The 133,444-nt window shown below is 43.4% G+C and overlaps 1 protein-coding gene across 9 annotated transcripts; it reads right to left on the bottom strand.

The window, feature by feature from the left end:
* Positions 1-13,141: 13,141 nt before the first annotated feature.
* AAK1 (AP2 associated kinase 1) lies at positions 13,142-112,747 on the bottom strand. Of its 9 annotated transcripts, none has more exons than XM_083184545.1 (22): positions 112,526-112,744; positions 111,807-112,093; positions 78,274-78,392; positions 76,663-76,771; positions 73,499-73,641; positions 65,855-65,976; positions 64,436-64,517; positions 63,302-63,434; positions 57,734-57,837; positions 55,934-56,013; positions 55,559-55,713; positions 54,740-55,032; positions 52,472-52,648; positions 50,261-50,478; positions 48,219-48,376; positions 44,321-44,437; positions 42,900-42,998; positions 35,421-35,522; positions 33,541-33,642; positions 30,745-30,852; positions 24,573-24,677; positions 13,142-16,156 (listed from the first exon to the last, which is right to left on the bottom strand). In XM_083184545.1, exons 2-22 carry the CDS (start codon positions 111,955-111,957, stop codon positions 15,120-15,122), a joined length of 3,714 nt encoding a protein of 1,237 aa, XP_083040671.1. In that variant the 5' UTR covers positions 111,958-112,093; positions 112,526-112,744; the 3' UTR covers positions 13,142-15,119. The 9 variants fall into 9 exon arrangements, with proteins under 9 accessions (XP_083040671.1, XP_083040672.1, XP_083040673.1 ...); XM_083184546.1 differs by lacking the exon at positions 112,526-112,744 and adding an exon at positions 112,302-112,456; XM_083184553.1 differs by lacking the exon at positions 13,142-16,156 and adding an exon at positions 21,014-23,099 and having other exon boundaries at positions 112,526-112,718.
* Between the last annotated feature and the right edge of the window lie 20,697 nt (positions 112,748-133,444).

Below are 133,444 nucleotides of genomic sequence, written 5' to 3'. Positions count from 1 at the left end.
CGCCCCCCTGTTGAAGTACTGAGAGTCAGGATTCCGACGGTGAGATACTGACTGTCAGGATCCCCCCTGTCGGAGCGCCATACCACACTAGTCCTATGGGACCCATACTAAATACAAAGAAAAAGCCAGGTCTACAACACACCCAGATTAACACTGAATTCACAGACACACATACACAGCCCAATGACAATTTCACACTTAAGCTGGTTACACACAAAGATTTATGTGTCTGGTGGGAACAAATATCTGGTAATGTATGGAAGCAAATGATAGTCAACCATTTACTCCCAAACGCTGGAAGAGGACAAAAAAAAAAAACATTGCTCTTAGTTTGTTACATCAAGTGGATTTAACCCTTTTCAGTCCAATTTTTTTTTGCAATTCAACCAGTCTGGTTTAAATTAACTGTCATTTTTATTTTTATTTTATAAAAAAAAAAAATGAATACATTGAATGTTGAACAATGTTAATGTTCTTATTTTAAAGTTCTGCTACTAGCGCTAGGGCTGTTGAGCCTGGCTAGACGTTGGACCTAAAAAGGCTAAGCAATTTGTCAGAACAAGCATGGTGTGTTTTCCAGAGTTTTGGAGCAAATGGTTGTTTGTCATTTACTCCCATGCACTACCAGATTTCTGTTTCCACGAGACCGATTGGACAGATAAATCTTTAGGTGTGTACCCAATTTAACACATACAGGTGTGGCTGACATCACACAAAGTCTCATGGATCAAACACTATAGGGCAGGATGCACCAACAATGTGTGATACATATCGCACCCTTACAAATCGCACATGTACTACCATATGCTATTGGCAAAGGGCAGCTATTCCAATAAGAGCTGCCTTTTGAGATTGCCACCAGTCTCTGGACTTCCAGTTTTATGAACCGGAAGTCCATCTGTGCATGTGCAAAACGGAGGGAACCAATCAGGCTTCTATAGGGCAACACCAGGGCATTCACTGCCACACGGAAAGCCTAGTACATTTGGGAAATGTAGTAAAACCATGAAAAACTGTTTTTACTGCATTTTTTCCAATAATTTCTTCCTGCCCTATGAGGGTGATTCTGACATAGATGCAGTGTAGAAGCAGCTGCGACTGTTGCCGTTTGATTTAACCAATTTTAATAAAATGTTTCAACTTTTGGGAGCAAACATGATTGCCATTACTCCCATCAATTACCAGATGTTTGTGCCAACCAGTAATTTGGTTGGTCATTAAATCTTAAGCTCTGTACACACTATGCCGATTTCACAGCAGACCCGCTGACGTATCGGCAGACCGGCTCACTCTGGTAAGCATACTGTATACACTTTTTGATTGGCCACTCAATATGTCAGACCTAACATCCAGCTGCCCACACAGCTGTCAAGTCTGTCCCTGCAGCCAATATATGGGTGGCCAGCTGTCACTCGTATACACAAAGTACATGCAAACAATGTTGTGCACAGACATATCAGGTGTACACACTCATCACCGCTATATAGAGCGTTCGATTGAATGGACAATATATCGCCCAGTGTGTACCCAGCCTAAATGTGTATGGCAGCTTAACTTTTGTTCATGGGAGTGGAAGTTCCTGTTCAATTTCCATGGAAACAAACAGGTGAATGACCATGAAGCAACACATCCAGGGGGTATTCTGGTTGATTTGCAACCAGAATACGTTGCATCAGTAGAGCTGTTCGCATTTGCATGCGCTGGGTGCGTGCATCCACTGCGAATAGTGGTAGCGCTGGGTGCACCCAGGACAGCAGGCGTGGGGCATAGAGAGGCATGGGGGGCAGCCCCATTACCATATGGGAACGCTCAGTGTTTTTTTGTGTGTTCCCATGAGAACGCTGGGCATTCTCATGGAATGAGGCCTTGACGCTTTAGTTGCTCATTTCGTCCCGAGGGTGCACAGATATGTAAGGATGCCTCAGAGCAACCTTACATATGCGTGCATGTTCCACATCATTCATTGGCCGTGCGGGGTTTGGGGGACTCGCTAAGCTGCGAATAGCCCCCCCCCTAGCATAGTGACCATACTAGCATCTGCCAGGCTACTGGGTTTCATGGATGAAATAGCCAAAATGGAAGGATTAATATTGCTTTAAATTTAAAGAAGAAAAAAAACCTGGGCACATAGCATGCTGTTTTTCCATAATGTCCACTTAAGGAAAGCCAAGTTTATGTTTGATTGTAAAGCATCCTGTAAGAAACCTTCCCCTGGAATAGCATCACAACTTTAAAATTATGAGAACCGTCTGTAATTTATTCAACACACTGCCTCCTATATTAATAAGGTATATTACCTGTATAAATTACAGTTGGTTCTCATAATTTTAAAGTTTCAAAATGTGTAAATTGTACCCAGGTGAATCATTTAGACATTTAGTCCTTTGGTATAAATATGAGCATGGAGCTCACAGTCGGATACTTGCTCCTGAGGAAGCCGGAGGTATACTATCCACTAAAAACCTGGTTGCTAACACCATCCGTGAAATTGCGGTGACCTGTCCAATTCACCCACAGACGTCCCTCATAGAAACACCTGGACTCAGGGGGCGTGGCCGAGATCTACATGGAGTAGCACGCACAGTGCGGGCTCTCCTCCACCTAATCCTTCTGGATCCTATCCTGCGCTGCCCTCCCGGGGTTAAACCACACACAGGCGGCAGGATAAAGTGCCCTGGTACCTGTAGGGCGAAAATCCCGTTCACCCGCTCAGCCTGCGACTCCTCTGCCTTGTGTCCCGTTCTGAGGCCTGGGACGCGAGGACGCTGGCAAGCCACACACGCCGCCGGGAGCCCGCCCGCCTCCTCTCCCACCCGCCTCCTGAATCTGAACCTCCGACGGCGGACGGCGGGGACAGCGGCTCGTTCTCTCCCCCGCTCTGACGCTGACCTGGTCACGAGAGGGGACGCATCGCCGGAGGCCTGCTGGACTGATCTCCCGCCCGTCCTCCGATACCAGGGTGAGTGATGGCGGAGGGACGACCTGTCGGCCGCACGCTCTCTCCCCCGCTACACGCTGACTAATACTAGTCTGCTGGGGGCGCCCGGGCCGCAGGAGCTGACGCTGTCTGCCTCTCCCCCCCTCCTGTGCCCACAGCGCTAGACAGAGGGGGCTATATTGGCGGGGATAGAGGCGCTCTCCCCCCACTGCTGATCACTGAAGCGAGGGAGGCTATAATTCCAGCCTTTTAAAAATTGACAGCCCTGGCAGGGATCTGCCCTCCCCCCCCTGAACCCTGGGCTGTAAGTAAATAAACAGCACATTGGCACTCTGCCAGCCCATATACCCTCCAGGACAGCCATAAATGATTTACTGAGCTGACACCACCGAAGAGCCAGAAGAGTGGTGCTACTTGTTTATTTGATTGAAGGCCTGGCCCACACCCTATACACAGATATGTGTGCTGCATTGTACTCTGCATAGACACTGCCCACCTCCAGTCCTCAATCAAGCACAGGCACCTAGCTTAACATCCTGAGACTTAGTAATACCTAAATACAGACCACTGTTGATATACCCCTGACTGCTTCCCATACCGCTTAACCGCGGCACCAACCACAAGCAGAATGGGGAAAAGCAACCCAGCTACAGCGGCGGCAAAACTGGAAAGATATGCCAGGAACCCCTCTCAGGCCAAACCTCCTGAGGCCACACAGTCCGTATCATCCCCTGACACTGAACCTGACCCACCTGAACAACCAATAGACCCTTTCCAGAGACTGTTGGACGCGGTTGCGGCTACCAAAAATCGGCTGGCAGACAAAATTGCACAAGTCCAATCGGATTTATCCATTATACACCACGACCTGCAGAGGGAGAGAGTCGGTGAGGTGGAGACTAGGGTCTCCACAGTGGAAGACACTGTGGCCCCTCTGGACCGACGCACCACAGCTGTTGAATCCCAAATCCAAGGAATCAACAAAAAATTGACGGACATGGAGGGGCGCCTCAGACGAAACAATGTTCGCTTTGTGGGACTCCCTGAAAAGGAGGAGGGTGGCTCCCCGGAACAATTTCTGGAGAAATGGCTCACCGACACATTTGGCTCGGAGGAATTCTCTGCGCACTTCGCTGTTGAACGAGCTCACCGTGTGCCTATGCGACCACTACCACCAGGCGCCCCACCTCGAACCTTCATCGCCAAATTCCTGCACTATCGCGACCGAGATGTGATCCTCAGACTGGCACGGACCAAGGGCCCTCTCAAGTGGAATGGCTCACCTGTTTCAGTTTTTCCTGATTTTGCTGCTGACGTCCAGAAGGACAGGGCCCAATTTGCAACCGTCAAAAGAAGACTGAGGGAACTAAATATTCCATATGCTATGCTCTTTCCGTCTAGGCTACGTGTGGTCGCTGATGGAGAGACCAAATTCTTTACAACACCGCGGGAGGCTGCGGTATGGCTGGACAGACACCGACCACAACGTCATGCCCTGGCGCCTGAATGACTATACTCCCCCTACTTCAAGACTGATGAGTATATCTATATATAAGCTGGCGGACGCCACCTCTCGTTAACAGAGGCTTATGCAACTGTTTATATAGTAACGTACTTGCTTGTGTTTTTTGATTTTTCTATTGCTCATATAGTGCACAACTCATTCTGTAATGGAGGAACGCACTGGAAGGTGCTCCGTATCCGTGATACAGCGGCGCACTATATGAGTGCACTTTCGCAGCCCCGGGAGGCTGCGCATATATATATATGACCTAGGTGGGGAGCCGCTCTGGCTCTAGGTCATTAAATTCTTTGCCCCACTGTAAAGTTGTGTTTAGCACAATAGGTATACCCTAAGTATGCCTGTTTGAGTTACCCCCTTGGCCTGTGTTCTAGAGCCGGGGATAGATAGATAGTTAGTAGATAGGTGTCTATATGGTGATCTACCATTAGATACAGGGTTTCTGTATGGTATTTGCTGGGGCTCCAGGTGTGCCACAGTTGGGTTCTGGTATACGGGGTGGGGGGTTTGGGTTCAATTGTTCATTTTGGTGCACTTGCACCATGTGTTTTGTTTTCACGTCTTTATGTCTTTTTTGTTTTTTTTTTCTATTTTTTTATTGAGCTATGACCGTGTGACCTTATCAATCTTCAGTGTCATTGTGCTCCCATGGGTGTGTAGAGTGAACTGGATTAGATGTGACAATGGGTACACTTAATTTTCTGACATGGAATGTGGGAGGTATTAACGACAAGGTAAAAAGATCCTTGGTTATTAGACAACTGAGGCAATACAACTCTGATGTCATTTGTCTCATGGAAACTCACCTAGTGGGTAGTAAGATCTTGTCACTAAAGAAACCGTGGGTTGGCTGGGCCTATCACTCTACATATACCTCTGCATCTAGGGGTGTCTCCGTTCTCATTAAAAAAACTATATCCTTCTCCCTAGACACCGTCCAGACAGACCCATGGGGAAGATTTGTGTTCATAAAATGTTCCATTCAATCTATCCCAACCCTTCTCATGGCAGTATATATTCCACCTCCATACTCCCCGTTTGTGTTAAAAAAGGTGGCAGAATTTATGGCATTGCACCCAGGGGTCCCCGCAGTGTGTCTGGGCGATTTTAACAACCTGATGGACCCTGCTTTGGACAGGATCTCCATGAAGAATCCCCAGGTGCGACCGAAAACAACCCCCTTTGCCAAGGTTGTAGCGGAAATGGGCCTGGTCGACGTTTGGAGATCCAGACACCCAACTGATAGGCAATATTCATGCTTCTCCCACTCCCACTCGACATTCTCGAGGATAGACTTAGCCCTTGCTACACTAGAAATCCTGCCCAGGGTCCGCTCCTCGAGATATGAGAGTAGAGGCATCTCGGACCACTCCCCCCTCTCACTGAATATGGACTTTGACTGTCAGAGGGGACAGGCGGTTTGGAAGCTTAACCCATACTGGCTCACAAATATGGGGGACGGCCTGGAGCTAGAGGCCGCATGGAGGGAATTTTTTGAACACAACTCAGAGGGGGTCCACACGGCAATATTATGGGACGCCTTTAAAGCATACCTCCGGGGAACGCTAATCCAAAGGATCTCTAGCTTAAAATCCTTCTTTAAAAAACGGGAGCTAGCTCTTGAAAATGATTGTATTGCAGCAGAACTGCGTTACTTACGTGATAGACTGGATTCCTCCAAGTCCTCTTGGCTGGAAGCCCAGAGGGAATGGAAAAACTGCTTGCTAGATAAGACACGATATAAATTGTTGTATACCTCCCATTCTGTATATGCATCTGGAGACAGACCGGGTAGTTTTATGGCTCAGATAGTAAAAGGTGAACGCAGGGCTTGTACAGTTACTGAACTACAGACTTCCCGGGGTGACACGGTGACACGAACCCCTGATATTGCAAGTGAATTTATGTCTTACTACCAGACACTGGCCCTTATTCTGGTTGGTGCGGTCGAGCCGCATATGCGGCTCCGACCGCACCAGACGAATCCCCGCCCACCCTACGGATCGCCACGGCCGTCCGTACACGGACGGCTGGCGATCCGCATAAAAATGGTGGAGGCTACGCCTCCACCATGGTGGGAGCTGCCCCCTGCATTCGATGGTCGTCGACCATCGAAGGCAGGTCCGCACGCCGCGGCAGCTCCCGCAAGCTGAGACCACATGGACAATCGTCCGTGTGGTAGCTTGTATGGGGGCTGAAAGCTGACATCCGGCGACGTCAGCTTTCCGCCCCCATGAGTTGCGTCATGGCCTCATTACCATGCGTACGCCCCGCGTTTGCATGGGAACGCCCATGAAACGCGGGGCGTACACATAGGGAAATGAGGGCATGATGCCTCTCACGCCCCTATACGCCCCCTTTGCGGCGGACGAAATACGTCTGCGGCGAAGGGGGCTGCACATGCGCAGATTCACCTCTGCGCATGTGCAGAGTAAAAACATCGGCGGTACGGCCGCACGCGGGCCGTACCGATCCGATCAGAATAAGGGCCACTGTATGAATCGAAGGCCAACTATGCCCTGGATGACCTACGCGCTTATCTACATGCCATCCCACTACCCTCACTGACCAGTGAACAACGAGATCTCCTAGACTCCCCCTTCTCTATTACAGAGATCACTGCGGCTATACAGGCTTCCCCTTGCGGCAAGGCCCCGGGCTCTGATGGAATCCCATCTGAGCTATATAAGAAGCACATCACCTTCTTTGCATCACACCTGCATTCTGTCTTCCAGCGAATATATGACACAGGGTCCCTCCCAGGCTCTATGTCTGAAGCAATAATAATTGTTATACCAAAACCTGACAAAAACCCTAAACACCCTGAATCATACCGCCCCATCTCGCTGCTTCCCACAGATGTTAAAATTCTCGCTAAGGTCCTGGCTACTAGATTGACACAGGTTATTACGCATATTATTCACCCCGACCAGACGGGCTTTATGCCCAACAAGTCCACGTCTGTCAACCTGCGACGTTTATTTACGCACATGCAGCTTCCTAGGGAGGACGCACCTGTGTCGGCCATAGCCTCACTAGATGCAGCAAAGGCCTTCGATTCTGTCGAGTTCGGATATCTCTGGGAGGTGCTAGACAGGTTCGGTTTTGGCCCCAGATTCACCAGGCTTATACAAACCTTGTACTCCACCCCGACAGCCAGAATTTCGGTTAATGGGTATGTGTCGGAGTCCTTCCCCCTCTACAGGGGCACGAGACAGGGCTGCCCCCTCTCCCCACATTTGTTTGCTATAGCCATTGAACCCTTAGCCTGTCTAATTAGAGACTGTACCTCAATTAAAGGACTGACGGTGGGATCTAGGGAAGATAGAATAGCGCTATAGGCAGATGACATTCTCCTTTTCATCCAAGACTATTCAGTCTCCCTACCTATATTAATCGACATTATTAATGAATATGGTCAATTCTCTGGTTTACTAATAAACTGGTCCAAATCGTCAATCACCCCGCTGAGAGGACAGGCCACAGACATCTCAACCAGCCTGGCCCAGCTCCCTTGGACAGACAAATTTAAATACCTGGGCATCTGGGTTACCAATGCCCCAAGTACATATATACAACTAAACCTACTCCCACAAATCTCTTATCTCCGCTCCAAGATCCCAATATGGAGCAAACTCCCACTCACGATCACGGGAAGAGTTAACCTAATTAAAATGGTCTGCCAACCTAAATTATTATATGTCCTCCAACAGTCCCCAGTCTACATCCCTCAAAAGTACTTTACTCAAATTAACGGCCTCCTATCTTCAATTATATGGGCTAATAAACGACCAAGGATTAACATACAAACCTTAACCAGATCCAAAGACAACGGAGGTCTGGCGCTCCCTAATTTCCAACACTACTACTACGCAGCACAATTACTGTTCATTTGGGAATGGCTGAATGAGACGGTTGACGCCTCCCTGCACATGCAGATGGTAATGTCCGCTTCCCCCGATTTAACCCCCCTACAGGTACTCCTAAGCAAAAATGCAAAGGCAGCCAAAATCCCTATAATTAAACAGGCAGTAATTGTATGGCAGCGGGTGCATAAGCTAATGGAGGGCAGGGGGTGGGACCCTGACACTCCAATATTCAACCCCGGGGGTCTACCGGAACTCTCCTCTTTGCAAGTGCGGGAGACATGGAATACCTGGGGTGTTGGCACGTTGGGGCACTTGTATGCGAACAACACTTTGAAACCCTTCCAAGAATTACAAATGGAATTCCCTATCCCCAACTCACAATTTTACAGATATTTACAGATGCGACATGCTCTCAATACTCAATTTAAAACAGTTCCTCTGACTCTTTCTGACTCCCCGGTTAAAAAACTACTAAGCGGCAGACCACAGGGGCACTTAGTCTCCATCGCTTACTCGTCTATGCAACAAATTCACCACTCTGACCCGCTAACCCCCCTTAAACTAAAATGGGAGGCTGATTTGGGACCCCTCTCAGATGACACATGGTCCTGCGCACTTGAGGCCCCAAAGCGGTCTACTACTGCTATTAGATATCAGCAGATACAAATGTTTATATTACACAGAATATATATGACGCCGGTTCTGTTGTGCCGTATTGGGGGGGCTCCCTCATCGGCCTGCCCAAAGTGTGGCTCCCTGGACGGTTCTTTCATACACATGGTATGGACATGCCCTAAGATCACGCAATATTGGAACGATGTCATTGGGGCTATAGAATCCACAGGCATACCTAGAGTGGCTCTGACACCAGAGTCCTGCCTGCTAGCCGCTATAGATGAAGAGATGTTACCAGACCCAGACAGACGGTATGTAGTTAACTTATGCACTCTGGCCAAGGTATGCATAGCCAGATTGTGGATGGCTGGGGAGGTCCCGAGGTTGGGCACCTGGGTGTCCTTAGTGAATGAGGTGATAAGCCACGAAAAATTTGTATACTTGGCCAGGAAGTCAGAGAAAAAATACTACGCCATATGGTCTAGGTGGTTGGACTCCACATACTCAGGGAAAGAAACGCCTGCCGACTAGATGATGCGGCTCTACCCTCGTGGCTGTAGGGACAACCTCAGCTCAAAATACTGACTAACTTGGGTGGTATGATATGCAGGGATAGGAACATACTGATGGACCCATGAGACACGACCTGTATGCCGATATGCCTCCCGCCCCTCGCACATCTTATCTGAGACCCATGATACCTACACTCTGGGAACTACACTTATAATACTAACCAAGATGCTGGACTGGGGACACGCGGTCAATTGTGCTACTTGTTAAAATAATAGAATTCACTGCGTTTTACTTTATTTTATTTTATAACTGAATCCTCCAATGTCACAATGTCATAATGGCATGTTATATGATGTCTGTTACATGATAGATGGGTGCCTCAGTGATCTTCGGAATGTCTTCTGGGATACTTGGGGCACCATATCCTCTGGAATGATGCTGTACATGTTTATTGATTTGTGCCAATTGTTCTCTTCCTTATTTTTTACTTTTTTCTCTCTCCCTTTCTTTTATTGCTATATTTTTTTTATTTTTTATTTTTATTTCTTTATTTCTTATTTGCTTTGAAATGTTAATGTTTAACCTGCAAAAAATTCAATAAAAAAACGTTTGAATAAAAAAAAAAAAAGAAACACCTGGACTCAAACCTTTGGGATAACTGCATGATCCCTAATTTCATCCAGCCTTCAAGAGGTTGATTGCATAAAGTGGGAAGCTTGAGCCCTTGAAACCATAGGGCAAATCAGGACTGTTGTGTCACCCCAGTCTGGATACAAACATCTTTTAGACCGACCAGGATGGTAATATGAATCCACATTGTCAGTTCTTTCTTGAGAAATTTCCATCATAATTTACAAGCAAAAATATCCCGGTGATATATGTTTTAATATTTATTGTGGACCTTATGTCTAAAGATTCACCTTATCACTTGTTATATTGTATATGTATTTTATTTATTTTATTATTAAATTGTTATACCTTTGAGAACCGTCTGGTCCAATCATTGGTACAGTCAGCGCTGGCACATTTTCTTTCTTTAACCTTCCGCTGCATAACCTAGCACTGAAGCTGGTCCAACCCCCCTGCCTCATGCCTTGACCATCTCTGCTTTGCTTACATCCTGCCATCGGGCCACCTCCCGCTTGCTTGCACCTCATGTCATATGTCTGTCCCTTCCCATTAGATTGTTAGCTCGTCAGAGCAGGGCCCTTTTCCCTCTTGTCGTCATGGATCTCTTCTCACACCTATTCATCAAAGTGTACCCTTCTGCTGCATAACCTAGTCATGAGGCTGCTCCTTCAACCCCTCTGCTTTGCTTATATCAGACCACCTCCCGCTTGCTTGTTCCTCATGTCATCTGTCTGTTGCCTCCTCCCACTAGATTGTAAACTCCTCAGAGCAGGGCCCTCTTCCCTCATTTTCCAAGCCTTCTTTTCACATTTCACTTACAGCTCTCTCTTACTCAGTGACCATCATTGCCCGCACATTCTCTTGCTGGTAAAGGCTAATCTGTCTCTATGGCCACCAGCCCCTAGTAGTATGCAGATTACTCCATTTCTACTCACACCTAAACTGTACTGTGTGCTTTTTTTAACCTGTACTCAATTTTTGTTATTTATTTACTGTTCTGTCTCCCTGTATTGTTCTATTGTATGTCCTCTGTACGGTGCTGTGAAACTCTTGTGGCGCCATATGAATAAAATGTTATAATTATAATAGTGGTATTCCATTGTTTTTACCACCATGGCCTTTATTCAGATCTGATCACTGTACAAATTTGTTTGGAAAATGGGCAAAACCATGTGCACTGCAGGTGGGGCAGATGTAACTGTTATTTTGTTTCTGTGCAGGATAAAACCTGGCTGCAGTATTTTTTCCACTGCAATTTAGATTTCAGTTTCAACACACCCCACCCAAATTTAACTCTCTCTGCACGTTACATCTGCCCAACCTGCAGTGCACATGGTATTGCCCATTTACTAATCAAATTTGTGCTGCGATCAGATCTTAATAAGGGCCCATGTGGGGAAAGGTATCCTTCCAAGAGGAGATGGACTGATATAATGGCCAATCCACTGCTCATAATTATTCTAAAATGAATGTCACCTGTGTCTTTGTAAATGAAGACCTATGGATGTGAGAAATTATTATTTGCGTATGGCCAACAGGAAAGAATGACTCAATACAAGCTGTCTGGCTATCTGGCTAAGTCTCCTCAGGAGCACAGTGGAAAAGGCCCCTGAAGATTTCTTGACAAGTAATAGTCTAGAATAAAGAAACTTTGACCTTCTGATATGGAGGGATTGTACTGGTTCCTGTATCTTGTCTAGAAGGCTGTAGGATATACATCGGTATATAAGAGTACACAAGAGTACTTTTTTGTTTATTTTGCTATATAAAGGTTAAGATGACCTTTACTGTATCCGCATAGCAGCTCTGGAGTGATCAATTGGGAATCCTGCCACTTTTTCGCTAGGTATAAAAGAGTAGTTCATAACTAGCGGACATTGTACTTTCATAACACATTTGACTCATCAGCACTGGATATCTGAGGATTGGAAAAATGTCTGGCTGATCTCCATTTTTGCTGCTATATGCAGCTTTAAAAATTCTATTAATTAATTTCAAGCCTCACAATTCAATTACATAGACACAGGATATTCAATCTGTCAAAATCTTGGTTTTGTTGTATAGCTTTCGACTATTCAATCCTTTTTTTCCCGTCAAATCCGCCTCAACAGTTTTCGGTTTTTGTTGCTTCTTACTTTCTAATTTTTTACCATTTTGTCGAGTTGGGAATTTAAAAACTGGCATGCACCTTTTATAATGTGGAGTTATCAAATTGCCTTTTAGTCAGGATTACGACAATTTGAACTAGACCGTTTTTTTCTATCAGGAGCAAATTTTAATTCATTTGTATACTCCACAGTCCAGCCCCGGACCCCAGTTCCGGTCCTGGTTCTGCATCTGGTTCCTCTTCCGAATCGGTTTCTGGCTCTAGTTCCGTTTCTGAATCTGGTTCTGCCCCCCCACAGCTCCTATTACTAGACACAATGACACCAACCCATACGGAGCAGGGATTTCAATAGAAACTGTGGAGGCAGAAAGGCTAGTTAGAGATGCCTATTTTAAACCACATTGGTCCAAACTTGACAGGAGGCATTACGACCGTTTCAAACTGTGAATAGGCGGAAGACTGGACTGCTGTGTTAAAACTCGACAGGCGAGAAAAATGAAATCAAGTCAACTAGACTGTTTGGCATCTTACACCCCCCCCCCCCCCCCCCCCCCGTCTTAAAGGTAACTTTGCATATAGAACACCAATGTCTTATAATGTCTATGTTGCTCTGGTAATAACAAAAATATATATTACTGTATATAAAGAACTGATCTGTTCTACTGATATGGTTTCAAGAAAAGACAGTCCCTGTGCTGTATCAAGATATTATTGTGCTCTTATATTGATCTCACAGTTTTCAGTATTTTTCGTCATTTCCTTAATTTGATATTTTTATTGATTACTCATTTTCTTAGCATAATTAACTACATAACTGAAAGCAAGGCTTTACAATGTTTCATTTATATGTACAATATTTTAAACTGTATAAGAAAAATAAAAGGACAAACATGTATAGACATTATAATCAAATAAGAATAAAGAAGCAGACAGACTTCTTGGTCAGGTGACTGAAAGTTTAATCTTAGTTATAATCAAGTCATTTTTACCTCATAAAGGAATGCTGAGGAGCTACACATTGGTACACCAAAACAAATGCAGGTTCTGGCTCTGAAATAAGTGATCACATATTGTACAGTATACGAGAGCCAGGTTACATAGTATTAATTAGACCAACAGTGTGTTGCCAATGACTAATAAATAACAACACCTGAATGTACAGTACAATCTGATGAAAGCTTAGGTGACAGGTCTTGTCACATTGTAATAACAGTCTATACTGTGAACACTGATTTTTTTTTCTTCATTGCAATTTAGATTTATGGGATTATCATTTCAATATTGATTTACCTGTGCACGTAACAATTCTCCGGTTATCAACACACAGCGCAGGAAGCCATTTTGTGGCCTGAACCAATAATAGTGAGATTGCAGCTGAGCAAGTCACTAAAAACCACTGGTTGCTCGGAGGTGGAAGGTGCGTTTAATTAATTCCAAAACTCCATCTTCTGATCTTGCCAGATTTAATTTTTATAGTCTTGTCTATGTTATGTATTCCCTCCACTCCCGAACTATACTAGTTGGGTGAAGACATGTCAAGAATAACAGAATAAATGTCCAAAACAATATTCTGAAGAATCATGTCAACAACAAAAAAGCCTTGCGGAGAGCAAAATGTGTCTAATAATTTCATAATATGAAGTCATATGCAGCACAGAGGACCAAATGGAATAAGCAGTGGTCGAAGCTAGAAAAGTGAAAGTGTAAATAAATAAACAATTAGAAATTCTTGGGAAGTAATGATTGTCTGTAATAATTTGAGGGTAAGGCTAAAGCAGATATACTGTACTCATAACATAATACAACTCAGTGCATGCTATACCACACAGGGCCTGTCTCCGACACACTAGTGGCAGCCATTTTGTCAGCTCATCTAAGATAACAGTTTAGCTACCAATTTAGGAAGAACTAGTAAAGTACCTTGCAAACAGTATTTCTGAGGCACTGGTTAATAATGAATTTCAAGAACATTGGTTCAGCTTACAAAATGGCTGCCTGCACGATGACTTCGGGTTGGATGACAGATTACTGTTAAATGGCAACAACCCACCACAAATCAGCAGAGATTCATTTGTAGCCTAAACGCAAGTTTCTGAAATGAAACCAGTTGTACACAACAGATAGGTTAGGCAGGTCACAGGGTGATTAGTGAGCAATAATACTTCGGGGTTGCCAGCAGCCTTTGATTTTAAGTGCTAGTAACATATTAGGAAGAATACTAAAGAGATCAAGAAAAAACAAAGAAATGAAAAAAAAAAAAGTATATACAATTAAGGATAATAAAAAGCTAAGGTTGAGATGAAGGATCATTTCTCACATTTTAGGGGCTGGTGATCTATTTCCATAATAAGCTGCAGATTTTATTGAAGCCATTGCTTTAGGTAGGAACTTGTCAAGAACCCAGACACTACACACAAGACATAAATCGTTCATCTCCATAAATAAGGCACCTCAATGTCTAATGTTTTTAAACACACGCTAAGATTAACACAAAATGACAGAAAACAAAACCATTAAAAAACAAACAAATGAAATTAACTCATTAAGCGTCTTAAGCAAGGTAAAGGGGAAATGGGATCGATTTCATTTATAGAGCTTCAGTATTTTTGTTTTCAAAAAGATAGGGCATGAAAATGAAAGTGCTTCTGTCATCTACACTGGGAGGGAGCCATTTAGAGATTGCAGTCTGGAAGCCGTTGCATCCCTTTTCATAATCTGTGTGTTTAACTATATAAGAACAGACATCAAAATGGCTGTCTCCGCAGCAAGTAAGCGACAGGTGCACTTTAATCAAGCCACTACTCAAGAACCTTACTATACTGCAAGCAGCAAGGAAAGGGTTAATACATTAACAGGAAGTGCATTGCGAAGAGAAGGTTTTAAATGGGGGTTATTTCTAATAGACCGCTTAAACCGTGCTGCATGTTATGGGTTTTGTCTTCCAGCTTTGGCAGGAAAGGGAGCAGAGCCAAATGGATCTGCACTTGCGATCTCCGAAGTTCTGTAAGTCACTGGGCTGATGGGAACAGATCCAGCCACTGAGGACTTTGCAGCAGAAGACACAACTTTATAAGCAGCAATGGGCTGTACAACCATGGGCTTCTCTTCTTGAGGGCTGTAGTGTCGGGAATACTTGGACAAAGACTGAGGGCGGAACGGTTTTGTTACCACAGCCCCAAACACAGTCTCCTGGGATATCTCTTGCCCAGGCATCCTGTGGTTTTGTGCATTGTGCAGGTCCTTAGAAGTGTTTAGATACAGAGAGGCTTCTGGTGACTCAGTGCCTTTGCTGGAATGTGTGTAGAGGTTTTCAGTAGTGTATGAGGGCTTCATGGAACTACCACCCACCATCAAGTCTGTATTTCGGAATGTAGAATTACCTATGGGCATCACTTCAAGCCCTAGAAGAGATGGTTGCGCTGGAGAAGGAGGCGTTAGAGTTGGATCTTCAACACTTATTTTCCTTGTGAAAGGAGCTCTGAGAAACACATCAGGTTCATCTTTCTGGTTCAAAGTAGATGTGGACTTGGCCACAAATGGGGCATTGGTGAATATATCTGAATCATCCTGTGACAACCTGGTACTTCTGAATGGAGCTGTTGCAAACACATCAAAATCGGTACTGAAGCCTCCAGCAGACGGGCCCATCATTTCTGAAGGTGTGAATACATGAGAGCTCTGATTGAACACAAGCTCCTCAGGTTTTACAAATGGAGTATCCTTAACTTTCTTAGAACCCTCTTCTTCATCAGACTCCATTAAGAGTGGTCTTGATCCACTGCAGTCTAGAAGATCTGGCTCATGGTCAGTTCCTTCTCCTTCACTGCTATGAAAAGAACTGCAACTGGATGGACCCTTTGATGGATAGTCCGCCTTCAACTCTAGGACACTGGCGTTATCAGCTGGACCTTTAACAATCCCATCATTCTTAACTTGAAAAGACTGAGCACCTTGCAGTAGGCCTATACAGGGGAAAAAGAGAAACTTGAATATGTAAACCAAAGAGGATGAATAAAAACATAACCACAAATACAATCTATTGGGAACTGCATCAAACCTTCTAAACCGGAAAAGTGAAGACATTGGCCATAAAGATTCTAGATTTAATTTATTAAGAATGCACACATCATTGTAATCCTAAATAGAAGTTGAATGGTTGCTATGGGTAATTGCTCCACCTGTTTTCCTTTAGAAGGTTAGATACAGCTTCTTCTATATCTGGAAACACGATAGCTCTATAAGTAATACAAGGGGCACTGTACAAAAATACTACTAGTGTTTTTAAAAAAAATGATATTAACAGGTCGAGAGCAGAAGTTCTCATAATATCAAGCATGCCAACAGGTCACGCTCAGAGTTGTAGGCTAGAGATAAACATGGAAGACTTTTAGTGGGCAAGTCGAGTAGGCGAAATCTTCTTAAGATGGAGAACATCAAATTTTTAACTGATCTCTATTAAACAATAGGCTAACCAATCATAGGGTTTTACATTTTATTTCTTGCCATTTATTTAGACATAAACGACTATAAAAAAAGAAGAGACAGCACATACTGTAGTAGAAAAAGGTCATCAGAAGATACAGCAAACTTCCCACAAGTCACTACACAGAACACAGCTTACCTTGAAGATATGAATAGCAGGTTAGTAATATTGGGATACAGAAGATAAGAAAGAGTTGTGAAAGACTGAAGCGACTTCATACAGACAGAAGAGCTGCGCTGCCCGCATTGAACCTATGCTTTGTTCAGCACCATGAAGGTCTCCACTGCTCACCTTTACCTGGCAATGCTCTGATAATATCTTGGTAACTTGTGTTCCTACTTACTTACCCATCTAAACTTCTGTACAACACACTTGTGACTCCTCAGTCTTCTGGATATGGGATTATTATAATTATTTTTTTAGAGCCATAGGTGCTACATGGACCAAAGCAGACGCGATCTACACCAGAGGGATGGTGAGCATAATGCTGGTTTCTGAAATATCGCAGAATATTTTGTCCTCCATATTTTGGGAACCAGGACAGGGCCAAGAGCCTGATACTGGTTATAGAAATACAGGCGGTTCTCATTTGATTCCCCCCCCCCCCCTGCATCCAGGACTGGGCCCTGGGGCTGGTTGTGCTTGTGTGTGTGTGTTCCTGGATACCTCACAGTGGTTTCTTTTACTTAATCATTTATTGAATATTCTTAATTTTACAGAGAAGCCTGCACAGACCTGACGGATTCAGCAGTAGGAACGTTAGCAAATGAGCACACCACCATAGAACTCATGGCCATATATATGTCTGAGTTCTATCGATGATGTATTCATTCGGAAACCAGAATTCGGCTGAGCTAGCCGTATATAAATGTGGCTAACCAAATTTGTGATATCATCAGTTGTGGATTTTTCATTAGACACGTGACGTGCCTATGGGTGTCACTTGTTGGGGGGGGGGGGGGGGTGTTGCGACACTTGGATAAGCGCCCTACTCATTAAATATGCATACATTAAAAATGTAATAAAATGTCAAGGTTAATGGCTTCTTTAGTATTATATCAATGAAATTAATAATATTATGGATGGGGGTAGCCATTGCTTATTTGCCTAGGGCGCCATGACCCCTGAATCCGCCCCTGGACTTCCTGTATTCTTATCTACCCTGTTTGCTCCTAGTCCGACATACACAAGCAAGGGTTAAGGTGTTAGGAAGATGGCAACCGGGACACAAACGATAAGAGCTGTTTGGATCCAAGAGTTACAAGGACAATAAGGATTAGCCTCAATGATTCTCCCGATACCGCAACTAGATGCAGAAACACTTCACATAATGGCACAAGATAGTATCATGAATGCTAAAAAACTGCGTACATTGGGAATACCAGGGAATCATACAGCATTTATTTTAAATCAGCAACATATTATCGTACGAAGATGTAGCGCTGTATGATCTGCGTTCATCTTTGGATCAGGCCCAATGTTCCTACGGACCTTAAGCAATACCCGTCCAGACTGTTTTTTTTATACATCCCCCATTTTTTTGGCCTATTAGAATTCTCTATAGTCAATAATTTTAATTGTCTTTTTATTGGTGTATAATAAATGTACTTTATTGGTTATTTGTGTTAGCCTTTTATTCAGTCAAACCTAGCGCTGTATACCTCCTTTTCTTCCTGCGGACCTTAAGCCTGATAACTGTTACCCAAACCCGCTGCATGGACCAATATAAAAGGGGGGCGGGGTGTAGTAATGGTGCATTTTGTGGTACTTGTGAGTTATCTGGACGCCCGATTTTTTGATTGTATGCCTTAAGTTAAGGCATACAATCAGATGCGATGCGATGCGATATCGCATCGCATGCGACCATCGGATGCGATGACCCGATTTTTCCATAGGAATCAATGTTAAAATGATTCCTATGGAAAAAGGGGTCCTTTTCATACCCCTACTATCCAAGTGGGCATTGAGTTGGATATAAACCTGTGGCGAGCGTAGCGAGCCACCGAGCCCGAAGCGTGGCGAGCGAAGCGTGGCGAGCGAAGCGAGCCCCGCGAGGGGACGGTATTCCGTGTACGCTCGCCACGCTTCGGGCTCGGTGGCTCGCTACGCTCGCCACAGGTTTATATCCAACTCCATGCCCACTTGGATAGTAGGGGTATGAAAAGGACCCCTTTTTCCCATTGAATTCCATGTTAAAATGGACTCAGTCCATTTTAACATTGATTCCTATGGAAAAATCGGGTCATCGCATCGCATCGCATCCGATGGTCGCATGCGATGCGATGCGATGTGCCCGATCCGACCCGATTTTGAAATCGGGCGTCCGGATAACTCACAAGTACCCATTTTATTTTGATATGAGCACTACTATGCCATGCCCAACACCAAGCATAAAGATAGTCTTGATTCATTAATTTGTGGCATATTTTCAAAATGCTGAAATTATTAAAATTATCCATAAAAATGATGACATTTACAAAGTTGAGCAATTATTGGCGCATAAGGCATGGCCATGGTAGCACTGTGCATGTGCCAAGGTTCCATAACAATGCCTCTCACAATTATAATTTCTATACAAACTGACTGTTGGAGACCTTTGGGGGAGGTAACTGGGAGTGCTATCAGCTTGTTGAGACCGTTTTTGTGGACGTATATGAACCTACATTAGCCCTGAAAACATGGAGCCAGGGTATCAGTTCCTCAACCATTCTACATCACTACTCAGGTGGTTGATTATCGAGGGACCTGCAAAATGCACTGCGTATTTCTACGCTCAATGCATTTTCAGGCGGCTGCAGCTTTACCACATTTAAGCAGCTGTGAATGTATCTCTGAATCAGGCCCTTAATGGGTAATGATACAATGGTTTTGTATGTGAACTGAGAGCTCCATTTTGAACCAATATCAATGAAACTGCTATCAAATCAATAGTAACCCATGACATCCGGGGGCACTTTGTGGCCGTTATTCCTACAGATCCCCCAGAATTCTCTGCTTCCTCTTCTTGGCTTTGTCTATAGGAACTGGAACAGCATGGACACACCACCTTTAAACATGTCAATGCTGCGCTGCTAAATCAGCTACTGAGGATACCAGGCCATGAAATCCATACCAACCTGCCTATAAAAGCTCAAAAGAGGTGAATTAATTCTAATAATCTTAACTTAATGTTCACAATGGCACCACCACCAAGGAACAGAAGAACTGTGGTGGTCGGGGATTCAAACAGATATTTCTCTTTCCAGAAGCCTGTCTTGTGACATAGCAATGGTGAGCTGCAACGAGTTTTACAATTCCCTCTACAAGTGAAGAGTAGCAAACCTGAGTGAACAGCAAGTGAAATCTGAGCCCAGAAACCATTGTTTAAAATACTTTAATTCACAGAAATAGATCGGATTCTACTATACAATCAGGAAATGTGCAGGTTGTATTGCCACATTGGCCATCTTATCTTCATCTCTACTTGTTTTTTTTTTTAATGGAAAACTCAGGAAGGAACTGGAGGAATCTCAACAGGAGAAGGAGGAGCATGGACTAAAATATATTTATATATTTATATATACACAAGTGAAAATTCTACCAACCACTTCACTAAAGGATTATTTCCTACAGTAATGATCAAAGCTCCTGGGGTGGGAACACTTCCCCCACCCCAATATAATACAGAACAGATAAAGCAAGGTATCGGACACAGTTAGAAATGTGTTATACAGAGGGGTCCTCACAAACTTGGAGCCCTTCCACATGTTCCCAAACGTGATTTCAAATCCCGTTGTAATTCATCTGCGCGATGAACGTATGTCTGTGTTAAATACGCAGAATTAAGAAACCTTGAACTTGTATTTTGATTTGGCAGGAAAGTGCCAAAATCCTTCATTTGCGAGACTACTTTAAAAACCTATTTGCTTACATTGCACTATCAAATGTACATCGGTCACAATGTTATAATCAATATGCATTATTTAAAACCCGTTTATGTACATGTGAAAGGGCTCATCAAAAAGGCATTGTTTTATTTACAGGCAGGAAATTCGAGCACAGGGCAGGCATACAGACACATGCCACCGCAGCCATGTGTGTAGTGTACAACAATAGATCATCCACTCCCTGCTGTATACGATATTGACATTACAAGTCACTACTTCCTGTACTGTGTAATGGAATACAGCTGGCAGAAATCTTCGGCGACATATGTCCGTTATGATTTACAGCAGGGGAGGAGCATTACTTCTTAAAATACACAAGCTTCCCTAGTGAACGCTGAAGTGATGACATCAGAACTCACTGGTTATAAGCAATGACATCAGAACTTGTTGATCATACAGATATTTTATACATACATACATACATTAATATCACTTGTGTATCATACAGATATATTCGAAACTCTCTCACGGACATCTTCACAAATAGAGATTACGCTGACCCTGGCAGGACACACACACGCACGCACACACGGATACATATTTAAATACTTCTCTTTTGCATAACAAAAATAAAACAGAAAGAAGAGTATGGGGGTCAGACAGGATTTATCCGTCATGCAGAGCGGAGACGCAGGGGCAGATGGTAAAAATCCCTATTTGATACTGTTGTAGTAGGTTAGCAATGTTATTAGACAAGTATCAATATGTGTACATTTAACAATTAACCCCCCCCCCTCCCCCCCCCCAAAAAAAAAAAGATTTTGTTTTTCAATTATTTTAAATACAGAATTTTAAATATCTGAATTATTCTGGCAACGCAATTTTTTTTAGGCTGATCTATATAATCATAGTGAAGTATTTTCTATGCTTTATAGCGTGTTTGTTACTTTTCAGTCTTTGTGCTACGGATCAAGCCTTTGATTTAAAGCACAACAAGGAAATCTTGTGTCACCGATGAAAAATACCCAAACTTACAGCTAAAGATACGTAAGGTTCATGCGTCATTGGTAGGATGCCGTAGCGACAGTAGCACTTCGTAAGTAAATGTGTCGCTACACAACTATTTTATGCACCATAGCTTGTGTCTTCCCGTTATGCTGTATGTAACTATTATTTAAGTGTACAATGGTAGCCTATGCTTGCATAAAGACTCAGGCTGCATAGCAAGCTATAGAGAACAATGGATAATCAGATAACTGCTCTGAGCAGGAGAACCCTGTATTAACGTTAGCCACATCAGAAGTGTCAAGTATTACCACATGCAGCCACGGTTATGTTTTTGGAATTCTTTGCTTTAACAATTGTTTTCAAATATTGCCTCTTCGCGTATCACGATAAAAATATAATTTACAAGACATTATTTCTTCTTACCCCAATTAATATTATGCAACTGTCACCGTAGCACATTATTAGCAGCCAGACAACAGGTTACATTGCAGAGTGCAATGTTACCAGTTGTCTGGTAACATTGCACTCCTCCCCTATAAACAGGTTTGTTAGGCGGAACAGGACAGCTTCCAACAGTTCCCTGTTGTGATCCAGAGTGTCATCAATGAAACGGCTAATAGGTTTCTAAGCAGACAACCCTTCCATTTTCCAAGCAGTTTTCAAAGCAGCATTATCGACACCAGCTAAAATATGGCTGGCTGGGTTCGTAAAACAAAATGAACCCATGCCAAAATTTGCATTGAGAATAGCAGTTTTAAAAGTTGCCAGGAAAATCAGTGCACACACACACACACAAATACCCCAACTCAATGCATCAGACACCGAGCGTGCCTCAATTGGCAAGACCTCCAGCTTCGCTGTCATCGTCAATGCATGCATGCTATTATTGACCAGCACCATACTGTTCTTTATATGCATTGTGACAATTACACCCATATCTCAGGACAGCGAAAGGCATGTTGTGTATGGGGATGTTTTTTTGCTGAAAACCAAGAGCCTAGAACAATACATCCGTCTTGGAAATGCTGATAAGAGGCTGTAACGTAATAACGCATCAACCATCGAGATCAGTTGATGAAGAGTCTTTAAGACGTAGGTTAGGATACAAGAAACACAAAGCTTTTATATCTCCACAGCTTAAGCACACGGGACTCCTCCGTCACCCCACCTGTTGCGCAGTCTTCTATCCCGCACAGTCCATCCACAACACAGGTTTTTTCTATCCCTTAAGACGGAAGCAGTTTGTACAAGACGTTAAAGTCGGCAAGGATATGTATTAAGAGTCAGCCAGAGGCTCCTTAGCAGATCCACACTATACTGATGTGCACGGAAGGTCGAAATAAAAAATAAAGAGATGTACATATATCTACCTATCTATATATAAATATGTAGGGTTACTCCTCTGTGGGGTGGGGGGGGGGGAAGGTTTTTTTTTGCTAGCAATGTGTGCAGTTTACAAGTCTATGAGCTGATCCACCAGTAGAAGAGACCTGGTCATGTTTGGTAGGCTGGACTCAGAGTTCCCACTGCTGTTATTAGCGTGAGGACCTGGAAAGTGGGGGAAAGAGAGCGGTTCAGTATGTTGTCGAAAAAAAGAGAGAGAGAGAGACAGAGACAGCTAGAGCAGAGGGTGCAGCAGTGCAGAAGGAAAAGCGCAGGCAGAGCAGCATTGTACGGTGCATAGGTCTCGTTTCCATGGGCAACAAGCGATATGCAGTGCAGTCTATTCTGGCACACAGATGGTTAAGGCAGCAAACCAATTTGGATGAAATAACCTTTGACACTCTCACTTGAATCCCCAAATAGTGTGTATTTGCCATAATTTTGCAGTGAGGCTATGAGGCTATTGCAGATTTGTGCAGTTTTTATGGCACAAATCTGCAATTTTCACCTGTTTTTTGAGTGAATTCTATGTGCCCTATTCAATCCCAGTGCTGATATTTCACCTGGGTGAAAAATCCAACATCGTCGAAACTGCACAAGTTTTTACGGTCGTTTTTCTCCCAGCTCGATTTGTCCCAAAAAAAGTGAAACGGCATCGGCCAGGATGCAATATCCCCCTATAACTTTATCTTCAAAAAGGTATGGTAGTATATAAGTACATAACCTTAAATGTTTCAGGCCTCCCTGGAACCAATACAATGCGGAGGCAGTGAGGGGTGTTACTGGTTCTTATATTACAGACATTCCACCCTTTATTTCTTCATTCGGAACAATGTCTGCTACTACTTATTATTTAGTAAAAAAAAAATTAGGGTGGTAATCAAACTAAAATATGAAGTTGATTCAGTATGAAAAAGTATTTTTAACATCACAAGTTTCTATGTAATCATTTCAATAATAATTCAGAGAGTGGTCCCGGCGCTCAAGTCAATTGTAGTCAATATCTACAGCCTTATGTCAGGAGCAGCTAAGTATGGGGTGGCCCAGGCCCTAAGATTGCAGTAAATAGTGATTAATAGTGAGTAATACACTATTTTTTGTTTTCTGTTATTTTGAAAGTGTAAATGGACATAAAATCAAACTTTTTTTTGACATGTTATAAGAATGTCTAATCTGTAATTTGATGCCTTTTGGAGATTTTTCAATCTTTCCTTGGCTTCTTTTTTCACATTATAATAATTTTTTGCCTGGGGTGCCCAAACTTCCGCTCCCCACTGTATATGGACCTATAGTATGTTCTGTCCATAAACCAGATTTTTATGAATATCAGCCGCCACTGTGTGCATCAGCGTTAAATAAGGATTCTGTTTGTACTTGTGCATGTTACTTAAGCTTTGGTAACATAAATCAACTTGCATTTTAGTTCTGGCGTTTATTGTAAATACCAATCTGTGTGCAGAAGAGTTGGCTGCTTTAACACATATGAAAGACGTACAATTGATATGAATTTTTAAGCAAGCGTTTAACCCCTTAAATACTAGAGGGAGGAGGAGAACCAGCAACGCGATTTGATTGGAAGCGTTTTACACCGTTAAGATCGTCTTTCACCCCACCAATCGTCTCCCTTCACCGTCTTACCTTGGGAATTTTTGGATACCAGTACCGGAATAGGATCAAATTCATCATCCGCTCTTTTTTCTGTTTCATCCGGGATATCAAAGCCCGCTAGGAGGTTAGTATCGTCTGCAGCGTGCGGAGGAGAGAGAGAAGCGGGAAGCTCAGACAGCGAAAGAGAGAAGGCTGTTAGCATATTCACACACAGAGCCAAGCAAGGGAGAGATGTCGGGGAACACAAAAGTAGTATGCACAATAAACACTGGGAACTGAGAATCTGACATAGCCAGGTACGGACTTTGTAATTAATTGACTTAATGTGCAAATATTATTAATTAATATAATTATATTAATATATTATTAGCATGTTTTAGTATTTCTGACGTTTTAAAAAGAACCTTAAAATGTGAATATTAAGGTGTCCTGACAAAATGTCACTGTGTTTCGGAAGAGGTGTTGAAAATGGAGATTGTGTTTTAAAAAACAAAACTCTAACACACACACACACACACACACACACACACACACACACACACACACACAAATACATATAGAAATTATTTCCATATGCCTATGGCTGCACAAAGCAGGGAATTCCTGAGGTTCTGGATCATGGTAAAGCACTCCATTTGTCTGCCTTAGATCTGGCAACATATCCAGGAACATTCACAAAAAGGTACTAGTAACAACGACAACAGAATTAAGAAATTTCAGGTATCAAGTTGTGGCCGGATCTGTACAGTTTCCTGAATTTGGAGAAACCAGAACAGGTTTGTTTGCGGATCAAAAAGTCTGCTCATTCCTTCACACCAGATAATGTTTCTAGGAGTTCTCGCAAAATACCATATAGAACAAAACGAGCTAGTCATTTTCAATACTCTGTGCCTGGCACATCCAGTACAGGCTCATCAATGTGTAACTGTAAAAAGAGGTCTCCAACTTTAGGAACGCTCTCTTCCACAAAAGATGCATTACTCTGGACAAGTTAGAACATGTGAATTCTGCAGTTAGAACAGCTAATTATGGGGCACCAGAAACAGTCTTCTCTGGATCACATTGTTACGTGATCAAGGAACACCGAGAACTCTCTGATCTTGTGGCAACAAAGACACAAGGACTGTGGTGGCCTCCATAAGTCACAAAGTGGCACTAGCAGCAATACAATGATGAACATGTTTAGCCTGGGAGTATTTTAATTTATAAGAAATACTGTGCTTGTTGCTAAAAACTACCATTAGAAACCATTATCCTACATAAGCTATAAGCCTCGTACACATTAGGTGCCCCAGCATTGGGCTATTTTCTGGGGACCAAGGTTACTTCAGAAAAAAAATTTTGGGCTTCTTCCAACCAGTGAAAAAGTAGGTGTCCCGCTACCAAAATGTAGGCAACATGCAGCACACACCAACTGCTGTGGAACTATACCTCCCAGCATACTCGGTCACACTTTTGCCTTTAGGGCAGAGGTTCCCAAACACCGTCCACAAGGCACCCCAATGGTCCAGGTTTTAAGTAGATCCATAGCTCAGCACAGATGGTAAATCAAATAAACTGAGGTTCTAATTAAGTCACCTGTTGCCAAGCATGGATATACCTTAAAATTACTCCAGAAAGGACGTAAGTTTGACATGGCTGTGTTATACACCGTAAATATAGACTTGAGAATCTACATAAACTAGTGTGGCTGGGTATTGAAGTAGACATATGAAACACCAAACAATTGGAAGCGTAAAACAGCAAGAGACTACTGTGTTCTATCCAGTGAAACATACACTCCAGTACAAAAACATAAAAAATCCTGAAGAAAACGAGGTGATTTTCTTTAATCTGTGGAAACCAGGGACGTGCGGTGAGGTAAATGGTCCCTGGCAAGTACCAGAGCCAGATTTGCACACAATATATGAGCCCAGGGGTACATGCCGGCATTATACACTTGTGTAGTATACACTGCTGGAGATTCGTTGAGTTTTGATAAGAGATGTGCAGAAAAGGTAGCCAGGCGAGGCACTGCCTCACCTGCCATAGACTTTTTACTCCAGAGTTTTGACTATAAAAATAAGATTTTTTTGACATACTTTATAAATTCAAAACGCCGGCACATACACTATTATGACAGGAAAGGCTGTGCCTCACCCCACTGGTGGAAACCTATTCTGTCCTGTATAAGGCAAGTGTGGTATTTTGTGGAATGTTTGCATGAATTACCAACCAAACTCCTGTAATACACAATACACAACAATAATAGCCACCAACTATACAGCAGTATCATAATGTAAAATACTATAAAAAATGACGGTAACTGTAGTTAACATCCAGAGGAACCGACCCTAGAGATGTGGAAAGGATGACAGGAAAATCCAGGCAAATTGTAAAATCGGGGAATGTTACCGAAAAAAAAAAAAAATAGTCTACATATATTTATTAAGTTAAATAAAGACTCTATGATATGACACATCACAATTCACATCCCTTCACACATATTCACAAATTTTGTTGTACATATCACGGGGTCACAACTCAAGTCTATGTTGTTGGGTCAAACCATGACCTGTTGGGAAATCTTGAGGGCGAAGACAGAACACAAGGCGTATACTATATTTAATGAATGAACAAAAAACATTGAATGTAAAATGAAGTAAGTGCTGTTCCATCTAGTGAGTGCTCCCACCGCTACCAGGAAATGGCAGGTAGGAAAGTTCTGTTCACGCTCACATTTCACACTGATATATTTACATTCTTTATTTCACCTTACAGGACATTTGCCGGCTGATAAATCTAGGGATGTTTGGACAAGTGGACCCAAAACTGTAAAGGTATAAACCATAGATTAATTCATGGGTACTTGTTTCCTAGCACGGCCCCCCCCCCCGATTTCCATCGTACAGCATGGCATGGCATGACATCGCATCGCATGCAATACAGCGGCATGCGATGCAATCCAATTTGTAATTGTACAAGCACCCTGATGGGTGCTTACAATGTGAAATGCACCCCCATTCTCAACGCCACCCCCACTATCAACGCCAACTCGAAGCGTGGCGAGCGCAGCGTACGCATCCTCCGACCTTTTCATACCCCCATTATCCACGTCGGCGTGGAGTTGATTTTAGATAGTGTGGCGAGCGCAGCCGAATAACTTAACATGTTTTCCGCCGCTCGCCACGCTTCGGGCTCGGTGGCTCGCCACACTATCTAAAATCAACTCCACGCCCACGTGGACAGTGGAGTATGAAAAGGTCGGAGGACGTGTACCGCCTCGCGCTTCGGGTTGGCGTTGATAGTGGGAGTGGCGTGGACAATGGGGGTTTGAATTGAAACGTGCGAAAAGTCATCCGTTTCAGCCCGCAAATGGGACTTTTAACATTACATCCTTTAGTTTTTTTCTTTTTTAGCCGCTATTAATAAGCACAATCTGCATAAATAAAATCATCAATTGAATATGGCCCTGCAATCTTCCCTCACTTTAGACAGGAAATTGGGCGTAATAAAACAATTGAAAACGGCCCTATGACGGCTGCGGCAGCAATGTATATAAACCATGATATTGTCCTGCAATGTTCTGTACGGTCAGTCACTTTTTTCTATATTTGTTCATACGGTTTCTGTCTTTGTGCTGTGCAAGGCGCTGCTGACCCCTTGTGTCACATATGAATAAAGGATAACAAGAACAACAACACTGGCAGCTATACACTGTTAAGCACTGCAATCACAGCATGAGCTGTTGTCAATTCAGTGTATATGAGAATGTAGACTGTATTCTCAACAAAAGCCAGTGGTATCACTAAGGCACCTCACACCTTATCAGATCAATATGGATGGTGCATAATCCATCTCCTAAAAATAAGAGAAAAGAGGGACTTGCATAACTATGTGAAAGCATCGAAACACCTCCAGTAAGAGAGACACAAATATCTGAGCCAAAAGAATCCAAAACAGGCAGAAATGGTAAAACATGATCCTCAGACATCCTGTCCATCTGCTCTCACTTGAGGGCATGATTCTGAGTCACATGCTGCTGCAACTGCTTTAACGTTTGCTTTAATCATGTATGCAATCACTCCAGCAACAGTCCTATGACACGCCCATAAAACGGAACAACTCTGTGCATCTAAAAACAGCCACCTCCGAGGGACCACCCAGCACATTTCCAGTACACTGCGGATATGACACAATGTGTGCTGCAAGGGCTGGGTGAGTTGCGTTCGCGAATTATGCAGAATAATAACTGAACTCCACGAACCACACCATGGCCCTTATTCTGGTTGGTGCGGTAATAGCCGCGTGCATTCGTGCCGCTGATGTTTTGTGTCTGCGCATGTGCAGAGGCGTCTCTGCGCATGTGCGAGCGGGGCGCACGGCCAAATCCCGCATGAAATGTGAACACTCCGAACAGGGGGTGGAGAGGGGCGTGAAGGGCTATTTGGGCTCATTACCATATGCGTACGCCCCGCGTTTCATGGGCGTTCCCATGCAAACGCTGGGCGTACGTATGGTAATGCGGCTGTGACGCACGTGTAGGGGGCGGACATATGACATCGCCGGATGTCAGCTGCCCGCTCAGATCCCTGCTTTTGCACGGAAAAATGTCCGTGTGGTCTGAGGTTGCGGGAGCTGGTGGAGCACTCGGTCCTGCATTCGATGGTCTGCGACCATCGAATGATGGGGGAGGTTCCCTGAGATGGAGGAGGCGTATTCCGTGAAAAATACACGTGCGGTCCGTTCGGCCAGCTTCTTACCGCGTACGGACGGAGTTGGCGATCCGTATGGAAGGCGGGGTTTCGCACGCACGGTCCTGGCCGCATAATCGGATCCGGCCGCACCGATCAGAATAAGGGCCCATGTGAGACACAGAATCAGGCCATAAATCTCTACACTCCATACTACATCATTAATATATAATTATGCAAAGTAGTGGCAATACCAAGTCTGTCCATCTCTGCATTTACTTTTTGATTTTGATTCTAGTAATCTCAATGATGATAAATATTTAGCACCACTTTATAAGCAAATTCTTTAGGGTTTGTTAACCTTTTGTTAGTGAAAACTTAACGTGCTGCACACTAGGAGAATGGCAGCTTTAACCAATGCGGTTCAGTATAGCTAGTGACGGACAGCTGTATAACCAATGAAGAGAAGAGCCTTTTGAAAAGTATAGGCCATACGTTCCTTCCTGTGAAAAGTGAAGTGGGCTGGTAACCCACAGTGGGAGCAGTGTCTGTGCTTAACCCTTTGAGTACCAAGTGAATTTGTCAAAATAGCTAACATTTTTATTCATCATAATGACCTGAAATGTTTACCTTATATAGGAAAAATTGTTTTTCACACTTTTTTTATTTGAATTTATATAACAAATGTGCGTGAAGCTGGCATCTTTTGCACATCTCTCACAGAGGCAATGAACCAAACAATAGTTGCTCAATTGTCAATGTTACCTCTCATACATTTATTATGTATTCCTTGTTCAATTTGGATTCGTCACTGCAACTATTGCGCTTGACTGCCTTCTCCTCCTGCTGTTGTCCTATTTTTGTAATGACATTTTGATACATGTATACAGTGATTTAATACTATTTAAGAGTAGCAATATTTATGGAATTAAAGCACGTTAATACGTCTCATGTGATCCGTGAGATATTAGAGGAAATAAAGAATGACTAGTAATATAAAAAAATAAATAAAACTCCTCTGAATAAATAACATTTATAATGACCTTTTTTCTTCACTTCGTAGCTGGCGGTTTGAACGATTCGTCTGTTTGGAATGATTATATTTTTTGTATTCATTATTTTCAGAGCCTTTTAATAAATTAATTAAAAATTCTACTCTTTTTGGTCCTTTTTTTGGTGTCGAATTTTCACGTCTTCTATGTAGCGATGCTGGCTTTTAGCGAAATAGTCCGTATTGACACGGACATACCACAATCTTAAGCTTTGAGACCGTACTCTGCTTTTTCATAACGATTTCTACAGAAATGTTAACAACCAGTGATTTAGGATTTAGTTACATATGGGTATTGTCATTTTTTTGTGGTCCTATGAAGTCTTGGGTTGATAAATAGGTTTATTGATGCCATACTAGCTGGTCCAACAAATGTGAACCTCACCCAGACAGACAGATGAATGGTTGGTTGGAGGGATGAACTGAACAAACACAACGTGTTGGCATAGGAGGGCTTTGTAGCTATCCTTTATTTTACCTGCTGATGTTGGAGCAGATAGAGTTACAGGTGCAAACTCGTCGAGAAGGTCAGCCGCAGGGTTAGACAGAATAGAGTCAAGCAGAGAGTCCTCCCCGGTAAGGGAGTCTGGAGATCCAAGGGTGCAGCGTTAAAAAGATAGCATAGTGTTAGTATATAAGAGCATGCATTGGCCCATGTATTCACAGCTCCATTACCAGGGACCTGCTGCAATAATCACTAGCCAAGGCAACTAAGGTAGAACAATAGAATCTCAATCTCAATCAATGCCAAGACATGCAAGTACCCTGATACATGTTTATACTGCAATAGGTAAATTACAAATGACAGAAGAATCAACCGAATTGGGTCCCATTTTACAGGTTGGATAAGGAATCCTTTTGCAACCCCCCACAATCATAAAATAAAATATAGTTTTAGTATATGGAACGGATCCTGCTGATATTCCTAGGAATGGTAACAAATCTGCTGTAATACACTGGTACACAAATCGGTCTAGTAAAAATGGTCACATACGGATATAGTCACGCAGTACAATTACATTTATCACACACCAGCATCAGAACAGTACAACAGTCACCAAGAAATCCCATAAGAAACATGAATAGAAATTCAGTAAAGTATTTTAATTGAAATTAACATGACTATTTCTTTACAGAGACATTAATATGCCGTAACTGTGGTAACACATTATGGGCCAGATGTACTAAGCTTTAAAAGTGATAAAATGGAGAGTGATAAACCATCAGCCAATCAGCTCGTAACTGCCATGTCACAGGCTGGGTTTGAAAAATGTCAGGTAGAAGCTGATTGGTTGGTGGTTTATCACTCTCCATTTTATCACTTTTCAAGGATTAGAACATCTCGCCCATATAGAGGACAGTCTCTGCCACTCTCCAGGGCTTAATACATATGACCCCCTAGTCATAGAGCACGCATGTCCAAACTATGGCCCTCCAGCTGTTGTGAAACTACAAGTCCCATCATGCCTTGCCACCATTATGCCAGGGATGCGAAAACCATGGCAAGGCATGCTGGGCTGTGTAGTTTCACAACAGCCGGAGAGCCACAGTTTGGGCATGCCTGTCAGAGTAAACTAGGGGATGCAAAATAAGGACTCCTCTTAGTGCTGCTGCAAGAAAAGCCATGTTGCAGATTTGGAATAGCACAGTCTCACCTATTCTAACTGTATTTAAAGAAAAGTTTATATTTGATACATGGGAGGGTTACGTCAAAACATTCCCCCTAGACTTTAAATTGAGAATACGTGACTCACTCCAATAAAGCTCTGTGCTACAGCCACAGCCAATAATCTCATGATCCAACAATTCTCCTGGATTCATGACTGTAACTTAGGACGGAACGAATTGTTGCTCCATCGTTCATTACATCGGGCAGTGTGTATGAGCTATCAGTGATGGTCCAGGACAAATGACACAATGGTCCACTGTTGTACCGTGCCCCTGGCCTAACTATTTCTCCTTATGTTGTCTTTGTTATTGTGTTAGCTATTCACCATTTCATGTTAACATTGTTGGTATATTGTAATCCTGTCTACTTGATGGATAGAATACTTTTCACTTAATTCTTGTCTAATGGACATCTTTATTCTCCTTGTGCTTCAATAAAATGTGTAACAGAAAAAGACAAATGAACGTTCCATTGTTTACCAACAAACTACAGCCTTCATGGAGCTTTGTTCTGTTGGCGACTTAGTACAATAACGCAATTGCCAATATACAACTCTGGCACATATCAGTATATACTGGCACGGTGGTGAAGGTGGTCCTTCATGGAGAATAATAAAAACAAGATGGATCATTTGCATCATACAGAGTTGCATTTGCCTGATAGTCTGCGTCTTCCAGCTTCCCTTCATCATCCTCCTCACATCCAGATACTACCCCTGTCCTAACATAATCACACAAGTGGACAGGTCAGCCCCATCTGCTGAAATCATTTGTGCTGCTGTGAACGGTGCTGGATCTGATTGGGTGCAGTTTATTCTAGCCTGCCCCACTACACATGGAAAACACGCCAACGTGCAGTATATAAGCACTGATATATCGGACAAGAAGGGTAAATTTACTAAAGAATAAAAACAACAAGTGACTGCGGCAAAAAGAAGTCGCTGTCACTTTAAAAGGCGCAGTCTTGCCAGGACCAACAATCAGTCACTATAATTATAATAATATAAAAATGTATTAAAATAATTAATTTTCTAAATACATAGTTTAGAAGTGCACTTCATAACAATATAAAAAAGACACACAAGACTAACAACATATAACATACACTACTGGCAATATATTGAAGTGCCAGTAGTGTACGTTACTAAAGCGTACACTACTACTAAAGCTTTTAAAAAGTAAAAAGAGCTGATTACAACTATAATTTATCTATTTCATCCTAGAAAATGAGAATGAAATTGGTTGCTATGGGCAACATAACCTCTTTTCATGTTTAAATGCTTTAGTAAATTTACCCCTAGGACACTATTCAATAGACAGAAGGAAAATCAGGAGCTCGGTTAGGCTTCTAATAAATGAGTGAACTCTTGATAATCCAGGTCATCCCATGACGTTGGTTATTTTCCAGCAGGTGCTAGAGCAAGACACCAACACTCAACAAGACTGCTTACGGCACACCTCCAACAGGACAGTATTCTATACCCTACATATGTTCCCAAGCAGAGCTTACCATAGCAGTCATATTTAGTAACTAGGAAAAAAGTTACACAGTATCCCCGGTCATGGAGACAACACAATTTTTTGTACAGAAATGCCCACCACCAACCTGTGCGATTTGAAGCAATGGAGTCAGAATGTGAGGCAAGGTGCTGGGGCATCGGAGGCTCCAGCCCAGGGATGAGGCTGTCCACCACAGGCTCTGCTTTCCCTTGTGCGGTGAGGAGAGATGGAAGCAGAAGAAGCCAAGTAGTGCCAGAGGAGATGGTTACAGGAGAGAGGACAGGAACGAAGGAAAATAGAAATGAGATACATAATAAAAGTCTAAAAAAAGGTGTAGCGGAGCAATGTCAGCAGAATATGTGCACTAGGTGCAAACAGCAGTTTATTCCTTGCATCGTGATGTAACAAAGTTTTCTCCCTTGCTGTACATCTTAGGCTACCATTGGCTCTTCAGCTGATATAGCTAAAATGATATGTACTAATGTGCCCAGCTAGCCAAGACGCTACAAATGTGTCTAATTTATACTGTGCATAATGGGCATATGTAATAGGTGCAGGATGCTGACCCAAGTTTAAAAAAACATCCAAGATTGGCCAATATCCCGCAACTCCAGAAAACTCGGACCCTATCATATATGCCCCAATATCAAATAGGGAAGCCACACCCACTGTCAGTGAGTCAGTTTGGAATGGCAGTTGCTGTGCCTCCCCTAGTTGAAGTTTGAACTGTGCTACAGCCCCATTACTGGAGCCTCCCCTACATAATATATTACTTGAAATATAATAGATAATGATGAAACCGTAAGAACAGATGATTTTAAGCTAGGCCTCAAACTCATGTATACTATGGGTGGCCATCCGCATATGATGGAAAAATGCATTCTGCTACAGTATAAGCACTGCAAACTGCCCAGACAGACACACGAAAGAGGAAAAATGAATCAACTCATAAAAGCCACAATATCTACCAAAGACCTCAGCACTTATATCTGCAAATTATTTCCATGATTAATCCTTAAAAAGGAACATTACTGTAAAAATGATTAAAATGATTAAAATGAAGCGACTGTCCAATTACACTGCTAAATGGAGTGTTAGACATATGTGGCTCTCTCTCGTAGGCCTGCATCTGTATAATGTCAAGGAGATTTATGGTGGATAATATATTTTAGTACAAGATAACAAAGTCTGATAATGTAGAGAAGCGTCCTCATACAGTACATCAAGGCAGCGCAAGATGTCTGGTGTGAGGAAACCACCAGGTCCTGTGCAACATCGGCCATCTTTTTTGCAGAAAATGCATCACAATGGGACTAGAACACACATGAAGACTGCACTTATTAATTTAATGTTAACCCGTATATTGGGAGTCTGTATATGGAGCAGAACAGAGCATGTATTGGAGACAAGCTGTGGCTGCTACAATGCAGCACTTTATACAGATTCATAGCACACTGATATAAAAATGTCGCTTCAATTTAATCAGAGCAGTCTCTTCGTGCGTCCGGTTGCATTGTGTAGCAAATAAGACACACTTTTGGCAAAAAATGAAACAAAAAAGGTGCCCAACGCTGGAAAATTGTCACGTGACCACTCGTGACAAACGGGGCTTTTTGGCGTGACTGCAGCAAACATGCAGGGACACACATTTGTATATACACTGAGGTGGCTTTAAAGAGCTCCAGGGCTATGCTATCTCCTATAATACGTGTGCTGCTGCAGGGATTCTATGACAAAATCCTGAATTCATGATGTCACTGGCCACCGATAATCGTTTTCAATAGCATTACAAGTAAATTATGTAGGTCAGCCATTTTGTGGGTAGAAATAACATTCAAATGTAGGCGTGTCACGAGTTCATACTAATTGAATAGAACGCTCATAAAAATGGTTTGGGAACACAAAATGGGTGCCTTTAAATGCAAGCAGCCAAGGGGGAAGAATCAAATAGTACAGTAGCTCCTGCCCCATCCCTCTGTTTTTTACCATTCACAGTCGTAGAGGTGCTCCCAAAGGGGTCTGCCAGCGGTACAAGGTGAGGAAGCAGAAGCTGGGGCTCCGGTGATTTGAGACCCTCAATCAGTTTCTCTGGGCCAAGCAGGAGGAAAGAGATAACAGAAAGGTGGGAGGATAAAAAAGTGCATTTCATGAGGGGCCAGGAAAGCTTGGGACACAGCATGCATGTGACGGTCAGAAAGATTGCGGTGGGAGGGTGGTGAGCAGGGTCTGGGCTCACATACAATACATTACATGCAGTACCACTGTACCCAGGAACAGGCCATAGGAGTCACTGGAACATTAAACATATCAGTGAAGGGATGTGTATTAATTCTGCTAGAAACACAAAGCCCATCCCTATTTCGACACGAATTCGCAGCCTTGCAAGTCCACCAAACCCCGCCCAGCGATTTCCGGGAAACCTTCACCCACCCTCGCAGCATGTGTTCGCACATGATTAAAGGGCCTGTGAATGGATGTTTAACATAAACATCTATTTGCAGACTATGGGTGAACACCCACATCATTCGATGGTCGACGATCATCGAATGATGAAACGTGCACGCATATCTAAGTGACTCACCTGCTGGGCGTTCTCATGGGTGCAACTATACACCTCTGCACCCCGGCCGTAGCCTTGGGTGCGTGCACCCGTCATATGCACATACGCAGAAATGACCCTGAGCATGCGCCCACCATCGGTCCCTGTGCAAACGCCTCACTTCGCAATTGCAGGAAAATGACATGCGATGTGTCACTTTTCGACTGGTAGCATTAACGCGTCGGAAACGCATAAAAAGTGGCCATATTTTCTACTCTACAATGGCACCTAACCCTTGGTTTCTGCCACCCTGATGCTGATTTCCATGTCATGTCTACTAATGCAGCAATGTTTATATACCATGTATTTGTTCTATAATGTCCTGTATTGCAAGTCATTGCTTTGCTCATTGGTTTATGTACTTTATTATGGGAAAAGCTTCCCACTCCACATAAGGGATTGCTATAGTGTACTGAACAAGAGCTGGAGAGCATCCCCCAACTACCAGTATCCTTGACTTTATATTGCATGTATGGGATCCGGAATACATAAATAACAAACTGTATTGTCTAGCACACATGTTTAAAGTGCCTCCAGACATCTCCAGCATTTATTTCCTATGTGACCAAAACATTCTTTTTCCCCATTTCTGACAATTCTAAATGAAAGAATTTAGAAGAACAGATTTAGTACACATCGCCATTTCAGCAATACAGGTTGAGTATCCCTTATCCAAAATGCTCGGGACCAGAAGAATTTTGGATAACAGATTATTCCTGATTTCGGAATATTTTTATATTTCAATGATGTATCTTGATGTAGCTTGCATTTATGTTGTATATACAAATCAAACACTTGAAATACATACAAATATATTTTGTTTATTTATTATTAAACAAAGTTTCAAAACATGAAACAAAGTTTGTGCCCTATGTCAGGTACTGAATTTGAATGCCAAGCCATAATTTTTTTGCACATATTTAGTGCCAGTTACATATCATATCCTCAGTAGTGCCAGTTAGGGGCATGTATTACTTGACCTGTATTCCGTGGACGCTTGCCACGCTTAGGGCTCATTTTCCGCTGGCCACGCTTCGGGCTTGATGGCTCGCTGCGCTCCCCACACTTTATAAAATCAACTCCACACCGACGTGGATAGTGGGGGTATGAACAGGTCGGGAGGACGCGTACCGCTGCGCTAACCACGCTTCGGGGTGACATGGATAATGGGGGTGTGCTAAATCGCATCACATGCGATTTGCGTGCGATGCGATCCGCAGGCAGGGGTGCAGTGAAACTGAACAAGTATCATCACATCGCATGCGATGCAATCCCTAAGCCGACGTACGTAGTTAAGTTGGGTGCCTTAATTACATTCTGGAAACTATGGATAAGGGATATTTGGATAAGGGATACTCAACCTGTACTTTTGCTGCTTTCCGTCCAAATGTACAGGTTAATTAAATTAATCAGCTTAATAAGGCATTGGAATTTCCCTATATTTATTTTAATAGGCTGCATCTAGCCACGCTGAATAATATAGGATAAAAGAGAATTTGTGCCTGCGCTGGCTGCTTCCAAATAATTGTATCAGACGTTTCTCAAAAAAATATATAAACAATTTATTAAAACATACACATGAATAAAATATCACACTATATATATCATTTAAACTGAGAGTCCTTTTGTTGAAGGTATTGTCTCACTGAGAGCAAATTAGCAAGTGCTAGCTGAGAATAATAATGAAGTGCTGTAAATTGTATATTACCATCCTGGTCGGTCTGGAAGATTTTTATATACCAGAGTCGGGATCACAGTCCTGAATCAGGCCCTATGGCGGGCGGGGGTATAACACTCCCCTCAGAAGGTGATGTCCTTAGGAGACTGGGATTAGGGATCATGCAGGTATCCCAAAAGCTGGAACTCCAGTTTTTCCAATACTGTGTCCCTTTAGGCAGCAACAGATTTTTCTCAAGCGACCAAATTTTGGATGAGTCCCATTTGGGGGAATATGGGGTATCAAGCACCGGATCTCAGCAGCAACAATGGGGGTGTCTTGTGGCAAGGCTCAACGCGTTTCCCCGGATGTAACCTCCGGCTTCTTCAGGAGCAAGTGTATCTATGTGAGTTCTCAGCTCACTATTTATACCTGAGGACTAATTGTCTATGACAAACACCTGAGTGTGATAACCGTTTAAAAACTTTAAATAATATGAGAAACGTCTCTAAGTATACATAGGAAAACTCTTTATATTGAGATGGAGGCAGTCATCTATATATAAACACCTTTTTCATATATAAAGATACATAATTTACTTTTCATATAGGTATATGTGCGGTCATGTGACCCGGAAGTAACCAATGTTGAGGTCCATCTGAAAGTATGCATGTAAACTAGGCATTAACATATAATGGATGTGTGCGGTCTCGGTACAGGGCGACCAGGGGGGTGAAGGGGACCGCGGCGCCGTGCACCGATTGCCGGTATCGGTAACACGATCGCCACAGACACCTCCGCTTACCTGGACGTTGTTCCGCCTGTTGCCCAGCAACCGCTCCCGGTCACGTGCACGTCACATGACCCGAGAGCGTGCCAGACGGCACACATCGATGCGTCCTCCCCGTCCAGGAGATAGGGGCGTATGACGCCCTGTTCACGTGCGGCGGCTCGCGAGAACTAACTGCTCTCATGTTAGGCCGCGCGTGTCTTCTATGACAGAGTCGCAGCATCGCTGAGTTGCCTAGCAACAGGCGGAGAATGGTCTGTGAGACCAAAACACTGTAATCACCGCATCTATCTGAGTATATTATACAGACATTGCACATAAAAGAGCATTTAGCAAGTATTAATAACGATTGTGTTTAACTACAATCTATTAGTGGATAAATATTAATCACAATGTATTATGATGACAATTCAATACACATGGAGTATTGGTTATTTAGAAAATGTTCAATGAATACAGATCTATAATTCTATCGAGGATATCATTTTTTATATCCTATGCAAACAAGAGATTTTTTGGACCTTGAAATACAATTCACTACATCCTGACGGATTAAACGAATCAATAGAGTTAAATACAGTATTATAAATTGGTTATACATAAAAATTCAATATCTCTATGTATCTTTCTGTATATAAATAAATTTTCTTTATGAATTATTATTTAATGATCATCTATTGTATTTCTGTGTTTCTGTAATATTTATATAAAAAATGATAGAAGACACGCGCGGCCTAACATGAGAGCAGTTAGTTCTCGCGAGCCGCCGCACGTGAACAGGGCGTCATACGCCCCTATCTCCTGGACGGGGAGGACGCATCGATGTGTGCCGTCTGGCACGCTCTCGGGTCATGTGACGTGCACGTGACCGGGAGCGGTTGCTGGGCAACAGGCGGAACAACGTCCAGGTAAGCGGAGGTGTCTGTGGCGATCGTGTTACCGATACCGGCAATCGGTGCACGGCGCCGCGGTCCCCTTCACCCCCCTGGTCGCCCTGTACCGAGACCGCACACATCCATTATATGTTAATGCCTAGTTTACATGCATACTTTCAGATGGACCTCAACATTGGTTACTTCCGGGTCACATGACCGCACATATACCTATATGAAAAGTAAATTATGTATCTTTATATATGAAAAAGGTGTTTATATATAGATGACTGCCTCCATCTCAATATAAAGAGTTTTCCTATGTATACTTAGAGACGTTTCTCATATTATTTAAAGTTTTTAAACGGTTATCACACTCAGGTGTTTGTCATAGACAATTAGTCCTCAGGTATAAATAGTGAGCTGAGAACTCACATAGATACACTTGCTCCTGAAGAAGCCGGAGGTTACATCCGGGGAAACGCGTTGAGCCTTGCCACAAGACACCCCCATTGTTGCTGCTGAGATCCGGTGCTTGATACCCCATATTCCCCCAAATGGGACTCATCCAAAATTTGGTCGCTTGAGAAAAATCTGTTGCTGCCTAAAGGGACACAGCCATCTATCTTCTTTACAAGTCCGTATTGGAAAAACTGGAGTTCCAGCTTTTGGGATACCTGCATGATCCCTAATCCCAGTCTCCTAAGGACATCACCTTCTGAGGGGAGTGTTATACCCCCGCCCGCCATAGGGCCTGATTCAGGACTGTGATCCCGACTCTGGTATATAAAAATCTTCCAGACCGACCAGGATGGTAATATACAATTTACAGCACTTCATTATTATTCTCAGCTAGCACTTGCTAATTTGCTCTCAGTGAGACAATACCTTCAACAAAAGGACTCTCAGTTTAAATGATATATATAGTGTGATATTTTATTCATGTGTATGTTTTAATAAATTGTTTATATATTTTTTTGAGAAACGTCTGATACAATTATTTGGAAGCAGCCAGCGCAGGCACAAATTCTCTCTTATCCTACTTTGTACCCTAGGGCCTGACCGCCCTGTGCCAGCCGCTGTTGATTTGCGCACCACACATTTTTCCATTTTTTTTACGCTGAATAATATATATGAAATGATGGGAGTGTTACAAGTGCCCAATGCTCTCTGCCGCACCTTTGCAGCAGGTTCCTTGGTCAGGGCAGAACTGCTGTAAATAGAGCAGACACACAAGGTCTGATTCAAATTTGGGAGCTAAAACAAAACAGAACAAGTAGATGTGCATCTGTGCATAGCTGTGCTGCTCTGCAGGTGGGGCAGATTTAACACGTGCAGAGAGAGCTAGATGTGAGAGAGTCATGTCCAAACTGAAACTATACTGCAGTCTAAAAAATTTGTCTACCTTCTGTGGGGCTACATGTAAAAGCAGCCAGTATTTAACCTGCATGTAATGTCAAATAAGCATGGTTTGTCCAGCGACACTAATTTGCTCTTTTTAGTTTTACTACCCCTCAGAATCAGAGCTTTACAAGAGCAATGGATACACACAGAGAGGCAGGGCCAATGTAATTATGCTGAGCTATAAGACCTGCTTCCCATTTAGCAGTGGCATCACTAGAGGAGGTGCGGGACACTCCTGAGAGGTATTACCAAAATGCCGACTCAGCTGCAGTAACAGGAACCGGGCACAGCAACATTATTGTGTCTGGAGCTTTGCGGTGAGAGAAGAATCACCAAAAACTAACAGTTACTTGGACTAAGTCTAATTCAATAGCGCTCCTACAGAAATATATCAGAATGTAAGTTCTGAACTGTTGTTAATAATTACTGGACTCTCAGAGCCAATATCTAAGGCTACAGTACTTGGTGTCTTTTATGCAAAATACATGGAGCTGATCTGGAGTATAATCTAATGCCAATGGAAGAATATCCAGCAAGGTACGGTCTTATTGGGTTCAACATGCATTGGGTCAACCACTGAAGAGTGACACCTGAAATAGGTTGACATGGCTAAGGTCGACACAAACATTAGGTCGACACTGGGAAAGTCGATTTTTTTTGTCCCAAATGTCGACACAGTCGGCATGGAACGCAGTCTTCGTGTACCACGGCCACTCGTCATGCTTCTGGCATGGTGCCTCGCAGTTCTCCCACCATGCCGTAGTTGATGAAATCCTGCCTGTCGGCACATGTCGGCTCAATCAATTGTGCAAAACTCATGCAGACCTTTTGACTGTTGACCTTCCCATAGTTGACCTTGTGTTGACCTTCCTTCCTGTCAACCTTAGCCATGTCAAGCTATTTCAGTTGCCGACCTAAGGCCTGTCAGCCTTCAGTGTTGGACCCAATGCATGTCGACCTTAATATTAATTAATTATTTATACAGCTGAAAGTATTAACAATTTATAATCCCTATTGTTAATACAAAATGAATCTGCTAAGATTTGATATATTTTATTTAGAGCGGTTTCATATTTGCTGGATTCTAACAACTGTAATCTAAAGCCACGAGACGTAAGTAGTTTATGCCATTGTTGTTTACATTGTGAGCATGCTAATATAGTAGATATTTAAATACAATATCTTTTTTAATTGGTTTGAAGTTTATATGTTATATTGTATTTTTTTTTTATTTCTTAAAATATATCTAGGTAAAAAGATTCCTATCTCTCCTTAAGTTATCTAGAGGTGTACAAGTGGAGCCATCGCTGACCCATGGCACCTGCATTTGGCTTGAGGGGTACCTATAACAGCCCCTTGCAGAGCCGCCCGTTCAAGGCACTCACCCTAAAGCTTGTAGAGCTGCCTGGAGTGCCCATAGGATGCACATGCACGTGCCGGCCCCGCCCCCACAATGTGACATCACATCTGATGGGATGGGACAGAACGCTCAGTGCATATTTTTGCCCTTCTACAGCCGAGTGCAATGAGCGATTAAAGAGGAAATATAAGTTTACATTTGGGAGACCAAACTATAAACCAATACGACATAACTGGGAAACAGTCCAAAAATATATATATTTGCCTTGTTATTTAAAGGCTTTCCAGGTTTTTCATTCAGAAATACTAATTTAAAAATGCATCCCATTTAACACCTGTAAAAATCTCCATTTAACATATTTCAATGTAAAATGCATTACATCAACAGGCTTTGGAAGTCCTGGCAACGGTTGTTTACATCTTGGTTGCGCCTACTGCTTCTGAACGGAGATGATGATATTGTCAGTATGACATTCTCATCACACAGAAGTAAAAACATCCTTTTCTTTTAAGTTTTTGAAACATCCTGCGTGTCTGGATAATGCAACGGTCCATTGTCACAGAAGGAACAAAACATCTACCTACATCTATAGCAGTTTATCAGGGACAGATTTTTCTTTAGATTTAAAGTTTTCTGTTCATTAGAGATGTTCTATCGATAGATAGACAGACAGACAGAGAAGCATTTCAAAGACAAAAGTGATAGACACACACATAAATGGTGCACTGTACAGAACACAGCATGCCCTGGGTAACAATACTTTCCACCTCTCTGTGCTTTTACCTGGAGTGTCTGACAGAGGAAGGGGTAAGAAGGGGTCTGGCGTTTTGTGCAGTGGGGGGCTGGAATCCTTCCCCTGCACGTCTAGAGGTTTATCCACAGCTGGGCATGAGAAAGAGGGAAAATAAACAAACCGGAGAGGAGAGAAAGACAGGTGAGAAGATAGATGTAAAGCTACAGACACATACAGAGCATCCAAGATCCAATCTCCACCTTTATTGTAATTAATTCTACAAGGAACATACAGAGTTGTAGCTACTTGTCTCAGTGGATGCTTCCTAAGCTGGGGACACTGTAGATGACTTTTTCAATGACACGGGCGATTCCAATGTGCTCTGAGTGGACAATGTAAATCATCCAGCGTGTACGCTCTATTACGATGCCGATGCACGTTCCTGACACTTCTACTGATTTTTTTTAACATGTAGGAAGATTTGGATACAATGGTAATAGCAGCATACTCCTAGATGTGGCCACTGACTATATCTTTTGCAAGATTGCACAGTGTGTATGCACTGTATCATTTTTCCAGGAGTACAAGGGAAATCGCCGACAACATTGCATCTATTGCAAGTCATCTAATGTGTACACAGCTTTAGACTGCCCTGAGCTATAGGAAATGACTGCAGAACCGATCGCCAGTGTAAAGTGCAATCTCTGTTCTAGGTTTTAGGTTTTTTTTAAACTACCGTCCTATACTGTAATTCTCATTTTCAAATGATGTTACCAGTACAGGTCATATATATTCATTATCTTGAGTGAGAACATGTGGGACAACTGCTGGCAAAGCCAGTGAGATTAATGTACCTATATAATGGTAAATCCATAAAACATGACCTGTTTGGGAGTTGTGTGATGTGAGGGCAGAGATACCCGGCTTTATAGAGAAAAAGATCATCAGTCATAAAGCTGGCATGGGTTTCAATGTATAGACAGACAGTCAGTCAAAAGGTCATTCCTACCATGGTTCGTATGGTCAAAAGGGCGATAGGTCAAACACAGTGCTCAAGGTTAACAGGTTCAAAAAGGTTGACGTGACAATGGTCGACACACATTTTTTAAACGTTTTTCGCACATTTTTTAACCTTGGTTAATTTACAATTCACGTTGGCTACAATTGGGAATAGTAACCTGCTAAATGTGAGCCTTAAAAGGTATCAATCTGCAATAAATGTAGGCTGAAACACTGAAAATGACAAAACTTGTGTTGTGCGTTAACCATTTCCAAGTCAAACTTTTGACCCCATCGACCTAATGCATACTGACCATATGAAGTTGACCAAATGACGGTCTATCTAGATCTTCTATGCCACCCCAGCGGGTGTCTACCTATGTGTTCCGATTGTCCGGACCTAGCATATAGCCAGTTATGTATGTTAAACCTAAACCAGCTGACCTAAAGACAATGACATGCGAGTAGTTACCTGCTCCACTGGAAAACAGAGAAGGTCCAAATGCATCAGCCTGAGACACAGCAGGAGGCGCTGGGAAGCCGGACAGTAGGTCCTCTGCTGAGCTGCTCAGTTGCTCTGGAGGTTTACCTGTCGGGAAACAAAGCAGCAGGTGAGACAGTGCCAATAACACGACACACGGACATCAGCCTAACAGGCCATTCTCTCCCATTAAGAAGGTGATTTTAAGCAAGGAAGGGACAATCACTGGCCATGTTTGACCTTGCCTCGACGGCAGTGATGGGGAACCTTCGGCCCTCCAGCTTTTGTTGAACTACATATTCCAGCATGACCTGCAACAGTTTTAGCATTGCCAAATAGCTAAACTGTAGTAGGGCATCCTGGGATGTGTACTTCAACAACAGCTGGAGGGCCGAATGTTCCCCTACCCTGCTTTACGGGCACCTCTTCTCCAAAAAACACCTTCAAATACTTTGAACATTTACTAGAGGAGATTGGCATTTGTATCTGCTAGTGAGGCATAAGATTATGCGGAAGCTCCTACTCCACTTACCACTCACTCATCTCCTCCGCGGTGTGGCCTCACAAAGTCATGTCTCTACTAAAAGCAGATATCCAACTCCTATAATCTTCTTTTGCTCAATTGGCAATCCGATTTGGGGGCAGGTTTTAGAGGAGGCATGGAACATCATGCTTAGCTTAAAACCTCTGCATCCTGCCCTAAATAGTATAAAGTGTAACAAATAGATTTACATATAGGTCTATTGTACACCCATCCACCTTCTTCCGACTGGCAGGATGGGAAGAAGCTGCTGCCGGGTGGCCTCTCCTCCTCCTCCCTGCACCCGGAAGAGGATACAGTGCAGGTAGGAGGTCACAGGTCCAGGCAGCACACGTTGTGCTGCCTAGACACAGCAGGTGAGGGGGGGGGGGGGGGGGGGTGGTGTCGGCGCAATTATTATAAAGTGTAACAAATAGATTTACATAAAGGTCTATTGTACACCCATCACTTCTTCCGACTGGCAGGATGGGTGACGGGAAGAAGCTGCTGCCGGGGGGCCTCTCCTCCTCCTCCCTGCACCCGGAAGAGGATACAGTGCAGGGAGGAGGTCACAGGTCCAGGCAGCACACGTTGTGCTGCCTAGACACAGCAGGTGAGGGGGGGGGGGGGGGGGGGGGCGGTGTCGGCGCAAATATTATAAAGTGTAGCAAATAGATTTACATAAAGGTCTATTGTACACCCATCACTTCTTCCGACTGGCAGGATGGGTGACGGGAAGAAGCTGCTGCCGGGGGGCCTCTCCTCCTCCTCCCTGCACCCGGAAGAGGATACAGTGCAGGGAGGAGGTCACAGGTCCAGGCAGCACACGTTGTGCTGCCTAGACACAGCAGGTGAGGGGGGGGGGGGGGGGGGGGGGCGGTGTCGGCGCAAATATTATAAAGTGTAACAAATAGATTTACATAAAGGTCTATTGTACACCCATCACTTCTTCCGACTGGCAGGATGGGTGATGAAAAGAACCGCAAAAAGCTTCTTCCCGATAGCTATTCAGCTATTGAACAATGTACTCTAAGATACTGCTAATCTAAACACCTGACTGCTCTGTCTAACCTTGCAAATCATAACATGTGAATTGTCATTTGTATGCGCAACTGATGCAATGTATGTACAGTATGTCCTGTCATCCCTCTTGTACCATGCTTGAAGCTGCACTGTATCCACAAAAAAATCCTAGTATTCGAGAGTATACATGGCCAATAAAGCGATTCTGATAATGTCCAAAAATGTGGAATGTCTCAACATTAATGGATTCTGTACTATGCAATATACGATTGGATCACGTGATCTATCCACTTAGGGATTTGCTACACTTGCTGAAGCTAAAACCTACCTTACTGTGTATCTAGAAGTCTTATGTCTTTATATAAACGTACTGGTTTCATTACTTTAGCATTTAAATACCTGGTTACAAGAGGGGAAAGAATGAGGGGGTCAATCTAAAATGTACATAGATATAGATTTTAAGATGCAGCAGTGGTTCTCAAACTCGGTTCTCGGGACCTCCCACACAGTTCACATTTCCCAGGTCACCCGGCAGGTGCACAGGTGCGCTCATTACTCATTGACACATTTCAAAACCTCTGCAGGTGGAGCTAATTATTTCACTTGCAATTCTGTGAGACCTGAAAAACATGCACTGTGTGGGGTCCTGAGGACAACTTTGAGAACCTGTGTTTATATGGATTGTGCGAGTTGCACTATATCTTAACACTTGCTCTGTACCTTGCACCTACTCAATTTCTTATAATTGAGGTGCATATACAATTTTGCCAATGTAAAGTATTTGTTATATTTGCTCCTTTCTCTTTTTGCATGTGAAATCATCAAATACAGCCCTCACAACCTGGGATTAATAGTATAGTTACCTATACAATACTGGAAATCACAGAACATACCGACTCTTGCACTTTACCAATAAAAGTTCCTTATTATGTACAATAATAAAGCATATACCACTGGATTAGCACTAACCTATAGTATGTATTAACCTTGCCTTTACCTTTTATATATTCAAATATTTTAAAGGAAATAAAACTCAATACTCTGACATCACAGTATGCATTGAGAATATTGGTCAAACAATTGTATTTTTAAATCTGTTGTACAAGAGCAAGATTTTGAAACAGACACTACGGAAACTTTTAATGTATATCACTAAAAAATTAATGTTTTAATAAAACTAAGACACAAAAGAAAGTCTCAGCAGAAAAAGAGTCTTTGTATCTTCTACTTGACTTTATGTGACTCTTGGGAGCACCAACAACAGAGAGATGCAGTAAAATCTATTCTAGCTAATAATCGTTGATATGTTGGTTTCACACGGCACAACACAGGGAGGGGTCGCAGTCTCCCCCAGATGGACTTAGAGGAAAGGATTTTATGGTAAAAATTCCAATGACCTCTTTCATACATCTGGGGACTCAACATTATTACCTTTGGGATTCCCCAAAACAAACTAACAGGGAAGGGGGGGGGGGGGGGGGGGGGGGTAAGCGACCGACAAGATCACATGCAAAATCTTTCACCCAAAACTCCCTGCACCAAACGTATGTAAACCGCAACATTTTGTGAAAGTGTGCACAGATGATGGTACAAGTCAAAAGAGCCTGGAGACAAGCCAAAACAGACACATCCAAGGACAAAAGAGGTCTGACGCACTGTAGGGATTTGGGATTGGCCTCCCTAACAACTAGCCCCCCCCCCCCCCCACTACCCACATTATCTTACGTGAGCCAGCAACAGGGTAGGAATGGCGAAAGGGTCCAAGAATCAGTGGTGTGTGCGGGCTGTGGAGCAGTCTGACGGCGTCTGAGCGAGTGCTCAGATGCTTCCCAGCATTAGACTGCGCATGTGGTCCTGGGATTCAAATCCTGTAAACTTTGGGGCCAAATCCCGGGATCCCACCTATCCCAGGATCACCCTAGAGGTGCTCTACCAACCAGTAATACGCTTAGAAGCCAACTAGACTGGTTTAGGCGCATCATTCTACACAAACAATAAATCTGCGCACTTAACAAAGGATTCATGGTTAAGATAAATGTCCTGGTTAACCTTTTTATTAACTCTTTGAGTGCCAACATTGCTGTGAGGAGAGATTCTTTAAAATATCCGTTAATAATGCCAGAGACGCTCACAGTAACGGTTCTTTTTTGGGTGCAGTATTTAACTAAACTTCAATGAATTGACTTGGCTGTATTTGTATTTATATATACTATAAGAACAGTCGCTGTGAGCGACGCTGGCATTTTTAGCAGGTATTTTGAGGATCGCTCACAGAAACCTTGGAAACCCTAAACCTGCATGATCTAGAAATAAAATTGCAACAATACTAATAAAACACATTCTTACTATCGCCTAGCTTAGCAAAGTCCTTATTGAGTAGTTCCTCAGCAGTGAGTTTGGAGAAGTTATCGTCATCGAACGGGTTCCAGCCAGAGGACTCTGGGGGGTTGTGGACATTCTGCTGTGAAGTCCTTGGTGATCCAGAGGGTGTTGTAGTTGCTGACCTAAGAAACACCAAGACAAGAAGGGTATGAATGATTAGATTGAGACTAAATGTATAAAATAAAGAGAAGAAGAAGATGATGCGGTCACAATACCAGGAGTCGGGATCCTGACAATCAGAATCCTGACCAAGTCCCAGAGGTAAGTACGTGTATTGGGGTTAGGAACTATGGGTAGAATAGTGTAAGGCTGTGGGTAAGGGGACATTGGTGTTAGGCTGCAGGTAGGGGGAGGTTAGGGTTAGGCTGTGAGTAGTGGGTGATTAATGTAAGGCTGTGGGTAAGGGGACATTGGTGTTAGGCTGCAGGTAGGGGGAGGTTAGGGTTAGGCTGTGAGTAGTGGGTGATTAATGTTAGGCTGTGGGTAACGGGACATTGGTGTTAGGCTGCAGGTAGGGGGAGGTTAGGGTTAGGCTGTGAGTAGCGGGTGATTAGTGTTAGGCTGTGGGTAATGGGACATTGGTGTTAGGCTGCAGGTAGGGGGAGGTTAGGGTTAGGCTGTGAGTAGTGGGTGATTAGTGCTAGACTGCAGGAAAGTTAGGATTAGAAGTAGGGTTTCCACTGTCTGTCTTTTGTCGGGATCCCATCTGCCGTGATTTTGTGCCCAACTCAATAAAAGGATGTTGAAGATATGCAAGCACTGGATAAATGGCACCCATTTAAGTAAATGAGGTGCTAAGTGTTGCTTAAATTTATGGTCAGATAAAGTGAACCTATAGTTTTATTTTCTCGTAATGAAGCATTAAACATGTTTTAAATATATAGTATTTAGATTCTAAGATGTATTTCTTTTATTTCTAATCTCTATATTAATTTCCAGTCTAACTGAAAGTCCGGATATAGGGGGTTATTCTGGTTCACTCCTTCTGGCAAATTCCTTCTTAGATGGACAAAACCATGTGCACTGCAGTTGGGGGCAGATGTAAAATGTGCAGAGAGAATTAGATTTGGGGGAGTTATTTTGTTTCTGTGCAGGGAAAATACTGACTGCTTTATTTTTACACTGCAATATAGATCTCACTTTGAAGTAAAACCCCACCCAAATCTAACTCTCTCTGCACAAGTAACATCTACCCCACCTGCAGATGGCTTTGTCCATCTAAGAATTTTCCAGAAGGAGTGAACCAGAATAACCCCCATAATTCTTAGTTTTTACTCTCATTCGAATGAGAAAGGTGAAATATTGCAGGTGTTCAGAGGATAAAATACATTTGTATCTGGATTTTAACAAGAGTAATGTAATTATTTTCTGTTTGATAGAGGAACGCTGGCTGGTTAATACAGATAACAAAAACAAGATTCCTGCATTTGAGTCAAGAAGGCAAGGCAAAAACCCACAAGTTCCCTATGGTGAATGGAGAGTAGTGCTAGATACGAGATGCAGTTGAAATCCACGACACCCATAGAGGGAGAATGAATTAGTGTGCCGAGCGTAGCGAGGCACCAGGCCCGCTGCGTGGCGATCCACGCCCCCCCCCTTGCCGGGATTTCGGCGGTCGGGATTCCGGCTTCGGGATTTCAAACCAATCCCCTGAATACAACCACATCCCATATGACATATACAGATATGGGGTGAAATGTAATAGGGTGAGAGAATCAGAAAGTGAGAGAAAGAAAGAAATCTCCAGTTTTTTTTAAATCGACAATCATTTACTCTGCAAAACCAGGTTAATTTGCAGTGTAAATGATTGCCGCTTTAAAAAAACCTGGAGATTTCTTACCAAATCTCTCACTTTCTGATTCTCTCACCCTATTACATTTCACCCATGGACTCTAGATCCCCGAGATTAATTAAACCTATTACACATTGTCATTATTGTTCACATATTGGAGATTGCAGCAAATGGTCTTTGCCTTTTAATATTTATACATTTTATTCACACGCACTTTGATTTATTGAGGTTTGCCTCTGCCGCCGCTGCTTGCAGTAGTTGTGTAGATTTACTAGCAGGCACTCCGAAGACTGCGCTGTGTGTGACGTCGCTAAGGATCCTCCTGTGTCCTCCGCGCTGCGTCTTAGGAGAGGAGGGGGGAGTGAGAGATCCCAGCTTAGGTCCTGCCATGGGTTGTGCTGCAGCTGGTTGACTTATCTGGGAGGCTCTCATCTGAAACACACAGGAAACAGTGACTGGATACTTCTCCTGCAACTTTTCATAATAACTGGACCTTAGTGAGCCCGATTTGGATTAGTACAGGTTGAGTCTCCCTTATCCGTATATTCCAAAAACCAAAATATTCTGAAAACTGTTTTTTTTTAGAATTTTTAATTTTTTTCGAGATGCCGCTGAAGAGGATTCAGAAGGCCGCCGTGGACACCATCGACGTTGGGGGACCATCGGGGCCAGGTAGGTATGAAAAAAAAAAAATTCTGCAAAAATCACTTATCCAACATGCTCGTGGTCCCAAGCATTTCAGATAAGGATATTGTTAATATTTGGGGAGGGTTTCAATCCCGGCCGCTATTTGCGACAGGGGAAATAGCGGCGCGCCTATTCAATGCTGTCTTTCCTGACAGAACGGGCCTGTTTTGTCGATTACGGCCGTGAATTATCGTGATCGAATATCGACAATCCATGGCCCTTTGCACGGACACGCCCCCTTTTCAACAATCAGCAGGAGGGACATTGAATCCCGTCTAGCGACATGCTGTAGAGCAATACCAAAACGGGCCAGGGTCCATGGCTGTCGGGACGGACCGACAGTCGTGACCCAGGACTGAATACCCCCTTAATCTTTGTTTACTTCTTCTGTTTAGATAATTCCTTTTTAATACATGTTCGTGCCTAATATTACCTATTTAAGGAGACCCATCTGCTATATGCAGTGGAAGAAGGTCCAACAATGGGGCCGATTCAGACACATGCTATGGGCTGAATTCCTCCCCGTCCCCAATGGTTGGGGTTTGCACATGCGCAATCCCGGCAAGCGAACAAGGTTTCACACTCGCCTAGCTGTTGGCTCCATAGTGGGCAGGCAGGGGGGCTGAAGCAGGGGAACATCAAGACTTTATGTGGGTCGGAATAAAAACGCTGGGCGTTCCCCAAGCAGGCATGGCAATGCCTGCTTGAGGCGGCTGGCAGCGCCCGCTCTGAATCTGCCGCTAGAAAAGTCAGTCTAGGCTGGCTTTTCTTAGCGAAGGCAGGAAAAAAATTATTCTGTGAGCGACCATTGAATGATGTTAGCGTAGTTAGAGAAGGGATTTGTGCAGCCGGTGGTGGGGAGGAGGGGGGTGTTCACCTGTTCGCTAGGCTGCCATCATCCTGAATCAGGCTTAATATTCCCTATGGGATCCTGCAGATTCTCAGACTGTTCTGGGACAAACAGTTTTCTGTACTTTACTTTGTTTAAAAATGGACATTGGTAAGATGGGTCAGCAGAGGGGGCAGGAGGTAACAAACTAGGTATGCTCGGCCCGTGGAAATTTACGAGTTGGCACCGATAAAATACTCAGGGCCAGATGCACTAAGCTTCAAAAGTGATAAAATGGAGAGTGATAAAAAAAACAAACCAATCAGCTCCTGCCTGACATTTTTCAAACACAGTCTGTAACATGGCAGGTAGGAGCTGATTGGCTGGCTGTTTATCACTCTCCATGTTATCACTTTTGAAGCTTAGTGCGTCTGGCCCTCAGTGATACTGTACCCAATGTATCGGTGAGCTATCAGGGCATAAGTCCAAAAAGGGCTAAACCAATATTCATAAGACTGCAGCCTATGAAAGCCTGAGTAACCAATACAAGAGGACTCTAACGTCACCGGTGGCTGCATTTCCATACATTATGGCTTAGCGCAATGACATCAGTGGGTGTCTGTACAAACTCCAATGACTGTGTCATTAGTATATTTCCGCAGATCTGCTGTGTCCATCTCTGAAACAAGCTCTGTGGCTGCCCCAGTCTACAGCAGTTGCACTTTAATGGTGAAAATAAACACAACTTTTACAGTCCCACTGTGCAACATATGGAGGCACAACAACACATACTGTAGACACATCAGACCACCAGTATTAGTGACAAATCCAGTCTACTGTGACTTCTAGGAATATACAATGGGACAAAGACCTAGAACCCTTTTACCCCATGCCGCCAGCAGCACTTACCGCCTGATCCTGGGCTGCAGGTATCTGTGCAGTGGCTAGCAAGGTCTGTGGCTGGGCGGGTAAGGACGCTTGCAATGGGGCCACCACTTTCTGTTGCATTGCGGCTTGTTGGGCCAGAAGTTGCTGCTGCTGTAGGTAGTAGGCTTGGAGGATCTGCTGTTGCTGCATGGCCTGCATCTATGCAGATAAGAGTGTGGTCTGATTACAAACAACCAAAAATCACATACAGACAAATAACACAAAATCAGATGTATAACACACTCATGGACGCACGATATGTGTGAACCATTAAATGAGAACGATTATTATTATAAACCAATGTATGAATTTATAACGTGGTAAATAGCGCAGAACGGTTGTTTATGTTATAATATTATGATACTTTATTGTCATTGATAGTATCTTGTTATTGCCTTGGAAATGAAATATGACTGAAGAAATCTAGTAGACTTGAAGCCAAATATATCATGCAGTCCCTTTTCTCAACAGTATGTCGCTTGCTGCATCATGACAAGAGAGTTGCTGGAGGTGGTGGTACGATTGCTCAGCCCTGCAGTTACCACTGTTCTGGCTGTATCACATTAGCCCAGCTCTCTCATTCTGGAGTCTGACATTGTATGCGTGAGGAAGCCCGGAGCTGGTGATGGGGCTGTTAAATAACACCTAACGCCAACTCGGGCTGCTATTTGCTACTGGAAAAAAAGAAATGATGCAGGAGCACACTCCAAATATCAGGAACACAATTATAACAAACTCTGCTATTTAACACAGTAAAATTTGAGGTTCTTGGCGCAATTATTGTCCACAAAATATGGGACCAACTACTGCGACCAGGTCACCTCATCATCCCTAAGGTTATATGATTATTTATGTTTGGAGTGTGTACCTGCATCTTTTCTATTTACTTTGTGAAAAGTCTGAGGGCCAGATGCATCTAGCTTCAAAAAGGGATAAAGTGGAGAGTTATAAACAACCAACCAATCAGCTCCTACCTGTCATTTATCAAATCCAGCATGTAACATTGCAGGTAGGAGCTGATTGGATGGCTGCTTATCACTCTCCATTGTATCACTTTTTAAAGCTTGATACATCTGGCCCTCAGCCATGCTGAGGGCCAGATGTATAAAGAATGCTTAAAATTCTTAATACAGAATGTGTTAATGGGCTGTGTAATAAACCTGCATATTATTGTTCTGATTTATCACAACACTCATTTGTTATTATTTGTGTTGACATCGCACAAATAGAAAACGACCCTTATATCTTATTAGCACTCCAATCCCTTCCGGTCCATGACTTTCACTGTGTATGTGCATAAGGGAGTATCAATAATACTTTAAAATACAAATAAAGCTACAATACAAGATTACTCTTCACAAACATTTAAACAGTAACTAATCTGGACAGAACCAAATATGTTTTTAAATGACCTAATTAAGCAGCTGAACGCAAGCCATTGTTCTCCATCATTAGCCATTTTAGCCCCTTCGGTACTTGTTTCCTAGCACGGCCACAACGATCATGATCGTGGGCATCGTGAGGAAAAAATCGGGGGCATCCCGGCCATCGCATGCACTAAAAAATTGGGTGCGATGGGGTTTTTGGGGTTTTCTGGCCCATTTACCATTGTTCCCTATGATGATTTGGTTAAATTGAGCCATTTAACATTGATTCCTATGGGAAATCGGGGGCATCGCGTCTGGACCATTTAAGCCTTTTTTAGCCGCATACGACGCGACCGACGCGATATTGACTGTTTTCAATGCATTTCAATGGGAAAATCGGGGGCATCGCGTGCGATTGTGGCCGTGCTAGGAAACAAGTACCGCCCCTTCTGTGTCCTTCAATAAACTTACTGAAAGGAAGTCTGGTGTGTGCAGAGAATATGCTTCCCCTATGAACAAATGGTTAGGTATGTTTTGTAGTGGGAGAAAACACCTGTCTGTGACACGGCAGCACAGATGGAGGAGCAAGGTCCAAAGAGGGGAGCCCAAAAGGACCCTCGTGGGCTTGCTTCCCTTGCCACCCTTCGGGCAAGATGGCTCGCTCCACTCAGCTTCGCTCGCCACCTGGTTTAGTAACTACAATGATCACATCCCTACCACCAACACTTTATAACAAGCTTCCTGAAACGTTTGTTGCGATATCTCCATCCACTTGGCAGGGCCTGTTTCATTGACAAGACTTACAACGGATGTAATCACCGTTAAACCACATGAAACACATTAGCCCAGATAATGTCATTTCTGCTCTACACATAATACTCACCTGTTGCGCTTGCAGCATTTGCTGCTGATATAACGCGGCCGCCTGTTGCTGCTGTATTTGCTGCTGGAGATATAGCTGTTGTTGTTGCTGCTGTTGGGGATGAGATGCCGGCTGCGCAGCTGGTGCTGTTGGAGTCTGTGCCGGAACGGTAGCCTGTGGGGCCGCAGTCACTGGGGTGGCAGGTGGCTGTGGGGAAGGTTGGGCCGGCTTAGGTTGCTGTTGGGGCTGAGACACTGGTTTTGCGGTGGGCGGCACTGCAGCAGGGGCCGTGGGCTGAATGCTGCCAGCTACAACTACATGAACAGGAAATGTAGTCATTGTTAGAGGGGTATTAATGTGACATTACAGTGACAGTGCATCAATGAAGAAATACTCTCCATACATTAAATAGAACAGCCTCAGGGTAACACTATGGTCTAAATGCACAATTGGATGCTAGAGGCAACACCACCAGTAATCGGTTTCAGAAGCTTTGGTAAATCTACAACTCTTCTTTATTCTCCAAAATAGCTATAACCTTGTTCCATTACATGATACTTCTCTAAATAGGAGTGTTTTGTGGTGTTCCTGGTTTATTGAGGGACTAGAACCCGAATACTACAAACCTGAAAGACAATTCTATTCCACAAGATTTAAATTCTTTACATTATACTGGAGCACCGATGTATGAATCCACCTAAACTGCACACCACCTTCCTTACATGGCAACCCGCTGCAGAGGAGTGAATGAGGGCATTATACAGCTAGTTACGTGCTAACACTTCAGGTACAACAATCTGTTCCTTCTGGCTATCCAGAATAACATTAAGGCCAACACACCTGGTGTGGAGGGGGCTGGCTGCACGGTGGGCCTTTTCCTCGGTGTTAGAGCTGGCTGGATTGGAAGCATCCCAGGGTTCTGCTGAGTCTGACCAGCTTTCGGCCTTTGGCGAGGAGCAATTGAGGTTTCAGTTGTTGGTACGGGATCAGTTAGCCTGCAAAAGGGGACAACAGAAAGTCACTCTCCTCGCCATCCAAAAGGTTAACAATATGCACAACCTATGGAATGCTAGCTCCATGGTGGCTAACAACAGCTTAACAGCAACTAATCACACACACACAATGACACAGGGAGTAAACAAAGGACACGAAGTGGCCAAGTTAGATGGGACAGAGAAACAGTCTGCAGCAGACGCCAACACATGGCAAACTCACCTGGCCTTGGGCTGGGATTTCTTAGCAGCGGCTTCTCCTGCTTTCACTGGCTCAGGTAGCTTTTCAGGGATGGTAGAGTCCTGGGAAGAGAAGACAACAATGAACAGTGCAGAGTCTACAACAATGAAGGTGTAAGTATGCCCACTGAGCGAGGGGCTTGCCAATACATTGCATGAGGTAAAAAAAAATGTTTTGCCCTGATGAAGCCGGATATCCTGCGAAATAGGCATTGGTTCAACTAGCCGATGGTGTTGAGATAAGAAATATGTGTGTGTGACTCTTAGAAACATTACTGGGCAGCGCAATACCTAACAGCAACACTGTCTCAGTACCGGCGGAAGAAACAGATTACAATATCCGCACAGCCAGCAATGAGCAGTCCTCAAAAAGTGCGTAACTCGCCGAAGCCAATTCGCTCCTGCGGTTTGTGTATATGCAAATCCCGCCCATCGATGACAGGGCCAAATTCGTCCTGTAACGTACAGGTCTGAACCAGCGCCATAATACCTTCATTTAACGGCTATACGGAAGTGAGTGAAATAGAACCACTTAACATCATGACTATCCCCTATGTGGACCTGACTGTCATTTTGCCAATATTACCGTGGAGAACATAGGAGACAACATCTCCCACATAGCCACGGACCTGCGGTCCTGCCGCCGTTGTTTTGTGGGAGAGATCTCCAGAATCTAAATATTAAGGAACATTTACTGACTGTACTATCATGTAACATAAGAAAACTGGTGCACTCACAAATATGCATTAACAAATTATGAAATAAATCACTAATTATTCAGGTAACTGCCATACCTTTAATTATCAATTGCTCAGATATCCAATATTTATTTAGAATGTAACCCTTGCACCAATAGTGAAACTTAGGAGCATGATGCAGCTCTATGTGGACGTATTGGACATTGTTACATCTTTTTTAAAACAATAAGAATTAAAGTAATTACAAATTTAACACCATCAGACTGCCCCAATAGAATAGATACAAATGTAACTTAATGCTTTTTCTTTATATTCTATTTCACCTTTCCAGCAGGTGAAATAGAATATTAACAGTCAGAAAACAAAATAATAATTACCACTATGGCATAACCAGCCCCATATAAAGATATCACAATCTATCTCAACACTACAGCTTTACAGTAAACAAACTGTTTTTAATCATTTATTTTCTATCTTTTTTTTCACTTCTGTGTGAATGCTGCTAATTGTGCAGGGCTGGATACCTCCTGTGTGAATGATGCTAATTGTGCAGGGGTGGATACCTCCTGTGTTAATGCTGCTAATTGTGCAGGGCTGGATACCTCCTGTGTGAATGATGCTAATTGTGCAGGGCTGGATACCTCCTGTGTGAATGCTGCTAATTGTGCAGGGCTGGATACCTCCTGTGTGAATGCTGCTAATTGTGCAGGGCTGGATACCTCCTGTGTGAATGCTGCTAAATGTGTATGCATGGATATCTTCTGTGTGAATTATGCTAAATGAACAGGGTTGGATACCTTCTGTGTGAATTATGCTAATTGTGCAGGGCTGGACCCCCTCTGTCTGACTGATGCTAATTGTGCAGGGTTGGATACCTTCTGTGTGAATGATGATAGATGAACAGGGCTGGATACTTTCTGAATCAAGTTATCAAAGTCATCTTTGGGGGACATACTGCAGGTGTAAAAGAGGCACAGTGGGATCTATATTTTTGTGGCATTTCCATAGGGTACCAGCCCCTGCACTTACAAGAGAAATGGTTAGAAATGGACAGTTCCACAGTTATAATCACCACAGGCACTTACAAGAACATTTGGTACAGGACACTCCCTTTTTGCTAGTTTAAAGGCAAAAAAGGAAACTTGGTAGATGTCAGGTCTATTATCTGGATCTGGCTCGAGCATGTACCCTGTAAATCGGATAGAGATACAAAAATATTATTTGCTTTAAACATATATGCGCATGTCACATGTAAGAAAATAGCAGAAATACATTGGTTAGATGACTGTGAGAATTGCCAGCGCTGAAATAACAATCCTTGAATTATTCCTTACTAGCTGACCCGCCTGGCGTTGCCCGGGAAAACCTTGGGGTTTCTTTATTTCCAAAATTGCTGAAAAATGTAATCTTACAGTATGCTGTGCCAAAGACCTAAGATTGTAATTTGTTATCGATTTTACCATAATGTTAGAATGTGTTTGCATTGATACTCAATGACGGCAATGAGGTGTGGTGTTGTTGTTTGAAACACAACACTCCTAAGTTGATAACTTGTATGTGTTGATGAATTCCACATCCACTCCTGAGATTTAGCACCTACTGTATGACATATCCTCCAACATCTGAGGGTCAGAAATCGGTACAAAATCAGAAAGGGACGTGGCCACACCTCCATTTCTATACTTTCAATGGTACAGTTTGTAGGGTGTGTAATTACAGGCGCTGAGTGCGTGGGGACTGGGGTGGGCGTTACTTACCGCGCCATAATTAATTAAAAATGTAATGTAATGCACCACTGGGAATGGGTGCAATGGGCCAAATTCTTCCCTTCACCCGCCGGGCCAATCCACTGATCCAGCCATCACAATCATCAATGGATGCATTGATAAGGTTTGGAGTGTAAGAAGTTGAAGAATAAGACTGAGAAAAAGAATTGCCATGTTATAAAGTGTACAATTTACTCAATAAATCGTGAAAAAAAATGTAAGTGTACATACAGTAGAAGTACAATCAAGAAATGAAAGTAGGATTAAAAAATAAGTTCTGATTCAAACTGATAATTGTTTGGATGGGGTGGAACAAATCTATAGGTGGGGGTATGGATATTGTGGGCATAATTGGTGTTTGTTACACCTACAGGGGGCCCTCAATTGATGGGATTTTCACTACAGTGTCACAGTCACAGTGTCACCATAGGGGGATTTCCAATTGGGGTCCAGGTGGTCTTTTAGGGACCCTTTACAATCTTGTACGTCTCTTCTCCTTGAGCTTACGGTCTCCCTTAATGATAGTCAATCACTGAGGGAGACTGTAGGCTCCAGGAGAAGAGACCAACGGGATTGTAAAGGGGTCCCTAAAAGACCACCTGAACCCCAATTGGAAATCCCCCTACGGTGACACTGTAGTGAAAATTTCTCATCAACTGGGGACCCCCTGTAGGTGTACCAAACACCAATTATGCCCACAATATCCATACCCCCTCCACCTATAGATTTGTTTCGCAACCCACCGCCATCCAATCAATTATCAGTTTGAATCAGAATTAATTTTTTAACCCTACATTAATTTCTTAATTGTACTTCTATGTACACATATTTTTTTCACGATTTATTGAGTAAATTGTACACTATAACGTGACAAATCTTCATCTCAGTCTTATTCTTCAACTTCTTACATTCATAACATTCAAACAAATGCATGCAGCGCTCATGCCCATCGACCAAACATTATCTATGAACCAAAAGAGTCTGAGAAACCCTTAAGGCAGAGCAGTGCCTGATATCCAACTGACTAACAGGGTGAGTGCAGTGTACCCACTTTGTATTGATCAATGGGTGCATTGGCCAGGACAAAGATTTCTTAGTGCAACTGGCCAGGGAGTGCAGTGACAGGCTGGAGGACTGGAGAGACGGATATGGGGAACGGTACATTAGGTACAGTTTTTATTTGCCGGTACAGACTTTTAAATAAACGGCAAATTATTTTTTATGTGTTCTGTGTGTTTGTGTGTGTTGTACTGTTTTTGTGTGTGTGTTGTAGTGTATGTGGTTGTGTGTGTTGTATGTATCTGTCCAATGCGTAAGTGTGTGAGGTGTGCTACATATATACAGTGTGTTGTAGTGAACGTGGGTGTGTGTTGTACTGTGAGTGTTGTGTTGTGTGTATCTGCAGAATGTGTAAGTTTGTGAGGTGTGCTACGTATATATGTGTGTGTGTAGTGTGCTTTGCGTATCCTGGCAATGTTTAAGTGTGTGTTTGTTGTACTGTTTTTGGGTGTGTGTTGTAGTGTGCATGGATTTGTATTGTACTGCATGTGGTGTGTTGTGTGTGTGTGTATCTGTACAATTTTATATGTGTGTGAGGTGCTCTACGTATAAATGTGTGTGTTGTGTGCTATGTGTGCGTATGTGGTGTACTCTGTGTGCGTGTACAATGTGTATGTGTTATGTGTGGTCTATGTATTTCCTCAATTATTTCCTAATTGTTTAACCCTTTCCCGACCGGGCGTTTTTTGTTAATTTTTTTTTTTTTTTTTTTTCCTCCTCGCGTTCAAATAAGCGTAACTTTTTTAATTTTCCGGCTATATAGACACATGAGGGCTTTTTTTTTGCGGGACAAGTTGTACTTTTTAATGGTACCATTTACTATACCGTATAATATTCTGGGGAATCAGGAAATAATTCAATGTGGGGTAAAAAGGAAAAAAAACGCAATTCCACAATTTAGCGCTGGTTACGTTTTTTTTGGAGTTCATAGTTCGTTTAAAATGATGGGTTATCTTTATTCTATGGGTCGTTACGATTCCGGTGATACCAAACTTATATAGTTTTCGTTACGTTTTACCACAAAAAAATAGAAAATTTTACGTTTTTTCTAATTTGCGTCGCGTCGCCATGTTCTGCGGCTTATAACTTTTTTATTTTTCCACCTACGGACCTGGGTGAGGGCTCATTTTTTGCGGGCTGAAGTGTACTTTTTAATTAATACCATTATGGGATATGTGCGACTTTCTGATCTCTTTTAGTTACATTTTTTTGGGTAGGCGATGCGACCAAAAAACGTAGTTTTGGCGTTGGGAATGTTTTTCCGTTTACGCCGTTCCGTTTACGCCTTTAACCGTGTGGGATAACTAATGTTATATTTTAATTTTTTATTTATTTTTATTTGTGAAATGGGGGTGATTTGAACTTTTAATATTTTTTTTTTTTTTTTTTAAACTTATTTTTTTTTTTTTTTTTTTTACTTTTACTACAAGGCCCCCTAGTGTACTTGACCACTAGGGGGCGCGATCGCCTGTACTAGGTTCAGCCATAGAGCTCTATGGCTGAACATAGTGATTTTCAGCACTTCCTATTACATCCTGCCTCAGGCAGGATGTAATAGGTATGCTGACATGGCCAGCACAGGGGTCTACATTAGACCCCTGGCTGCCATGGCAACCGATCGGCACCCTCCGATATCGCCGCGGGGGGCCCCGATCGGCACCGGAGGGGGGCGCCCCCCCTCCGATCAGCTATTTAAGCACTGCGGGCGCTTTGCCCGCGGTGCTTAAAGGGTTAAACGGCCACGATCGGCGAACTCGACGCTCGTGGCCGTGAGAGCAGGTACCTGGCTGTAATATACAGCCATTACCTGCTCTCTTTCAAGCTTGATTCCCCCGCAACCGACTCATGACGTATATATACGTCATGTGTCGGGAAGGGGTTAAAGCCTTCACCATAATGTTAGAATGTGTCATTCATACTCAATGACAGCAATGAAATCAGGTGTGGAGTTGTTCCTTCGCAAACGGTTTCCCAGATCATCGATCTTTTCCCCAGAACATCAATGAAGGAAAATTAAAACTTGGTGTTTTTTAAATTTCTAAGTGAAATTTCTCAAAATGGGCTTCGAGGTGCACACCACCGGGTCCAGAGGTATCTTGTTGCTGAATTTGGTGTCTCTGAGTGCCACGGTGTGTCCGCAATGCGACGGACACGCACACACACACACACACACACACACGCACACGGACTCTTCAACTTATTATATAGATTTGGTCTAGGCCAGTCATGTCCAACGTTGGCCCTCCAGATGTTTTGAAACTACACATCCCAGCATGCTTTGCAATAGTTTTAGCATTCTCTAATAGCAAAACTGTGGCAAAGCATGCTGGGATGTGTATTTTCACATCTGGAGGGCCAACGTTGGACATGCCTGGTCTAGGCCCTCTAAAGCATGTGGATGGGGAAAATCCAGACACTACTGCTATCTAGGATACTGCATAGTGGATTGGGGTAAATAATCACAGAGGATTGTTCAGATGGTGTGTCCTTCGCATGACTAAAGTTTGATTCTAAATAATAAACAACTAATTTCTGAAATAATTTCTTACTGAAAATGGGATTTTTTGCAATTATGGTAAATTATTTCCGTGCAGTCCACTTTGAGACAATAGAATCAATATGGGGTTAGGTGTGTGGGGACAGGAGCTTTGTACTAGAACTTGACATGAGAAAGGTTGAAGCGCCTCCCCTCTACACGCCAATGGCTTTTGGGGAAATTAATCTCGCCAAAGTTTCTATCAGTGCACCTCATACCCAATGGTGAGTCCAGTGTCCCCCTACAACTGATGGTCAGAGACAGGTAGGGGTGTAGGGTATCCTAAAAAAGGTGCCTGAGTGGACAGACTAAGATATTGTCTATTGAAACCTGTATATGCACAAACTGGATGCATCCGCATGGGACATATATTGACATTTCTTCCATATAGGTCCTGACCAGTGGAATAGACCAACAGAACCATGTGTTTATATGGTTAGCATGTGTGTGACATGGCAGTGTTGTCCTCTCAACAGTGATAGACTTGTCACAGAGGAATACCACTGACTGCAGGTGTAATGTACCAAATTATAGCAAAGTGCTTGGAGCAATTATGTGCTGACATTGCTGGTTCACACGCAAAGCTGGTTCAAACGCCGCCCGCACAAACACCACTCTCCCCCCAAGAACGCTGAATATCCCCGCATGCATGTGAATAGATATTTAGCATAAACATTCATTCGCAGCCTTGCCTGTGTGGGGACAATAATTCGATGATCGCCAACCATCGAATGATTTTGCAAGCGCTTGCAGATCTAAGACTTTCTGGTGTCTTAGATCTGCGAGCGCCCTGTGCGGGAAGCTGATTTCCGAATAGACGCTGCCCGTCTGTCGGGCTTTTAACAGTAGGGATTCTGATGACGGTGTAATGACTGTCGGAATCCCGATTGTTGGTCAGTCAGCGTGCGGTGTCAAAAGGGCCATTTTCAATACCCCTGGTCCAGAAACTCGGCAATCCGAAAAGCAGTGTTCTATGAAGGTCGGAACCGGATTGCTGGCCAGTCTGAACAGGAACCCCGGGTTGAGCGACCCGGATCCCGTTCACTGCTAAGGAGGAGGCAGCAGCATCAGTACTGCCTCCTCCTCCCCCACCTGATGCGCTGCTGCACCGCCCCTGACAGGGCATGATTTATCACGAAAGCCGGGTCACTTCTGGGCTGGAACAGGCTCCAAACCCCGGGGGCGACTCGGCATTTGCAATGTGAAAGAGGTGTGACTTACTGAGGTAGACACTGAAAAAGATGAAAGGAGTAGTCGTATTGTCTCCTACCGGAAATATATGGAATACTTACGGATGAGACAGTGCATGTCATGGGAATAGCGGGAGTTGTCAGGGATGGTGAAATTCCCATCACATATAGACACCTGGCTCTCTCCAAACGGAAGGGTGAAAAAACAAAGCTTGTATAGCAGACACCCCAGGGCCTGAGAGGAAAGAAATACAGGATGAGATTTGTCACAAACACCATACAGGAGGTCACGCAGCCCTGCCATGACTGCCAAAGCAATGATCAAGAAGATACAAGTGTCAGACTGTAAACTCAGAAGCAATGTATAAGTGCAGTACATTGTGTGTAAATCATGCACCATTTGTAAAGTGCTTGAAATAAAAAGAAAGTGCTATTTAGGATAAAGCCCAAATAGCTTGCAATCTATTCACAAGCACCCTGCCCTCATCCAACTTAAACTCATTCACCTGGTTAATTCCCTCATTCTGGGACTATAAACTACACTACAAGCAAAGATCTCTGACTGAAAAGGGCAGCATGTAATCTTGTCTGGACAGTTTTCCTGCTATTGGACTGCAATTTATATCCAGAATACAGAACTGCAGCACAATGCCTAAAAAAAAATCAATAGTATTCCTATTAATAGTCATCTTGAAACACTAGAAACATTTCTATACTTACTATGAAGCATATGGGTATGGAAGGGGGTCACATTCTGCTCTTCTCTGTAGCTTGTTCTACACAGCAGTGGAACCGGGAGGCAGCATCTAGTTTCTACCAGTGAACCTTCTAATTACTAATGCTTACTATGCAATCCTAATGCTTACTTGCAATAATAGGATTAAGGGATCTATGACCATTTCTGTTTTCATGTTGCAAACTAATCCAAAGTGTGCTACCGAAAGGAGAGCTTTTGCCCAGACTGCATCACCTTAAAAGCTTCTCATTGGCTGTATGGCTTGATTTGACAAAAATAAAGTACTACAATAAAGTACGGCAATCAAATACTACATACTGTAGATTTATGCCTACCAAACAGACAACCCACACAAGCTGGGGGAAATCCTTGGGATAGTTGTTGTGTGAGAGCAATGGTATTGTGTTATAGTGATGAAAGTCAGAATTTGGGAGATCCACAGGACAATAGTACATTGCATAAACAACCTATATGCAAAAAAGTAGTTGTGTTTAACAAACCCAGATATCAGCCTCGGCAGTGATGACTTTGCCGCTGTAAAGATTCACCATCTCTGGGGCCCGATAAGAAAGCGTGGTGTACCTGAAATAGAGTACATTGGTATTTAAATAGGTGGAATCATTATTCAGCACTTGATCAATTAAAAGAGAATATAGTTAGCAGCCTGCAAGACCTAACCAATCCATCACCCATCTCTATTGAGCGCTTTCAATATGGACCCTTGGTACATTTTTCTTTCTAACAGTGCACACACACACACACACACACTGAGAATTCTACTATTTTTCGAAATCAAATGCTTTTAGCTGCATTCAATGCAGATTTCATCCCGATGCGTGATGTTTAGTGGAATTAAAGAGAAAAATAGTTTTGCCAGGCAAGACTATATACAGGTTAAGTATCCCTTATGCGAAACGCTCGGGACCACGAGCATTCCGGATAAGGGATTCTTACTGTTTTGGGATTTTTTGTTTACATACTTACCTGTCCCCTGATGGGTCCCCGATGGTCCCTCGGCGTCCATGGAGTCCTCTGGCATCCATGGAAGGCCTTCAGCTTAATCTCCAGCGGTCCCACGAGTGCTTTGCGTGAATTCCCTGGCGCACCGGTGACGTCACCGGCGCGCCTGGAAACTCGCGCAATGCACTCCTGGGACTGCTGGAGACGCCGGAGATGAAGCTGAAGGCCTGCCGTGGATGCCGAGGGACTAGGTAAGTATAAAAAAAGGGTCAGGGAGGGGGGGGGGGGAATTGAACTATTCCAAAAAAACAAAAAAAACATGGTTTTTGGAATAATTCGGATAACGGATATCTGGATACGGGATACTCAACCTGTAGTAGAAATCTAATTGAATGCCAGATCGAATCAAAATCATATCAATATAACTGGTTGTCTCAGAGATAACAATTAACGAGCTTCACTGTGAAGACCGGAGACTTAAAACAGACAGCAACAGAGCAAAGATATCCAAAGCTTTCAAAATCCATCACTGAATATCTATGCTGAGCTCAGTTACCCAAGGTTCCAAGAATAAAGTAACACATATTGGGCCTAATTCAACATCATTCAGAATGGGGCAAATTTGCGCCCGTTGCGATGTTTGGGGGCAAGCGCGTATTTGCGCATGTGCAGACTCCGGCAACAAACGGTTTCGGCAAGTTACACACTCGCCGGGCTGTTTGTTGCGGAAGAGAGGGCCAGGGGTGGTGACGCGCCGATCGGTAAGCATCACCCCCATTTTTCTGACCAGGCTGCTATTTTGTGGAGTTTGTGTAGCTTTTCTGTGAAGGGCTGATATAAAATGCTCTGTGATATGTAGATGTTTCAGTAGAGGCAGAAAAAGACATAAGGGCACCTGCATATAGCGGTTTATATATCAATTATCTCCTCCATTCTGTTTTTTATTTTACCATACGTACTTTTTAATCTCATCCTCCACAGCGCTCACACCTTCAGTCTGTGGGTTCTGACATTTGTTGGTTGCACTTCCAAAGTCACACAGGACATAGTGACCACGATCATGCAGTAAGATATTTTCCACCTGCAAATACACAAATACGTTTTTGAGGGTCACAAATAACAGGGTGAACCACACATCGAGGGGTGTCAAAATGTCACCAGGTTTAGCCAAAAAAGCGGAATGCAAGAAAACAGAATGCGTCCAGGATTTGGCTACAGACAAGCCTACATATAAAGATCAATTATTTAGGAAATAATAGTGAGAGACATCTGGGTTCCTTGTTTTTTAGACACACCAAGAATTTCCATGTCCCACCCTAACCCTCATCTACAGCAGACAGATTTATAAAGGGATTGTCTCAGCATTAGAATTCATATTTCTCTGCTGTCAAAACAACCATGTTCTCATTACTTATAGAATTACCCCTATACAAGGTTTAGCAGATTAGAGTACATGATAACAAAACAGCAATACAGGTATCGGATACACACATTTCCAGTATCTGATAAACACAGTGCCTATGGCGGTCTATTCATGTAATGGTAAAAAGAGAGAAGTGAGACAGTGGAAAAGTTGCCCATAGCAACCAACAGGGCCGGGTTAAAGGTTCCAGGTGCCCTAGGCCAATACATATGTAACTTCCTTGTAACGCTGCTAAGCACACGTGTATGGGCCCTCAGGGACTCACCATTCATACTGCCCATGTGCATGTAACCAAGGTTAAACAACTGGCATGTAGGATCTAATGCTTGTGGTGTGTGAAGGAGGCTTTGGCTTTAGGCTGCCCAGCTGGCGCTGTACCACAATGTACATAAAGTAATGGTTCCAATAGTAAGTTACATTGGTACAGCCATCTGGCAGTCCCCTTAAGAACTTTACCCTCCCACAGTACATGGGATGGGTGATAGCCAACAAGCATGGTATAAATTAGGCCTTATAGTATTCCTCAGCTGTCATCTGCAAGGCGTGACAGACAATCACAAGTTTTTTTTACTCTCTGGTATGATGCTCGTTTTTTCTGCACTTTGTACTTAAGAGTTTAGATTGAACTTCTGGGAACACTGGGGGAAATTTACTAAGATGTGTATTCTACTTCACATGTGATGTTGCTATGGGAAACCAATCCGATCCTGTCCTAGAGGGTGCTAAATAGGGATTTCCGGGATTGGCTTCCCTATTTTAAAAAAACTGCCCCGGCCGCCCGCATATTTACATACCTGGACGGGTGCGGCCAGGATCCGGGAGGTGTGGCAGGATTTATGAGGCTGTAACAGTGGGGAACAAGTGGGGAGTGGTGCGACTGAAGTAAATGCGGCCGTGTCCGGGAGAGGTGGTGCAGCTCTCTGGCCTGTGCAGCGTGTCCGGGAGAGGTGGTGCAGCTCTCTGGCCTGTGCAGCGTGATTACTGACATTGTGTTACGCTACGCAGAGCCGGCGTCGGAAGAAGCAGGGCAGCATCTGACTAGGAGCTCAGATGCTGGCAGGCATTAGACGGCACATGCGCCGTCTAATCCCAAAATCCAGGGTTTGGAACCTCCAATCCCGGGATTGAAATCCCGGGGAATTTGGGGGCAAATCCCGGGATCCCGCCAATCCCGATCCCGGGATTGGCCACCCTAGTGCTAAATAAATAAGAAGTAGATTCTGATTTGTTGCCCGTAGCAACATCACATGTGAAGTAGAATACATATCTTCGTAAATTCCCCCCTATGTGTGATAGCCTCACAATCCAAGTGCTGTTCCTCAATACTACACTATTTTGATACTTTTGGTCCAATTCACGTCCAATACAGAGTAGATGCTCTATTTGTCAATGGTTATCAGTAATTAAGCTGCTGTCATGGAGAACCCTTTGAAAGAGGCACGAAAGGCCTACAGATAAGCCTACATACTTTTTTTCTGGTGCGTACATATTGCTGTGCACAATGAGTGCCTCAAGCCAGTCACTATTCCTAAATACCTTCATTTCACACACACACACACACACACACACACACACACTTTATTATATACAGGGATTAGCATGAATTTAGTGATCTACTAAGAGGTTTCAACCATGAGGCAGTCATACTCCTAAAGTATATTAAATTAAATCAAATGTTAATGGACACCAAAACAGTTTAAACAAATCATCAATAACACCACAAATCCTGCTCATCTGAGCACTAACTATAGAACTGCAATCATCCGTACCTCATGCAGGGTCTCCGGCAATTACGTGACTTAAAACCTACATAACCACATGATGGATCTCGGAACCCTGCCATCCATCCATACATACATACATACATACATACCCAAATACACTTCTATGTGTGTATTCTAAACAACGCACATTAGAACAGTAGCTATATCCATGTTATGACTAATCTAATGGGTTTCTGCAGCCTATCGGAGTAGACAGTTTATACATTAGCCTTTGCAAATACACATGACTGAGCATACATGACCTACTCCGCACAGCGGGCTGGATAACAAAAGGTGGGCTGGTTATATAACAACATTATTTACTAACATTCACCAACACTGTTGCTATTCTCAGAGAGCCCCCTGACCTCCAACACTGCGATGTGTGGACTACATCATATGCACGATACGGAACTGTTACCTGTTCTTTGTACTTCTGGTATTTCTATATTGCTTTGTTCCCAATTGGAATGTGCAGCTGCTGTATAAACGGTTCATATTACTAAATAGACAGGATGCAGAAGAGCAAATACAGAAGCCCAAACCAAGCAATTATTAACTTGTACTGGGCATATTAAAGTTTATGCTGGTTCGTTATTATGGATATGGAATGTTAGTGAATCTCGCCAATTAATGCGTTTTACAATACATCCCATTTGTATACCCAGAAATGGTTAAAAAAAGTGTATTTATTAGTCTCCGCATTAGTTAGAAAGCATGAACAGATACTATTTCTGCAAATTTCATACACATTTGAGAACATCTGGTCATAATGTTTTTCACAGCAATATCCCTACAACTATTATATAGATTATAATAGATATATATTCTGCTGTTCTACGGTATAAAATGCAGCCCTATTGGTTATCGCCAACAAGACAAGACCCTATTTCATCCTTCCCTGCTCCAACATGCCCTCGGCTCTTACTGCTGCATGTCCTCTTTATAACCTACTAGATTATGTTTTATGCTTTTCATGTTGCGCTGATGACCTAGTTTGTTTTGGTTATCTTATACAGTGATGCCCCCAGTATGTATTCCAAGTTTGCCCGTTTGCCTGTTTTGTCTTATGTAATTGTTGTTGTGCGTGTTGTCCTCACCACTCTGCATCTCTTTGGATTTATTGGGTACATCATTAAACAATAATAACAAGCTTAGGGGGGTATCCTATCATCTGCGGTGCTTCTTTATCCCCAATCCCACACGTTTCGCATAGATTGCAGGCCTATTTTCAGACACTAATTGGATACCGCGATCATTAAATCGCAATATCCAGCCTTTTTAATTGGCTGAAATGGCACTGGGGCTATTGGCCAGTACGCCGAGTTATTGATCAAATTTAAATGCATCCAATAGAATATAACACTAATCTATTTCTACTAAAATATTAAACCTCTTGTGCATCAGTATGGGCTGCAAGGTTTGTTTTAGAAGGTACTTATGTAAATATAGTATCACTAATTGAGTAAACAGCCACAGGCAGGGAGTCCAGGAACCAAGGAACGGTCGCCGGTCCCGGTGCCCTCTAGCGTCCTTTTCCTTACAGAATGCTCTTTCTGCACTCCCCAGGCACCTCTAATTATTGATTTGTTTACGTCTGTTTGGAGATTTGTTGTGCAGGTTTATAATTAGGCAGCCCTTCGCCAACAACAAGCATTTATTAAACCAGGCCGATGGCAGCATGTGTACATGTATGTATAGCAGCACCTGGTGTTGCACTATAATGAAAAGAAAAAAAAGAGACTTAAAAAATGTATTACTTAATAAAAAAAAAGAGCCACCCTGAAAATGTAGCAATATTAACGATAATTACACTGATGTTTCTCCATTGAGGATTTGTAACGATTGCATTTGTTTCATAGCCAGTCTCTGGATCGCTTCTGTATTCTCTTTCCAAATAACGCTGCCAGCGATGAGTCCAATTAATATTTATGTGCCACTATTATTATGTTGTAGAACCTTCTAATTTTCTATTCATTATAATGTTAGTGAGAATATAATTAATGTACTCTTCACCCCAGGCCAAGAAATAGGACATCCGAGTAATTATAAAATACCATGCTGAAAAGCACAGGTTAGAACTAAAAATAACATCATCATATGGGGCAATATACTATGGGTGAAATTTAATAGGATGAGATTCAGAATGTGAGAGATTTGGTAAGTTTTTTTAAAGCGGCAATCATTTACACTAGTTTGATTTGGCAGTGTAAATGATTGCCGTTTTTTCCCAAAAAAATGTAGATTTCTTATTAAATCTCTCACTTTCTGAATCTCTCATCCTATTAAATTTCACCCACTATTTGTAGATATTGTATAAGAGACAAAAAATGCTTCCCAAAACTGTTCACATGGATAAAGACTGGCAGTTCCCCATATGGGATACTGATGAAAATGAGGTCAGTCCCCAGGTGGTATAGGACACAGGTGGTATAGGACACAGGTGGTATAGGACACAGCTTCCCTATATGCTTTGCTTGACTCTAGTATAGGTAGGTGAGGTAGTGGTACACGAGGGACTTACTTGGCCTCCGTACTGCCAGTGTGCCATTTAATGCTGCAAGCCGAGAACAGGGCCGGATATATAATATTAATTTACTATCCCAGCGAGCAGATCCCGCTGTGGAACACTAAAAATAATGTGGCTGGATAAACCTTGGTATTCTGTCTGATGAAGTCCTTCGCAAAGTTTAACTTGACCGATAACAGATAACAGTCGCTTACATTATAAGGTTACATGCAATATCAAACAGTAGTCTGCAATCTATACATATGATATCCCATAATAGGACATGATGCCTTTTCAAAAAAAGGTCTAGCAGAAATCTGCTGAAACAACTGGGAGGAAGTTCGACATTTCCCCCACCATGACCTACTTGTGTTACTGATACATGGAAAGGGAGACATGAAAAGTGCCCTATACTGACTGATTGCAGTAAAACAGTCCAGAGCGTCACAATTTGTGTCACTATCACATTTCAAGCAGGCAGAAAGCCGATCCAAGCCTGTAGCACTGACAGAGAGTAAAGGATTAATGAATTAATCCACCACAGATGTGACCTGTTAATCTCCTGGAGAGACGACAGTGTTCAGGGTTTAGAAGTGGTAAATAAAGGGAATTAAGTAGCAAAAGAAAAAAAAACTACAGGAAGAACTGACTGACTGATGGAGAGAAAATGACAGAAGCACAACAGCTTATCTGCACACATGCGTGTGCACGCGCACACACACACGCACACAACACACACAACACACACTGTAAGGGGAAGATCCTATTAGCAGTGGTGAATCACCACTGCTAATGGGTTCGGCCACGACTATCCTTTTAGCCTTGATGCCGGTGTTCCTTCTCCTGATACCTGCTGTTATTGGGTGAAGAATAATCTTCGATAAGCAGCCGTCGGAACCTAGGATAATACATAGGATGGGGGACGTCTAACCAATCCCATGATTTTTCGCCTGATTGTGGGTTCATTTTTCAGACGATAAAACAGACACTAATACCCCTTTTACACCAGCCTATATAAACCAGGTTTTTGCATGGGAGCAGACAAAAACCCAGGTTTGCAGGCAGTGTAAACACTCTCATTTGAAACGACACGGGTCGTGAGAACTTACATTTCAACCCGGGAAGCGACCAGGGTTGAAAACGGGTTCAACCCAGCTCACTGTGCAGTTTAAATGGATTATCTGGGTCAATGCGACCTGGGAACCATTCACTGCAATGCAATAGCGGGAGATGCTCTTATCTCCCAGCGCCGGCACAGGACCCGCTGCCGGTGATGTCACCCACCCAGCATTATGTGGGGAAGGGCGGTGTAAAATGGATCACACTCCGAGTCGCACCCGGGTTGGAGCCAGGTACAAAATTACGGGTGTGACCCGGCCTGTAGGTGTAAAAGGGGTATAAATTGATACCATGATGATGACCATCGGTCATCAATAGTTATATCGGTCCATTTTTATCAGCTGAAGCAGTATCGGGAATAACAGGTTATCCCCCTAAGAGAGACAAAACACAAATACAATTATGATAAGTGAAGTTGGGTATGAAATATCAGTGCTCAGCAAGCGGACGTTCAGAATCCTGATGGTTTGCAACCCTAAGGCTGGATACACACCAGACTGACATTGGTAGACCTGCCACTGCAACACCCAAGCAAGGTACACGTACACTCCTAATGATCGGACGCTTGCTGCCTCGGTCAGGACATCTAGTAAAACGAGCATTTGAATATCAAAGTAAAAAGGGGTGTGACCAGCGCTGGGTTTCACTGATTGAACATTATAATTGACCGCTGTGTGAATCACAAAATCACATTTATTGTATATCAATTAAAACGCAATGCTATAACTGACCAATATCAATAGACACTATACAACTGTAAAAATGATTGTCAGAGTACTCAGATCCTTCATAGTGTATATGTGGGTGGAGGTGTAAAACACAGCTGCAGTTCTGCTCAGTGGGTTACAGATGAGGAGCGCAGGGGTTCTAGACACCGACCACAAATTAAGATAAGAATAATGTGTCTGGTGATTAAAGATACCCGCACTGAAGGCCTGTCTGCGTACAGGGGACTTTGTATGTATCACGTACCATGTTATCCTCTTGCTCTATACTCAGTACATTTTTAAAGAATATTTTGTATACAAAGGAAAATTGCAAAAATAAAGATTGAATTGAAAAAAAAATTTCATCGTAACTTCAAACACCACGTTTTCAGTGGAGGTAGAAATGTGCAGGAGTATAAAAACCAATATAATTAATCTGGACTAATTCACCAGCATTAATATTTTTGTTACCAAATAGATCAGGGCTGGGCAATTGCGGCCCTCCAGATGTTAATGAACTACACATACCAGCATGCCTTGCATCAGTTTCAGCATGGCCACATAGCAAAACGAATGCAAAGCATCCTGGGATGTGTAGTTCATCAACATCTGGAGGGCCGCAATTGCCCAGCCCTGAAATAGATGATATTGGTCCATCTGGATATGTCTGTGTTGGCAAGGAGTCCACGGAAAGATGGCTGTATATCGGCGACAGCTTGAATGAGACGCCAGACTGGATACGGCAATAATGTAAAACAAGTTGTATGTTCCACACGTTTCAATGTGGAAAACCCACAACTTCCTCAAGAGTACAGAAACCATTGTGTACCCAGCACAAATCTCTCTTCCTAACCCAAAACCTCCCCATAGTGCCTAACCTTAACCCCAATAATAACCATTGTGATTCTGACAGTCGGGACACTGAGCACTGGTATATTGACTATATGACCAAGAAAAGACATACAGATAAAACACACAGGATCAAAAGCAAGACACGCACACAACACTAAGCAACAATTTAGAGAAAGCGGCTTCCAGCAAGTCACAGCACCTGTACATCATGAAGCAGGAGTAACACATACCTTCAGATCCCGGTGGATGATGGGACTTTTGCACTGATGGAGACGAGCCACCGCTTCACATGTGTCACAAAAGATCTGCAGGACCTCGTTCTCGGTGAATCCAGTCTGCAAACGCTGGTTCATTAGATTTACTACTTGTCCCCCTGTGGACAGCACAAGATTCATTATTGTGGAGCTTAACACCCAAGCGCAGCCAAGAGAAAAACATAGACAACGATTTCTACATACCATCAGTGTCATAGAGAATGCTGTGTAGGAACAGAACCTACTGTGCTGATTAAGAGCACGGAAATTCATGACAAACATGCATTTGCTGTATTGTAACTCTTCATACATGCATTCAGATGGAGTTGCACTCAGATATACAAGTGTCACATACCAAACAAATCAAAGAATAGGACGTCTGATGACTTTTTAAAGACACTTGCAGATACTGCCTACACGCTGACTTGACACAGATATAATGGTGTCCAGCAATGAACGCTGAGACAAAGTAGTGTATGCGGAGACTGTATACTTTCTGAAATGCACCATAAAATTAATTCTGCGGCTTTATCAATGACATTTTTTTTTTTTTTATGATAACAAATGAAAGTACAAGGCAGATGTCAGTGGGACCCAAAGAGAGCTACAATAGTACATTATGGTACAAAGGGGCAGATGTATTAAGCCTTAACAAGAGATAAATTCAAGGGTGATAAGGAGAGATAAACGTCCAGCCAATCAGCTCCTTACTGCCATGTTACAGGCTGTGTTTGAAAAAAGTTAGTAAGGAGCTGATTGGCTGGACGTTTATCTCTCCTTATCACCCTTGCATTTATCTCTTGTTAAGGCTTAATACATCTGCCCCAAAGTATGAGTTACAGTATCTGGACACCTAGACCCTCTTGTGATGCTGTACTTACGTGCCTGCACATGCCTGGGATGTGTCGGACATGCCCACGCTGGATTTGAGACACTGGTAAGAAGCACATGCCGGAACTCAAACACAGATCGCAATGTTGGCGTATTGTATGTCGGGGAGTCTTAGGGTTCGGCTACAGGGGAAGGGGTGAGGTATAGGGGAGGTTAGACTGCATACTTGCCTACTTTTGAAAACTAGTTTCAGGGAGATTATAGTTGGTAGTAGGATTTTGAAAAGCACCCCATTGAGGGGGCGTGTCATTCTCCACCCAAAGGGTGTGTCTAGTTCCATATAAGGAGAAACTGTGATAAGAGATTGTGAATGTGGCACCTAGAAGCGTGGCTGTGTACTGCTACATCTGAGAGGAATCTTTTATAATGACTTATATCCAAATGTAGATGAGTCCCAGAGCAGTTAGTAAGGGATACTATACTTGGTAAAGTGCTGGGAAATGGTGCTGATGATTCAATGTAAATGTATCTGTTTCTCATTCCTTTTTCCCCCCAAATATGTAACAGTGTAATGTGGGCTAGGTGACATGAGGGAGATTGCTAGACTAATGAGGGAGATTGCTGCTATTTCAGGGAGTCTCCTGCAGATTGCAGGAGGGTAGGCAGCTATGGGTTAGAGCAGGGCTGGGCAACACCGGCCCTCCAGATGTTGATGAACTACACATCCCAGGATGCTTTGCATTAGTTTTGCTATGTGGCCATGCTGAAACTGATGCAAGGCATGCTGGGATGTGTAGTTCATCAACATCTGGAGGGCCGGTGTTGCCCAGCCCTGGGTTAGAGCCAGGATGTGGGGGGGAGGGGGGGTTTAGGCACTAAGGGGTGAGAGTTAGAAAGGCTGTGGGGCTGTAAGGGTTAGGCTACAGGCATGGAGGGTTAGGGGGCATAAGGTGTGTGTGTGTCAGTATGCTTACCAAGCAGGTGTTGGGATTGTACACATCGGGATGCAGGGATCTCGTACCCAACCCATAGACTAAAATCTTCTCCCCACTCTTGACACAAGTTTCACAAAAGAACACAGAGTCGCTTATGCAAGTGTAGTCATTAGGTGCTAGTAACAGGACACCACTAATGCACACACTAACAGACATTAAGCCTATCAAATGGACTGGATGCCCAATAATCCTGCTGCTGCTATAGTTTCACTTCCCCTTCCCTCAGTGCAGCTCGTTAATTAGTTTAGAGTGTAGGGAGGAAAAATTGCTAAGTCTCCAGCAAATATCACACTTACATTAGGCAAATATAATTACAGTATGCTTGGGTATGTATATAAAAGAGTTTCATATATAAAGAAGTATTTCATGACCCACCAATCCGTTGGCAAAGTCATTTATAGGAGTTTCCGTGTTTTGCCATTTGTGTTAATGGTTGCCGGATGACGCTCCGACAGTGGGGATCCCGACAGTCAGTATCCCGACTGCCAGTGCTCTGACAGGGGGGGATACCGACACACAGGGGCTATTCTCCCTTGCGGGGGTCCACGACCCCAATAGAGGGAGAATAGAACCGGGCCCGCAAGGGGCTTCTTTGCGCTCACCCCCCCCCCCCTGTCTGAGCACCGGCAGTCAGGATACTGACTGTCGGGATTCCCACTGTCATTGGCACATACCACACCCATGTTATTAACCATTGCCTCTTATTTATATATAAAATAAGAATTACATTTGAATATTAGAAAGTGGCTCTTGGTGCCACGCTGAGAGACCTAATGTAGCAATTCATGGAAACTAGGGTAAGAACCTATGTACACAACAGCTGTACAAGTATCTGCAAAAAGCCACTGGAGGCATCTTAAGCAAAAAGACACCAACTGCCAAATTCTTTGATACGTCACTGATCCAAAAGGTGCAGCATCGGATCATCCCTGAGGTAACTCTGGATGTCCAACCAAATTAGCCTGCCAGGGCCAGTGACGCTGTGTCAGAGGGCATAGAAACTGGCTTAGGCACACATCCTTGTTTTCTGGAAAGCTTCCCATTTCTGAACCCAAATGCCAGCAGCACGTCAATCATGCTGAGGCTTTTGAGGCTCTGTGAGTGATATCACAGGACCAGATCTGCACATGTTAAGATCTAAAAACATGAATATCAAAATTTACCAAGTCTCTGAATTAAGCCCTGGGTCTATGGATATGGTGGTTCACTGAAGAGCAACAAAAGCTACGGAGTCTAGAACCTGACCACAGAGATTTACATATTGTAAGAATGTACTCCGCCCTCGGGGTGAGCCGCATATTCCCGAAGCCTCACCTCGGCAGTAGTCCATGAGGATGAGCACCTCCCACACATCTCCACTGCTCACAGAATTAATGCTGGAGTCTATGTAACCGACAATGTTCCTGTGCCCAGTGAGATCCCTCTGAAAAGAAAAAGAAAGGGCTGTACTTGGGGAGCGGACATGATCAGTATAAATACTGGTTTGTTCACCTAAACTCTTTGGGACAAATTTAGTAGCTTCCGAGTTTGGCGGCTGAGCGGGATGCCGGCCGGACTCAGGCTTGGTTTTGCCTTGTAGTATTTGTCCTTTTAAAAAAAGAGTCGGTTCAGCCGGCATCCCAAATAACCGCCAAACTCGAGGTGAAACTACAAGTCACAGCTTTACCCGATAGACTGTGGTTGACAGGAGATATTCATAAATTTGCAACAGCTGTAGGCACAGGTTGAGGAAGTACTAAACTATCTTTTACTTACTTCCATGATGACAAGAACAGTGGGGTTTCTATAAGTGCATTCATTTTAACATATTCACCATCTCTACTGAGGGAAGAACCCCCACCCCACTCAGGCAGTCACATTCTGAGACGTGGCAATGGAACACAGCTTGGTTCTCCAACAAGGGGCCACACGCACATGTCACATAACTCCAGTTATGCACAAAGAGTATACTATTAATACACCACACACAACATGAAACCAGTTTATCATATCTCCATAGAGTATTTTATATTTAAAAGAAAAAAAAAAGAAAGAGAAAAAAAAAAGAAAGAGAAAAAAGAAAGAAAGAAAGAAAGAAAGAAAGAAAGAAAGAAAGAAAGAGAGAGAGAGAGAGAGAGAGAGAGAGAGAGAGAGAGAGAGAGAGAGAGAGAGAGAGAGAGAGAGAGAATAGAACTATTCAATTAGCCATATCACACCTTCACCACAGTTCGGAGATGCTTGTTACTGTGCCTAAAGAAAGCTGTCAAATTTTGGTAAACTGCAGTCTCCAGCTTATGTGATGGGTGTGGTAAGGGTAGTGCTGGCTGGCTGTGGCATTAGTTTTGACGATTTTCCCCTCGCACCTCAGGATGGTGAAAGCAGTAAACCTCTGGCGATTAAGGATTTTTTTTTTTTTTTGAGGAAAAAAATCACTGGATACCAGCAATTGCTGTACAAACATGAAGCTAGTAACTTCACTTGGCAAACCCACAATGTAATAAGGTTAGAAAATAATTTGTGTTAATTTTTTTCCCCTGATATGGATGTATCTGCAGACATTTTCCTAAGACCCCTTAGAGGTGCATGGGAAAATAGTCAATGCCGGGAAACTGAAATATACAGTAATGTCTCAGCTCATGGGGACCAAACATCGCGTAGAACAGAATATCTCCCTGCATTGCTAATTCTGTAGGTGCTGCGGATTTAGATAAACTGTTGAATCGTTTTGTGAAATAACAAATGCAAGTGAATAATAAGTCATCCAGGCAACACTATAGAATAAGTGCACACAGAGATGCCGAGTTTGTCCTCACTGCAGTGTAGAAAAGGTCACCGTGCTCTTTATCCTTAATAATGTGACGCATTGCTGTGCAACCTGCTTTCTTCCTCCTCACACCACCAAAATGTTAGCACGATACCTCCGTCCGTTTTAGATCTCCCTCTTACCATGATTTGAATCTCTCTCTTGCAAACCTGAAGGTCATGTTCATTATTCACATACATGCGCTTGAGTGCACGCCGCATCCCATTGCTGGTGTGGACCAGGAAGACCAGCGCAAATCCACCTGCACAACAACAACAAAAATAAATCCTAAATTAATTTTGGCCTCTACAACAAAAAATCATCCGCACACTTTTATTTATTCCTGTAATGTCTGGTTCCATCGCCTCGCTCACTGCAATCATCAATATAAAGGAGAAGGTCTCTCTATAACATTAGAACATTGAGATTATTATGGGACGAGAATGTTTTCCCGACACCTGGGGACTGGTTCTATTTTTGAATGGATGCAGGAAGCGGTAAGGACTTAATATAGATCGTCTCTTCTCCGCAAGATATATTTACAGGCTGCCCAATACATAATGATACCGTGTGGTCAAGGCACAGATCCAGTTGTGAACACCTGTATATAGCGGAACGATTAGTAAATATCATTTTGTTACGTCTGGTATAAAAATAGTTGTTACGGTTCCAAGCTATAAAAGTGTTTCTAGAGGGGCCAATATTGTTGTATGCCTGGATTTAATGTTCCCACACAATTGTTATTCTCAGCGGCTGTTCTTATGTATGCGTCTGACAGTGATGACAATAGAACGTCAAAAATATATATGCTGACTTTTCCATACAGGGCAAACCATGTGCTATTCATTGTGTTACGCCATCGTGGTAACGACAGTGGCCTAGTGTTAGCATTGCTGATAAACCGCCGGGGTCGTGTCAAAGCTTTCATTCCAAATAGAGAGGCCGATTCAGACCCATTTGTTTGGGTCCGAATGCTGGGATATGTAGTTCATCAACAGCTGGAGGACCGCTTCTTTTTAGGGGCGTGGCCTAAAAAGGGGTGTGGCTTAACAGGGGCAAGTCATACTGGCAATGACGAAAAAAAAAAAAAGAAGTGCAACCACTTGACCACAATATAAGCTCAGCCCATTCTGCGGACAGCATATAAAATTACAGAACCTTGTCAAATCTCTATTACTGAAGCAACAGACATTCCAACGGATCACGTTAGCCTTCCAATAGCGCCAGATACACATATGCCCCCAAAAGTGCCAGATACACATATGCTCCAATGGTGCCAGGTATGTCCCCACAGTGCCAGAAACGGGAATGCCACCACGGTGCCAGGTATGACCCCATGGTACTGGGTATGAGCCCACAGTGCCCTCAGTGCCAACAATGCCCCTACAACAAGTAATGCCCAGCAACAAGTATGCCCCACAGTGCCAGCAATGCCCCACAGTGTCAGCAACAAGTATGCCCCACAGTGCCAGCAACGCCCCACAGTGCCAGCAACAAGTATGCCCCACAGTGCCAGCAATGCCCCACAGTGCCAGCAATAAATATGCCCCCACAGTGCCAGCAATATGGTATGCCCCCACAATGCCAGCAATGCCCCCATAGTATTTCCCAGCAGCAGCACACTCACCATTGACGCTGCTGCTGGGGAGAGGACAGTCCAGTGCCCCCTTGCTGTGTAGCTGACGCCGCTGCTTCTCTCAGGGAAGGAGAGTACAGCACACTGCGTATCTCTCCTTCCCTTCACTGTGACTGGGCTGCCCGCCAATCAAAGTTCGCAAGCTCTGATTGGCGGATGGGCGGCTAGTCACAGGGAAGCACACTGAGGGGTAGGAGAGATGCGCAATGCACTCTCCTCCCCTCCAGCAACCTGTGTGACGGCCGCCATTACAGGCCGGGCCGCCACGTACCCGCGTACCACAGGTTGGGAACCACTGCTTTAGGTAACCATACGCTACAGAAAGAAGTTGCAGCTACAGAAAGAAGTTGCAGCAGTGTATGGCCAGCCAATCCCCCTTGAGCAGCCCGGGACCTTCACAGGCTTCATGATTGCGTGCGAACCTTTGACGTGTGAAGTATCACATGCGTACCCCTTCCCTGCTGCCTGGTTGGCGTCTGACCTCTGACTCCAATCCGATGCGCACGGGACCACGCATCGGATGGGGGCATTTAGGGTCAGTTATGTGATGATGAACAGGATTCGCCACATATTTAATTATTGGCAGCCATAAGCATTGACCATAAATTATTTGAGTTGGCCTTAGATCACCAACCCAAGGCACCCCTGAAAGTGTCCTGAGGTACCAAGTTTGGGAACGACTGTAAGAGGATATACCGTATTTATAGATTATATTATACTATTATTATTATTTTTTTACTTTGTGATGTTTGGAAAGTCTGACTCGCCCAGATATCAGCCAAAACCTGCAAGAATAGTAGATTTCTCATCTCAATTGTATGTTCCATCCAGAGTTCAAACTACAAGCACAAGGGGTTTACAAAGACAGTAAATTCTGTTTAATAGGTTTACTGTACCAGAAGTTACAGTATTAGTCACAGGACATTTCATAGCTGCTAGTAAACCAGCAGTGATCGTGATACTGACTCATTATACATTGTATGTCTATGTTCCTTTTCACCTAGATTCTTAGGTAAAGGGATAAGGAATGTGCCCTGTGGGCGGTGATCAAATACAGAACCACTTTGGGATGGAACCTGTACTGCTAATCTGTGCACAGGCTTAAAAACTATAAAACACTGAGGGGTGGATGTATTAAGCATGGAGAAGTGATAAAGTGGAAGGTGATGATCCACCCGCCAGTCAGCGTCTAACTGTCAGGTTTAAGGGCAGTATTCAATGAGAAAAATTCGCTGTGATTTCTGGAGAGTTTGTGCTTTTCACGCGGTGGAGAGAGGTTTTTTTTCTCCAAAGGCGAGCCACCCTATTCAATGTGAAATATTCTCCGGGCAGTATTCAATGAGAAAAGTTCTCCGTCTTTTGTGGAGAACTTGTGCTTTTTTCGCCGTGGAGAGAGGTTTTTTTTCTCCAAAGGCGAGCCACCCTATTCAATGTGAAATATTCTCCGTCTTTCTTAGTGATTCTCGCCGTCTCTCTCCGTGAAGAAATTCTCCATCTTTTGATGGAGAGCAGGAATGTGAACTTTTAAACTAAAAGGGTGTTTTTTTTAATTTTGGTGTCAAAAAATCAGGTTTTTTTTCCTGTGGAGGGCCATGTTATTTTTATTCATGTGCCTATAGCACATGAATATATATTTAATTTTTAAAAAAATATTTTTTTACATTTTTTTTTTTTCTTTTTTTTACACAGTGCAGCCAGCAGGGGGCCGGAGCGCTCGAGCCGCTCATTAGATATTCATATATTCACTGCACCCGAAGCACGTTCGGGTACAGTGAATACTGGGTCCCCCGCTGGCTATAGAGGGGGGCAGCCTGTGCTGCCTGGGTCCCAGGGGGGCCCCCTACCCTCACATATGTTCTGTGGCATCCAGGGAGACTTTAATCTCCCTGGATGCCACGTCCCTGTCAGCTCCCTGCTGCGGACGCTCGTCCGCTGCAGGGGTTAAGACTCGCCGCGAGTGGCGGCGAGTCTTATAAACATTGAATAGTGGCAGCAGGAGAGGCAACGAGCCCTCCGGAACACGGAGAGTGCACGGCGAGCAAAAAAAAATGCTCGCCGTGCACGGAGAATATCTCCATTGAATACTGCCCTCCGTCTTTCTAAGTGATTCTCGCCGTCTCTCTCCGTGTAGAAATTCTCCATCTTTTGATGGAGAGCAGGAATGTGAACTTTTAAACTAAAAGGGTGATTTTTTTAATTTTGGTGTCAAAAAATCAGGTTTTTTTTTCTGTGAAGGGCCATGTTATTTTTATTCATGTGCCTATAGCACATGAATATATATTTAATTGTAAAAAAAAATATTTTTTTACATTTTTTTTTTTTTTTTTTTTTTTACACAGTGCAGCCAGCAGGGGGCCGGAGCGCTCGAGCCGCTCATTAGATATTCATATATTCACTGCACCGTATGCACGATCCGGTGCAGTGAATACTGGGCCCCCCGCTGGCTATAGGGGGGGCAGCCTGTGCTGCCTGGGTCCAGGGGAGCCCTGCTCCCCTCCCCATATCCCCTGCAGCAGCCAAGAGAGACTTTAATCTCTCTTGGCTGCTACGTCCCCCGGCTCCCTGACAGCTCCCTGCCGCGGACGCTCGTCCGCTGCAGGGGTTAAGACTCGCCGCGAGTGGCGGCGAGTCTTTAACACGTTGAATAGGGGGAGCAGGAGGCTCCGGAACACGGAGAGTGCATGGCGAGAGAAAAAATCTCTCGCCATGCACGGACAATATTTCACATTGAATACTGCCCATAGTCTGGGCTTGAAAAATGAGTTATTGGCTGCTGCATTATCACCTTCCTCTTTATCACTTCTCCATGCTTAACACATCTGCCTTTGGATTGTGTAGGTTACTAATGAAGAACCAGATCAGTGACCAATAGGATCCATGTTCAAAGCCTGACCAATCCACATGCTGAGGAGGAGCAGCATGTGGAACCATGGCCCGTAACCCAGCCCTGGTGTCTGTCATTTTGACGGACTAATAACTAGTTTCAATATATTTTACCCAATGAACAGCCAATAATGGTCCAATCTGCAGCTATTGCTATCATCTGATGACACCACACAATGTGGTCTGACAATTGATAGAGTGCAACTGCAATGAACACCTTTCCTTAGATCCTGTTCTGCACCTAACAAGATTGTAGGTGAGATATAAAATAGGTACATGAATAATCTGTGGTGTGTTGGTCCTATAGATCTTACCCCTTTTTATATGTGTGTATATGACAAGCTGAATGACTAGTACTTTATCTCTGTACTATTTATCATTTACCAAGGCTTAGTACATCTCCTTCACTGAATGCAAAGCTTTCACCAGTATAATCAGAACAGATGTATGCTCGGCCTCTTCAGAGCAAGGATAAAAATGGTTAAACAGCAATTACATGATCTTCCCCATATGAGTAATAACATCCTGCCTGCAAATACAGTGATTTATATAAAGCCTTTTTCATGATATTATTTCCCCTGCGATCCGATTTACATGGAATAAATAACACCGATGTCACACTTGCTGACTCCAAACTTATTCTTGGAAAAGGCTGTTACGGCTAATAATAAACACAGTCTCCATGTTCGGCAGCACGGTGTAACGGTTAGCATTACTGCCTTACAGCACTGAGGTTGATCTGCCCTAACTGTGTGGAGTTTGTATATTCTCCCCGTGCTTGCGTGGGTTTCCTCCCACAGTCCAAAAAAATACCGGGTGGGTTAATTGGCTCCGAACAAAATTAACCCTAGAATGTCTGTGTGCGCGTGTATATGTGGTAGGGAATGTAGATTGGAAGCTCCACTGGGGCAGGGACTGATGCGAATGTTCAACTATACTCTGTAAAGCGCTGCGGAATATGAGTGCGCTATAACTGGTAATAAATAAATAAATGTGGACACCAACAGATAATGTTTTTTATGATGTTTAAAAAAATATATATAATAATTATATAGCACCTCATTCCATAATGTTTGTTCATCTGATTTCCGTCGTAAGCTGTCTGCAACCTAGACAATATTCCCAACAATTTTGACAATTCTGATAGGTCGGCATTCTCAGCGATATCTTTCAAAATATTGTCTAGTGTGTACACTCAATATAGTTACTGATGTGCGCTCCCCTGCGCTGGTAATGAGACTTGCTGTCTGCTGAACATGCCGGTCAACATCCTGTATGTTCTTAGAGTTCCGCTGATGTGACTGAACAATATGGTTTAGTGTGTTCGCTCAACATCAGCGACCCGCAGCCGCGACTGATATTGTAAACTATATTGGCAGCGGCCAGCATGGTGTAGTGTGTATGGGACTTTACTCACAAAAAACATAGGTGTTTATGTATCAAACTCTGTACATCTCAGAAAGAATACTGTATTTGGTCAACAGACACTAGATCGACCCTATATAGACATGCACATGGTCGACAGGGTCAATAGGTCACAATGTAAAAGTTAGACACTAGAAAAGGTCGACATGAAAACGGGTCAGTGAGTTTTTTTTTTTTTTTGGTTGTCACTTTGAATGTAAAACCACACGTTACACAATTACAGAAAAAAAGGTGTAACCAAGGTCAGGGCGTCTGGTAATGGGCTGTCTGGCCAAGCTGCTACCGCAAAAATGGGGAGACGTTACTCACCGACAATATGTACAAAAGCAAAAAAGGGTAGGTTGTGCTAAATAAATGTATTTCAGGTGTGCATGTAATAAAAATGTAACAATTATATAATATTAAAATAAAATAATATATAAACAATTAAAAAAAAAAGGTCACTGGCGCTTGGACCACACCATTGCTGGGATACCCTCAATTACCAACAACACCCTCAGCAAGTGACCCAAGCAGGCCACCTTGTCTTTTTGGACTCCGCCTTTGCCACCTGCAATACTGGAATCTCCCCATCCTACCACGGCAGCACCTCATTGTGGAGGAATGCCAGCTCTCCAAATAAGCCGTACCAACACGGGCATCAAACACCATTGGGGAGAAATACCTGTGCATTGGCCACCATTCACTTCAGGCGCACCAATGGCATTCATTGGACATACCCTCACTGGGCAATATAGGAAAGGACACTGGAAAAGCTGCAAGCCCTTGGGCACCAAGGAGACTATACTAAATTCTTTGGAAATTCACAGCAATATATCAATGCATATTTTAAATGCATTTAAAATAATTGTACAGTATATTGTTTTATTTTATTATTATTTAATTAAATGTTACATTTTTATTACAAGCACACCTGAAAGAAATATATATTTAGTCCAACCTACCCTTTCTTGCCTATGTTACACAATTAGTATACCTCTTTGCTCGCGGCACTTAAGGCAAATTACTATTCTTAATTGTAGTTCACGTGGATGGTGAAGGATGAAAAAAACAAAAGAAGTGAAAAAAACATAAAAAAACAAAAGAAACTTGTATCCATTTGAACCTGTCAACCTTTCAGGTTTCAACATACTGCCCATGTCGAACTTTTGTACTTATCAAGCTTCTCTAATCAATAGGAACCAAAAATGGCCAGAATTGCCCAGTTCGGTCAAACAAACACAGCCATTGGCCCTGACATAACTGTTATGTTAGGCCGAGTAACTAGTAGGGAGGTAACTAGTATATTAAAAAAAAAAAAAAAAACTTTAAAGACAAGCTAGACATGGGACTTTGTTGCACTCAACATACTTAATTCATTCAAACTTCATCAGGGGCGTGGTCTACTAATACTCTGCTGGGTGTGTGATGTAGTTCATCGCATCGAATAGCTTCTTAGGACAGACCCCAGCCCATATAAGCAATATGGAGAATGCTGTTGACAACTAATTAACCCTTTGAGTGCCGATTTTGCTGTGAGAGAGACTCGAAATATCCGCTACAATTGCCAGCGCCGCTCACAGCGACTGTCCTTTTATTTGGGGGCAATATTGAACTAAACTTCAATTAAATTGGCTTGGCCGTATTTATATTTATTTATACTAAAAGAACAGTCGCTGTGAGCGGCGCTGGCTTTCTTAGCGGATATTTTGAGGATCGCTCACAGCAGCGTTGGCACTCAAAGGGTTAATATTGGAGTTTAGTCACTTGCTGTGAATAGACTACCAAATTCCAAAGGATAGAGCATTCCAAGGTGTGTACGGTGATCCCTAAATACCTTGAACAACTTGTATAGAATAGATAGTATCACAACAAGAATGACCAAACTTGTTCTGCAAGAAGAACTGTGAATTATTTCCAAGTGATTGATGAATATATCAAATGCCTTGCAAATGTATTCATACCTTTTGCCCAATTCCCTCATTTTTACTGAATAAGACAAACCTGTTGAAGTGTTTTTCTCCATGATAATATGGATTATATTCCAAGGCACAGAAACACACCATTAACTATTTTTAAATGTGACATTGTTTAATATTACAGTTATTTTTGCTAAAGAACTGATCCGCAGACTTTCGCAGCAATAACACTTGAAAGGTCTTTTGGGTAATTATATACCAGATGTGCAAACACTGTAGCCCAAAATATCCTCTGGGTTATTCAGCTCAATTGTTAAATAGAGCAACATATTTTAATGTATGTAGAATCAGGGCTTTGAATGGGAAATTGGAGAATACTCACATGAATGCTGGGTACAATTACCATGGCTACCGATATAGTGTATACATACTGTGGGAGAATGATATAGTGCACACAAACACAGAAGGATATCGTTCACGATATCAGTCAGTGAAGCCACACCCCCTCCACGCTCCATACAGCTGACACTGAGGGCCGTTAATGACCCGCAGCCATGTGCATAGTTAACAATATTGATAGTACACACTGGGTGATATGCATGAGATATATCGTTAATGATATGGACGATATCGTTAACGATATCGCCCAGCTTTACATAAAATTGCCTCCTCTCCTAGATGCACCCAAATTTGGATGCCCAGAATGGTGAGTCTCCCAAAAACCGCTTGAGTGCATTTATACCACTTTCACATCGCCGACACGTTTTAAAAACCGGTATTTTAAAACGGTAATTAAAACGGGTCAGAGCCTTAACATTGCCGCAGATTACCGTTTTAAATACCGGTTTATACCCCTTTCACATCGCACTTTTAAAACAGTAAATTGCCGTTTTTTTTCCCCTTTTTAAAACGTTTAAGCCTGCACTGTGAATGCATAGCATTGTACACATTCACATTGCACAAAAAACGGCAAGGAACCGTGTAGGACTCTGCTTTTTACACGGTTCGAAATGCCAGTTAACTTTAAACGGTAAATCGGCTGTGGTGCATTCACAGTGCAGGCTTAAACGTTTTAAAAAGGGAAAAAAACGGCAATTTACCGTTTTAAAAGTGCGATGTGAAAGGGGTATTAGTTATCACTGCAACTGGATTTATTTATTTATTACTGAGGAAACCGAAGTACCCAGAGGAAAATCACGAAGGCACAGGGAGAATATACAAACTCTGCACAGTTAGGGTCATGGTGGTAATCGAACCCATGACCTCAGTGCTGTGAGTCAGTAATGCTGTGCTGGAAATCTTTTATTTGCTTTCAATGTCAAGATAAACTAGCGTTGTTTTCTTTTAAAGCAGTTTAAAATGGGTTCTCTTACAATATATTGCACCATCCACCAGTCCAGGCGTAAGGACAACAACCCCAACGTATAATGCTACCACTACACTGTATTTATGGTATTTTTGAAACATTTCCACCACAGCCACAGCATAGGGCCTAATATTTATGCAACATTAATATTTAAATTTTATAATAAAAAAGAAAAAATAACAAAAAAACCTCTAAGTGCATTTGACATGAAATAAAAAACCACAGGGTAGGACTTGTTAATTACTACTAACCATTTTTTTTATATCAACAGCATATTCCGTTAGACACTTGGCCAAGGGACTTTTGTAATTAACTGTCACTTACACATACAAATTCTTGGGGTTTTAAAATTTCAGCCACTACAAAAAACATCCAATTTACCGGGTGAAAGAAACGTAACCTTACAAAGTTTAAATGTTATATGCAAGTTTAATGACAAGTCTGCTTGACTACAGAATAAGTTCTTCATAAATGCCCTTTGGCCACAAATGTTTCTCCGAGGCCTTTTGAGACTGTTCCATTGACTTACAGGACACGTAACAGGAACCCTCCACGCTGACTTGTTTTGTGTATACATACATTACCTCGTACCGCTCAGAACATATTTCAGTAAATTATAAATAGGATGCTGCGTGTAAAATTGTTTAATTATATTTAAAAAAATTATTCATGTGAAAAATGAAAGATGAAGAAAAAGCCAGCAAAGGACTGACATGGTCTGTTTGATCTCAATGGCCTGAAGCTTTTATATATGATGAATGCTATTGGGAATGGACATTTTGTATATTTTCATAACTTGGTCAGGAAATGGCTGAGCAAACACAGGCTGGGTCTGGTTTGTACTGCATCTCTGCAATAAGACATACTTAGCAGATAGGAACAGCCACTCCCAGGCCTGTATTATTGCTATGAAGTGGTCAGGCTGCTCAATCAATGCCTAGTGCCAAAGTTACATTTTTTTACTTGAAAGGGGAAACTGAAGGATTTAAGAGCCTGATTCAGAGATGTATACCAATGCCACTATAGCTGTGAAGGTGTATTAGTTACTGGATTTGACTGGTTGCAGGGTAGCCAATCATCATACTTCTGAGTAACCATGTGGTCGCACAGAATGGCTGCAGGAAGATGCCGGAGCCATTGCTGCCGTGTACAGGATTGCAGTTGCAGGCTGAAGCATGCCCATAAAGCGGTAAGGTCATGCCTGCTGTGCTTTTGCCACCCAACCCCAAACTGCCCCCAAAACATTCCCTGACTGTAAATTACATAGTTCGGGCACTTTTTTCAATTGGCAGGGCACATTTTATATTAGAAATTTACATAGGAAACAAACAAAAAGAAAACATATATAAAAAAAATTGCACACTGCACTAGGGTTACACAATCGTTAAACATGGTCATACTCAGCTAAGCCCATTACATATTCTGTCGTAATGACAAATACACATTATGGCACACACTGTGAGGCCTCTTATACATTATACCACACACCATAATGCCCATTACACATGATGACCCATCGGAAGTTCTCAATGGCATGTGAGCACGGTAGGGGCAGCGTAAGGGCGCACAGTGCCACGCACAAAAAGGGCAGGGTGCATTTTCAAGCACCCTGCAAAAGAAGCTTAGAGGGAACACTACTAGTGATCGCAATTGCAAGACCGTCTCGGCACATTTGCGGCTTAAGAAGCATCCGCAGTCTGGGGCGATAATTGCTCAACTGCATAAATACGAGATTTGCATCCAAACAGCGACTAAACAAACCAAAATGACTGCTCTTCAAACTGGAAGCAGTTTATGCTATGATGCACTACTGAGGTGAAAATTCAGGATTAGTTTTGACTTTCCCCTTTTAAAAGTATGCAAGTATTCGAAGCCCAGCGAGCAGGTAACCGCCAGGCACGCCGAGCTCTCAATGACCACCCTCCCAACGGCTAGAGAAAGTGTGCACCTAAACGCCCGCACATGTCAATCACCTTGACAGTGCACAGGTTCGTTCGCAAGGGGACCCCACACTTTATTTTGACAAACATCAGGGCTGCGGGTACTTGTTTAGTTTCACGGCGGCAGCATGGCCGCACCCTAGTTCCGGCGCTCACAGAACTTTCTAAAATAAACTAAATAAACTCCATGCCAACGTGGATAGTTCATACCCCCACTATCCACGTTGGCATGGAGTTGACTTTAGATAGTGTGGGGAGCGTAGCGAGCCACCGAGCCCGTAGCGTGGGCGAGCCCCGCAAGGGGACTCACGCACGGCCATGCTGCCGCCATGAAACTAAACAAGTACCGGGCTGCGAATTAATACATTAACCCCTTCCCGACATTTGACGTATATATACGTCATGGCCGGGATGTGCTTCCCGACACATGACGTATATATACGTCATGACTTCTAACTGTCACCGCGTCTATAGACGCGGTGACAGTTTAGAGATGTCTGCTGTCCCTGACAGCAGACATCCCCCCTCGCCGCCCAGGGGGGGCAGGGGTGCCCCCCCGGTCGGTGATCGCTGCGATTGGCTGTTCAAAAGTGAACAGCCAATTGCAGCGTTTTCTGTGTTACCGGCGGCTAAGCCGCTCGGTAACACAGAGATCGGTGGTGATCGGTGCTGTTAAGTACAGCACCGATCACCACCGAGCGGCAAACCGCCCTCCCACCCGCCCGGCAGCCCGCCCTCCCTCCCGGCAGCCTCTCTCCAGCCTCCCTCCCACCCAGCCAGCAGCCGCAGCCCCCCTCCCACCCCCCCGCCAGCAGCAGCACTGCTGCTTAAATCTTTGATAGTTGTTTAAATTTATTTAGATGAACTATATATATATATATATATATATATATATATATATATATATATATATATGTGTATATATGTACATATATATATATATATATATATATATATATGTGTATATATGTACACACACATATATATATATATATATATATATATATATATATATATATACATACATATACATACACACACACACACACACACACACACACACACATATATATATATACACAGTGATCGGTGCTGTTAAGTACAGCACCGATCACCACCGATCGCCAGCCCCCCCCCCCCCCCCCCTCCCACCCGGCGGCCCCCCCTCCCACCCACCCGGCTGCCGCAGCGCCAGCACCCCTCCCACCCCCCCACCAGCCGCAGCGCCAGCCCCCCTCCCAAAGCTGGTGAGCAAAATGGGGTCACATGTGGGGGGGTTCCACTGTATTGGTGCTTCGGGGGTCTTGCTAATGCGACATAGCACCCACCATTCATTCCACCACCAAAAATCACTCCTTCCCTTCTGAGTCCTGCCATGCACCCAAATGGTATTTTTGGGTCACATGTGAGGCATTGCCGTACTCGGGAGAAATTGGGGCACAGATTTTGGGGTGCTTTGTCTCCTTCATTCCTTGCGAAAATGAAAAATTTTGAGCCAGAACTGCATTTTTGTGTAAAAAATTACATTTTTTACACAAAAATGCAGATCTGGCTCAAAATTTTTCATTTTCACAAGGAATGAAGGAGACAAAGCACCCCAAAATCTGTGCCCCAATTTCTCCCGAGTATGGCAATGCCTCACATGTGACCAACAAATACCAGTTGGGTGCATGGCAGGACTCAGAAGGGAAGGAGTGATTTTTGGATTTTGCAGCACAGATTCTGGTTGAATGACCCCTGAAGCACCCATACAGTGGAACCCCCCCACAAGTGACCCCATTTTGCAAACTACACCCTTCAGGGAATTCGTCAGGGGGTATAGTGTACATTTCAAACCCCCAGGGGTTTCACCAATTTTGATACAACTGAGCTGTGAAAATGAAAAATTAAATTTTTTCATTTTCACAGCCCAGTTGTATCAAAATTGGTGAAACCCCTGGGGGTTTGAAATGTACACTATACCCCTAAATGAATTCCCTGAAGGGTGTAGTTTGCAAAATGGGGTGACTTGTGGGGGAGGTTCCTAACTTTTAGCACTTATGGTGCCTAGAAACCTACATGGTACCTAAAAAAAAATCTCATAAAAAGGAGGCTCCAAAATCAAGTAGGTGCTCCTTCTATTATGAAGCCTGTGGTTTGGTCAACGTGCACACTAGGGCCACATATAGGATATTTATGAAAACAAAAGAATTGGGGGAATCAATTTTTAGTCACATTTCTCTAGTAAAATCTACTGTATTCGTTAGCTACCATACCCATGCCCCTTTTTTATCAATATTTTATGTATATGTGTGGCCATGTGGCCTATTAAATTGTTATGATCTTTTTTTATATAAATCTGTGAAGTCAATCCAACTGCCAATTGGTTTTTTATTAATTTAGAATTTCTAGCGCTGCATATTTTCGTTTTTCTCGTATTCGTTAGAAAAATGTATTAAAATTGAAACTCTGCAAAAAAAAAGAAATTTTGAAATTTCACCTACACTTTGTTTTAATTCCTGTGAAACACATAAAGGGTTAACAAACTTCCAAAATGCTGTTTTGAATACTGTGAGGGGTGCAGTTTTTGAAATGGCATCATTTATGGGGGTGTCTCACATACAAGTCCCTCAAAGTCACATCAGAACTGAACTGGTCCCTAAAAAAATCAGTGTTTGAAATTTTCTTGAAAATTTGAGAATTTGCTATTCATATTTGAAGCCTCCTAGTGTCCAAAAAAATGAAAAGGAGGTTGAAATAATGATTGCAACATAAAGTAGACATATGGTCTTTGTTAGTTATTAACTATTTTGAGTGGTATGTTTATTTGTCTCACAAGCAGAAAATGTGACATTTTGCAAATTGCAAAATTTTCCATTTTTTCACGACATTTTGGTATTTTTCACAAAAAAACACAGACTGTATCGACCCAAATTTACCACTAACTTGAAGTACAATGTGTCACGAGAAAACAATCTCAAAATCACTGGGATAAGTAAAAGCAAAAAAAAGTTATCCCCACTTAAGTGAAACATGTCAGATTTGAAAAAACTGGCTGTGTCAGGAAGGGGTTAATACTGCACATGGGACCTGATCGCAAAATCTTTCTCAAATGGGCAAAACCATGTGCACTGCAGGTGGGGCAAAACGTAGCCGCACTCTGTGAGCCGAGTGTTAGCGGCTCCTGCGGCAATAACTCACCGCGCCGTGTCAGAGCGGCTGTAAGCACATGAGCCGCACTCTGAGCCGGACGTTAGCTGCTCCTGTGGCAGTAACTCACAGCGCCGTGGCAATAACTCTGGGGGATATCAGCAAATATCACAGGTGTCTCTCCCCCTGGATGGACGCTAGGGGTGTGTGGTCAATGGTTGTCAGTATAAAGACAAGTTTTGCTGCACACCGGGCGGCTTTGTCAATTTGGAATCAGCTCATACCTGCCATGTCACAGACTGCATTTGAAAAATGTCAGACAGGAGCTGATTGGCTGGCTGTTTATCACTCTCCATTTTATCACTTTTGAAGCTTAGTGCATCTGGCCCAGGACCTGATGTAGCAAGAGGGGCTGCTGGTCATAACTGTAGTAATAATATATGAGGACACATTGTATAATGTATGAATTACGGCCTGTCGGCTCAAAAAACAAATGTGAAAAACTAATGTTGAACTTTTGACTATCGAACTTCCCATTGTCGACATAATGCTGGTATCGACCTTCCAATCCTGTTGACATTAGCCATGTCGACCCATTTCAGGTGTTCATGTTCATGTTAGTCCATTGTGTCTAGTCCCTTCTGTAAAAAACATACAATTAGATTGGTTTCTGTGGGCATTTGTTTTGCTTGCTAAGGGCAGCAGCACACAGAATTGACGCATGTGAACTATTTGTGCCACAAGCCTCAGATGTGTAACCGGTTCCTAGTAAATGAGTTCACTGTCTCCACATGGAATGCAGTCAATTTACCTACAATCAAAATCCGAACGCTCAAAATACCGACAAGGTCAAAATACCGATATTAAAAATACCAACACGGTCAAAATACCAACACGGTCAAAATACCGACATTTAACTTGTTCATACTTTACCATCCCATTGGACATGGAGGGGGAATATAATAGTGTGCCAGGCGCAGCAAGGCACCGTCCCGAAGCATGGCGAGCGTATCGAGCCATGCGAAGTGACGCGGTACTACGTTTGACTGTCCATGTCGCACAGAATTTCACAGGCGGAATTTCATGCCCTACCATACACTAGGGCGTGGAGGGAGAATCCCTCCACATTAGTATAGTTTGGTTCAGGCTGCCTCCATAAGTAACGAGCAGGTAGGCGAGAACCACCATGTGATTTCATGTGAGCATGACTGATCCACATTAAATTGGTATGTGAGGCAATGAGTAAACAGATCAGATATCTAGCATACACAGGTGACACAAAGTAACCTTATGACTGTCAGCACCAGAGATGTTGGAGAAAATACCTGGGCATTTTTTCCCTGCAATTCCTCTGATGGAGGCTGTGGGGTCTAGCAGTGCAGTCAGCCTCATTAATTCTAACCTTTCCCCGGTCACATCGCGTTTATCACAATTGAACGTTGTGTCTTTTCGGTTTGACATTGGATGACAGCGTTATCCCCGTGGCGGGAAAAGGAGAGCAAATCGGAATGCAGAGAAATAGCAGCATGATAACAAGGTGGTACGAGCAGAGATGAGCTGCCAGACACAGCAACCTGCTAAATAATCACTTTAATATTGTTCTTGGTACTAGAAAAATTTGTAGTGTTGTCCTCTCTGGTTGCTATGGATTGTGGCTTAGTAATATGCACATGCCATGGTATTTTATAACCCCCCAGGTACATGTATAAAACATTCTTCGGTGAAGAAGTTGTTAGCTGTGAATTATACGATTCGATCGACCCGGGTTATAAGCTTTGGTGCTTTCACACCGCACCTTGACCTGGGTCAACCCTTCTCCAACCAGGGAATAACCCAGGTCAGAGGTGCGGTGTGAAAGGGGTAGAACTGTCACTTTTTTCAACACGTCCTAGAACATGACAGTTAGATAAAGTACCAGCCAATCATATTTTACTTCTTATTTATGTAGCACCTTCTAGAAGATAATTGGTTGCTTTGGGCAATATCACATCGTCAATAGATCTTCCATCTTAGTAAAATTTACCCCTGCTAGCGTTGGGCGTGTTTTTGCCCCAAAAAAATGCACCTTAGTTGCAGTATATAAATGTATAAAGTGATACCTGTATATCGGTGTGCTACTTTTTAGTCCTCGTCTACATGTCCATCCAATACATGTAATGTTTTGCATCCGTATACAGTACAGACTCAGTCACAGTTATAAGAAAGTATCATATCAAATCAGCAAACTGTTAATGAATTTAAAATCAAAACTGAATACATTTTTGGCACAAAGGGAAATCCTATAGATATAACTTAAGGCCCATACACACTTGAAGATTTTCAGCTGAAAATCGCTCAAAACAGCCGTTTTGAGCGATTTTCGGCTCAAAATCGCCTAGTGTGTATGGCCCAGAGATTGCCCACTAGCGATGATGCGCGCTCCCGCATCATCGCTAGGAAAGTGGTTCATCTGCTGGTTTTACCAGCAGATGAGGCGATGATGGATGATTTTTCATCCATCATCGCCATGTGTGTACGCCTGCAGGGCTGAAAGATTAACCACTTTCAGCCCGGCGGACCGCCCCGCTGCCCCCCCCGCCCCCCCGCCTGTCATACTCACGGCACCCTGCGCTCTCCCTCTGGCCGCCCGGCTGGCGCTGCTGCTGCTGCTCCCCGGCCAGGTTAAACACCCGGCTGGCCCCGCCCCCCGCCCTGCACAACACGGAGCAGACAGCACAGAAGTGCTGTCTGCCCATCTAAAACACACTGACCACCAATGTTTATATATTTCTGCCCACTGCCACCAATGTATTAATTTAAAGGTAGCAAATATTATATATATATATATATATATGACAGAGACGGATGGCACTCAGCGGGATTTGCGTCGGAAATAAACAGACCACACTTTGGGTTAACTTCTGCCAACGTTTCAAATCTAATTGGATAGATTTTTCGTCAGGGCCTACAAGGATTCCCCCGAATGGGGAGGTTCCCCGCTAATGCTGCCTCGCCGTTTTGGACAGCCGCACATGCCGTTTCCACCTCGCTTTTTAGAAATAGCGAGGTGGAAACGGCGAGTGCAGGGGGTCAGGTGAATACTGAGGGCGGGCTATGACAGGGAGCAATAGGCACTGCTCACCGTCATAGCTCGCCTGATCGGCATTGATTATACCCCAAAGGGTTTAAGTGATTTCAGTGCCAGTACCCAATAGATGGTGCCCGACTGTGCAATTGTGTTACACTATTCAGCCACGCACAGCCGCCTGTGATGACGTTATTGTTACTAATATGACATATTTGCAATTGTTTCTTTATAGGCAGTATGTAGTCACTTGCAATCCCAATGTATATAAAGATATGGGGGAAATGTGCACTCATTCACAACATTTCATATACCAATATCACAATCTAGCCTAATGCGGGGTACACACCAGGACGACCCACTCACGATGCACGATGTGAGCGGGTCGTCAGTGTTTTTTTCGGACCCGCTCACGATGTGCACCGTGAGCGGGTCCAATCCGATAGCGACCCGCACCCAGGAGTATGGTCGTTTCCAGATCCTACCTGCTGCAGGTAGGATCTGAATAACGACCGTCCGACCCGCGGGACTGCGCATCGGATCGGTCCACAACAGGACAGAAAAGGGCCCAATCTCCACACAATCTACATCCAATCGGTCGGAATTGGATCTAGATTGATGGCATCGGACCTTTGTCGTCCTGGTGTGTACCCAGCATTACTTGCCTTTTATCTTTCAGAAAGGCTATAACTTTTGTAAAAGGAGGAATTACTAGTCTTTTGATGTATTAAAAGTTTAACAAGCCTGCCTTGGAATGTCAGTTAAATAGTCTACAATGTATCACAACATAATGCTACATAGAATACATAAAGCATCATTAACAAATAAAAATATTGTGTCTTCTCGGAAGAGACAAAAGGTGTGACAGGAAATACAATGATTTATACCGCTTTCAGACCGCACTCCGAACATGGCTTATTGCCGTGTTCGCGGGGCCTAAACACGGGTCACGGTGCGGTTTCAAAGCGCCACGCTCAGAAAACCCGTGTTCAACAACACGGCTTTTGAACCCTGGTCTTTACCAGGGTCGGACACGGCTCTAACACGTGTCTATGTGCGGTCAGAAAGGCCCTGACCCGTGTCATCCGACACTGCTGTTTATGAAGTGCCGCTATTGGTGGATTTCTGTGAGGTCAGCAGTCTGACCCCGGAAATCATCCACTGTTCATCTTGGAAAGATTCCACAGCTAGCATGAAAGCTTGCCCATGACTCCGGTCTCTGGCCCACAATGTTCTGGCTGATGCTGTGTTCAGATGTAGTGCAGTCGACATCGTAGATGAGATAAATGCTCTCCTCCTGCGCAAATAAAGGCGTCGCTCTTTGTTCATCTCTGCCCAGAACTGTGCACTTTTCCTCAGCATTAAACAAGTGTACAGCATGTTGCACAGTGTGACACTCTGCTGCATGCTAACACCTGAATCACACAGAATCAAAGCACAAACATCCATGAGGTCAGAGAAGTCTGCCATGCTGCTGCTGCTTCTGCAATGCTGTGAACAATCTCTGCCCCTCACTTTTATTTCCTTTGTGACATCATTATTGTGAGCCAGAAAAAAAGTAAATTTTTAATGACACACATAGGTTTTAAAGCACGGACCCGGGTTCAGTGTGTAAGCTCCAATCCTAGGAAAACCCGGGTTAAAGTGCAGTGTGAAAGGTGTATGACACGGCTTTCCGCAAGGACAAACCCGTGTTTAAAATGCAGGGTCGGACACGGGTTTGCGGTCTGAAAGTAGTATTAATGGAATTGGCATCATTTTGGTATACTGTATATTACAGGGTGCCATAATAATCCTTATGGAACAGGGGGAGTAAGGGCCTGCGCTCAGGGTGTGTAATAAAGATGATGACAAAAAGTGTTGGAGATATCTGAAAGTTTTATTCACTGACAGTATACCTATTTGCTGCACGTTGCTGGGGATATGCAAGTAGGGGTCAAGGTGGGGGGGGTTTGGGTCTCAGTGGTGCTGTTAGAATACACACACACTGGTGGTGGGGAGAGGCAGTCAATGGGAGAAACAAAAGTCACAAGCGTGCAGGTGTAAGTGGTGCGGGGGGCTGGCGTCCCGTCCCACCCGCAGTGCACTTTTACCTGCTCTCACCGGCCGGGTGGTGCTGGTCCTTGATGTCCCTTCCAATCTTCCGCTCTGCTACACCGCGGCTGGATCGGCGCCTTGACCGCTCGATCCGCCGGTACCACAGCCTCACGCAGACGGGACTTCCGGGGTTGCGTCTCGCGGGATTTCGCCGCCGGGGTCCGTCCGTCTGTGTGATTGCTGCGCGCTCGACTCCCAGCCGGGAGGAGACTTAGTGATTCCATCCTCTCCTTCCTTTCTCTGTTGCTGCCTGCGCACTGTTCCGGAGGCAGGACGCCGGGTCTCGGCCTACAGGACGGATTTTCGGCTGGAGGTCGGTTCCTCGCGAAAGGGACGGGTACCAGATTTTCAGACAAACAAACCATCAGCACGCATCAGGGCCGGCACCAGGATAAAATCCCGGTCAGGACTGAGACACATTATCACTCCCTGAAGAAGACCCACGAGGGTCGCAACGCGTTGGAGCTCACCTTTCATCACAGACACATCACTAAGTCTCCTCCCGGCTGGGAGTCGAGCGCGCAGCAATCACACAGACGGACGGACCCCGGCGGCGAAATCCCGCGAGACGCAACCCCGAAAGTCCCGTCTGCGTGAGGCTGTGGTACCGGCGGATCGAGCGGTCAAGGCGCCGATCCAGCCGCGGTGTAGCAGAGCGGAAGATTGGAAGGGACATCAAGGACCAGCACCACCCGGCCGGTGAGAGCAGGTAAAAGTGCACTGCGGGTGGGACGGGACGCCAGCCCCCCGCACCACTTACACCTGCACGCTTGTGACTTTTGTTTCTCCCATTGACTGCCTCTCCCCACCACCAGTGTGTGTGTATTCTAACAGCACCACTGAGACCCAAACCCCCCCACCTTGACCCCTACTTGCATATCCCCAGCAACGTGCAGCAAATAGGTATACTGTCAGTGAATAAAACTTTCAGATATCTCCAACACTTTTTGTCATCATCTTTATTACACACCCTGAGCGCAGGCCCTTACTCCCCCTGTTCCATTATTATCTTTAAAGGGTAGCCCCCCTTTTTTACTGAGGACCAGCGGCTCGGGTGGTTACAGTACTGCCCACACAGGAAATAGCGCCGACCACTCTTTTCTTTACAATAATAATCCTTATGGCTGCAGAGTGGAGAATCATACACTAAAAAATCTAGTTGAACCGTCAGGAATCTAAAGAACAAAAATGGTTGACTATCTTCTATTAGGGTGTGGCACATTAGGTTGACAGTGTCTAGGAAGACAGTCAATTTAAAGCTTCTAAAAATGAAAAAAAGAGGTGATGTTGTCAATAGAAATATCATATTCATTCTATCATTTCTCTTTTGCATCCGAAAAATGATGGACAGAAACGGATTGGTGATATCTCTACTCTGAGCAGAGGAATAGAATAACAACCTTTAGATGGAGCGCCACCTAATGGCCACATGAATATGCACTGTATAGTGGCCACTAATGTAGTAATGCACTGACAATATGTTACAGGTGACCATATTTTGCTGCATAAAGCTTTTTGATTTCCATTGTATTATGTAGTCATCCATGTGAGGAAACTATCACATGTTTATCACTTGTCAACGATGACTCAGACAATGCACGACAGGATTCTGCACGCTTATACACCAAATTGAGATGATATATAGCGATCTATGTGAAAGTCACAAATGTCAAATAGGTAGATGTATGAAGCAGTGATAAGGGAGAAGAAGTGATAAAGTGCCTGGTACTTTTGGGCAGATTTATTAAGCTTGGTGAAGTGATAAACTGTCTGGTTCTTATCACCGGCCAATCAGCTCTTAACTGTGAAGTTACAGGCTTGGTTTGAAAAATGACAGGTAGGAGCTGATTGGCCGGTGATAAAAACCAGACACTTTATCACTTCACCAAACTTAATAAATCTACCCCTTTATCACTGGCCAATCAGCTTCTGTTAAGTAACAGGATGGGTTTAAAAAAAGGGTCAGTTAGGAGCTGATTGGCCAGTGAAAATACCAGGCAATTTATCACTGCTTCATACATCTACCCCAAAATTACTAAATGTTGTATGTTTGCAGCTAAAGTATTGATATTACAGTCTATGAACATGCTGATTTCTACCTCATACGTGTCACTCTTGTCTGTCTGCCCGTCTTCTTCAGAATGGAAGCTCTCCCGAGCAGGGCCCTCTCCTCTTACGTCCATTTTGCTCCCTTGGAGCCTAACTCACACTCAATAGCAGGACAAATCTGTTCTCAAAATAGGCAAAACCATGTTGCACTGCAGGTGGGGCAGATGTAACATGTGCAGAGACTATTTTTACTCCATATTACTCTCAATGGCACCTAGCCCTAGTTCTCTGCCACACTAATACATATTTAATGTCCTGTCCCCAATCTTTATATAACCATGTACTTATCCTACATTGTCTTGGACTGCAAGTCATTGTTTTACAGCTTTGCACATTTCATTATGTATTCAGTTAGGCAGTGGGAATCCTTGAGGGGCCATATAAATGTATAACTAATAATAAAAATAAATAGATGACAAATGAACATACAGAAATGTGGGTACCATTACCCTTTTAAAAGCTGCTCAGCTAATTGAAGTAAAAATGACTGAATTAAGCCCACGTTTTAGACCATACAAAATGAGTATTCTAGAAATAAATATCCTTTAATCCCAGAAAGAAATGAAAAAGGTAGGGCTGTAGTAATGTGTAAATGCGAATAGCTCATTCAGAAAGGGAATCTTTAGTTGTGTTCCGAAACACAGACATGGTCCAAATAGATCTGTATTTTTATTGCCATGGAAACTAAAGATGCCCAGTACAATAGAGGCTTATGTGACAGACAGGATATCTGTCAATGTAATATATATGGCGGGATACGTAAAAGGACATTTAACCTCAAGACCTGGTTATTTTATATATTTTATGTGAAATCGGATTCAAAGCAGAGTCAGCATCACTTACAAATGCCAATTCTGATCCAACAGAGCAGAAATAGAATTTCTCTGCATGTGCACTGTAGGGTTCTAGCAGAACTTGTTAAATGCTAATCATACAACTAATATACAAATCATTCTGCTTCACAATTATGCCACAGACATTTGTCTGCATTAAATCTGTAATCACTCACATGTGTAACGCTCGGTACACACTAGCAGATATATCAGCAGCCAATATATCGTGGATAAACCAGGCGAATGTGTACCCCAGATAGGTCTATAAATGACGTCATTCACAGGCATAGCGCGTCGGTTCTGCAGATAGATTTGCACATTGAGCCCTATTCTGGTTGGCTCGGGTAGCTGCAAAGATCGCAGCTTACCGATCGTCAGAGAGGTCACCCCCCACTGAATACCCCCTGACGTTGCTTCTCGCAATCATGTGAGGGGATGTGTGATGAAGACACATCCCCCTTGCATGGCGCTACTGCAGGAGAAATCATTCTCACAGGCGCCGACCATTGAATGAATTCTCCTGTCTTCGCAAATAAAAGTAAGTCTCAACTGACTTATTTGCAGGCGCCGAGACGAAGACAGGGCAGGCGGCTGATGCTGGAGGAAGGAAGGACCGAGGAACACGGAATTGGCAGTCAAGCAGGGAGGCTTTCTTTACAATAGCATCTCACTGTATTTCTGTGCGGAGTCCTTTTCCCTGATTTTCTCTATATATTGCTGGTATGGTTTTTCACTGTCTCATTGTGTCAGGTGTTAGGTCGCAGGTTTGCTTTGTTCTAGGTGCCGGGACCAGGACCCCCGACCATCAAGGGGGCGATCGCTTATTCGGTTATGTTGAGCCTAGGAGTTTCCATCTGGGTTGCACCCACCATGTCCCACATGCGCGTGTAGCCAGTCTGAGGCCACAAGAGCCAATGATGACCCTCCTTCACCCCTAACGGAAGTGCCCAAGAGTGGCGTCTCCGGATTTCCTCTTTGAGCCCTAGAGCAGTCACAGTTTCTCTTTCTAGTCCAGAGCCCAGTAGGATCGAACCGAGAACACAGAGCAGGTCCTGAATCATCATCAGCTCGAAGGGAAGAACAGCGGAGGGGAGGGTAATAATCACCTACGCACACGTACCCACTCCAGTACTTTTATACAACACATCCGGCCAACAATTGGTAAGTTTGTATACACGTAGTGATCACCAGAAAGGTCAGTGGATCAGTCTGACAGCATCAAGAACCAATTAGGGTGCATCTGTGTTTCTTTTCTATATTTGCCTATTGCATTCAAAATCCTGGTTGAAAGGTTTATCTTCCTTTGGCTCCCATTTACAAGTATCGCATATACAGTGCAATCAGGGCAGAATATCTTGAGTGCTGCTGAATGTGTGTGCCATCGCATTCCGAATATTGGTCAAATTGGGCCGCATCGCATTCCCCATAGAAACCTATGGCGGTGTTGGCTGCAATGAAGAGATCGCAACAGGTATCGGACATACCTGCTGTGATCCCTTCTACATCCATGCCGGCGGTACTTAATATTTGCTGCTAACACTGGAAAACTAGTGTTTTGGAGAATTAGCCACATACAGTATATTACATGATAAATGAGCCCCATTGGGCTCATTTGCTCTTCCATTTCTCATCTTGCTCCACACCACCTCACCCCTCTTTAATTTCTCCCCTCTTGGTGTCTTTCCATTCTCCTCTCCTGGATGCAAGGCAGGACCATTGGTGGTGGTTGCTGACCAGAAGTGGCATGAATGAACAGAAACACACACATTTGTGTTACCACATAATGGTGACTACAGATGGTAATGAAGCAAGGAAGCAAATTTGTTCTTTAAAAGATCACCTTTTTCTCATTTTCCAATGGCAATAACACTATTATTGCTTTCAGTAATGCCTATTCACTGTTATACCATGACTGCCAACTCACCTAGAACATCTGGGAGAATCCAAACAGAGTTGGCCAGTGTACTGTCGGCTATGGGGTTGGATAACAAGATTTGCATTGAATAACATAGAAAACCGCACTGGTAAAGAAAAAAAATCCTTTGTAAGCGCAAGGCTATGCAACCTAAATACAATTGTGCTTGTTTAACCACCAGACCAAAATATTTCTTTTTAAAAATGTTTTCTTCTTTGACCAAAGCATTTTTGTTTAAAATTTTTTTTTTTTTTTTTTTTTAACATCCTTCTGTTGCTTTCTCTCACCTAAATTGAAATAATGTCAGGTTATGGCTCTGGGCAAATGAACAATTTTATATCAGCTCCACTGTCTCCAGCACTAGGTAGACCATTAACGGCCTCGTGGTGGAAGAATCAGAGATGGATCTCATACAGGGTAGAGCATTAAGTAAATTACAATATAGTTCCAATAAAATCAGTGCAATTTATTTCAACAGCCACAAGGGTACATACCGCTAGTCAACAAATAAAAACACTGCGCTACATCACTATACGTGAAATCAAATTATTTAAAATGAAATGAACGGAATGTTACAGACTCATTGCCCGCAGCACCACACGAGAGCGATGGCCGACTCCGCCTGGGCTCCATCCCACTATTAATGTTACAAAGCACACTAGGACCCATTCTTAGATTATCTTTACATCATTCAATGCTATCTGTATCCCCCACCGCTTATTATTTGCTCTTTTTCATTATATTTTTTCACAGCCAACACCGATTACTGTCTGTGCTGGAATCACTTAGCTGATATACTGATGTAATACTAACAGGAGCATTGTAACCTTTGGCTACAATAAAGATGTTTAAAAAAAAAAAATTTGAACACACCAAAAAAATTACAATTAGATCTAATTGATGAGCCCGGAACCTTTATCTCTAAGTGACATTTATTGGCAATTTACTACAGCCTTGACCTGCCCGGCAAGGTAAAGTGCTCCTGGCCTTGATGAGACAAGTCACTTTGTATTAAAACAAGTCAAAAAGAATTGCTGTGACACTGAACACTTATAAGCGGACAAAAGGGAAATGTTACCATTACCGGCCTGCTCACATTACCCCATGTAAAAGTATGTGGGGGGTATCAAAGCTTGGAGAGAGATACAGTATCAAACAATCAGCTAACTGCCATGTTACAGGCTGTGTTTAAAAAATGACAGGAGCTGACTGATTGGTACTGTGGGCCTGATTCGGGCCTGGCGTATGCTCATAGCCTAGCGGACAGGTCAGCTTCCATGTGAAGGGATAAGAACATCCCATCGCATGCGGACAAATGGGAGAAACCATTCTATGTTCGCCAACCATGGAATTATTTTTCTCCCCTTTGGAAATAAAAGTCAGTTAAAAGTGACTTTTATTTCCTCCAAGGATGGCCGAATACGGGACAGGCACAGGACATTGACCCCCCTGTGCTCCCAGGGAAACGCCCAACGTTTTTATGGGGATGCCCATAAAACACTGGGTGTTCCCCTGATGCCCCCCCGTGGCAGCCCCCCTCCCCTGCGAACACCCCAGAGAGTGTGATACTCGCCGAAGGCATTCGTACAGGGGAGCTTCACCCCCCACCATCGAAAATTGGGCCGAATTCGGACCCATACGAACATGTCTGAATCATGCCTTTATCTCTCCAAGTTTTGGTACATAGACCCCTTTATCCTGTGGAAATGCTGTACTGAGACACAGTACCATGCATTCATGGCTACGTTACTGACACCCAAAGACGCACAACTAGATATTTACTATGCAGCGCCTGATCTACGAATTTGTACACTTTGGTTACAGAGTTTTTAATTTTACGAAAGTAGTTTTCTTTTTCTTTTTGCCTTTTCCAAGCAGCATTAAAAATAAAATAAGTCATTCGCTCATCTAGTTGTGTTCCCCCTCATGTATTTGCGGTTTCAGGTCTTTGTGGCTAGGAAGGGGTTAAGCACGCATGTACAGGTCAGCGGTGGGGCCCCATGACTGAGCTGCATCTCAGGATGAGACAAGGTAGGAGAGGCCTGGGTATCCCACGGGCATTTTATAATGAAGCTGTGTAGACCAGCGTCAGCCAGAGAAACAAGCTGAGCCAGCAAGCAATGAAAGGAGAGAAGAGAGGGAGGAAAAACGTGAGTAAGGCAAAAAAGACAGGAGAGAGAGAGAGAACACAGGGAAAAAAAATATATACAGATCCCTTTATCAAATAGGCCGCACACAGGGCCCTCGTTTCTTGGTGGTTCCACTTCTTTGGTAGGTATTGCTGTGTATCACTGCTGGGTTGCGTCAGTACCAAGAGAAGCCCCAGTGAAAAACAATGCTCCATGAAGTGGTCTTCTCCCTGCCGCCAGCAGCATAAGTCTGCCAGCTAAGGGTCCCAGTAATATGCACATAAATATCTAACCAGTGGGACTCTGGTTTGCGAGGTTTGCAGCTTGTTATCTATGAGGATGGCAGCAAGTGGTGCAAAATAAGTTACAACCAGGAAATTTATCATGTCTCCGAAGGGAATCTTTTGCTAAATGTTGAGGTGTGTCTTACATGCCTTATACTGTATATAGTACAGGTTGAGTATCCCTTATCCAAATAATTCCGAAAACCATCGATTCCAGAACTTTTTGTTTTGCTAAAAACCTACTGGATACATCTGTAACTGGCACTACTGAGGACATGATCTGTAACTGGCACTAATTACGTGCAAGAAAATGATTGTTTGGCAGTGCCTGGAATTGTACACAAACTGTTTCATGTTTTAAAACCTTGTTTCATGCACAAAATAAAATATATGGGTGTATTTCATGTGTTTACACAACATAAATGCAGGATACCTCATTGAAATATAAAAATATCCTGAAATATTCTGGTCCCCAACATCTTAGAAAAGGGATACTCAACCTGTTAGGCTACAGTACGTTTTCGTGCAAATTTAGTGTTCATTCTAGCACTCGTCATCTTTTAAAACCCATGCAGTTCCTCTTCCCTGCCTGGGGTGTCGCTGTCTGCTGCAGTGCATCTAGCACAGTGTGGTCTGTATATCAGCACTGATATGCAAACCAGACCTGTGCTAGAAACACCACAGCAGACAGTTACACCCCAGGCAGGGAAGAGGAACTGCATGGGTTTTCAAAGATGGCGGGTGCTAGAATGAACACTAAAATTGTCCTTTTTTCGGCATCAGCACTGCGGATAGGTAACATTCACCTCAGTTTGAGTGCACTGTAAACAGTGTCAGAAATGCCTACGAAGCATTGCAGCATGGGATTCTAATAAACAGGACAAAAAAGTCCGTTTCCACACATATAATGGTAAGATTGCATATACAAATAAAACTAAAAAGCACTGCAGCTCCTTAGTTAGCCTTTGACAGGTAGTAAAGTGACCAAAAAATATTAAGCAATTAAGTATAGCGACAGCTTAAAGCAGTGCTGAAAAACGCTTACAGATATAACAAATATTACAGACAATACAGACACAGCCGATGGAGCCTATTGCTATAGTGAGGTGTCGCCCTGGACTGGGCGGCTGTCACCACCCACTGCGCCAGCCACCAGTGGAGTGGGAGGATTTAGTGACTGGTAGAAATCACCTAATATTAACAAGGACAGCATCAACTCTCACATACCAATGGTGCCAGTATACATTATGTTCTCTATAGAATTCTGTTAAAGATCAATGTGTAAACACAGACCCACGACACGGATTGCTGTTCTTCTGCGATGCTGGAATTTGTAGTTCTAAAGTAGACAGAAATCCAGCGTCCGCCCAAGCCTCTCCTATTGCAGGACATCATGTATATATTCATAGTAACAGACTCTAGTCTACAATTATGTCAGTGCCAGCCAGATGTTCATGAAGAGTGCAATGTGTATAATTACCTGCTGGCACTCGTTACAGGAAGCAATACAATAAAGGCTGGGAGTGTATGTCGGCTAAATACAATTAAAGACACAATCATCATGATATATAGGACCTTATTCTGGTCCGATCGCGCACATGCGAACTCGCATGCGTGCGTGATGTTTTTGCAATACATATTTCTGCGCATGTGCCGGGTGCGTGCGGCCACGGCAAACAGATTGTTCGCCGGATGCACGCACCCAACATTGCAGCCGGTGGCGTGTTGTGTGGGGTGGAGGATCGGGGGACTCGCCCAAGGGAACGCCCAGGGTTTCATGGGCGTTCCCATGGGAATCGCCTGGTGACGTGGGAGCTGACAGCTGCCCGCCCACTTCCATCATAATGCCCACGCACATCTAAGGATACCCCTCATTCAATGGTCAAATGATGTGGGTGTTCCCCCGCAGCCTGCAAATGGATATTTATGTTAAACATCCATTCACAGCCAGTGCGTGCGAACACATGCTGCAAATGGGTGTCGGCCCGGTCACCATTCGCAAAGCTGGGTTTGGTGGACTCGCAAGGCTGCAATTCGCAGCATTTGCAAATCAGCTAGAATAACCCCCATAGTGTGTGAAGGCCATGCAACAATAAGTAGCGGACATGATGCTATTTGTACCATGTAATAATGAACCTAGGTGTAGAAGACATCTATTTACTCCATCATTACCTGGCTCGTACTACATTAGCCCCTGCACCTGTGGGCCAAAAGAAACTGTCCGGTAGCGTTTAGAGTGGAGTAAGACACACAGACAAGGGCCAGAGGCCAGGAACACAACCATACTGTATTTCCAGGATGCTCACATTCAGAATTTAGTTACAGTATCAAGGAAATGAATGGAGTTCATTTTATCTTGTAATATAGGAATAATCGGGCTGCGCATATTTGATTGAGTAAAAAACCACTATGGGACTTGAGGAAAATTGCGTGCCTTTGTCTGACCATTCCAGAGGCACTCCTAAGAAATGATGGGTTTTTGGGTAACAAATTCGATAGCATTTTTATTTAACATCAATTAGCTTAAGAATACACTCGTTAAGTAAAAACAAACACTTTTTCCACAGTTGTTCCCATGGTTACTCTCACATGTTCTAAGCAATCCAAGAAGTTTACCCTAGAATGTATTTATCATGGCCTTAGGGTGTTGTAGGGACAGAAACAAGGATGGGTTTAATTTTCAACGTTCAGTTTTCACACTTTTATTTTCCTTTAGCAGGAGAGACTTAGGGGGGTCATCGGAGACTTCAATAGTTGTCCTGAATTTAGATTACTAATACAATCAATGCAGGCAGGATCTGACAACAACACTACCACAGAAAATCCATAGCAGGATGATTCAAGTAGTACTACTTTGCACTGCAGAGTACTTTCCCCAGGAAAACACCAAGCAATGATGACCTGCAAGAAATTAATATTATGGTGAAAAGCACCAATTTGTGGAAAGGCACTGGCAGATGTGATGGCTTATGTCAATTCACCTCAACAAAACAAATATTGGGTCAAAAATAGATAGGTTTATCATTTTGTAGTATATTATATTAGATATTTTGGTATTGGGCGCACATGCCAAAATCCATAAAACACACATTTCCTGAAGTATTCCCATGAGATAACCTTTACATAGATGTTGGCAGCTTATTAATCAACGCACAAAGCATGGAGCACAATCTGTATTTTGGTGGTTACTGAATCGTCAGAGATACAATAACTGCGATTGGTAGAGGCCAGGTTTACAATAATGGCACACTTGACACCAGAGATTACGGATAATGAATGAAACATTGAGATCCACTGTTATAGGGTCCGGAGCAAAGGACAGCTCAAGCAACCTAGGCTATAGAAAATAATACCAGCTTTCAACCAATCATGATTTCAGAGTTAACTTTGTGCGCAACAGAATGAAGCCCCTGCAACTGTGAGTTTAAAGGACAAATGCTTGAAAGCAAGTGATGGTGGGTGATTAGGACGACCCCTTTGTAAGAACGGCTTGAAAAACCTTAAACCTAATCCTCCTCCCCAGCACGCAACCTTAACAAGAGTTGTCTTAATTATCCACCCTCATTGTAGCCAAACCCTTCCATCGCTCAATGGCCAATCCAGAAGGGAAAGCAAGCAGTTTTGCTGGGGTAACAGCGGCGAAATGCAATAATATAGGAATACCACAAAAAGAATACGGTCTGTGTATGTTGAACAATGCAGTGAAAATCCAAGATTTAGCACTTTACAAATGATTATGTAAAGATGTGAAATTGAATCTATAAAAAGTTAGAGTATACATAACTAGTGTTCATTCAAGCACCCGATATCTTTGAAAACCCATGCAGTCGCTGTTCCCTGCCTGGGGTGTCACTATCTGCTGGGGTGTTTCTAGCACAGGTCTGGTTTGGATATCAGTGCTGATATACAGACCACATTGTGCTAGAAGCACTACAGCAGACAGCAACACCACAGGTAGGGAAGAGGAACTGCATGGGTTTTCAAAGATAGCGGGTGCTAGAATGAACACTACATAACTATACATTTTTACCCAATATTGGTGAAGGCATTCCTTTTAGTATAAACCTGTCTGGAGTCCTCATATTCAGATATGACTTGCTTTGCACAAATCCCCTTGGAAGGATATATTTAACATTTATTTGTGATGTTATTGCTATGAACGATTTTAAACTCTGGACTGCCCTGGCCACCACAAACATTAGGCACATCCTGCTGCACTGAGTAGAGAGTTTTTGGAACACCCCTAAGAGCTCTGGCTACAATGTGACCCCCCTCTACACCTGAGCTTGTTTCAGCTTTTCTAGTTTACCTTGATGCGTCAGATTTCAAACAGGCAAAGTTTTGGTGGGTGGAACATTTTACCCCTTTTCACCCCCTTAAGATACAAATTTGGAACAACATCACTGCTTAGTGGGTGGCTGTTAATAACGGTCAAAGTTTCCAGACCACCCAGCAGGTCTTATGTTCCAGGTCCCGCAGCAGGTGCACAGGGAGAGTCCATCAACCATTATATTTTCCAGAACATATTGTAAATGGCAGGCAGATGTTTTGCTACATAACTCTGGAACAAAGCAACGAATTACAGCAATAATATTATTTTGAAAATCCATGGACCAAAACTTTTACTTTGGTACATGATGCTCAGACAACAGCGTCACAGAAATAACGTCACTCAAAAGTCCTCCCGCTATGAATATATAGAAATATCTATGTGGACCTGCAACTCTAATAGGTATAACCAAATGAGATTTAAGGGGTGTACACACTGTGCAACTGCCTCGCTATTCAATCCCGATCGGGATCGAATCGCACGGGAAAGAAAACGTCTTGCCTGCACAGTCTTTCTACTATTCCTTTTCAATGCCGTAGGGCTGCACATAGGGATTAAATCGAATGCGTTCGGTTTCCATTCGATATATAATCAAAATCGAATAGAAAAATAGACCGTATCGAACAGTGTATACGGGGGATTAGACTTACACGCTATAATAGACAGCAAGCACTTACGGAGTCAATTCAATTAGGAGCAAGTTTGTGTCAAGAAATTTGTGTATACTTCACGAATCCCTGCACCTGAGAAATGCAAATGTAATGTATTCGCGGAGAGGATCCGTGACTTCTGTATTTAGAGCAACCTGGGAAAAGCGCATGAAAAAGCGAAGAAACCATCTTGGCCCCCAAGAAAGTGACAACTGAGATAGCATGGCCACACAGATGTCCATAGGGACAACGCTAGCGGTTCCTAAAAGGGTTATGCAGGGTACACACCAGAATACTTTGGCCTCAAAACACCCAATTTAGATACAATCTCGACCGACTGTATGTAAATTGGGCACGTTTTGGCCCATTTCAGATCCGATTCCTATCCGATGCGTGGCCACGCGGGTCGTTTGGTCATTTCGCAGATCCTACCTGCAGCAGGAAACGACCATTCAGCTGGGTACAGATCGAGATCAGATCAGATTCAGATCGTGTGCTCCAACAGATCTGCTCACGACCTGAATCATTCTGGTGTGTACCAGGCATTAGGGTTCTAAATGGGGAAAAAAAAAGGACTGGATTGGAATGTTTTTATATTTTTATGCAAGTTTGTAAAAAGCCGCAACAAACACTCTTAGCTCTCATTTGCAAGTTCTAAAATCCCTCTCCAATCCATACAACATCTCAGCAGACCTGTCCGATGTCATTTAACCCATTATTGAGCCCTTTTATGGAATTTCACCTGAAAACTGGCATGTCTAAGTGCATAATGATTTTATTAACTTTCAGCCTATACTCCAGGTGTCTATTCCATGCATACATGTTCCAGGGCTGTGCAAAGCATTCACACTATTTGTCTAATGGAGATGTACTAGAAAGCAATAATAGGGATTGTTGCTCTTCACCATTCCAGTATGCTTAACATGTTGGTTTGTTTAGACTAGGGATGGGGAACCTTTGGCCCTTCAGCTGTTGTTGAACTACACATCCCAGCATGCACTGCTACAGTTTTGCTAATTGGCCCTGCTAAAACGGTTGCCAGGAATGCTGGGATATGTAGTTCAGCAACAGCTGGCAGGCCGAAGGTTAACCCATATTTGTAACCACTCCCCTAAAAAAAGTAGCAGCTATTGATGCATCAGTATGAACGGAATTAAAGAGATACATTTTTTCTTTGTTATTATACACAATAGGTATGGTATACTCAGTCAAAAAACAAGGCTTAAAAGAAAAGAGAAACTTGATTACTCGCTTAGGGGAAAGTGGCATGTCTGATTTAAAGAATATCACATCAGTGAGTTTTGACCAGGATTTACCAGGGATACCCGTAAAACCTGCCATGTTTATACAGAATATGAAAAGTTATTTATATAAAACACATACATTCTGAAGCGATTGAGAACAATCAGGAATTGACATCCGTCCCTGCCCCAGTGGAGTATACAATCTATGTTCCTTACCACATTGCACAAATAATTTTGTCAGGAATCAATAAGCCCAACAGTATATCTTTGGATTGTGGAATGAAACCCACGCAAGGACGGGGAGAAGAAACAAAATGCAGAGTGGTGGGAATCAAACCCAACACCTTAGTGATGTGAGGCAGTAACGCTAACCATTACACCAACCGAGCTGTCCATACAAACACAATGTTTCATACAAATGAAACCAAATGCTGGCTCCTCAGATTATCCATTCAAGCTTTCAGCTACATTGTAATGTACACTACGGAATAGCCATTAATAATGTACAAAAAGGGAAAAAAAGTGAAAGGATTACAGTATATATTTATTCACATGTAAATAAACTGTAGATTACTTTTAGGACTGAGTAGATACGTGGGTTTTTAGAGGCACAATACGTATATATAAGACACATACAATGCCCTTGAGATATTAACTCTGTACACACCCCATCTATACATCCCGCTGTCAGCGTAAAGAGATCCATGAAACAAGTACATCACATTATATTATATTGATTGTTACCTTCAGCCAACACCTCATCTACTGTGACTTGGTGCCTCCCGATGTTAAAGACTCTGCCAATATATCCGGTGCCCAGGCCGCTGGATAACCCACTGCCAACTCCAGGTCCAGATCCACCCAGTTCCCGCCGGGAGTCAAAAAACTTCTTCATGTCCTTGACCCCCAAAGGCGCTTAGACAGGGGTAAAAAAAATATGATCCTTTTCCACCAGGATCAGAGAAATAATTTCATTCAACAGCTCGGACACCCGATTAGTACCAATCTCAAAGCAAGTCCCGCTTGTACCCCTGGAAAATAAATAAGAAAAAAAATGAGGGTTGCAAGGATGGACTATAATGGGGGGTTGCAGTAAATAAATCTATAGACTCCAGTGAATGCCTAGCATGTCATGTTGCATCTGAGATCTGGAGACAAGGTGGGAATTTTAGAATCCCCATTAATTGGGTGCATTAGATGCCCCTTTCCCAATGCATGCATCACAGGTGAGCCCCTTACTAGGATGAAGGCAGCTGCAGGCAGCTGGGGTGATGGGGAGCGCTGGGATCCATGGAGAATTACATGGGATATTGTGTATGGGGACAGCACAGCAGCTGATAACTGGGTCTTAACCAGGAAATGAACCTGAACAGGAAATGACTTAGATTTTTTTTTCCTCCTGCCCCCTCCTCTCTATCACTTCTGCTGCCCTGCAAATAGCTTCACCCGGGATATAGCCCCACCTGCCCGAAGATGCCCCCTCCCTGGGCAACACGCCGGCTGTGCCAGGGCAATCGCACAGTGTGCAGGACAGGCTGCTGGGAAAGGGGGAAAGAGACTGTCACCGGCGCCGCTTCTTCCCTCCTCGCTCTGGGTGCCCAGGCTCGCGGTGCATGCTGGGTGTTGTAGTCTGCTGAGAGCGCTGCGCTATGAAGCATGACCGCTGCAGAAACTACAAATCCCGAGGGGCTTTGCTTGTCGCTGGTTCTGAGCCATCTGCCTGCTGCTGCTTCTGCCGTCCTTCTGTGGCTACAATACAGCACTGTGTGCAATTACCTGAGCCCTGCGCTGATGACCTACATACTGGCTATGTGTGAGAGGCAGTGACCTTACCCATTTGCAGGGCTCGGGCACCTCACATGTTGTGTGCCACTGACACAGTGGTAGCACCGCCCTTGTGCTGTTTATGAATGAATGGAACTGAGATCATTGGCAGTAATGCATGCCATTTACTGTTACACATTCAATTCCAGCAGAGCAAATTAGAATTGAGCTAATCTTCCTATTATCCATTACTGGTGGTGAAAGTAATAAATATATATATATTCTGATGTGTAGAGAAAAAACACGATTATTTAAGTTAGTAATTATGAATAATGTCGTAAAATACAACACTGCATGTAACATGTAATTATGTGATAGTACCCACTATGAATGTATTTCTACATAGTTTTCTGTAAATTATAGATTTTTTGTTTTTCAAGGGTTTGAAAAGCATTTCCCACGGGAGTGACGGGGCTGTGAGTGATGCAGTATTATTACTACTGCTTTATGAACAGACACGTATAACAGTCTGAAATCCTCTGGAGGACAATTAGAAACACATTTAAAAATGGTGAATGGATTATGGCCCTTCTGGTTGACTTCCTTGGTCGAGAATTCGAACGAGAGAACGATGTTTTGCGTATGCACATGCGCAGCATTTCTCTGCATGTGTATACACTGGGTGCATGGGAACTCGGCGAAAAATAGCTTCGCTGGGTGCACGCTCCCTGCCTTTTGAGTGGGGGTGGAGAGAGGCGTGGGGTCCCGGGCAGGGCCATTAGCATATGTGAGCGGCCAGCGTTTCATGGGCGTTCCCATGAAGACGCCGGGTGTAAACATGCTAATGCTTTTATGACACAAGTGCGGGGGGTGGACAGCTGACATAACCGGATGTCAGCTGCCCGCCCAATTCCCTGGAAATCTATACGCATATGTAAGGGTGGTATGGACCACCCTTACATATGCGTGCGATTTCAGCATCATTCGATGGTCGGCGACCATCGAAAGATGGGGGAGGTTCTTACTGGCATGCAAATTAATGTTTATGTAAAACAGCCATTCGCATGCTGGGGGAACGAACCTGGGGTGTTAAGGGGGCGGGTGTACCACCATTCACAGGGCAGGGTTTTGGTTGACTCGCAAGCATGCAAATTTGCACTGAGTGAGCAACCAGAATAAGGGCCTATGTGCATAAAGTGTAAAGTCTTGTTGTGCCCCCCTCCATGTGTATAGACTGACAGACTGACCTTTGGTGTATATAACTGCATATCTCTAATGATAACATAGCACAAGTTACTTCATTTACATTTATTCATTTACCACGTCCCCTCACATGGCTTGCTGCGCTCGTCATGCTTCGGGCACGGTGCCTAGCTACACTTTTTTGTTCTCCCTCCACGCCCTAGTGGATGGTAGGGCATTAAATACCGCCTGTTGGCAAATGTCGGCACAAAAAGTAAAAAACTCATGTCAAGATTTTGACTGTCAACCTTGCCATTGTTAATCTAATGCTTGTGTCAAACTTCCAACCCTATCCACCTAAGCCATATCTATCTTCAGTGGTCGACATAGTGCATGATGACTTAATATGGGTATACCCCCGCCAGCACCACCTTCCACTGACTGGATGCGCTGATCGGCAATCCATCGGTGAATTGAAGATATCTACACATTTCCCAGTGTTAAGCCAATACACCGCTAGTGATAAGCTCCACCATGGTGGTTAGAGCAGTCACAGTATGATAATCCTTGTACCCGGTAACGTCTCATGTCATGTGACTCACGTCCTCCACAATGTGATGTGGAGTTTTCACATTTCTTTGTCCCAATGTCGTCATACTCAACATGGACATTGTCAAAGTGTACCACGTCCCCTCACATGGCTTGCTGCGCTCGTCATGCTTCGGGCACGGTGCCTAGCTACACTTTTTTGTTCTCCCTCCACGCACCTAGTGGATGGTAGGGCATTAAATACCGCCTGTTGGCAAATGTCGGCACAAAAAGTAAAAAACTCATGTCAAGATTTTGACTGTCAACCTTGCCATTGTTAATCTAATGCTTGTGTCAAACTTCCAACCCTATCCACCTAAGCCATATCTATCTTCAGTGGTCGACATAGTGCATGATGACTTAATATGGGTATACCCCCGCCAGCACCACCTTCCACTGACTGGATGCGCTGATTGGCAATCCATCGGTGGATTGAGGATATCTACACATTTCCCTGTGTTAAGCCAATACACCGCTAGTGATAAGCTCCACCATGGTGGTTAGAGCAGTCACAGTATGATAATCCTTGTACCCGGTAACGCCTCATGTCATGTGACTCACGTCCTCCACAACGTGATGAATGGTCTGGACACCTTGATGAATAGGTGTAGTACATACTACTAGTGCAAGGATCGATAATTTACCAGATAATAACAACAAAGCACTGTAGAAAATGCACCATAGTCCTATGCAGTATAATGTAAGATATGCATGATGTTTAATTTAAGTGCACAACCTGATCCCTAACAGAAAGGTAGTGGGGCCCACCAGGGGTTTCCAACTGTGGGCCAGTTCCAACACCGCATCTCCATATACAGTAGGTATGTACACATGGGGCGATCCATCTAGATTAGCGGTTCTCAAATTGTGGGTCCTGAACCCAAAGTGGGTCCTGACCTTCTCAGCATGTTGCTGACCATCAGGCTGATGACTTTTATAACCTCAGTCAGTGATTGAAGGAGTCTGAAAAATCTGTTGAATTGTCTGTTATTTTAGACTCCTCCCGTCATGTTCTGCCTCCACAATGCTGCCATGCATGTACTGTCTGCTGACTACACATGTGATGTGATGACCTTCTGCAGTAACTTGCTGGGGTCCTGTCATTATTTTTATTGTCTGTTGGGGTCCCGCCATTATTCTTATTGTCTGTTGGGGTCCTAGAGAAAAATTATTTGAGGACCCCTGGTCTTGATCGCTTAAGAAATTAAGCACAAATTGCAAGCCTACTGTATGCAGTGGTGTAGTTCCCATTAGGCACTTAGGGATTTATTCTAGTTTACTCTTTCTGACAAAATCCTTCTTAGGTGGACAAAACCATGTGCACTGCAGGTGGGGTAGATGTAAAATGTGCAGAGAGAATTAGATTTGAGTGGGGTTTTACTTCAAAGTGAGATCTATATTGCAATGTAAAAATAAAGCAGTCAGTATTTTCCCTGCACAGAAACAAAATATCCCACCCAAATCTAATTCTCTCTGCACATTTTTCAGCTGCCCCCCTGCAGTGCACATGGTTTTGCCCATCTAAGAAGGATTTTGTCAGAAAGAGTGAACTAGAATAAGGCCCTTAGATACTTGTGTTAGTAGTATTAGGGATAGCCCTGGTGTTGTCGTCATCGGGCCAATCAGAACCTGGCAAGGGGCTTCACGTGTCGGAGGCAGAGCTATGCTTTGTGTCCCAGCATCTTGGGGCAAACAATACCCCCCATTCAGTTATGCTGTGCCATCGATGTAGGGAAACCAACTGGTTCTCCCCCATCGATGACAAAAGTATTCTACATTGACCATAAACCACCAATGATTATGAATCAGTCATGTCAGCCACCCGTCCCGACCAGGCAAGCGGTATGACTGCGTTCTGACAGGCCGGCCCAGCGTTTCTATAGGCGGCCACCATTTTTGTTGGCACGCACATGAAATGCTGGGCGGGCCTGTCAGAATGCCACTCAGGCAGCGAGCACCCCAGTGAATTAAGCATTGGCATAATTGCGCATGCGCAGACCCCCTCCATAGGCCGTCGGAGCAAATTTGTACCACAGCATACAGGTTTGAATTGCCCCCTAAACACTCTAGTGCTCAGACCCTACTACACTGCACTTCGACCTGCATAGAGGAGGGAGCCTGGCTGGAGGAGGCTGCACACGGGCCTTCTCCTCCCATAATACAGCAGGGTTGGCTACTTTTAAAGTCTCCTCTCTGGGAGAAGCCCGGAGACTGTGAGACGCAGTTTGGGGGACGGGGTTAAATGATGTGATTCACATCTTTAGCCCCGCCCCCTCCCTCGAAAAGCCACCAATCGCGGTAATTTACTGCTGCGGCCATGGACATTCGGGGGTATGGTATCCAGGAGGGTTGCCCACCTCTCTGGGGTACCAGGAGGGGGACCCGGAGACCAGAAAGACTATCATTGTCACTGTAATGTGTGGGGCAGAAAGTAGTGTGAGTCTTCATTCAGTCTGCAGCATGGTGATGAAATGCAGGAATTATATGTGAGTGAGTCTAAAGGAAATGTTATTCTGTTCACGCCTTTTCTCAGAAAGTTCATATTTGGGACAGACTTCAGTTTATAGAGTATTCTGACACCTGGGTCATGGCAGTAACTGTGTAGGGGCTGTGTTCAGAATACCACAGTTTGAAATGTCTGCAGTCTGAGCAACGATGCCGAATTCCTGACAGAAGACGGGCGCCAAAACTCTGACGCTCACAATGCCGGAATCCCTCTGTCAGCACCCCAAACATAAATATGCCAGAGATGGTTAAGGTTAGGTCATGTGGGGGGTGGAGGTAGGTTTAGATAGTAAAGGGGAGGTTAGGGTTATGGGGAGAAGGTTAGGATGCGGGGGGGTAGGACTAGGCACTAAGAAGGGAGGCTTAGGCACTAAGGAGGTATGGTTAGTGTTAGGCTGGGGGCAGTTAGAGTTAAGTTGCCCTTACATGGTGCGAGGGTGCTGAGCAATGAAATGCGTGCTCCCGCCCACATCCTATCGCACAGCACATAAAGTCTGTGCAGCTTGTGCTATTTGAACTAACTTCGGATCGCATCGCACGCATATCGCATGTACTGTGCATACCTCCCAACTTTCGTGCTGAAGAAATAGGGACACTCACGCGGCGGGGCGGGGCGTATGCAAATGAGGGCGCGGCATATGCTAATTAGCCTCAACCTCATTTTCATACGAGAATAGACGCTGCGCGCATGCGCACAGCGTCTATTCTATTAGATTGGGGGGTCTCCCAACTGCCACCCCCCGCAGCGGGACAATGCCTGCCGCGGGTGGGACAGCGGGACAGGACCCGAAAATTGGGACTGTCCCGCTGTAATCGTGACAGTTGGGAGGTATGAATGTGCGTGCATTGTGATCAAGTTCAAAACTCATGAAAATATTGTACCGTGTATGGGCACCTTTAGGCTGAGGGTTGTTAGGGTTAGACTGCAGGTAGGGAGGGTTAGAGGGGTCTAGAATACTTAGCAGGTGTCAGCATTCTGTGCAGTTTTCAGACTGCCGACACCCGGTCCCCAAACACTGGAATACTGATACCATTCTTTATGTAATGTATTGGCATTCATTTATGAATCTTTCTTAATCAATGACAGGAGCTGGCTGCTTTAATGTAACATTACAATTTAACATCATAATGTAGGAGGGTATATGGTCACTACGTCACATGCATGAAGGTCAACATGTCTGAGGGTCGACATGGGCTTGGTCTACAGTCAAAAGTTCGACATGCGGTTCTTCACTTTTTTTAGCCGACATGTGCCGGCAGGCGATATGTCATGCCCTATCATCCATTAGGGCGTGGTGGGAGAATAAAACAGTGTCCCGTGTCCACCACATGCCCCCATGTGTCAGCTCTTGCAGGCTGCAAAAGAAGTATTTGCACCACACTGGGTGTCACAGAGCATAGTAACACCCCTGATCAGTGGCGTAGCTACGTTTTGGGCGCCCCCCCCGCCGCCGCCCTGCCAAGCACCCCACCGCCGCCGCCCTGCAAAGCACGCCGCCCCTGCAAACCCCCCCCCCCCCCTAATCCCCCGCAGCCTTACCTATGTCGCTGGTCCCAGCGGCTCCGTTCTTCTGCTGAGGACCACCACAAAATGGCCGCCCCCATTCAGCAGACAGTTTTAGAGAACCATGTGCTATATGGGGGCGGGCATTTTGTGGTGGTCCTCAGCAGAAGAACGGAGCCGACTGGACCAGCAAGATAGGTAAGCCTGCGGGGGATTGGGGGGGGGGTGTAACTATAGCACCGCAGCCCCCGGCGCCCCCACATGCACAGCGCCCCCCCCCCCCGTGGCGGGGGCTGCGGTGCTATAGTTACGCCGCTGCCCCTGATGCCAGTAAAGATATTCATGAGAACAATGAGCATACATATACATAGATTAACAGAATAATAAATTCATGGATGAAATTAAAAAGTTAAAAATCACATGGCAAACAGAAACATTTCTTCCTAAGTCATTAAAGGATAAAAGGAACATATGTTAGACATGGGACATATTAGAGGGCTTACATTGTCTCTAGGCGTTCCTGATCTTAAATTGGGACGCTTGGCTGCTATTCCTTTGTCACCATTCAATTTATTTCAATTTTTCAAACGCTGCTTATCAGAGGTCTCACTTATGTCTTAATTAATGAGAGTAAGAGAACACTGGGACTGTCTTTATGACATGACACATTTCATTCTAATAACATTGGTATAAGTATGCATACTAATGTGCACAAAGACTTTCCGGACACCTGCTATTCCTAGAATGTGTCCCTTTATCTGCTGCCTCCATACCTTGAATTGTATTATGATATGTTCACCTGCAAAGCAAAATCCCATTGATGCATTTGTCTGCAGAGAGCGGGCACATTGCAGCAGCCACCCTGCACTCTCCTTGTGATGAAATGACGTAATACCATACAGTATGCACTCATCTATACAGCACTCGTGCTCTCATCAACAGTGTTTTCCCTTGGTGCAGAAATATGTAATTAGGTTATTACTGTTTGAGTAGTAGATTTAGGCATTCTGGCGGTCAAGCTCTATGAAGAATATGGAATATTAGCATAACCCCCCCCCCCCCCCCCCTACATAGTGGAAGACCCCCCATCTGACTTGGGCAAGAATAATCATCATGAAAGACACAAGAATATGCAGGCAGGGGAGGGATTTCCCCAACCTTCTCCTTTTGCAGCATAGATACTGCACACAGGGCCTGAAACCTATTTATCACACAAACAGAACTAAAATACACATTATACAATTTAAATAAATATGTTTATTATGCCATTTTTATTTAAAACGCTTTTTATTTTATTCCTAACCAAGCATAATTATAGATTGAATGATTTGTAGCTATTACATCCGTACAGACATTCATTATTTCATGGAAGGAAATTCTGGCTTAAGATCCATACACACTGGGCGATTATGCCCAGCGTATATGGACAGCGATGATCACTATCATTGCTGGGGGGAAAGTGCATACACACTGTGTGGCTTTCCCCCTGCCCGGTGTGGTCAGTGGGGGGCGGACGGCTTTGATAAGCGCAGAGCTATGCAAAGCCGTCCTCAAAGCCGCTCATCTGCTGGTAATATCAGCAGATGAACGGCTTTCCTGGTGATGATGGGTGGCTGTGAGCTGAAAGCCACTCAAACCCCCCCCCGAAAGGTGAATCTCATAAATTGAGAGTTACATGAAAAACTAAAAGTATTAATTAAATTACACTTAAAAAAACGGGTAAACTGATATTTGGCCTGATTCAGACCTGGTTGCAGTTTTGTTAAATTTCACAAAAAAAAACAAAATCCGGCGCTAGGCTGCACGGGGGCACCCAGTATAGGGCAAGGCTGCCCCGCATGCCAGGTTCAGCCCAGCCATGTTCCTGCAAACATCTGTGGAGACAACGCTATTGTGTGACTACCTACTATTGTGTGACCGATAGCTTGCTGGCTGAGATCTGCAAAGTATACTGTAAGTATCACCACTCGGGATAAAGCTGGACTTTTTTTGTTGGCTTTAAGGTAGAGAGAGCTGGAATCCTTAAACGTTTTCATTAGCCGACAGCTGTGGCCCGCTGCCCATAAGCTCAAAATCCTAAGGGTACACATATATAAGATATTATTGTTTTTGTGACCGACACAATGTTTGGTATACTGGGCCTAATTCAGTCATGATCACAGGACAAATTCGTTCTCAAAATGGGCAAAACTATATGCACTGCAGGTGGGGCAGATGTAACATGTGCACGGAGAGTTATATTTGGGTGATTTGTTTTGTTTCCGTGCAGGGTAAATACAGGTATTGGCTGCTTAATGTTTGCACTGCAAATTAGATTTCAGATTAACCCCACCCAAATCTAACTCTCTCTGAACATGTTACATCTGACCCACCCAGAGTGTCGCATGGTTTTGCCCACTTTCAGAAAAAAAAGCCCTTTGAGTGGAGTGCTTATGACACTGGAAGCTATATATAAGCTCTAGACTCATGTGAGCACAAATCACTTTATATATACATTGTATTAAACAAGGATACCTTTTTTCCCCTGCCTGTGGTCCACACTGCTTGTTGAATATCTGGGAGCTAAGAGGGACATCCAGAGGATGGGAACAAAAGACACTGCCACAAGCTTGAATTGGTCACTGTTTTGGTTTGCATATTCACTATTAAGGATTTTTAAATTCAACACTGAAGGTGCAGAGTTATATCACAATTGGGCATTTTAGTTGACTGTGAAATATGAGCTACTTTGAGGATGATTTTGGACCCAATCAATGTACTCTACCCCCTCTATGTTATGTATCCTTGCCATATGTTGCTTCCATAACCCACTTTGTGTAGTGTCCAGACCCCTTTTTGTGCTCAAGGGGGTGCTCGGGGTGTCTTACCCTGTATTTTTTTCCAGATTGTAAGTCATATGTGCACCAAGTTTGGTGTAAATTACTCAAGACATTCCAGAGTTATGCTGTAACATACACACATATATACACACATACATCCATTCTTCGCAACAGATCATAGACCATGTACCACCTCTTCCCAGAGGTGGTGACAGTTCCAAATTATTGTTGCAGTTGGAATCCAGGTGGATCACAAAAACGTGATTCATTGGCACCCAAGGGGTTAAATAATCCTTGGGACTCCAGTGTTATTTATAAATAGATTCCCAGATTTATGTGCTTGCAAAGTTGTACCAACTTCATCTAACTTTATATTTATATATTTTTTTAAACTGAATCTATAGTATCTTAGATAGTTACAGCTGTGACATTGATAAGGAGTTATTACAATGACGATGAGCGTATTACTTTGTTCCTATTTCTGTCATGTAAAGGTGTATGTGTTTTTTTATGTCTAGTTATGTGGTTTATGCGATTTTGCATTGCTTTTTGTACCTGATGTTGGTGTTTATGTATTTTGATATTCGTGACTTTTTTTTCAGACTGCTGCTTGATGACGCCCTGGCATCCCTGACCGGAACAGGGCGGTGATTGAACTATGTGTGTCTATATATGTATGTGTTATTCACCTGGGGTTTATGGCTGGGAAAACACACCAATAAAGGAGTTGAAACATTGCTTCACCTTAACCCGTTTCATGAGTATTTTTTAAAACATTGAGATAAGACTGGAGTTCCGCAGCAGCCACTATCCACATATAGGACACAGTTGTGCCTTATCTGACAACTAACATAAGCAAACATAAGAAGGGCCCTCTCTCCTCATGTACTTTTCTTAGAATATATATATATCTCTGCCACCCTGATAATTGCTTCAGTGTCCTGTCCCCAGATGCAACTATCCATATTTACCATGAACTTGTCCTAAATTGTCTTGTACTGTAATTATTTGTTATTTGTTTTTTTACTCATTTATGTATTGTTAGGCGCTGCTGAACCCTCGTGGCGTCATATAAATAAACGATAATAAGAATAATATATATAAAATTCCTTTTGATTATATAAACAAAACTAGTTTCACCTCTTGCTACCTTAGTGGTGGTAAATGAAAAGGAAAAGCAAGGCTGTAAGACAGGGAAATGACACAGACTTGCTACACGTCACGGTCCTGGCCAGCAATCTCCCTGCTTCAAGGGAGTGGGCACCAGGTAGGTCATGTGACGTGCATCACATGATGGAGGCCAGGTGCTAAGCGATGACAATGAGCTATTTTACCTCTACCTGTCACTGCAGCATTACCTTTGCCCCTTGGCATGTGTATATCACCTGCCACACCAATATGTTGTATTCTTCACCAAATAAAACTACCTGTGTCAATTTGTTTATGTTATCTGCCACCTCACAAAATTATTAATTATTTACTTACTATTACTTACTTTCTATTTACCTATATTTGTCTCCTGTTAACCTCAATTCTTCTGCACCCATCAGTAGTTGTTACACCCAGGTTAAATAGGCGGAATGCCAAATATACCGTCTTGCGCCTGTTGGCAAGAATCCTATTTTCAGCCCTGGTATAAGAAATTCTATTTTACATGTGGAAAAACTATAAACAATCTGAAAAAAATTAAAACCAATTTTTACGCATAGGTGGAAAATATACATAATTATTTCTGCATGTAGAGGACAGCTCTGGAGCACTGTGGCTTAATCATTGCTAGACACCAGTTTCCGGTTCTTACACAGCACTTTCAGTTGACGTCGTCTGCAGTATTAATGCCTGTGTTTTACCTTGTACCGCTCTGACTGGAATATGTGATCAAGAGTAAAGCTACAGGCAACAGATAAATGAATCTTCATCTTGGTTCAATAGGACACTGCACAGCGGTTGTACAATACCAAACATGGCCAGACAGCACAAATATATGTGTATTAAAATGTTATAATTAGAATGGATAAAGCAGAGGATATCATAGATCAGAGGCAATTTAGGTGGGTAAAACTAACTAATTGTGTGACATTATTGGCAGTAACCTTACACTTATTACATCTGTTACATACCACTGATTTTATAACAGTGCAGCCAAGAAATGCATAATCTACAAAAATGAAAATGACTATACACAACAGAGAAGTGATTATCCACAGCAGAGAAAATTTATCATCCACAGCAAGAATGGCATCACCCAAAGCACGAAGAATGACATCATCCATAGCATGAAGAATGACATCATCCAAAGCATGAAGAATGACATCATCCAAAGCATTAAGAATGACATCATCCATAGCATGAAGAATGACATCATCCAAAGCATGAAGAATGACATCATCCAAAGCATGAAGAATGACATCATCCATAGCATGAAGAATGACATAATCCATAGCATGAAGAATGACATCATCCAAAGCATGAAGAATGACATCATCCATAGCATGAAGAATGACATCATCCAAAGCATGAAGAATGACATCATCCAAAGCATGAAGAATGACATCATCCATAGCATGAAGAATGACATCATCCAAAGCATGAAGAATGACATCATCCATAGCATGAAGAATGATATCATCCATAGCATGAAAAATTGCATTATCCAAAAGCATGAACAATGACATTATACAAAGCATGAAGCATTACATCATCTATTGCATAAAGAATTACTTTATCCACATGATTGATCCTTTGGAGACATTTACCCAACAGTAGGTCATTATTGTATGTTCTTTACACTATAGAACAGCATTCATTTCCATACAGGATATTTTCTCCATACCGGATATTTTCTGTTTATAGTCTCCAGTCCAGGCTGTGGTTACACAGAGAATCCTACAGTATAAACAATAATATGCAGATTCATATGAGTAATGCCATTCTGTTTTAAATGGAGAAGGTAATGGCATGGGCGCTTTTCTAAGTTCTACTTCTATAGAAGTTGTGGTGGTTAAAGGTATAAGAAAGGATTGCACTGCAGTGAATGTTATTATTGCACAGACAGAATGTTCTACCTGTCAGTTACTCAGACACTTTCCCTTTTCCTCCATAAAAAAAGAAGAATGATCCTTTAGGCTGTCCCCAACCAATGAACCTGCGGCAATCATGCTTAGACTTCTCCATGAACATGGTTGGTTAATTGGATGAGATGTGACTGCTCTTGTTCTGGGAACAACAGTCTCATCATTTCTGGCTTCTCTGACTACGGCTTATGGAAGTCTTTTACATACATGCCGATAGAGGCAGTGGCAGAACTCATGGGTGGGGGCCGGAGTGCAAAAATGTAATTTGAGCCCCCTCCTCCAACCCAAGTGCAATATGCAACATGGCAGAGTGTGACAGAAAAAAACAGTATGTGACATGAAGAGGGTAACAGAGGCAGCAGTGGCCCATAGTCCAAGTGCACTGCAACTGCTGCACGAATGGTAGTTCCGCCTCTGGATAAAACATAGAGGTACTATTTCAATAGTATAATTTTGAATAAGGCCAATGCATCAAGAGTGGTTTTCTCTGTTAAAGTCATTCCACATTTTCTTTGAAATAATTTAGTACCGCTTGATGTATCAATGCTGTAAGTTAGGAGATATTGCATGCATGTCCTACATTATGTTAGCATTGACAATATGTTACATAATATGGGAGGGAACCACAGAATACATGGGGCAACCTTACAGTATATAAATGATGTATGTATAGAAATATTGTCCTGCAAGGAGGAGGAGTCATCCACAGGAGCAATATCGATGGCCTTCAATCAATTGATTCAAACTCACGGGGAAAGAGAGAGGTGCCCCCTTGGAAGCAGGAGCCTGGCAGCAGATGACTCCATTGCCTCCCAGAGTTACGCCTCTGGGATCCTCTGTTTTTGATCCAGCATTTAACGCAAATATCCCACATTTAAGCTTAAGGGGGGTATTCAATGTTGGACACTATTTCGGGGGAAATAGCTGCAGCCGCCTATTCAATGCTGCTGTTTCTGACAAAACAAATCTGACTTTTAAACAAGTAAGATTGGAAACAGCCACAGATTGTTGAAATCACAGCCGTTTTTCAACAATATGCGGCCACTTTCACTGACAAGCCCACTTTCCGACACTCAATAGCATTGAATTCCGGCCATTGAGTTTCAGTCGAGCTGGGAGAAAATGGCCCGGGATTCTGACTGTTGGGATGTTCCTGTAGCTTTGTTTGATAAAGCTACAGGCTGGTAGCGAAAGATGTTGGTGCTGCAGGTTTTTCAGGACTCTCATATCCATCAAATTGGACCAGTTTCTATTGACTTCATTTGGCTTGGACATGTTCCATCATCTAACCTCCTTGCTTTGGTACCATTGATCCAATACCACAAAACTAGAGAGAACCCCACAATTCTGGACCTACTGAGACGCTGCTCCAGATCCTTTCCACCAGCAGCTTTATTCCATCTGCCGCATTTACTAGAAAGGACTTAATATTGGATTGATTGAGTACAGCTCCAGATTCTTTCCTCCAGCGGTGGTACCTTATGGTAAAGTGCCATACCTGTATGAATGCAATATTTCAGTTCAGTTTGCTTCATTAATTGCTAGGCTGTTCTATTCAATTCCTACAGGTGTGAAACCTGGTTATTTTATGTATGTGTCTGTTTATGTAATTTGATTTAAGTAAAGAATGTTTTTTATAACATTCACTACTTTTTATTCAAGCGCTGCTACTGTCCCTTTTCTGTATTATTAAACTATTAGTTTAAAACAAATATACTCCAGTGGCTTAAATTGAATATACACAATCCATACCTCCCAACATGACACATTCCAGGAGGGACATAATGCTCTCCAGGGGCGGATCCAGGATAAAATGACAGGGGGGGCACCATGATAAAAAAGGGTTTGGGTGGGGGAGGGGCGGTGTTAGTGGTGCCAGTGTACATGCTAAGAGAGCGGCAGGAGAGGGTGGGAATGGAATTAAAAATAGGCCCTGGCATTTAAAGTACGCAGGCCCACCATGGCGACAAAAGTGAAGGATGTAGTTGTGCGCGCTCCGGAAAAGGGTGTGTGGCCACTCAACAGGGTGCGTGTCAACACCATATACAACTTCTACACATTATGCAACAAAATACTAGACCCCATTATACTTGCCCCTTACACATGATGCCAAATGGAATGAGCCAAAATTCTAATAATGCCGAATGGATTGTGTCAAAATTCACATAATGCCCCATGGATTGAGCCAAAATTTACATAATAACACACACAGAATTGAGCCAAAATTCACATAATGCCAAATGGATTGTGTCAAAATTCACATAATGCCACACGGATTGAGCTAAATGCATAAAATGCCATACGGATTGAGCCAAAATTCACATAATGCCACATGGATTGAGCCAAAATTCACATAATGCCACACGGATTGAGCCAAAATTCACATAATGCCACACGGATTGGGAAAAAATTCACATAATGCCACACGGATTGAGCTAGAATTCCCACAATGCCACATGGATTGAGCCAAAATTCACATAATGCCACACGGATTGAGACAAAATTCACATAATGCCACATGGATTGAGCCAGAATTCACATAATGCCACACAGATTAAGCCAAAATTCACAATACACTTCATAAACAGGGACATTGTCCACCAAAGGCTCGCATTAAACATTTACACCATAATGTCCATTACACGTTAAGTTACACGCCATTATGTCCATTATGTGTTATGCCAAACACCATAATGCCTATTAAAAATTATGCTACATAAGTGCTGCTTCTCTACATGCTCATTGCCAAGGGTTCTATGCTCATTGCCAGAGGTTCCATGCTCGTTACCATGTGGGATTACATGCTCATTGCCAAGGGGGAATACATGCTCGTGGTAAATGGGGGACAGCCGCCGCCAGGCAGAAGTGATAGCCACTGACAGTGGCAGAGCCTGGCTGTATTCAGAGCACTGCAGGTCCCGGCTATTTGAAATAATACCCCTTTCACACCAGAAAATGCATTCCTGGGTTGGCCCCTTTTACACCAGCCTAGTCCCTGCATTTTCTGGTGTGAGGGGTAGAGAAAACCACCCCTCCCCCCTTTACCGGCTATATCTTCGGAACCAACTGACCCATTTACATGAGATAAGTATTATATTGAAGAACTTTTGAGTGGGCTTTGAATGATTTTAGTCCAGTGAAACTGGAACGTTTGGTTCCAGAGTAATCTGCCCTCAAAGAACATGAACAGCCATGAAATTACATTTCAAAAATAAAAAAATCGGTCTACACGCAATATCTCTGGAACTGATTGACCGATTTGGACCAGCCTGGTATCATATTGAAGGCCCAGCGATTTGGAATTGAATGAAATCAAGCACAAGCTTCTGTGATGCCAGGGCGGGAACTGGCAGCCGTCGGAACCGGGTGGGGGTCGGAATTGACGGGTCCCATATTATCCTATGGGGAAAAAACGTTACAGGTTTGCCAGGCGATATCTCCGGTTCCCGGGGGGCTAGAGACACGGGGCTGGGCTCGTTGGAAAGCCCTGGTCCTCAGCTACAAAATGACAGGGGGGGCACGTGCCCGGGTGCCCCCCCCTGAATCCGCCACTGATGCTCTCTACCTGGACTTCCCCCTTCATTTTTGATTGCAATTACCTGTGTTGATATTTCTTTATTATAAATGAAATATTTCAACACAGGTGGAGCCAATCAAATACCCCCCCCTCCCCTCCCCTCCACACATTACCTCTTTTAAGTGCCCTACCCAAAAAGCCTTCATCCTATGCCATCTTTTGCTTTGGATAGCGTTGTCATCTTCAACCTCCTTCTTAAGCACATTGAGAATCGGTGGCTTTTGCAAGCTAAGGTGGCTACTACCAGAAATATTGCACAAAAGGCGTGTTACTTGAGCTGTGTCTGGCCAATCAGAAGGTGACATTCAAAACAATTATAATGAGGCCAAGCATTACGTATTAAATAAAGAGGCAAATAACATTAATAATTCTCTTAAGTGGGCAATATGATGTTGTTAATATTCAGTATGAAGAGGCACAATTCATGTTTAATTTTCAGAAAGCGATATTATTTTTTCATTATATTAAGTGGCAATATAAATTCATTATGGCTTTTGTGATGTGGACACCATTTACAATTGCCATACAATACTAAAAAGGTGAAGCACAGGCCACGGCTTGTCCATTAGACTGGAAATTATATAAGCCGCCTTAGTTTTGTCTCTATTACAAGTTGTAGCTTAAACTCTATGGAACATAAAAGCACCAGCAAGTCTAATCTCACGATCCAATTTAGGAGGATTAGGGAGAATCATGCTGTGGGAGAAGGAGGTGGGTTAGTGGGCACCAGCAGAGGTTGAATACCATCCATATGTTGTACTAGGGATAGCCAATGACTATATAACTTGATTAGCCTCAGGCTTATCTATTGAAGTACATGGTGGAGCAAATCTTTGGGTGATAAGGTGCCCATACATCAGTAAGATTTATCTTCAGATCTGTCTGGTTGGAACAAAAACATGGTTATGGATGAGAGACAGTTTGTCAGTTTTCCAGCATTTCCAAGAAAATGGTCAACTGTCATTTGCTCTCATCCATAACCATGTTTTTGTTCCAACCAGCCAGATCTGAAGATAAATATGCGTGTGTATGGCCACCTATAGGTTCCCAGCCAAAGCTATCATCTGCCCAGAGTTTTCTTTCATGATGTACTACAAGAATTCATAGATTTCAATTGGCTTTGCGGTGTCCACTACACATGGGATAGATAATGATGTAAAAATGGCAAGGTCTGGTACACAGATCTGAAGTGGATATTCCAAAGGGATCAAAAAGAGAATGGTCTGGTCACAAGCTCCAACCTGTCATTTTTCAAACCGAGTCTGTAACATGGTACTTAGGAGCTGTTTGGCCGATGATAACATACAAGCCACTTTATCACTTCACTGGGCTTAATAAATCTGTCCCTCAATTTGAAAAATTACAGTAAGGGACTGATTGGTTGGTAGTTTATCTCTGCACATATTTTAATTTTTACATGGCTTAGTTTATCTGCCCCACAAGTCAATGTCTACTGATTTAACAATACCAGACCTTCTGCGGGAAGCGCTCCCCAAAACTGGCAGCTCAAAAATTGGTATGTGAAAATGGGGGAAGGGGGACAAGGCAGAAAATGCGGGAAGGGAGTCAGGGCTGACACTGTAGGAAAGGGGGACAGGGATGACACTGGGGGGAAGGGGGACAAGACTAACACTGGGTGAAGGGGGGCAATACTCCTGTGGGCAATGTGTGCAAAACTGGAGTTCTACTCCTCTGTGCATTATTGGTACTATTACGTGACCATGCCCATTCCCTGTGAAGCCACGCTGTGCAATTTCACTATAAGTTTGGGGAACAAATTCACTTTCTGGCACACAGCGCCAAAATGTCTAGTTACGGCACTGGCAAGTAGTACAGAGACTGCTGCATGTGACAAGATAAAGTATATATTGTATTTCTCTATGGGCCTTATTTTGGTTCACTCTTTCTGACAAAATCCTTCTTAGATGGACAAAACCATGTGCACTGCAGGGAAGCATATGCAAAATGTGCAGAGAGAGTTAGATTTGGGTGGGGTTTTACTTCAAAGTGAGATCTATATTGCAGTGTAAAAATAAAGCAGCCAGCATTTTCCCTGCACAGAAACAAAATTACTCACCCAAATCTAATTCTCTCTGCACATGTTACATCTGCCCCCCTGCAGTGCACATGGTTTTGTCCATCTAAGAAGTATTTTGTCAGAAAGAGTGAACCAAAATAAGGCCCTATGTGTGTTAACGTTGTTTATGTTGTTTTTGTTCCAATACAACACAATTTTTTAAAAGTTGTCTATCAATTAGGTGAAGCTATAAACTGTCCGTCGGTGTCCACCGAAGAGGGGACGGGTGCTGATGTCATATGACGTCAGCCATCTGCCCCCGGCAGAAATCAACCCACCTACATTCCCAGGGGAACGCCCAATGTTTTTATGATGCCCTGCTGCTGCCCTCCACATGCTCCCGCCCCTGCCACCCCCCAGCGAACGGCCCAGCGAGTGTGTAACTCCCTAAAGTCATTCGATGATGGGGTTTTCACATGCAAAGACCCCCACCCTCGGGGCCGAATTCGGTTCGATACGAGCGATCCTGAATTGGCCCCAAAATACTCTGTACCTGGAGTTTCCTCTTCAGTTATGATTGCAATCACCACCTCCGAAAACTTTTTGTTTTCTTCTTGACGGGGATTTCCTACAAATGATCATTTATAAAGAGGCCCCTAAGTCTTTTTAATGTCAATATTTTTGACAGTCATGCCTTATAATTTATATTAAATAAATAGAACAGGGTAGAAAAATAGGGTGAGAGTCTGTGTCACATTCCGTCACCTGGATCATGTGCACTCTTACATATGCAGTAGATGTTATTCTGTTGATTTTAAATATTTTGTTCCAGGTTTGTGTCAACAATTCCAGAGCTCGAATCTTTTCCCAGGGTGACATTTGTGTTCCTGAGTTTTAATTAAATCAAATGGAATACAGAAACAAAATTAAGCTTTCTCTCTTAGCGGTATACTTATAGCAAGTCCCAAAGCCTAGTGGTCAACTAAAGGTCCAAACTAACATCTGCATTGGTGGGAAAGAGGCTTTATAATTGGACTGCCTGCAGTGGCTCCATAGCCTGGGTATATTAGGGAAATGATTACTTACATCTAAGGTTGTTCTATTTGTCCCTGTGTTCCAAGAGACTAATGCAGCAAATTGAGAATCTATAGAAAAAAGCCAAAGGCCAGGAATGCCTATTCATCATTGTCTCCATGTAGTGGATTAGAGTGCAATGTGAAATGTTGATGTATTATGCTATGTGTGTTTATATCACCCTACAGGAGATTTATCAAAGTTTGGGGAGACATAAAGTACCATCCAATCAGTTCCTGTTAATTTTGCAGGCCTGAGCATAGGGATGTACACTGCTTTTGCATCGTTTCCATCCAACCAGAGGCGGATTTAGACCTCATGGGGCCCTAGGTATATACTAGGGATGTGCACGGCCACTTTTTGGGTTTTGGGTTTTGGGTTCTGATTACCTTGAGGTTTTGGGTTCTAATGGGTTTTGGCAAAACACCTCCTTAGTGTTTGGATTTTTTTGGGTTTTGGGTTCTGATTTTTTTGTTAAAAAAGCAAAAAAACTGCTAAAATCGCAGAATTTTTTTTTTTTGCTCCTTCGCTATATTGACCTCAATAACATTCATTTCCACTCATTTCCAGTCTATTCTGAACACCTCACACCTCACAATATTGTTTTTAGGGCAAAAGGTTGCACTGATGTAGCTGGATAACTATGATAAGCCACACAAGTGTGCGGCACAAACACGTGGCTCATGTAAGAGTGGCACTGCAGGGGTAGACAGGGCAGTACTAGGCACCTGACAGGTAGATAAGGCAGTACTAGGCACAAGACAGGTAGATACATCAGCAATACTAGTATTGTGCACCAGCAAAAATTATAATAATTAATTTTATTATTAGGTACTGCTTGGCAGTGGCACTCAGTGGCACACATCAGTGCACCAGCAGCATAGAATTATTTTTTACAGTCCCACGCAGCACAAGTATTATTTTTTAATTAAATTATATATAGCAGCCTAGTATGTACTACAGTAGGTAGGTACACTTAGGCAGTAGCACTGCCAGTGGCAACAGCGGACTGAGTAACTAAATAATACTGGCAGATTCAGTTCAGGCAGCACCAGTGGACTATATATATATATATATATAATATAATTAATTATTAATATAATATATAATATATTACAGCACAGCACCAGAGGTAGGCCCCAGCACAGAGGAGACAGTAGTACTACAGGTACACAGTTAGACTGTCCTCCTTGCTAGGGAGAGCCCACCCTAAGCAGAGAGGAGGGAGACAGCCCCAGCGAATAAAATAATTACAGCACAGCACACCAGAGGTAGACAGCACAGAGGAGACAGTAGTACTACAAGTACACAGTTAGACTACACAGCAGCACTGAGAGACAGCCCCAGCGAATAAAAAATATTGCGTTCAAGGTCAAGCTCAAGCTCAAGTTTAAGCCCCAGCAGCAGCACCAACGGTACTTGTGACTTATCTGGGCGCCCGATTTTCTTCATCGCACCTAAAAATCGCGTCAAATCGCATCGCATACAATCAGATTGCATGTGATGCGATTTGACGCGATGTGCCGCAATTTTAATATGTGAAGGCACCCAGCTGCCTGTTTCATATGTGAAATGGCCCCCAGACCCCATTTTTAATTGTATACCCACCCTGATGGCTAAATGCCCCCCATTGTTAACGCCACCCCACTATCAACGCCAACCCGAAGCGTGGCGAGCGCAGCGAGCCCGCGAGGGGCGGCGGTACGCGTCCTCCGACCTTTTCATACCCCCACTATCCACGCAGCGAGCCACCGAGTCCGAAGCGTAGTGAGCGCAGCGAGCCCCGCGAGGGGACGCGGATACCTGTGAAGCCCGCGAGGGGACGCGTATAGCTGTGAAGGTATCCACGTCCCCTCGCCACGCTTCGGGCTCGGTGGCTCGCTGCGCTCGCCACACTATATAAAATCAACTCCACGCCGACGTGGATAGTGGGGGTATAAAAAGGTCGGAGGACGCGTACCACCGCCCCTCGCGGGCTCGCTACGCTCGCCACGATCGGGTTGGCGTTGATAGTGGGGTGGCTTTAACAATGGGGGTCATTTAACCATCAGGGTGGGTATACAATTAAAAATGGGGTCTGGGGGGCCATTTCACATATGAAACAGGCATCTGGGTGCCTGTACATATTAAAATCGCATCAAATCGCATCAAATCGCATCGCATGCAATACAATAGCATACAATGCAACGCGATTTTCTCTTCAAGGGAATTTCAAGGGAAATCGCGTCAAATCGCATCAAATCGCATGCTTAGGGTACTGGCATACAATTTCAACATC

This window comes from Crinia signifera, chromosome 4 (assembly GCF_055691185.1).
Source record: "Crinia signifera chromosome 4, ASM5569118v1, whole genome shotgun sequence".
Lineage (NCBI taxonomy): Eukaryota > Metazoa > Chordata > Amphibia > Anura > Myobatrachidae > Crinia > Crinia signifera.
This window is presented reverse-complemented; position numbering and strand designations above follow the sequence as displayed.

Coding starts and splice junctions, on each gene's coding strand:
- AAK1 (XM_083184545.1), bottom strand. CDS start 111,957: ATGAAGAAGTTTTTTGACTCCCGGCGGGAACTGGGTGGATCTGGACCT. Junction 57,838..63,301: donor TGACATGCACTGTCTCATCC/GTAAGTATTCCA, acceptor TCCGATTTACAG/GGTACATGCTCGAGCCAGAT. Junction 30,853..33,540: donor CATTGCTTCAAATCGCACAG/GTTGGTGGTGGG, acceptor TTGGATCTCCAG/ACTCCCTTACCGGGGAGGAC.